The sequence below is a fragment of the Staurois parvus genome, unplaced genomic scaffold (assembly GCF_062004578.1).
Source record: "Staurois parvus isolate SC_StPar_1 unplaced genomic scaffold, SC_StPar_1.0 ptg000832l, whole genome shotgun sequence".
NCBI lineage: Eukaryota > Metazoa > Chordata > Amphibia > Anura > Ranidae > Staurois > Staurois parvus.
Genome location: NW_028318628.1, coordinates 4,093,989 through 4,199,719, shown reverse-complemented (window position 1 = coordinate 4,199,719; position 105,731 = coordinate 4,093,989). Strand labels below are relative to the sequence as shown.

At 40.3% G+C, this 105,731-nt stretch overlaps 2 protein-coding genes across 2 annotated transcripts; both read left to right on the top strand.

Annotated features, from left to right (window-relative positions):
- The first annotated feature begins 9,399 nt into the window (after positions 1-9,399).
- Positions 9,400-74,366, top strand: LOC149443787 (src substrate cortactin-like). Its single transcript, XM_089655317.1, has 17 exons — positions 9,400-9,545; positions 16,322-16,405; positions 16,899-16,972; positions 21,653-21,782; positions 24,715-24,825; positions 26,232-26,286; positions 29,515-29,570; positions 37,750-37,804; positions 41,967-42,077; positions 47,034-47,144; positions 52,410-52,465; positions 53,527-53,596; positions 58,877-59,022; positions 61,546-61,656; positions 61,749-62,016; positions 68,214-68,258; positions 72,958-74,366. The coding sequence occupies exons 2-17, from the start codon at positions 16,322-16,324 to the stop codon at positions 73,092-73,094; spliced, it is 1,620 nt and encodes a 539-aa protein (XP_089511443.1). The 5' UTR covers positions 9,400-9,545; the 3' UTR covers positions 73,095-74,366.
- Positions 74,367-83,974: 9,608 nt separating this feature from the next.
- LOC149443786 (regenerating islet-derived protein 4-like) lies at positions 83,975-97,524 on the top strand. The gene is made up of 5 exons (XM_089655316.1): positions 83,975-84,109; positions 88,733-88,830; positions 89,987-90,124; positions 90,208-90,322; positions 97,394-97,524. The coding sequence occupies exons 1-5, from the start codon at positions 84,046-84,048 to the stop codon at positions 97,459-97,461; spliced, it is 483 nt and encodes a 160-aa protein (XP_089511442.1). The 5' UTR covers positions 83,975-84,045; the 3' UTR covers positions 97,462-97,524.
- Positions 97,525-105,731: the final 8,207 nt, after the last annotated feature.

Here is a 105,731-nt window from a genome sequence, read left to right as displayed (position 1 = left end):
AGACTAGGGTGGATTTATTGCAGGCTATACATATTTGGCAGCATAAATATATGATATGTTTACTATAAATTATTTTTCTCTTATTTTAACCCCCTTCCACCTGGCCTATCATAATAATATGGCCAGGCTGGAGCACCATTATCGCAGGAGGATGTCCTCCCACACACACACACCAGTGGCGTGATCTGTTACCTGCTGTGTTCACAAGGTACAGCAGAAAGCAGATAATTGAAACAGGCCAGTGCTGGTATCATGTGATTGCAGTGACCAATCACATCGATCACATCAGTTGTACACAATAACTTTAATTAATAGCCATTTATTGTGTACTATTGTGATCCCTGTGATTGGTCACAATGAGCACATAGTACGTGGGCCAATCACTGTGGACCTGTACCATGTAATAGCTGTGGCCAATCACAGCTATCACAATAGTACACGATGGTGAATGGATGCCATTCACAAAAATGATTGCTTATAACAGAGATCATGCAGTGCTCTGGTCAAAATGATTAAAAAAAAAGTGTAAAAAAAGAAAAAAAAAGTTTAAATAAATGTACAATTTTATATATATTTTACATACTGTCACCAGTCAGTATCCCTGATCATGTCCCACCTCTCATATGATGATTCTGTACTGCTTTGGTAACAGTATATAAAAAAAAGTGAAAAATATTTAATTTCTTTATTTATACTGAACAAGAAATTAGATAGGCAGTCAATACATAAGGTTTGTTCAATTTTCAAATATATATATACCATAGATTGTGGACTCTATCATTTACATTCAGAGTAAAGAATATACGCTGATTTGTATTATTTTACCAAAGAAATGTAGCAGAATACAGTTAGGCCTAAATTTCTGAAAAAAATATTATTTATATGCACAATTTGATAACAGAAACTAAGACAAAAGTGTTTTTTTCAAAATTTTGAATTTTTATCTTTTCATTTGTATAGCAGAAAAAACCCAGTGGTGATTAAGTGTTTCAAAAAAATTATACAAAATCCATTTTGGATACCGTGTTGCATGACTGAGCAATTGGCATTAAAAATGCGACAGCTCTGAACACTTTGAGCTGTCCACTTTGTCCCTTTCCTGGGCAGGAAGGGGGTGAAAGTGTCCGGTATTGAAGTGGTTAAAAAAAGCAACGCAGAACCTAAGAAGAAATACAAGGCAACGGTCTAAAAGAGCAACTAAAAAAAAGGAGAATAAAAAAATAAGTGATGGAAGGAAAAAAGAGGAAAAGAAAGAAGGGAGCAGGTAGGGGGCACTACACAGATAATTGAAGATGGACATATCTCCATCGCTTGCAGTGCTATTCCAGTTGGATTTGGAAATAAGCTGGCTGCTGACCACCTAATACCAGAAAGACACCACCATCACCAGAGAGACTGAGAGTCCCAATTCACTGACCACCATTTTACAGGTGAATAGTGCATACTGACCTTCATTGTAAAGGGGGCACACTGACTAACCACTGTACAGCTGTGCACAGACCATCATTATACAGGTGGCACAGTGCACACTGATCACCATTGTATAAGGGGGAATCCTGGCCACCACTGTATAGGGGGCACACTGACCACTATTGTACAGGGAGCACACTGGCCACCACTGTATATGGGGCACACTGACCACTATTGTACAGGGGGCATGCTGGCCACCACTGTATAGGGGTACACTGACCAATATTGTACAGTGGGCATGCTGGCCACTACCGTATAGGAGTACACTGACCACTATTATACAGGGGCATTGTCCCTACCTGTTAGTGGAGCTCAAGATAAAGAGGATGGCGTCTTACACAATTCCTGTCCAAGCACCTCTAGTAGTGAAGACAGAGACTGCTAGGGCAGTGGAAGAGTAAAAGTGCTAGAAAATTGGTGCTGTGAACGTGGACTTGGAGATGCTTAAGTGGGGTGAGCAGAAACAAGGAGTCAGGTCACAAGCTGAGTTTGGTAACAGCTAGGCAGATATGTACAGAATCACAAGTCCAGGTCAGAGACAGGCAAGGGTCGGTAGTGTCCTGGCAGTGGGGTACACAATCAAGGTTCAGAATTTTAGTCAAAAGTCCAGGCTGGGATCAGTAACATGAATCAGTAGCAGACCTAAGTAGGCAAGGGGAATCCAAAGAAGAATCAGATGGAGCCTGGTCATTAACAGGATCAAGCAACCTTTCAGGTACACAAGTCACAATGTTAAACTGAAGGCCATCCAGCAATGATGCTAGGTAGGCCTCTGGTTTAAATAGTTTGCCGGACAACAGAATCTGTGGACATGCACAGTCTCCTTCTTGCAAGTCTTCGCAAACACATCTATGCTCATGAGTATGTGCACAAAAAAGAGCATGGTCAGCCTTCGATTCCTGACAGGCACATTGCACACTGACCCCTTTTTTGCCACATACACTTTTTGGCCATGCCCACAAGTGTACAGCAGATGTTCCTTCCGTCACCTTATATTCCAGAAAAATACCACCCAAAATATATATATATACTCACACACAGATGTAAGGTGTCATGCAAAACCCCAATGACCTCTAGCCACTGGAGAGGGTACATGTGATGCCTTGTTCCACCAAGACACAGCATAGTAATGGCTGATGAGATTTGGGGACCCCACCCCTTTCCGCAGAGTCTCCATTAACAAATGGTTTACATACTTCACAAGGCCAGCGCGCTTTGTTTCCTTTTGTGGTTTGCTTATCCAGACTTCCCTGTCTGTACACAAGCTCTGGGCCAAAAACTATGATGGAAATGGAAGATCTCTAAATTTTGAATGAAGGCAGTGGTACCAGTCTTACCAGATTGCCAGAAATTCTAGGGAATTGAATATTGGCTAATTTTGTGCTGCTTTTTTCTCCATAGGCAGGAACATGTACAATACATGCCTCTCATAGATGCTCTCATAGATTATAAGTCAGCTCGGCACCCGTCTTCCAAGTAAGCAGTCTTTTTCCAGCTTCTTTCTATCAGTCATGGGTGCAGCAGACTGCTGGCAAATTTTTGCTGCTGGCATAAATGGCCCTGATGACAGGATCATAGTGGAAATCCAAGGTAGAGCTGAGCACAGTGGAGATACAAGAGAGCAGGTACAGGGTCAGTACAAACCAACAGGAGAATACTACATTGCCATCTGATGGAAAATGGCTCCAAACCAGGGTGCAGGGACCAGTAAAATCTGATCTTTGCATGGGATTCCAATGCGCACACTGTATTCAGTGCACATGGGGAGGGAGCCCACTGTGCACTCACTATACACACACCTTGGGCATTAAATTTGGGAAGTTGTCCTTGTCATGGAGTCATCCTTTGACTTGCAGCTGTGTCTGTCACTTGCATCTGCAGCTCAGTGGAGATCTGTGTATGCCAGCACTGCACATACCCTCTGAAGAGGAGTGTAGGGACAATATACTGATCACCCATGCATGTAATACACATGTAACATTTTTCCTTACCATACAAACAATTCTGAATAATAAAATGTATTAAAAAAAGACAGAGAAACAAAGTCTAAAGTTTGATATATGCATTTAGGTTTTTTTTTTTCTTTCAATCAGAGGGTTGAATTAAAAAAAAAACGTACAGATTCCTGCATCAACAGAAAATGTTGATGTAGGGATATCTCCCACTTTGACTTTGTATTCTGACAAAGGTGACTCTCCCCCATCAGAATACACTGATTAGTGCTGCAGCCATTGGCTGGTTTTCCAGCATTGCTTGTACAGCAGTACACATGGACTAAATATTGGCCTGTTCCTGCCTAACTGGCCGAGTTTTGGTCCATATATACTCTGCTTAAAGCTCTGTGGTCTGAGGGCACACAAGAATCCCTTGGCACTGGTGAATCGCTTGGCACTGGTGCTGATCACAAGTAACCACTCACATGAGACTAGATATCTGGTTTGTTACAATTACTATAAAACATGTGCTTACTGAAGATATGCTATAGATTCCTATTAAACTGACAAAGAAAATACATACTATGTACCTAAATGATTAGTGGATTAGTTCACCTTTACCAAAAAATGACTATGCAGGTAAGGGGCACCTGTAGATATAAAAAAACTGTGCAGCTTTGACCAAAGTTGGATAAAGTCTGGCTATAGGTATGTTCCATTTACATATTTCCCAAAGCCTGGCTATGAAAATCTCAGAAATGGCATCATCTCATCCTCTCCTTTCACACTGATCTGTTTTTCTTGCAATTTTGCATTTAAAAAAATCAGAAGAAAATCACGTGGCCATGTATTCCTATGGAACTCTTCACACTAATCCATTGCGGGTCTGGTGCGTTTTTTAAAATCCTGCTTGCTGCATTTTTGGTCCAGGTTTGCTGCAGTTAAAAATCTGCACCAAAAATGCACCTCCTCATTGAAATCAATGGAAAACATGTGAAAAACGCACCAAAAATGTACCCACCGTGCATTTTTGGTGCAGGTTTTTGAGTCACATGTCCAGTAAAAAAAAACTGCAAACATGGTATATTTTTGCTAGGATCAGTGTCAAACTAGCCTTACTAGTGCATTGCTAAGACACTTATACAGTTGCAAGAAAAAGTATGTGAACCCCTTGGGATTACTACCTATAGTAATTTCATAATAGGGTCTCTTAATAATAGGGCGAAAAAAAAATAAATACAGTCTAATGTTGCTAATTGTTCATATAACATGCAAATTCAGAATGAGATGTTATCACTTTAAAGGGTTAGTTCACCTTTACCAAAAATTGCCTGTGCAGGTAAGGGGTGTCTGTAGATAAAAACAAACTGGGCAGCTTTTGCCAAAAGCTCTTGCTACAGTTGCAAGAAAAAGTATGTGAACCCCTTGGGATTATGTGGAGTTTTGCATGAATTGGGCATAAAATGTGCTCTGAATGTCATCTAAGTCACAACAATAGAAGAACACAGTCTGCTGAACATAATACTACACAAACATTGATGTTGCCATGGTTTAATTGCACATAACATGTAAACAAACACAGTGCAGGGAGGAAAAAGTATGTGAGGCCCTAGCTTAATGACTTCTCCCAGAGCTAATTGGAGCCAGGAGTGAGCCAACCTTGACTCCAATCAGTGTGATGATATTGGATGTGTTGCTGACAGCTGTCCTGCCCTTAAAAAACACACACCTGTTTGGGTTTACTGGTTTCAAGAAGCACTGTCTGATGTGAACCATGCCTCGCAGAAAAGAGCTCTCAGAAGACCTACGATCAAGAATTGTTGACTTGCATGAAGCTGGAAAGAGTTACAAAAGTATCTCCAAAAGCCTTGATGTTCATGTGTCCACGGTAAGACAGACTGTCTACAAATGGAGAAAGTTTAGCACTGTTGCTACTCTCCCTAGACGTGGTCGTCCTGTAAAAATGACTGCAAGAGCGCAGCGCAGAATGCTGCATGAAGTAAAGAAGAATCCCACAGTGTCAGCTAAAGACCTACAGATATCTCTGGCACATGCTAACATTTTTGTTGACACATCTACAATAAGGAAAACATTAAACAAGAATGGAGTACATGGGAGGACACCACAGAGGAAGCCATTGCTGTCCAAAAAGAATATTGCAGCACGTTTGAAGTTTGCCAAAGTGCACCTGGATGTTCCACAGCACTACTGGCAACATATACTGTGGACAGATGAAACCAAGATTGAGTTGTTTGGGAAGAACACACAACACTATGTGTGGAGAAAAAAAGGCACAGCACACCAACATCAAAACCTCATCCCCACTGTAAAACATGGCGGAGGGAGCATCATGGTTTGGGGCTGCTTTGCTGCCTCAGGGCCTGGACGGATTGTTGTCATTGATGGGAAAATGAATTCCAGAGTTTATCAAGACATTTTGCAGGAAAACGTACGACCATCTGTCCGCCAACTGAAGCTCCGCAGAGGATGGGTGATGCAACAGGACAATGACCCAAAGCATACAAGCAATTCAACAAAACAATGGCTGCAACAGCACAGAATACGCCTTCTGGAGTGGCCCAGTCAGAGTCCTGACCTCAACCCGATTGAAATGCTGTGGCATGACCTTAAGAGAGCGATTCACACCAGACATCCATTATTATTACATTACATTAAGTTTATATAGCGCCAAAGGGTTTGCTCAGCGCTGTACAATAGAGGGGGGGGACAATACATGAAACAGTACAGCAACTACAAACAGCACACGAGGGGTTAGAGGGCCCTACACTTTCGAGCTTACAATCTAGGAGGGAGGGGGTAGTGGTACAGGAGGAAGTGGCTGTGGGGGATGGAGTGGTAGGAGGAATGAAGGAGAGTGGCAGTTAGGTGAGGGTGGGGTAGGCTTCCCTGAAGAGGTGGGTTTTCAGGGAGCGCCTGAAGGTGAGGAGGGAAGGTGACAGTCTGATGGATTGGGGTAGTGAGTTCCAGAGGATGGGGGAGGACCTGGAGAAGTCTTGCAGATGTGCGTGGGAGGAGGAGACCACGGGGCAAGATAGAAGGAGGTCTTGTGAAGAGCGAAGGGTACGGGTAGGGTGATACCTGGGAATCAGGTTGGTGAGGTAGTTAGGGGCAGTGTTGTGAACGGCTTTGTAGGTCAGAGTGAGTAGTTTGAATTTGATGCGTTGGGCGATAGGGAGCCAGTGGAGGGAGAGGCAGAGGGGGGTGGCAGAGGTGGAGCGGTTGGTGAGGTGGATGAGTCTAGCCGCTGAGTTCAGGATGGTCTGAAGCGGGGAGAGCCTGCACTGGGGTAGGCCGGTGAGGAGGGAGTTGCAGTAGTCCAGGCGTGAGATAATCAGGGAGTGTACGAGTAGTTTAGTGGTGTCTGGGGTAAGGAAGGTGCGTATTTTGGCAATATTGCGAAGGTGGAGCCTGCATGTGTTTGTAAGTGATTTGACATGAGGTTGGAAAGAGAGGTTTGAGTCCAGGATGACACCAAGGACTTTGGTTTGCTGGGCGGGATTGATGGTGGTGTTGTTAGTAGTGATGGATAGGATGGGGGGGCGCTGGCAGGGGGGAAGACGAGAAGCTCGGTTTTGGAGAGGTTAAGCTTGAGGAAATGGAGCGACATCCAGTCAGAGATGTCGTTTAGGAGGTGAGTGATGCGGGCGGAGAGGTAAATTTGAGTGTCATCAGCGTGGTGGTCAGAGGTGGTAGTTGAAGCCGTGGGAGTGTATGAGTTTGCCAAGGGAGGAGGTGTAGATGGAGAAGACAAGGGGTCCAAGGACAGAGCCCTGGGGGACCCCAACAGAGAGGGGGAGGGAAGGGGAGGTGGCTCCGTTGTAGGAAACGCTGAAGGAGCGTCGGGATAGGTAAGAGGAGAATCCCAAGAATATTGCTACACTGAAACAGTTTTGTGAAGAGGAGTGGTCCAAAATTACTCCAGATCGTTGTGCAGGTCTGATCTGCAACTACAGGAAACGTTTGGTTGAGGTTATTGCTGCCAAAGGAGGGTCAACCAGTTATTAAGTCCATACTTTTTCCTCCCTGCACTGTGAATGTTTACATGTTATGTGCAATTAAACCATGGCAACATCAATGTTTGTGTAGTATTATGTTCAGCAGACTGTGTTCTTCTATTGTTGTGACTTAGATGACATTCAGAGCACATTTTATGCCCAGTTCTTGCAAAACTCCACATAATCCCAAGGGGTTCACATACTTTTTCTTGCAGCTGTAGCAAGGGCTTTTGGCAAAAGCTGCCCAGTTTGTTTTTATCTACAGACACCCCTTACCTGCACAGGCAATGTTTGGTAAAGGTGAACTAACCCTTTAAAGTGATAACATCTCATTCTGAATTTGCATGTTATATGAACAATTAGCAACATTAGACTGTATTTATTTTTTTTTCGCCCTATTATTAAGAGACCCTATTATGAAATTACTATAGGTAGTAATAGATGAACTCTTTGACTTCATTACATGTTACATTGCTGGGCTTTTCAGCTAGCACCTTGCTTAACCCCTTCATGCCTAAGGGTAAAACAAATCTTAAAGCCTAAGTAAAATTTTACAACTTTGACATTTATTAGTAAAACCATACATATCATCACAATTGCTTTGTGCATCCAGGTGGATTATACCTTGGTTTTTTTCAGGATAAATTGGGCTTTCATTTGGTGGTAAATGGTGATGTATATCTCCTATTTTTTTTATCAAAGGAAAACTGGCCCAAAATAGTAAAAAAAAAATCATTTTTTTAAATTTAACTGTGTGTTTCTTGTTACTACCACAACCTACCACCAAAGAACAACCCAAAATAAATTTTCCAGCTCTTGATGATCGCAGTGATACCATATATGTACAATATATGTTATTTGTTTGTACCCGTACTACAGCCCAGAAACCACAGTGCACTTTTTTTCTTTTTCTTTTTTTTTACCTAAAACACACTGACACTGATACCAATTTAAAAAAAAAAAATCCTGACCTTTGACCCTGACTTTGACTCAAACACTAACCCTGGCACTGAACTAGATCGAACCTTGATCTAGGTATTTTTTTTTTATTTTTTCTTTTATTTTATAATATTTATTTATTTTTACAAACAGTTGTTTTTTTTCTCTCTATGCAAGGAGAGAAAGAGATACAATCTCTCTCTCTCCTATATTCAGAGAGAAAAAAAAAAACCAAGGGGGGCAGGCTTCACAGTAACTGAGCACTGTGATAGCCAAGCAGAGGCTATCACAGCACTCATGTGACCCTGAAACGGGAGTCTTGGGTCCCGATAGTTAGAATGGGACCCGGGGCTCTCAGTGACACCCCAGTGTTTGTGCTGTGCAGCACGCTCCCAGCACAAAGACAGGTATGCAAATATGCGGCCCCACAGAAAAAAGCCCAGTTCTGTGTGACATTGGCGTCAAGGGGTTAAGGTGTTACTAAACCCAGGTCCCTGCATCCACTCTATCTGTTCTCCCACAGTACACGGAACATGGAAGTGCAAGAGGCTCTCTTCTATCAGGAGATGAATTGGGGAATGTGGAAGAAGGGGAGGATCAGAGAAGACAGGATGAAACATCCTTTTTACACAGTGCGGAGGAATAACCCCATAAGTTCCACAGTGAGTATACCAAGCATGCTTTACTGCATATACAGATTGATTTTACTGTTGTGAGTTTAGTAACACTTTAACTTTCTACCTTATCAATGCTCTGCTTGCATGCCTACCTTTCACTGAACTTTCGTTTTAAGGCATAATATTTAACTTTCTTTATTGTAATCCAAATATCAGCATGAATACACCTGAACTATTTATAAAAGTTTGAGATAAAAATCTATTCTACTTGTCTGTTCCTTCATTTGCCAATAACAATGTCACATTGAAATAATAGCATACTAACTGGAGTCAGATCTGTATACTGTACGTATCAAGTGCTGTGACACAAGAACCACAGAAGGGGAAGTCAAATTTTAGAGCCATGAAATGAAAGAGAGGAACTGTGACAACAGGAAGTCAGCAGAGACGAAATAGTCACCCAACCACACATTATAGGAAACAGAACAACTTTAACAGATTATTGAATACAGCATATCGAAGAGAGAGAAACTCACATTCAAAGACCAAAGTACAACAGAATCTCAAAGGTAAGGACTTTACCCTTAGATTTATGTTTGTAGATGATAAATGGTAGTCATATATATGCATGCATAGTTGTCAGTCTTTCTCAAATACATTGATTTGGATATGGGGAACCTAAGCTGAGAATAATACTGCGGCCACCATTAGTGACCTTCTTCTGCTGGGTTGTCTCTGGCTTTAATACTTTCTGTCCGTGGCCATGATCAAACAGGTAGTTTACATAGGCAGAGTGACATCAGGATTCCTAATCTGTATACATGTTCCAGATCAGTGCTTCAGGAAGAATTTAAACCACAGAATCAGCATGACAGCCAGCTAACATTGTCAGCAGGAGAACCAACATTCGCACTTGTGCATTGTGACAATCTGGACCAAGATGCCCAAATATTAAAATGCATTTCCACTACACATGCCATCATACCAGTTTTATGTGTGCCGTGTTGTGTTGTGGTGCTATTCATTGCCAATTCTGTGCCATTCATTGTGAATGGCACCCAAAGCTTTATACAGTAGAGCACAATACATACCGTACATTGTGGTGAGCTGCATTTTGAAAAAGAGTCATGCACCTTCTTTTGTCTGTTGGCAGCTTATTTATAATGAATTGGCTACCTTAAAGCGGAGTTCCACCCAAAAGGAGAAGTTCCGCTTTAAGTACTGGTCCTCTGCTCCTCCTTGAGGGGGGGCAGGTACTCGATTTTGACAGATACCTGCTCCCACTTCCACTGCCACTGCCTAGGTGATCGGAAGCGGAAGTTGTCCTCCCCCCTCCCTCCCTGCAGTCTTCTCACACATGCGCAGTGGGCACCCGGCTGTGAAGCTGCAAGCTGTCGCAGCCGGGTGCCCACACTTAGAAAGTCGGCACCAGGGAGGATGGCCGGTAAAAGTGGCTGTGGTGAGTACACCGCTGGATCATGGGACAGGTGAGTGGCTGTTTTTTAAAAGTCACCAGCTATAGTTTTTGCAGCAGTGATTTATTTTTTTTAGGTTTAACCGGAGCTCCGCTTTAAGGCCTCTTTCACAGGAGCGCACTGCATCTGAGCACCAAAACCGCTATTTAATTAATTGTTAATAGTCAAAACAAACTCACCCATCCATCCATGTCTCCATGCTTTATTTTGCTGAGGCATAACTTTGATAAACACCCCTAGCATTTCTGGCAGTGGCCAACTTGAGTAAGGGCAGGTGATTCATGTAGCATTTACTTTCTGGAATCCATCTGCTCTTAGCTCAGGCATTAACTGAGCTGAGAACCCTCCCTCCTCTCCTGAAGACTGCTGGGATATATGAGATCATTTGCCTTGGCATGTGAACCAGGAAGTAACTGAAGAAATGTAAAAGAAAAAAGTTTAAATCAAGTAAATATGATATACTTTCCTTTCTATTTACTATTGCTAGCAGCATAAGGATTAGAAATAGTCAATGTTGATTGAGAGAATGAAGTTCCACTTTAAGCATACATCTGTGCGAGGGGCTGTGTTTGATTGCAGGGTATGTACAGGTGCTCCGTGCATCCCCATGCAGGCAGTCCCATTCATGTCTATTGGAATGCAGTAGCTGCGTGGATAAGCACTACTTATATGTCCGTAATGGGAACTCTGGACCTCCAACAGGCTGATGCATTTCGAGGACTTGCCTCTTCTTCAGAGCCATGTCCTCAAAACGCGTCAGCCTGTTGGAGGTCCAGAGTTCCCATTACGGTCAGATACATAGTGCGAATTGGACAGAGCTGTTCCTTAACAATGTGCTTTTGACTGTATTGTCATTTTGTGAGTACAATACCTAATTTTAACATTTAATAAACACATTTCTTAAGGTAATGTACTAGGCCAGTCTGTCCTCTTTTTTTCTCTATTCAGTATATTTGGACTTTCCTGGTTTTTGGAGGGCAGCAAGGCATGCATATCCCAAGAATTTCGTGATATGGTCCCAACTATACAGAGTCCATCCCTAAGCGCAGAAGTATCTGGGTTTGCCATTTCTTGGCTGCATGGATACAGCTGCTACTCCCAATATGACATCTGTGTTGGTGCGTCCCCACACGTAGAAATGGTGAGTTTGGGTACACGTACCTACATGGATGTAAAATTGGGAGCAGCGGTTGTGTCCATCATCACAACAATGCCTGCACAAAGATGCATACAACACCAGTGCATCCCATGTGGGCAAACATGGCGATTAACTATGCCAGTGTGAACAGAGCCTAATACAGCATCAGTTAATGTGTGCTATAATATATCACAGTGGATTGCTTTAGTGTAAATGGGGCCTCAAGGTTTTATATCCCCCCAATGACAGCCTTTCCTGAACATTAGTGATCAGCTGGGAAAATTCAACACAGCCCATTGGTGAATCCTCTCTGAGATTCTACTGCTCCTGTATGCTCTGATCAGGGGCAGACTGACCATTTGGAAACTCGGGCACTGCCCGAGGGCCCGGGGTCAGTAGGGGGCCCCATGATATGCCCCTGGTACCTTTTTCATAGGCTTTTTTTAGTTTGGGCAAGGACGCAGGGGCTCCATGATCCCCTATTGCCCGGGGGCTCCATGAGTTGTCAGTCCGCCCCTGGCTCTGATCTACAGTTATTGAGAGATCAAGAAAAAAAGCTTGATCGGATGATATTCCTCTTGTGTTTACATGTAGCTTTAGGCTAACAATCACTATTAGTAGCTGCCAGGATTCCAATATGACTGGGTAAAACAATAGTCTGCACAATGCATATAAAAATATGATTTATTTTTAGGTGGGGATAATACATTGTACATAGTTACACAGTTAGAAAAAAGACAAAAATCCATCCAGTTCAACCAAAAGAAAAAAAAAAAAAAAAAAAAAAAGTTATAATCCTATACCCACCATTGATCCAGAGGAAGGAAAAAAAAACCCAGCAAAGCATTCCTTCCTGATTCCCCGAGAAGCAATCGGATATTCCCTGGATCAACTTTAACTATAAATGTTAGTATCCAGTTATATTCCGAGTATCTAAGAAAGAATCCAGGCCTTTAACGCAATCCACTAAGCTGGCCAGAACCAATTCTTGAGGGAGTCTATCCACATTTTCACAGCTCTTACTGTGAAGAAACCTTTCCGTGTTTGGAGATTGAATCTCTTTTCCTCCAGATGTAAAGAGTGCCCCCTTGTCCTCTGTGATGACCTCAGGGTGAATAACTCTACACCGAGTTCACTATATGAACCACTGATGTATTTATACATGTTGATCATATCCCCCCTTAATCTCCTCTTCTTAAGAGAGAATAAATTCAGATGGAACAAATAGTTTCTGAAGACAGGACTGATTAGATTGTGCTGTTTTTCTACAAAATTACATTGAGTTTATGAAAAAGGATAGTTTAGTGCAATGTTTAGCTGAATTATAAAAATATAATTACACTGAATGTCCAAAACAAGACTAGAGCTATAGTATAGTGCAGTTCTGGTATAAGAAATGCTAGGAGCTGGTGATATGTCAGACTATCACTGCTATATATGGAGCATTTGTGCTTTTATTTAATCATTTCCACTTTAGACCATATTGTACTAATCGTACTTTCCTCTATTTGTAGTTTACAGAAATGTAGCTTGGTAGCAATATGACTGCATTTTATGAAGAGGAAATGGCTAGCAAGTGTAGAAAACATACAACTCTTCTCGGTGGTGTCTGTTTTAGCCCTGTCATAAAATATAAAAAATTACAATTTTGCTACTGTGTGAGTTTAGTCAAACAATTGAAATATCATCTGCTTTACAAAGGCTCTACTGTGCTTTGCAGTGACTCAGTACAGGGATTTTTGGTTCCTTTTGGCCCTCCTCACCATAACTTGTCAGGGTGCACCTCACCATTGCATATTGCATCAATATTTATACCTTTTTAATGGTGGAAATATTTATAACTCAAACTGTTGTTGATATCAAACTAGGTATCATGATATCTTGTTTACCCCATTTTCCCTGACTACTGGCTGAGAGTTGTAGTCATGCTTCTCTCCTCTATTCAAGTCTAACTCTAGGACAAGAGAGACTCCTACTTCAGGCACTGTGGAGGGGGTAGGAAGCATAGCTGAGCTGGAGCTTCTTTTAATATCAGGACATCTGAGGACCCTGCTGTCAAACCAATAGCCCAGCCCTGTAGGTTACACTAGTAGAGCCAGTCTCCGTGTGAACTCCACTAGGCTCCATTGTCATTATAAAAACTGGTCTGCTCTGTGTATCAGGAATGCTCACAGACTCTCCTAATATAGAGTGTATCCCGTCAGTTGCTTCCCACACCTGCACAATAACATGCCATAGCATTGAATGGAACATACCCATACTGCTAAAGCAACATTACAGATGAAGTAATTTAAGTCTATTGGATGCTATTTTGCCAGCTGGGATGTAAAAATGTGAGGCAGCTGCCATCAGGCACCTGAGAAGGGGGCTTTTAGCTGTAGATAGCTTTTGGGGACTATAGAGCCAGGGCAGGGGTGGTTTTAAGTTAAAAATAAATGTCTACTTCAAGCTTAAATATCTTCATTCTAATACGTTCCAAAATGTTGTACATACTGTATATATTTTCAAACCTTAATAGGGTAACCCAGCAAGACCAGCATAACAACATCGTAAACACCTTTGACTTATGCTAGTAGACTGTAAGCTGTTGTGAGCAGTGTCATTTTTCCTTTTGAGTCACTTTTATTTACTGTTCGTTGCCTGTGTGTTGACATGACTGCATGTCTATCAATGAAATATTGGTTTAGGCATTGGCAGCAGTTTTTGTGAGGCAAGCTAAAATTAAGGTTTACTAGTCCTATTAAATGCAGTATTAAATTGGAAATTATTTGCATTACTTATATCATTTGCTACTATAGAAATTATGGTAAGAATCAGGTCCAGACTGGGACAAAAAAATAGGCCAATTTTAGACTGAGCAGCCAACTTTTCCAGGGACAAAGGGGTGTTGGGCCCTGTCCAGCCCGTTGTGCAGCCAGGTCATCAACAGGCCACGGACTGGTACCAGTCTGCAGTCTGGGGGTTGGACCCCTTCATTAGCCAGCTCTTGTTATGTGGCCTGGTGGCCCCACCCCACCGGGCAACTGTCCGGTGTGCTCTATGGCCAGTCTGGGTCTGTTGCAAGATATCACATAGAATTAACTTGAGTCATAGACTCACAATAATACAGAATAAAGAAGCATTTACAGTTTATCTGAAATGCCTACATATGTTTAATGATGACTAAAAGAAGCAGCATTTTCTCCACTTCCTCCTGCAGTATAAATAGTAACATTTACTTTTTTAGGACAAATATAATGTGTGGTATCACAGCAAATTAATGGAGCATATTGATGTTATTATAAACATCCAATCATAATAAAACCATGTAATCTGTTCTTTATTCACATGGTTTGCTGTAGAATAAGTCGTACTCTTAAACTACTGCCTAGATACTATCCTTAAATGGGAATTTTAAATATGGAAGCCAAGTTTGCTCCCATGCTGGCCAATCTATTTATTGCCAGATGGGAGAAGAATGTGTTTTTTTGAGATTCTTATCTCTTCTTTTGTTGTATGAAAAAAAAGATATATTGATGATATATTTTTTATCTGGGATGGAGATATGACATTATTAGAAGCATTTACATTAAAATTGAGGGCATAGAAATTGACCTTTGATATTGACAAAGAAAGAATACATTTTTTGCAGTTAACTATATTTATCTTCAGATGGTAGGTTACATTCAAAATCCTATTTTCGTTATTCCCCATCTTCATTTAATAATATACCCAAAGATCAGTTCATGAGAGTCAGCATACATTTGAGCTATTAGAACAGGGGTCTCCAAATTGCAGCCCGAGAGCCGGATGTGGCCCTTTGCTAGCCTTTATCCGGACCTTGGGACACTGACACCTACAATGGGGCACTATTTCTTCCACTGATAACACTTATGGGGTACTATTCCTCCCATTAATACCAATGATGGGGCACTACTCTTCCTCCTACTGACCACCACCCCTGAGGCCATGTTTATTCTCACTAATGCTAGGCCCAAAACATTTTCTCTGGCTGCATTCTTGCAGCCATTGAGGAATACTGTGAGAGCTGTCATTGGTCACAGCTTGTCACATGGTACAAGGCTGTTGTGAATAGCTTTGTACCATGTGACCTCTGTGATCATTCACAGATTTCACTAGTAGTAAGCAATGATGTCAGCAAGTGACATCTTGCTTACTACTATTCATGTGATCACTGATTGGCCAATCAGTGATCACATGATCGGGACCTCACACAGAGGTCCCGTACAGCGATCGGTACTCCCAGGGAGTGCGCATAGCCTGAAAATGCGGGTGCCGTTTATGAATGGCAACCCGCTCCTGCACTGCTCCTGTCAGGCCGTTTATGTACATGGGCCGGACGGGATGTGGTTAAGGAATATCTTAGCACCTATTTATTTACTAAAACTGGAGCGTGAAAAATCTGGTGCAGCTCTGCATAGAAAGCAATCACCTTCCAGGTTTTATTGTCAAAGCTTAACTGAACAAGCTGAAGTTTGAAGCTGATTTGCTACCATATACTGCTGCACCAGATTCTGACTGCACCAATTTAAGTAAATCTCTCCCATTGTTTATACATTTACATAGAAGAAGTTCCATATGTACACTTATTAATTTCACCAAAAGAAAATAATGGCCTTCAGTTGTAACAGGAAAACCATTTTAATGGTATTCAAAAGATATTTTTGGTGCTCTCTGAGATTTATCAGGTAACATTCAATAATGTCTCATCCTATACATGCTTTTACAACAGATGTGGAAGGCAGCTGTGGGACATAATGTTTCAGTAACTCAGACCGACGGTGGAGATGACTGGGAAACTGATCCAGATTTCGTGGTAAGTCACCTCTTTTTTTTTTTTTTTTTTTTCCGGCAAAGAAAAATTATTCAAATTTAAATATGGGCATTTGTGAGGCTGTTGAATCTCTCATTCTGTGAATTGAGCTTTACACAATATGATCTCCAGCAGCCTCATAAACCTCTTTATTTAATTTTTCTTTTTCAATTTTATTTTGATCTGAAAATACACAATACAACAAATTCCACTGTAACAACATGCTATTAATGAATACACTGTTTACAGGCTTCATTCACACAGACGCCAATGCCAGTGCTCCTGATTCAGAGAGAGGGGCCAAGCTGTTAAACTGACAGACAGCCAGCTCCCACTCATTACAGAGCCAATATTTTTTTGACACGCCTAATACACCAAAGATCTTTAGCTTTAATAAACACTGACATGCTAATTTGTTGTGCTGACAGAAATAAAGAATAGATGTTTACTTGCTACTTTTAGTGCTATTTGTTATATTAAAATGTACTTTTCATAGAACGACATCAGTGAAGAAGAACAAAGGTGGGGGGCTAAAACCATTCAAGGATCTGGCCGTCCTCAGCATATAGAGTAAGTCTTCTAATTTGTTGATAAAATTGAGCAGAATGTCTAGTTTTATTCAAAGAATACCTGTCATGATAGAAATATGGAGACCACCAATACAGCTTTCTCCTTAAATTTTAGTTACCAGGCTGTCATGTTGGCTCTTGTTGTTTCTCTGACTCAGAAAAGTATGCACGTAGGGACTTCTGACTTCTCTGGCTTGGCAACTCAGAAAGTAATAAAGCCTGAGGATCAGCGTGCCGGCAAGTCAACTAGTGTTTTCATAAAGAGGTCATCAATGTCATCAACTCATCACATCTCTCATGAAAGTGTTATTTTAAAGGAAATGTAACATTTAAGTATGTCCTGCTTCTGTACATGTGTTTAATCTGCCAATCCCACTAAAAAACAAAGTGCAGGCCCTGTATGGATAGAAAAATGTAACTGAAGGGGCTGTGGTTTGGTTATATGTGTTTACACACAGGTCTCTCCCCTGTTAGCTTTACATCGCGATCGCCAAGTACCAGCTGGGAATTACCGGCTGGTCCTCGGTGATTGACATCTCTAGCCACCAATAGCAGCATGGGTATGGCAGTGTGCACATCCTACCTGCAGATGCAAAGCACCTATGTATATGTGATTTTGTGCAGCCCTGCCACCCTTTAGCAGTACTTCTACTATAGGGTGGTGGGCAAGCGGTTAACATGTGCCTGCATTTCCAACACATCCACACTTTTGCGCATCATCCTGCTGTGCTCTGCCTAATTTAAAATAGCAACACTCATATTTGTATAATAGGCTCACTCAGTAGAATAGTAAGAATTAGAATAATTGCCCCAGAAGCAAAAACATATCACCATTATCAATGCCTACTTTTCTAACAGCAATGGCTGTTCCTATTTTTCAAACTTCTGGCAAATTGTCATTAATTGCAAAACTGCACACAGGCAAGGAAGTGATTTGTTTGTTCAGCACATCAAAATCCTTGATGCTCTAACTCTGACAGGTATGTTTTTTTGGGGTTCTTTTTGCAGCTCTCTTTTTTCCAGTTCTTTAATGGTGACAATATAGATATCATTTATTAAATGTATTTACTCATTTATTATTTTCTCCAGACTTAGGCCTCTTTCACACAGGGGTGTACTCAGGGCTGCTGGTAGAAACCATAAGGACCCTTACAGCCAACCTGACAGGGCCCCCCATACCACAGGGCCCCATACAGCCAACCTAACAGGGCCCCCCCCCCATCCCCACAAAAAACAGTTTACTATGCTTCAGTTATGAATGAACACAGTGAGTGATTGGTACCAATCACTCATTGTGTTCATTCGGGAATGGAAGGGACTGGTAAATTACTGGAACGGATCCCCTGTATGTTTCTCTCTGCAGCAGCTGAAAGCTAGCTGGGGGAGGGAGGAGAAGAAACCAGCTTTCAGCTGCTGCAGAGAGAGCCATACAGGGGATTGGTTCCAGTAATTTCCCTGCTCACCCTTCCTGCCCACATCCGATTCACCCAGCTGCCTGGGCCCCCTTGCAGGCCTGGGCCCCGTACAGGAGGACTGGTGTTACCCCCTTATCCACAGCCCTGGGTGTACTGAAGCTTTTGCTCCTGGAGGACTGTGCTTACCCACACGGGGATGCACAGGTGTTCCGTACATCCCTTTGCAGGCAGTCCTGTTGATGTCAATTGGAACGCAGCAGTTGCATGGACACAGATGCTGCTCCCAATCTGACATCTGTGTGGGTGATGATTAACACGCGTGAACAAGGTTTTAAAGCAAAGCCTGTACTGTGTGAAATAATTAGGATCCATGCACATCTGCTTCTGGAGCCGTTTAGTTTATTTGGGGGTTTTTTTTGCCTCTAGAAGCTGAAGCAGCTAATGTTATCCTATGTGTACATGCACAATAGTATAGAGGCATTTTTTAAATCCAGCGTTTAGAAGCATAAAAAACCCTTCTAGTTTGCGCTTCTGAGCATTTTTCTGGCAGTTAAAAAGCGCTAAATGCTCCTGAGCTCTGTTATACGCCATTTTGTTTCTCTAATGTTTTGTTGTAAAAATGTTTCTAAACGCTATGGCTCCTAAACACAGCTAAACACTGCTTAACACTGGCACAAAAATGCTACATGTGAGCGTTTTTTGCACAGCATTTTCTGGCAAGGTGACTGGCATTTTTTTTAAAGTACAGTGTGCATGGACCCTTATGCTTCCAATGCTGACCACATTCTGAATTCCTATATATATGATGCCAGGATTGTGTGGATAGCCACCAACATTCCTAGGATCAATAGATACAAACACAGTTTCTTCTGGTTATTGGCCTTTAGGGGAAGGTTGGTTGTAGATAGTAGATAGTGGTCCCCAGGCCAATAATTCCAGTTGGGGAATAACCTTCTATTTTAGTTTGAGATGTATAAATAAATATGTGTAAAAGTGTATATATATATATATATATATATATATATATATATATATAGTTAGAAATGGAAAATTCAGACCGTGGGGTTGATGTTCTCAAACTGGAGAGTGCATATCTGGTGCATCTCTGCATAGAAACCAATCAGCTTTTTTTGTCAACGCTTAAAGTAGAAAGCACTGCATCTGAGCACCACAAACCAAAAATGCTATATAATTCATTTTTAATATTCAAAACAAACTCCTCCATGCATCCATCATGTCTCCATACTTTATTTGGCTGTGAAATCACTTAAAAAAACACCTTCTGGCATTTCTGGCAGTGGCCATCTTGAGGCTAGGTTCACGCTTATGCAGTTTGTGTTTGATCCTTTTCTGCAGTGCATTTTGCGTTTTTCACATACGTTTTTGACGCCTTTTTGATGCGTTTTTCTTTTATTTTTCAACTTGTCGCTGGGCAGAATAAAACACATCAAAAACACATAAAAACCACACTACATGCTTTTCTGCAGCTTCTCCATTGAAGTCTATAGAACCAAAAACACAATGTTTTGCATTTAAAAAAGTCCCTGACCCTTTCCAAAAAACGCACGGGGTGAAAACAGAGATGTGAACCTGTCCCATAGGAAATCATGTTAAGTGGATTGCTGTGTGTTTCTGCAAAACGCAGCAGAAAATGCGTAGGTGGGAACGTAGACTAAGGGCAGATGATTTGTGAAGTAGTTACTTCCTGGAATCCATCTGTCCTTAGCTCAGGCATTGGTTGAGCTGAGAACCCTCTCTCCCCTCCTGAAGACCCCTGGGATGTATCACATCATTTGCCTAGGCATGGAAACCAGGAAGCAAATGAAGGAATACAAAAAAAAGGTTAACACAAGTAAATATGATATACTTTTCTATATATTTACTAATGGAAGCAGCCTAAGGATTAGAAATAGCCCATGTTGATTGAGAGAGTGAAGTTCTGCTTTAATTGAACAATCTGAAGTTAGAAGCTGATTGGCTACCATGCAGAGCTGCACCAGATTTTGCACGCTCCAGTTTTAGTAAATCAACCCCTGTATCTTGTCGTTTCACAGAACCTGCGGAAGTGGGGTGTGCATACCCACAAAACGTGCCATAATTGTGTGGATACTAATTTCCATCTGGGAACTCACTGTTGAATGGAGAGGAATACATAGTGAATTGACTGTGAAACACATGGAAATAAGTTTTATGTATCTATATTATGTAATACACCTGTAAAAAGTATGGTACTAAGTTCAAATCACACTTGTTTTAACTGTTTTATAATAAAAATTTTATTTTAACAGTAGAGCATATTTTGGCACAATGTTTGGCATCTTTAAAGTGTTACTAAACCCCGGACCCTGCATTATCTGGTCTCCTACAGTACACACAACATGGAAGTGCAATTATTTTAGTAAATATAAACGACTAAATACCTTTTCTCATCAGCAGTCAGAGCAGTCTTGTGACTTCTATCAGTGCTCAGCAGAGCACCGGTTAAAGCTTGTAGGAGGAGTTTTCTTTCTGCTCTAGGAAGATGCAGAACCCCTGACCTCTGTCTGGACAGTGCGGATTGGCCCTGTGCTGATCACATGCACTCTCCCAAGAGAAAAAAAATATCTCTAGCAATATGCAGACTGATTTTACTTTTGTGGGTTTAGTAACACTTTAAAGTCACAAAACTAGAAGAAACTGTTTGTACACATTCTGAAAATGCTAGTTGCCTGGTTCGCTCTGCCTTCATTTTTTCTTTGGGTTCTCACCTAGGACAATAATGCTACAAAATAAACTCAGGGTAAAGTCATTGTAAGCTCCAAGGAGCAGGGCCCTCCTAACGGTACTTGTATTGAACTGTATTGTCTCCCGTTATATTGTAAAGCACTGAGCAAACAGTTGGCATTATATAAATCCTGTATAATAATAATAATAATAATAAAAAAGTCAGAAGCCTTGATCTGTTTGAACTGTTTGCTTTCAGAAGAAGAGGTCAGTAACGACAGCCTCCATATTGCATTCAGTACAGATTTACATTCAGAGAGCCAGATGATCCTTCTGCATGCTGAGAAGCAGTTGTACCCCCCAGGTGGGCTGGGAATGTGTATGTTTCATAGGAAGAGCTGGCACCTACAGCAGAGGAAAAAGGAAGTGTAGACTGACCTGCTCGAGTGTAACATCTGTTGGGATAGCAGAATAAAGCTGTTTTTGGTCATAACAATAATTGAATTATGAGATATACAAATGTATAGACTGTAACCTTTTTTGATTACTATTTTCTTGGAAAGTATAAATCAGCTAAGAAGCAGTGTTTCTAAAGAACATGAACAAATAAAGAAGAAGGAGTTACAGGAAGGTCCAAAAGCCTCATATGGATATGGAGGACAATTTGGAACAGAGAAAGACAGGATGGACAAGGTAAACCAGCATTCCTAAAGTAGAACTCTAGCCCTTTTTTTTGTTCAGTTTTGGATATAGTGGGGGAGGGGTGCATCCTTTGTTAGGTGCTTATTGCAGGTTGAGAAGGTTTCCTTTACTCGTTGTGTCCCAATAACAGCTGTCCTAATAATCTTGTTATCATAAAATTGTTTCTTACTGTGTTTTTTTGCTTACTTGTAACTTCCTCCGTGTGCTCCTGAACCTATATTTTTCTCCTCTCACTTTCATTTGTTTGGAATGAGCAGTGCACGTTAGTTGTGATCATGTACACTGCTCGATGCACACTGCAAATCCCATAGTCCCTAGTGTAGCAATCGTGCACACAGAGCTGGATGCGAACCTCCATTTTGGCAAAGGCCTCCATCTTCTATCATTTTCTACTCCCAAATCAGTCTCCCTCCTCCGATTTCCCCCCTCCCTCAGGAATGTGGTCTGTGTGTGTATGCTGAGTTCAAAAGCCAACAGGCCCCAGTGGGAGAGCTCCATGGCTACAAATTCCAACCTAGCTGGTGCCCAGATGTCTGTTAGCTTCCCAATCTGGGATATCGTAAAGCCATAAAACCAGTCCTTCACTGAGCTTCAAAGACATTCCAGGTAGTCGTAAAACGGTCTCACATTTAAAAATCCCCTTTTCCATATAATTTTATATCTGGAGATATGGAAGACTTAGATAAAAACCAGGCATATATTCAGACCGGTCACTTTAATACAAGTCGTCTGATATATTACACCCCCGAGCTGGAATCTACAGGAGAGCAGAAAACGATATCTCCTGAACCGTCCCAGCTTGTATGTCATATTTCATATCTAGACGTTCGGCAGGTGATTCTGCATATTAATCTACTCGTGGATAGAATGTTACATGTATTCAGGGAAAGTTATTGCCCTGGTATCAACTTGAGAGGGATTTTGGTTCTAGCTTGGGTCTCCGCCCAACACCCTCCCCAAATTAGGCGATTGGTTCTCTGCTTCAAGGAGACACCCTGCTGAGTTCCTAGAAAAGCTATTATGCTTGGAGCTAAGCTAAGAAAAAGCTGAGTTGAGTTGAAGTTGAAGAAGCTCCTTTGTAACATCGGAACTAACTTTGGGAGATAAGGCCCTTTTGCTCAGAAAACTTGATCTGCTTAACCCAGGACTTTTGGCAAGTACTTTATCTCTCTAAACTTCTTTCTGTTATCTCTTTGCTGTGGTATTGCTCTCTGTATATTTATATATATATATTGGCTACATCCTTTTCTGTAAATACTTTTATTGCACCCTTTTGACCTTTTAGTAATAAATCTTACTTTCTGAAAGTGTTGAACTGCTTCTAAAGCTCTTGAATGCAAACTAAGAACCCCTGTCTCTGAAGAGCGCTACTGTGTATGTTTAAACCTCTATATACCCTGCCTGTGGGGACAGTGGTATACAGACGATTATTCAACATCATAGTGTTATTGCTGATATTGCCGAGTTTACTCTTTCTCTGTACAAATAGGAGGTGGTGGCAGTGTGAAGGGTTAATTGCGTAAATAACCCGACCCAGTAACAATCGCTCCCAGGCTGCAGATACACAGATTGTTGTCCATTAGCTGGAAAATCTTTGTGCATTGTGCAGCTGGGCGTGGCATTGTTACGCACGTGACAGCGCGGTTTTAGATTGGCTAGTCCTTTGGTCACAAGTTTGGTGAGAAGGGCTGGGGTCTGACGCCGCAATCGTCACACCTAGTACTTAGTCCATCGCAGAAGTGAGAAGGTGGCTACATTCCTACGTACAACAGGATCATGGAAAACAAACGTAGCCACCCTCTAACAGAAAGTCAGATAAAAGCAGTAAAAAATAACTAAATATTGAGATTTTGAGAAGCAATCAAGGATAGTTTTTTAAAGTAGAACTATAAGCAAAACTTTTTTTTTTCATTTTGGTTAGGGTAAGGGAGGGTTATAACCCCTGTGGTTTGTTTTAGCCATTTTTGTTCAATTAGGGAGATTTACCTTCACTTCCTGTTCCATAGCCAAGTAGAAAGTGAGGGAAAATCAATGCAAATTAGGGGAATCTCTAGGAGCCTCCTAGGTCACCAGAACTAGTGTCCGCATTGGAAGATTTCCCCTCTGTTACTTTTATGGGGACAACCCAAATTTGGGTGAATCTCCCTAAGGGAGGGGCACAGACAGGAATAAAAACTGACAGATTACCAAATTCCTCTCCACTCTGTCCAAAACTAAAAAGTAGAAGAATCTTTTTAGAAACCAGAGTTTTGTGTCACTCTAAATTCACTAACTGTAATTCAAATATCTATAATCTTACCGCCCCATTTTACCACCTAATACAGATTATAAAGACTGGCGGAGTCATGATCTTCCAGAAACCACAGATCTACCCATTCTCATATAGAATATGTTTATTACAGGGACTTACAATCGCCATCAATTTATGCAGCTCTTTTTATATATATATATATTTATATATATATATATGTGTGTGTGTATATATTATATTCACATCAGTCCCTAACCCTCAAGGAGTGTACAATCTAAGGTCCCTAACTTACATTCATACATATACTAGATCCAATTTACCTACCAGCATGTCTTTGGAGTGTGGGGGGAAACCCACGCAGGCACAGGGAGAACATGTAAACTCCAGGCAGGGGGTGCCATGGTTGGGATTTGAAACAAGGACCCTAGCGCTGCCAGGTGGAAATGCTAACCATTTAGCTATTGTACTGTTGTGAACTATCAGCTTGTTAATTAACACTGCTACAATGCAACCACTTTCTTTAAATGTCACTCAGGAAAAATTTCCTTTTTTAGCCAAAGACCATTACATTTTTCTGAACGTGAGATCCTACTGTATATAATCTCACAATTAAAAATCTATGTGCCCAACAATTACATTTAGAGTTTACTGATATCTTCTTCTCTTTACAAGAGTGCCCTGAGTCACGACTACAAGGCAGAAGTGGAAAAACACTCCTCACAGACCGATGCAGCTAAAGGCTTTGGAGGCAAATATGGAGTGCAAAAGGATAGATGTGATAAGGTGAGTGTACCTTCCAGATAACCATCAGCAGGGGTAATCTGGAAACCTTCCATTGTTACCCAAGATAAGAGTTCTGGGTAACACAAGCATAGCAGTTTGTGAGCGTTCCCGGTAATGGTACAATTACTCATTGACAAAAGCCAGAAATCTTCTCTTCAAAGATGTGTCTACAATAAACTGAAATCTGATTGGTTGTTGTAGGTTACCACACTTTGCAAATCATCATTGCTCCTAAGGCTGCTTTCACTCTGATCCATCTTTCTTCTGCTTTTGCGATAAAAAGAGCAGAAGTAAACGCGTGACCATGTATTCCTATGGAACTTTTAACACTGATCCGTTGCTGGTCAAGTGCGATTTTTAAAATCCTGTTTGCTGCATTTGGTATGCAGGTTTTGTGCGGAAAAAGAAAACAAACCAAAAACACACCTTCTTATTGAAATCAATGGAAAATGCTGCAAAATGCATAAAATACACACCTGCGTTGCATTTCTGTTGCTGTTTTTAAGTAACATGTCCTGTAAAAAATCGTAATAAAAAGGCTGCTTTCACATTGATCCTTTTTTCTTCTGCTTTTGCACTTAAAAAAAAAGCAGAGAAAGAACACGCGACCATGTAATGCTATGGAACTCTTCACATTCATCAGTTGCAGGTCCACTGTGCTTAGTAAAATCCTGCTTACTGCATTTTTGGTGCAGATTTGGTGCGGTGAAAAAGCCACACCAAAAAAGCACCTCCCCATTGAAATGCATAAAATACAAACGCATATTCATTTTTAGCACGTTTTTGCCATGGATCAGTGAGAAAGTAGCCTTACACTACTTTGTTGCAAATTTTAAATATGTTTAATTTATACATATTCAGCATATATGTTCAAGAAGTCAAAGTTACATATACAGTATATACATATATTTAGTACAGGCGTACCTCGGTTTACGAACGCCTCGGTTAACGTAATTTTCATTTTTCAAAATGTTTTTCACAATACGAACGGATTAATTGGTTTTCAATGCATTTATGATTTTTTTTAATCATGTCCCTGTACAGTACTATGCCTTTAAAGTGCACTCTATAAAGAGTTTTGAACAGATAAAACTTTTTTTACTTTTTTCTGACCTCCGGAACGGATTAAGTGGTTTTCAGTGCATTTACGAATTAATTTTTAATCATGTCCCTGTACAGTATTTATGCCTTTAAAGTGCACTTTATAAAGAGTTTTGAACAGATAAAATACTTATTTTTACTTTTTTCTGACCTCCTGAACGGATTAATTGGTTTTCAATGCATTCCTATGAGAGACCGCGTTTACAAATGTTTTGCAATACAAAAAGTCGTAAACCCAGGTACACCTATATATATTAAACACTTTCTTTACATTTCCATATTTTTATATTTGTTTTTTATTTTAGTCTGCAGTAGGATTTGATTACAAAGGTCAAATTGAACAACATTCTTCACAGCAAGGTGAGCTGATTACTGTCACTTTATATGTGGGTTCATTCAGCAGAAAGTCTATGTTGGCATTTTATCTTGATGGATCTGTCATGTCACTGGCTTAACAATGGCGGTTGAACAAGGTTGCAACCTGTCCCCTGCTCCAGGGGGCCCTGGGGACTGTCTGTCAACTCCTGTTCTTTAAAGCAGAAGCAGATTCCTCCCATATATCACATATGTGCTGTTTGCTTTCTACTTTGCTGAAAGAGTTAACATCCACCCCTTAGTCATCTTTTATCTCCAACTGGACACAAGATGAACAGAGAACAGGAAGAGTTGCAGCTGTTGGGAGGCTGAGATCCCATCTCCCTGTGTCAGTGCTTAGTGTAGGGCAGACAATTTCACATTATGGATTCTACAGTCTTGCCTGCCAAGTGCTCTGAGATTGGTTAGGACACTGACTGTATTATTTGGACCTGTGTAATGGAAATGTCCTTCAGTGTGCAGTAAGCCAAACTTGTATTTATTTTTCTTGCATACAGACAAAAGAAAGAGATGAACACCTAAAGAAACCAGGGCTGGTTCACACCATGCCTGTAGAGTTCCTAACTCTACAAATTTAAGGAGGGGTGGTTCACCTGCCCTTGGTCTATCCATTTAATACATGTGCCTCTACTATGGGGGCTCTTAAAACTTGTAGAGTTAGGAACTACAGAATACTGGGGTGCCGTGACGAGGCTCTGCAGCTTACGCATGTATTTGCAAAAGTGTGCTAACTAAACTCCTGTTCTTAACACATACTGTTAGACAGCTTAATTTGGTTTGTTTGCAAGCTGGCAGGCAAGTTGAGCTGGGAATTTTTCTGTTTTGTTATTTGACATCATTTCTCTTTATTTCACTATACTTCAGATACCTCAGAGGTAAATCAAGTACTGGAATGTCCCTGTTTTCATTAGGCTACATTTTCACAGGTGTTTGCCACAGTGCGAATGGCAGTGGCAGGAATCTACGGATTCCTGTTGCTGTGTTTGACCAGTGTGAGCGGCTAGCTGCAGCTGCCAACCCCATACACTTCAATGACAGGCTGGCAGCAGTCACAGCTATTCATTGCTGTTCATACAGCCTGCGATTACCTGTGGTGATCGCTGCTGGTTGCCCACAGTGTGTATCCAAGTTTACCGTGACAAAATGCCTGTCTTAATGTAGCCTTAACCCCTTGTCTACCAATGCCATTTAAATATTGTGGCTACACACTTACACGCAGTTGGGAGTATGTTTAGAAACTGTCAAACTGACTGTCGGCTTTCTGGTAATGGTATCGCCCTCTTCATACACGTACATACATATGTAAAAGTTCAGTTGGGTGCACCTACATATGAATACAACAATTGCATTAAACATATTAAGTATTGCCACTCATGTGGAAGTACAAGCAATAATTCTAAGGCTATCATTCATGGTTAACTCTAAACTGAAGACCTGTAAAGGCATCTCCTATGGACAATATTGGTTACTGAAGTTTTAGGTTAAGTTTTGACATGGTTGGTATCTTTTTACTTGGCAGAATGTCATCCTTCATATTTTACCAATAAAGTGGGTAATATATTGTGTTTCTGTGCACTACAATTACCTTTACTAGGAGAGGAGATTGGGGGAGGGGGAGGATGCTGAACATGTTATATGTTACACCCTAAATAAAGGTGAAATACACAATATTTCAAAAATTATTGGGACGCCTGCCTTTACACGCTCATGAACTTTAATGGCATCCCAGTCTTAGTTGACCTCTCAGACGAGAAGGCCTGGCTCGCAGTCTCCATTCTAATTCATCCCAAAGGTGTTCTATCAGGTTGAAGCCAGGGCTCTGTGCAGGCCAGCCAAGTTCCTCTACTCCAAACTCACTCATCCATGTCTTTATGGACCTTGTTTTGCGCACTGGTGGCAGTCATGTTGGAACAGGAAGGGGCTATCCCCAAACTTTTCCCACAAAGTTGGAAGCATGGAATTGTCCAAAATGTCTTGGTATGCTGAAGCCTTAAGAGTTCCTTTCACTGGAATTAAGGGGCTAAGCCCAACCCCTGAACAACAGCCCCACACCAAAATCCCCCCTCCCCCAAACTTTACACTTGGCACAATGCAGTCAGGCAAGTACCGGTCTCCTGGCAACTGCCAAACCCAAACACTTCCATTGGATTGCAAGACAGAGAAGCATCATTTGTCACTCCAGAGAACACGCCTTCACTGCTCCAGTGGTGGCGTACTTTAAACCAGTGCATTCAATGCTTTGCATTGCACTTGGTGATGTAAAGCTTGGATGCAGCTGCTCGGCCATGAAAACCTATTCCCTAAAGCTCTCTAAATACTGTTGTTGTACCAATCTGAAGGCCACATGAAATTTGGAGGTCTTTAGTTATTGACTGTGCAGACAGTTGGCTAATTCAGCATGCGCTGACCCCGTCCTGTAATTTAAATGGCCTACCACTTCGTGGCTGAGTTGCTGTTGTTCCCAGTTGCTTCCTCTTTGTTATAATACCACTAACAGTTGGAATATTTAGTAGCAAGGAAATTTCACAAATGGACTTATTGCACAGGTGGCAACCTATCATGGTACCACGCCTGAATTTACTGAGCTCCTGAAAGTGACTCATTCTTTCACAAATGTTTGTAGAAGCAGTCTGCATACCTAGGTGCTTGCTTTTATACACCTGTGGCCATGGAGATGATTGGAACACCTAAATCCAATGATTTGGAGAGGTGTCCCAATACTTTTGGCAATATAGTGTATATAACATGTTCAGAAAGGTAAACTTAACATTTAAGGCATTATTCTACTGACTTCCAAGCTAACATGTTAGTTATCACTTTTGTGTCCTGGGGTCTATAATGTAAAAAAGGCTGTGGAGCCTAACTGCTTATAGACACCTCATAGAACCACACAATTAATATGAGCCGGAAGCTATAGTATTTAACAGTATATTTCTACGTTTTCAGCCATATATGGAATAAGCATGCAGTAAATTAATCTGATCTGCACATTAGAACCTTTAGTGGGTTATAAAAGCAGTGTTTAATAAAAAAAAGTATATAACTTAAAATAATGAAAATACAGCGTGATTATGTCTTACTGAATTGACCCTATATTTTTCAAAACGCTTATTTGTAATACAGGCTAAAAAAATATTCAGTAACAGTTTGAAAGTTAGTGATACATTTTACAGTATGTATTTATAGATTTGGTAATGTTGTCTCTCTGTACAGACTATTCCAAAGGTTTTGGAGGACGTTATGGAGTTCAGAAAGACCGTGTGGACAAGGTAATATGTGCATGTAGTACAGCAATGTTTACTGATAGGGATGGTGATTGATTTACAGTAGAGGAAGGACAGCTGTGTTGTATGAGGTCCTTAAGGAAAGAAATTATATGTATAAAGAGTTCTAAAGATAAGAAAAGTAAATATAATGTAACAGATAACAGGATACATTTAAATACACAGTTTTCTTAAAGTAATCCCATATAGCCTTATGTTATGCATAGGTTATCCAGAATTGGCATTAGTAAACACTAGTCTGAAGATCATCAAATTCGCTATGAGGGGAAGGGGCATGAGCATGGCGTTCCACAGTGGCATGTGTTAGGAGCTCCCATTCCCGCCGAGTAAATGGTGCACATCCGACCCCCCCTGCTTGCCTGTGAAGCCTTGGTGTGGGGAAACCTGGTACATTAGCAGATCAAGGTGCAGAGCGGAGCAGGGAGACTTGTGATGGCCACCTGTCACTAGGAGAAGAGGTACCCAGTGGAGAGGCAGAGGACAGAGAGGAACCATGTGATTGGTCAGGTGACCAGCTGAGAAACCTGGGGGCCTGGGAGCTGAACACCGGGGAGAGAAGCACTGACCTGCTCTGCTCCATCCCTAATGGACCACTGGCTTGGCCCCCGGAGCAGCACAGGGAATCCCCTGCTGGGATGTGGAACCTGGAGTGGTGGTGGCGGCTGTAAGTGGCACGATGCGAGGTCGAGACCCGAGGAGGAAACTGTTGGTGCTAAGAGCCCCCACACACAAAGGATCACCCAGCGAGATCTAGGAAGGGAATAAAGAATAAACGACGAACAGCCATTGTAAGCAACATACAGGAATGGGTGAGTGGCCGTGGGAGGTGGTAAATCCCCAAAGTTGAATAACTGTTTACCTGTATGCTACAGCGGAGTCTGGGGGTACCGAGGATACAATATCAGTGTCTGGGGGCCCAAGCGGTAGATAGGACAGTCTATTCAGGACTTAAGCTGAAAAGTAAACCTGTATTTAGCATTATATCCCCCCATATAATTTGAGAATCATGAAGAGTAGATCAGTTAAAAGAAGGGGTGCGAAAATCCCTCAGTCGAATCTAAATACAAGTACAACAAAAAAGTACATGCCTTTACAGGAGAAAAGCCCAGAGGAACTAACTCAAGAAAGCCGCAGAGAGGAAAATTATAATGGAGGTCAGGGTAGATTGTCTTTCGAGATATTGGACAAAAATCAGTTGAAAGAAATCTCAAAACCTGAAAGTGAAAGAGGGAAAAAAAGTATGGAGGAGCAAGAAGCAAGTCTACAAATGCCCACAAAAGCAGAAATCGCAGATATGTTTGCAAAATTAGAAAACTCCATAAAAAGCAAAATGATAGTCTTACACCGTGAAATGGGACAAGTTCTATCATGAGTAGAGTAAATGGAAGGGAAACTGGAGAAACAAGCACAAGTAACTAATAAATTAGAAGAGCAAGTAGAGGAAATGAAAAGAGACCAGAGACTGTTGTACTATAAATTAGAAGACCAGGAAAATACAGATAGAAGGAATAATTTAAGGAACACCAGAAATGTCTCAAGGAGAAGATCTAAGGGACACTATGAAAAGTCTGTTTAACCCTCAGTAATGGGAAGGAGAGAGACAGAACATCTGAAAATAGAAAGAGTGCACAGGATAAAAAGATCTCAAAAAGTCACATTAGACATTCCCAGGAATGTAACTGTAAGGTTCTACCACTATAAAGATAGAGAAACCATTTGCAAAAAGCTACGCAGGATGCCAGACATAAAGTATGGAGAGCTGAAAGTGCAAATTTTTGCAGACATAGCACAGAAGAGGAGGCTAGAAGAAGATCTTTGAAACCATTGCTAGATCAGATGAAGAGTAAAAATATCTATCATAATTGGGATTTCCTGGTATACTTGATCGGGTGGAAGGATGGGAAATCGGCAAAACTGAGATTCCCAGAAGATCTAAATGACTTTTGTGAAAAAATAGAATTACAGATGTTAGACATGGAGGGGTGGTCTGAAGGAAAGAAAGAGAAAAACGGATTAGATAAGGAGAATTTGCAAAGAGTTTCTAGAAAGAGAGTGGCGGGGGCGGTGGCAGGGAGGTGAGAGAGAGGAGTCCCTTTTGAACTGAATTTTTTTTCTTTCTCTCCCACGCCCCTGTTGCCCCGCTCCACCCATCCATCTGGTAATGTTTTAGGGATAAAATCCCTCTCCTTTAAGGATGGGCCGAAGGAGGCCTTCAGGGTAAGGTAAAAAAGTGTTTTAGACAGGTGTCAGGGCAGAAACGCTGGAATGGGCAGGCAGGCCTATGGTACGGTCACGCTGCGACTGATGACAGCCACTACCCACAGACCAGAGTCCCTCAGGGCGCGGAGTCTAACCCCCAGGCTACCCTTCACCAGGGCCCCTGATGGTGGGGATGGACTTGACGCAGCCTGAGACCAGGTCGCGGCCCCCGAGTGACCCCAGCTGCGATAACGACTGCCGCCAATGGCGTATAGCTGGTGGGAGCTAGATGGGAACACGAGTAGAGTAGTCAGACAAGCCGGGTCAATAACAACGGAGCAGACAGTACTAGACGGTAGGCAAAGAATACTCAGGTCACGGGCCGGGTTCAGCAACGGGAGGTCAGATAAAGGGTTAATGCAGAGAGTAGTCTTGTCCAAGCCGAGTCGGTTACCAGGAGAGCAATGGGAAAAACACAAGAGCTTGCAACAGGGCAACATACAGGACACAAGTGCAGCGCACACTTGCAGACAGGAGGTTTAAATGTGCTCAACCACACCCTTCTGAGGAGGAGCCGCAGAAGCCTGAAGGCATAAAGGTTCCCACCATGCTTTGCAGAAAACCAAGATGGATGCCAGCTCATGGAGATGCACAAGCTCTGAAGAAAGGTAGGACCTTGACAACAGGATAGAGAACCATAACAAAGAAGATTGGGCAGGTGGGGGTAAAGGATGGAGCTCCATGGCGGGTAGTAGGGAGGCCAAACATGATACCAACCTGAGACCAAAATATGAGAGACTGGGGTCTGAAGGGGTGTGCATGCTTAGAGTCTAACCCAGAAGAAGGAATCAACCTTGACTGTGGGCCACAGTTGATTCAAGGACCAAAAAAAGGTCTTTTGGGTTCTTGGGGGAAGGGAGAGGAAAGAGGGAGGGGACGGGGAGGGTTAGGTGGGGAGAAGGGGGAGGGAAGAAGGGAAAAAAGGGTAGGTCCTCTTGTTCTAAGAATTAGTCTACTTTTACCCCTACAAAGGAAGTACAGAGGAAAACAGTTAAATAAGAAGAAGGAATATGGTTAACTTTATGACATATAATGTAAAAGGATTAAATACTCCAACAGAAAGACATAAGGTACTAAGGGAAATACATCAATGTTCCAATGAAGTGGTGTTTCTTCAAGAGACACATGTATCCCAGGATTCAAATATTAAACTATATTCTAGTTATTTACCAACCTGGTATTAAGTGGATTCTCCAATAAGATGGGCAAAGGGAGTGGTGATAGGGTTTGGAAAAATTCACTCTGGACTAAAAGCTGGCAGACCCAAAAGGCCGATATTTATTCTTAAGGGAAAAATTGCAGAGAAGAGAGTGTACATTAGCAAATATTTATTGCCCTAATAAAAATCCGATGATATATTTGGATGGAAGATTATCAAAACGTATTCCTTTCAAAAGGGGTAGTATGATTGTGGCAGGTGATTTTTTTTATCCAGAGATGGATACCTCATCGTGCACCCGGAGAGAGGGAGATAAAGAGCATAAAAAAAAAAGTTATATCAATGCCAGCTGATGGACGCTTGGAGGGTTAAACACTCAAAGGAAAGAGACTATACCTCCTTCTCTGCGGCACATAGGATGTATTCAAGACTGGATTATATATTGATTAAACACAGACTCATGGAGTCCTTGGTGAAAACTAACATATCAGTAATATCTATATTGAACCATGCACCTGTCACAATGAGACTACAGTTTGGAAGGGAACAGAATAAAATATAAATGAGTCTATTACAATATCCGGAAGTAGAAAAAAGAGTAAAGCAGGAAATAGATCAGTATATTAAGTTAAATGAGTCCGAGGAGGTCTATCGCCATGGTATGGGAAGCACATAAAGCAGGTATACTGATTGCAATAGGGGCGGAGATAAAGAAAGAACGGGGAAAAAGAATTAGGATGTTAATGAAAGAACTACAGTATATCAGCTGGAACAATTACACAAAAAGAGAATAACTATAGAGTTACAACAAGAGATAATATTAAAAAGAGAGGAGCTAAAGAATTTTATGGAACAAGAAACAAGGATTTTTATGGGGTTTTGAAGGAAACATATCGGTGGGAGAATAGGCCACGGAAATAGCTGATGACGTTGAAGGAAAAGAAATCAAGAAATTTTAAAGTAAAAAATGAAAAAGGCGAAATGGTTTATTCAACCACCGATATCGCGAACACATTCCAGAGGTACTATAGCAGTCTATATGGAGCAGAAGGGAAGAGCCAGAAGGAATTAGAGGAAGAGAGGAGGAAGAAGAGGCAGATTTCCCTAAAAGAGGCCAGTTTCCCCAGATTGGATAAAACTAGACTAGCAGCTTTAGATAACCCAATAGCAATAGAAGAAGTCAACTTAGCATTAAAGGGTACAGCTGTAGGAAAGAGTCCTGGACCTGATGGTTTTACCGTAGGATACTATAAGAAGTTTGAAGAAGATCTAGTCCCTAAACTGTGTTTATATATGAACATACTAGGAGAGAAGACAAAGATGAGGGAGGAATCGCTACAGGCATATATCAAAGTACCGGTAATACCCAAATAGGGGAAAGATTGGTCTCAGTGTACCAGCTATAGACCCAATCTTTGTTGAATACCAATACAAAATTGTATGCAAAGGTATTAGCTACCAGGATGAAAGAGTTGATGTCTGACTGCATACACTTAGACAAAGTGGGATTTATACCAGGCAGAGAAGGAAACAACATTGCTTATCCTGCAAAATGAATGAAAGAGGAGAGGTATCGGGAATTATTCTGTCAGTTGACACTGAAAAGGCTTTTGATAGAGTAGATTGGGGATTTCTGATTGATCGATATGCTGAGAACATTAGGAATCGGACCTAGAATGATGCAGTGGATAAAAGATTTATATAGGAATCCTTCAGCTGTAGTGAAGGTAAACAGTTCACTATCAAAATTGTATAATGGAACAAGACAGGGATGTCCTCTGTCCCCGTTGCTGTTTGTTATCTCCTTGGAACCGCTATCAGCAACTGTTAGAAATAGTGTAGATGTCAAGGAAATGTGGACAGGGGATATTGAACATAAAGTGGCAGCATATGCAGGCGAAATGCTGTTTTATATCAAAAACCCCAGATTAACATTACCGAATTTATGAGAAAATTGAAAGAATATGGAGAGCTATCCAACTTGAAAATGAATCCCTCGAAAAGTGAGATGTTAAATATAAATGTTTCAAAGGCCGAGAAACAAATTCTACAAAGAGTTCCCCTTTAAATGGAGAGAGAAAGAACTAAAAGTATTTGGGAATAAAACTAACATCGCCTATAAAAAAATCTGTATCAGGCAAATTATACAATTCCATTAATAAATGAGATAAAGGATGAATTGAGGAAAACCTCTATGGGAAAGCTGTCTTGGATAGGTTGGATAAATATAATTAGGATTATTATAGTATCAAAAGTGTTATATACATTTAATATACTTAATACATCTTCCGGGGTCTTTTTTCAGGTTTCTCAAAAAAATACTTACATATGTGTGGACCAACAAAAAAACAAGAGTCAAGTATGAAGTTTTGTGCAGTAATAAAAAAAGAGGGGGATTAAATATGACAGATTTTAGGAGATATTATAATTTGGTGCTATTATCACAAATTGTAGATTGGATATACAATACACAGGGGAGAAGTTGGGTAAAAATGAAGAGTTCACTTAGTAAGGCACCACTAGGATAGTTTATTTGGATACCACAGGAATTTCGCACTTGGGATGAGGGCACAAGCACTTTGGCACGGAATGTATTTAGGAATTGGGATGAAATACATAAGCAGAAGGATTGGTAATTTAATTCACTGTCCATTCCGTTTGGGGGGGAACTAGGTTTTTCCCGCCCGGGAATGATGATATCTCAGGAAAATGGATAATGGATAAAAATGCAAATTTAAAAGATATTGTGGATAGAGGGGTTTTATGTTCTTTACACAATTTGAAGAATAAGAAGGAAATATTTTCTACACTGGATGAGTGGCAGGATGGACAAATAAGACATTAAGTTGCAAAGCTCCCACAACCACTAAGGAATGAGGATGAAATTTATCCTTTAGAGCAGGGGTGTCAAACTGGCGGCCCTCCAGCTGTTGCAAACTACAAGTCCCAGCATGCCAATGCCTTTCAGAGTTATGCTTGTAACTGTCAATCTTGCAATGCCTCATGGGACTTGTAGTTTGGCAACAGCTGGAGGGCCGCTAGTTTGACACCCGTGATTTAGAGCAACTGTTGAGTACAAACAGAATACAGAAACATATCACCTCTAGGATTTATAGAACACTCACTGAAATAGAGGAACTAGTATCCCAAAAATTCTTGGAGAAGTGGGAAATGGAACAAAATTGAACGAGCAACAAAGAAACAAAATGTTTAGTTGAATACATGCGGCAGTGAATATGAATATAGTGGAAATGAATTATAAATGTCTAGTAAGATGGTATATTACACCCAATGTGATACATAAACTAAAGCCAGAGGTTTCATCCCAGTGTTGGAGGGGATGCGGGAGTAAGGGCACAATGGCACATATCTGGTGGGATTGTCCCAAAATACAGGAGTTTTGGAGGGAGATAACACAATATATACAAGAGATCCAGAAGATTAGTATAATTATAGACCCGTTGGCTTGCTTATTTTATAAATCAGAGCTTTCGGTGAAGCAATATAAAAATATACGATATTGTTCCATCTCTTAAATGCAGCCAAAAGCCTTATCCCTAAATATTGGCACCAGAACACCAGAATCCCCAAAAATAAAATATTGGATGGATAGGGTTCAGTATATACATAGAATGGAAGAATTATATCATATAGACGAGGATAGAAAAAAAATTGCTATGTGTGCAAAACATAGAACAAGCTTTTAGTTAATATAAACCACTAAATAACTGTTCTCATCAGCAGTATTTAGCAGTCTTGTGACTTCTATCCGTGTCCAGCAGAGCACTGGTTAAAGCTTTTAGGAGGAGTTTTCATTCTGCTCTGACTGTCCTATGAGGCTGCATGACCCCTGGCCCTTTGTTTGGACAGTACTGATTGGCCTTGTGCAGATCACATGCACCCTCCCCAAAAAAAAATAAAACCTCTCTAGCAATACACACCAAATTGAGCATGTGCAGAGTGACTCCTAGAGATCTGTACTATCAGCAGATGGATTGGGGACAGTAGAAGAAGGGGAGGATCAGAAAAGACAGGATCAAACAGCCTTTTTATTCAATGCAGAGGATTAACCCCTTAAGTTCCACAGTGAGTATAACAAGCATACTTTACTACATATGCAGACTGATTTTACCATTGTGGGCTTAGTAACACTTTAAGAATACAACGTTGTTCATAAATTAACACAGTTAAGGGCCCTGCCATGCTTTTCTGATCATAACTGTTACAGAGAGCAGGAGAGGCAGCCCTGTATTAGTTATGAGTTGGCTAATTTGTAGCTTAACATACTTCAGACCCATGAAAAAAGGCGTTACTAAAGAAAGGAGATTCTATGCAATTATTTGTGTTTTCTAACCCTTTTTTGTTGACACTGAGCTCTGTAGGTACTTGCAAAAATTGGAAATGCATGACGTTCTTTTGTACACAAAGTATTGATGGTCTTTTTTTTCCTTCCAATATAATGGAAGGCTGCAAAGGTTGTGGCAAAGACACATATTTTTATTTCTAAAAAAGTGTCCCTCCTTCCAGTCCTGGAAAATTGACAAGAGTCACAGCATAGATCTGATCTCATGATGGCATACACAGTGAAAGTCAGCTAAAAAAAATAGGGTTGACCTCAATCCTATCCCCTACATCCAATTTTTAAGACTGTAAAAAAATGAATTACTATGTAAAAATGCTAAATGTACTGTACCTTACTGTATGTTGCCTTAGTATTCAGTCCATTTAAAGTGTTGTTTTTTTCAGTCTGCACTTGGATATGACTACAAGGCTTCTGTGGAACAACATTCATCTCAGCAAGGTGAGCAACTGATATTAAAGTGATTCTAAAGGCTTACTTTTTTTGTAAGAAAAAAATAGCAAACATGTCTATACTTACCTGCTGTGTGCAGTGGTTTTGCACAGAGCAGCCTGGATCCTCCTCTTCTTGGGTCCCCTGCAGGCTCTCCTGGGCCCTCCCTCCTGTCGGGCGCCCCCACAGCAAGCAACTTGCTCTGGGGTCACCCACTGCTTCATGTGTCCATTCACACATGGAGCTGTGACTCGGCCCGCCCCCTTTCTCTTCTCATTGGCTCACTGGCTGTGATTGACAGCAGTAGGAGCCAATGGTTCCCGCTTCTTTCTCAGCCAATGAGAAGAAAGAGTCCCAGGATAGCAGAGACTCCAGTGCACACCGCTGGATCGCGATGGAGCTCAGGTAAGTATTGACGGAGCTGGGGGTTGATGCGGCTCACAGAAGATTTTTTTACCTTCATGCATAGAATGTAAAGGCTCAAGGTTTTTTACCTTCTTGCAACCACTTTAATAAAATGTACAGTATACAGCCTGCAGATTAATGGGCAGTATAAACTGTAACTAAGTGGTTAGCACTGCCACCTGGAAGCACTAGGGTCATCGGGTCGAATCCCAACCATGGCACTGCCTGCCTGGAGTTTGCATGTTCTCCCTATGCCTTGGTGGATTTCCTACGGGTACACCGGTTTCTTCTCACATTCCAAAGACATGGTGGTAGGTTAACTGGCTCCTGTATAAATTAATACTAGTATGTGTATGCATGAATGTTAGATTGTATGCTCCTTGAGGGCAGGGACTGATGTGAATGTACAATATATATGTAAAGTGCTATATAAATTGAATGGGCATTAGAAGTACCTGTAATAAATAAACCCAATAACAAAATGCAATATATTGCATTTTACCAATTAGCATATGTGTTTGCTACATTGGTTTTCTTTTATTTTTCAAGCTTTCACTTCCCTTCTTTTCATTTGGTGATCCTGCCAGTAACACACTTCCTGTCCTAAGGTGACAACTTATATCGGAGTTACAGTTGATTTAATAAAAAAATAAAAGTCAGCAGCTACAAAAACTGTAGATGATGACTTTTGAAATACAGACACCTGTCCCTCACTCCAGCAGTGTCCTCACCACCACTGGTTTCACCAGCCGTCTTCTCTCCCTGGCACCGGCATCTTCAGTGTGGGCACATGGCTGTGACAGCTTGCGGCTCCACAGCCAGGTGCCCACTGCGCATGCACGAGCAGCGCTGCTCTTTGTGAGTGGTTCTGAAGTCTTCTGGGACCTGTCATGTGTCCCAGAAGACTACGTGGTGAGAGAGGGGAGGACAACTTCCACTTCCAATTGCCTTACGCAATCGCAGTGGAAGTGGGAGCGGGTACCTGTCTCAAAGTCGTGTACCTGCCCCCCCCCCACTCTCCAGAGGTGCCAATCCTCAACTGGGGACAAAAACTTAAAGTGGTACTTCCCCTTTTGTACTACAGAACATCTCTTTTTCACAGAACTGGGTAGAAGTCACAAAGATGAGATACAGATATAACAAAATCGCTTTCAATTGTATTTTTAAAACACCAAAAGGGAGCAAATTAGAGAAGTTCATTTATAGAGTTTACATACACATTAACATGCTGTTTGATGCTGCTTTTGGAAGCAATTGATTTATGTGCATAGGTGCATTGATGACAACCAAAGGATCCAGAGAATATGACAATTCTAATGCTGATCATAATGATACACTCAGATGGTACAATCTACTAAATACAGGTTGACCTCTACAGATATGTCAACTTGTGTGGAGATACAGTCCTGTTATTATAATTAGGTGAGGATGAATGACTGTAGAATTTAGAAAAGATTTAATTAGGTCTAAAAAAACTGTAACAAGTATGTTGTGACTGTACAATTCTACATTACACTCATGTAAGGTTATATAATCAGAATCCTTAGGTATGGGGTAGGTCATCTTGCAATCACCATAAAATGATACAAGTTTTTTAATGACATTTGGGGCAACTCTAAAAGAAAATGTTTTACAAATAAAAATAGACACTGTTTTTTAAAGTAGACTTCCAGGTTTGCTTTGACTGGCCCAAACTATTTCCATTACTAACTGTTGCAGCTGCTATGTCTGCTGTTCTATACTTTTGCAGCATCAGGCCCATGTAAACTATTTAAAATCAATGTAAACCTGGAATACTACTTTAACTACTAGCCTTCCAGAGGATTTACCCCCCTTCCTGACCAGGCCATTTTTTGTGATACGGCGCTGCGTTACTTTAACTGACAATTGCACGGGCATGTAATGCTGTACATACATTCAATTTATGTAATTGTTTCTCACAAATGGAACTTTCTTTCAGTGATATTTGATCATCTCTGTGTTTGTTATTTTTTGCTCTATAAACAAAAAAAGACCGACAATTTCGATCAAAAATATAATGTTTTTGACTTTTTGCTATAAAACATGTTCAGTAAAAACATTTAAAAAAAAATTTAGACAAAATGTATTCTGAGACATGTCTTTGCTAAAAAAAATCCCAATACATGTAAATTTAACTTACGTGAAAGTTATAGCGTCTACAAATGGCGGTATACATACTGGAATTTTTTTTTTTTTTATAAAACTAGTGATGGAGGCGATCAATGACTTATAGTGGAACTGCAGGGTATTCTGAAACTGGGTGGGAACTAACTGCCACTGACATCCCCGGTGACACTAATACAATGATCAATGCTAATAAAAAAGCACTGATATTGTACTAATGACACTGGGCAGAAAGGGGTTAAGAATACATTGTGAACAGGTTTATTTGGTATTCCTGACCACCGATGGCTTTGCACTAATTTCATTTTCTACTAAACAAAAATTGGAGAAATCTTTTTTAAAAAGTGCTCAAAATCCAAAGGTTCTCTAATCCCCTGCAGTCAGCCTTCATGTAGCTAACTGTGAGTGCGTTTCCTGAACTCTGAGCCTTGCATCTTCCTCTATTTCTGTTTCCTGTATTACCATAGCCATAGGCTCCACGCATACTTTTTTTTAAGCTCTTAGAAGCTGTTATCAGCATTTTTGTTCTGCTCCTAAAAGCTAAATAGTGTTATTTTATGTGTCCATGTACACTATTTTAGGCTAATAGCGTTTTTCAAGCTTCAGCGTTTAGGAGCAGAAAAAAAAACATTTTTGTAGAGTTTTTGGGAGCATTTTTCTGGCAGAAAAAAAAGCACTAAATGCTTTTAAATGCTACTAAACACTACTAAAACACTTCTAACATCTTTTATTCAGGCTTTTTTTCCCCCTAAATGTAATGCAAAAACGCTAATAAAATGCTAACGCTTCTAAACGCTCCTAAAATGCTGAAAAAATACACTACTACCAACATTTTTATCCAGCATTTTCCAGTGTTTTGTGAGCTTAAAAAAAAAACCCGCTAGTCAGCATGGAGCCTCAAACTTCCAAGGCAAGTGTGAACCTGATGACTGTAATAAAAGTCTTAGTACTGACATTTTTTCTGTGAGACCTTTTCCATGGGAAAAACAACAAAAAACGACACCTGGCCTCTGACATCGCAAGCAAAGGTTCTCTGATTACCAGAATACTGACAAAGGGGAGTAGAATGAATTGGTGTGCTTTATCTATGTCTGTATGTAAAAAAGTAAGAAAATCTCAAAGCTTTATTTTTACTTTTTACTGGAGTGTACCATTAATTCACACCTCTGCAGATTGCAGCCTAAACTGTAGACCCCTGGTGCCCAATGTGCAGCCCGAGGGCCGCATGTGGCCCTTTGGTATATGTTGTGCAGCTCTCAGACTTCAGTAATCTGTAGTTGGAACAGTGGGAATAGCATTGATCTCTACTAACCCCATGTAACCATCTCAGCTTTGTGTTGCCTTCTGTAGCATATCCCCAGCCAGCAATGTAGCATTTCCACACTCTCTGACCTTCACGTCCTCTTTTAGGTCTTCAGTTTCTGATAGCCCACTCAACCATTACATATACTGTATCTAACATTATGTGCGGCTCTTTGGTGATGTCAGGGGCCACATTTGAGGCCCTCTTTAGCTCATAAGTTAACCACCACTGCTGTAGACAATGGAGCAACTGTGAAAAAATAATCACATCATGAATTCCATTAGTTTATTTCACTTATTTTTTACTTATGGTCTTCAGATTGTTCAAAAGGATTTGGAGGTAAATTTGGTGTACAAAAAGACAGACAAGATAAATCAGCTCACAGCTGGAGCCACAAGGAAGAGGTACAGCCACATCAGTCTCAGACAGGTATGTAGACCACCCATTATAGTAAAAAAGAAATGCATGAATCTATGATTTATGATTGTGATTACAGAAATAATGTGGAGGATTTACTAAAACATACACTGAAAATCTTCACCAAATAAACTGTTTGAATATTCATTGTATTTATCTGATAATTTGAAAAACAGCTGCACATACTGTAATTGGGTGTTCAAAGTGTTCAGGAATTTGCTTTTCACATAGTTGGTTAAAGGAAGTGAATATTCATATAGAAAGTGAAGATTGACAACTTCATTTGTAAGTCAGATTCAATATCTGATATGTGACACATAACGAGTTGTTAGTCTCTTCAGTAACTCTGCAGCATTAGGGGTCTTTCTGAAACCACTGTATTGGTGTCCTGACATAATTAAGGTTATGTTATTGGTATTGCAATCTTAAAGTATTGACACTGATACAAATACTATGGTTTCTGGGTAGGCAGCTTCTACACCCTTGAGGATCTACACTCACCGGCCACGTTATTAGGTACACCTTGCTAGTAACGAGTTGAACCCCATTTTCCCTTTAAAACTGCCTTAATTCTTCATGGCATTGCTTCAATAAGGTGTTGGAAACATTCCTCAGATTTTGGTCCATATTGACATGATAGCATCACGCAGTTGCTGCAGATTTGTTGGCTGCACATCCATGATGTGAATCTCCCATTCCACCACATCCCAAAGAAGCTCTATTGGATTGAGATGTGGTGATCTACTTCCTGAATTATCCTGCTGGAAGTAGCCATCAGAAGATGGGTACACTGTAATCATAAAGGGATGGATATGGTCAGCAACAATACTCAGGTAGGCTGTGGCATTTAAATGATGCTGAGTTGGTACTAAGGGGCCCAAAGTGTGCCACATAAATATCCCCCACACCATTACACCACCACCACCAGCCTGGACCGTTGATAGAAGGCAGGATGGATCCATGCTTTCATGTTGTTTATGCCAAATTCTGACCCTACCATCTGAATGTTGAAGCTGAAATTGTGACTCATCAAACCAGGCAACCTTTTTCCAGTCTTCTATTGTCCAATTTTAGTGAGCCTTTGCGAATTGTAGCCTCTGTTTCCTGTTCTTAGCTGACAGGGGTAGCATCTGGTGTGGTCTTCTGTTGCTGTAGCCCATCTGCTTCAAGGTTTGATAAGTTGTGTGGTCAGAGATGGTATTCTGCATACCTTGGTTGTAACGAGTTGTTATTTGAGTTACTGTTGCATTTCTATCATCCTGAACCAGTCTGCCCATTCTCCTCTGACTTCTGACATCAGCAAGGCATTTTCGTCAACACAACTGCCGCTCACTGGATATTTTCTCTTTTGCAGACCACTCTCTGTAAACCCTAAAGTTGGTTGTGTGTAAAAATCCCAGTAGATGAGCAGTTTTTGAAATATATAGACCAGCCCATCTTGCACCAACAATCATGCCATGCTCAAAGTCACTTAAATCCCCTTTCTTTCCCATTCTGATGCTCAGCTTGAACTTTAGCAAGTTGTCTTCACCAAGTCTAGATGCCTAAATGCATTGAGGTGCAGCTATGTGATTGGCTGATTAGCAATTTGTGTTACCATGCAATTGAACAGGTGTACCTAATAAAGTGGCTGGTGAGTGTATATGGTCTCCTTTGCTTGTAGTCTAATGCAAAAAAAATAAAATTGAAGCCTCACACCACTGCTAAAAGGTCCAGATAACCCGTCAAACCAGCTGTTGACAATGTCTGTGCTTGTAATCACTCTGGAAGAAATAACGTTTATGATCCGGTTCATTTCTAGGTTATTTGCATTGTTTTCAAGCCCTGATAGAAGGAACATTTTTTGAACCCCAAAATAATTTGGCTAATTTTTGGATTGACCTCCTGACTTATATCAGGATACAGTTGTACCTGGACCTCCTAGCAGTGGTGTGGTTCAGTTTCCATTTTTAAAGGTTCTTACTACTGTCTTTGTCCCCACTGGAGATATCTTCTCACTTTCTGTTAACATAATGTTGTCCGCAAAATGGGAGGCAAGGAGAGCACAAAAAACTTTTGAAAAAATGAAGGTTAGAGGGACTGGATCCAAAGCTGGTTTCAATTCACAGTGGCTCTTTAATCCAGGAAAATGGAACAAATACAAAAGCTCCACACCAAAGGTTAAGATGTCAAAGAGTATTTCTTCAAGAAATTTAAAGATAAGAACCTGACAAATTTAGAGGGCTATAACATTCTTCTCATCAGGACTTCAACTGCTGATTGAATGGCATGGTGGACTTGTGAAAGTGGAAAGAGTGTGATTTTAAATTTTAGGTAACTAGCTGCCTTGCATCTTTTACACAACCAGCACACTATTGGAGGAGAGGATCCCCAACAAAGGGGAATGTACAGCTCCTGAACATGTTAGATTGTTATCTTTGGATTTTGTTATGAAATAAATACTCTTGGACTCCTTAACCATTAGTGTGGCACTCTTGTTTTCCCCACACCATCATCAATAAAAGGCTGAAAAAAGTTTTCACCCTTCTGTACTATCAAGAATTAAAAAGAAGTCTTAGATAATGCTGGAGTTTAACACTTTCTTCTGCTTCTAATTTTCATTTTATTTCTGTATATTATAAGGAATCTTTCCCTTAGAAACAATTAAATTGTCATGTAGATGGCAAATAATGTACATGCTTTGTCCTAATTGTTACGATGAAACATTACAATGGATATTACAATGTAATAATAACTATAACCGCTTACCGTCCACCCTATAGCAGAAATACTGCTACAGTGTATATATATGTATATATTTATATATATACGTGACTTTGCATTTCCAGTTAGGGGGCGCACGAGGCAACGGCTGTCAATCACCGGGTTCTTGCCGGTGATTGCCAAGCATCTCCGACAGGGGGGAACTGTTTGTAAACAAAACATTTCTCTCCCCTGTCAGCTCCTGCACACTGCTTTGTATGGCTGTGCATAGCACAGCCATTCAAAGCAGTGTGCTTGCAGTGAAGCACAAACACACAGCCCCACAGTAAAACACACACAGCACACAGTTAACCCTTTGATCACCCTACATGTTAACCCCTTCCTGCCCAGTGCCGTTAGTACAGTGTCAGTGCTTTTTATTAGCATTGATCACTGTAATGGTGTCACTGGGGATGTCAGTGACACCAAGTCAGTTCCCTCCAGAGTCAGAATGCCTGCTGCAGTCCTGCAGTCCCACTATAAGTCACTGATCGCCGCCGTTACTAGTAAAAATAAAAAAATAAAAAAATTCCCAGTATATAAATCGCCATTTGTAAACACTAGAAATTTCATGTATACCAATTAATTTACATGTATTGGGATTTTCTTTTAGCAAAGACATGTGGCAGAATACATTTTGGCCTAAATGTATTACAAAATTTGATTTTTTTAATCTTCTTTACTGGACTTGTTTAATAGCAACAATTCAAAAATATTGTTTTTTTCTCAAAATTGTTGCTATTTTTTTTTTTATAGTGCAAAAAATAAAAACCGCACAAGCAATAAAATACTACCAAGAGAAAACTCTATTTGTGAGAAAAAAAAAGAATGTAAATTTAATTTGGGTGCAGCATTGCATGACCACACAATTGTCAGTTAAAGTAACGCAGCGCCGTAACACAAAAAAATGGCCTGGTCAGGAAGGGGGGTAAATCCTATGGAGGGCAAGTGGTTAAGGCCTAATGCACACTGGGCATTTCAAAAATGGTGGTAGCATTAGCTGTATAAAGTTGCTTTAAAAATGCAAGTTTTTCCACATTTTTGCATTAGCATGTAGCTGCATTTTTCCGCATTTAGTCACATTTGTTCGTGTTAGCGTTTTTTTCCACAACACGCCACTTTGCTATTTGTAACTCCCACTTTCCCACAATGCACCTTGAAATAGTCATTGTGTAGTTGTTTCATCACCATTTTGAGAGCAGAGAGAGCACAAGAGCAAATAGAGCACGTCATTGGGACTGCAAAGGACATTGGGAAATTAATTTTTGCACTCAGTCCTGCTAGCTGAGAAATGACCTTCAAAGGTCATTGGGAAATATTCCTATTTGCACACAGCAAAGGTCAGCAGCAAGAGCAGGAAAGTAGAATGAGAAATGAGACAATGGAGCTGCAAAGAACACTTGCACACAAAACATGTCAGAAGCAAGAGAAGCAAAGCAGACTGGGAAAAGTAGGAGTTTATTGTAGTAAATTGTCTGTTTTCAATAATATTCCTTAAAAAAAAAAATTGGTCTGAAAAACTGCTCAAAAATGCCTGTTTGCTGCGTTTTACAGCATTTACCAGCATTAGAGCATTTATACAGCTAAAAAACTACTCTTGAAACCCACTAGTTCTGGGTTTTTTTTTTCCAGCCAGAAAACGCTGATTAAAGCCTATTATTATTAATATTATTATTATACAGGATTTATATAGCGCCAACAGTTTGCTGAGCGCTTTACAGTATAAAGGGAGACAATACAGCAACAATATAGTTCAATACAAGAGGGTTAGGAGGGCCTGATCCTTGGAGTTTACAATCTAAGAGCCTATGTGTACATGGACACATAGGATAACATTCTGGGGAATTTACTGTCAGCAGCCAAAAACAGGTGCTGTAAAAACGCCCAGTGTTCATGAGGCCTAATTTTTTTCAGGGCCATTGTGAATAAATATTATTTGTAGTGTCCATGTACAGAATAGGTTGAAGATCTCCTGGCTCTGCACAGATCACTGCTAAAGAGTCTGAGATTTAAATCTGTTGCTTTTGCACAGCTGATAATTTAGCAATGACAGCATGGATTCAAAGAGTAAAACCAGTTTCTACATTGGTTCATTCTATTTACTGTTAGAATACTTTGTAAATGATATCTGGACATCAGTAAATAATATATTTAGTGTTTTGTTATTTTTATTATTAATATGTAGCTTTTCCACTTTTATTGCTACTTTTATCTTGGCCTCAATAGATCATTCTCAAGGATTTGGTGGGAAATTTGGAGTACAGAAAGACAGACAAGATAAATCTGCTCACAGCTGGAGCCATAAGGAACAGCTACAGCCCCATGAATCTCAGACAGGTAACATGTAGAACCAACAGATCAGGATGTTGGTGCTTGGCCCCTATCAAGAAGTCATATATTATTATTATTATTATTTATTATTATACAGTATTTATATAGCACTAAAAGGTTTGCTCAGCGCTGTACATTATAGTGGGGGACAGAACATGAGACAATACAGTACAATACAATACATGAGGGGTTCAAGGGCCCTGCTCTTTCGAGCTTACAATCTAGGAGGGAGGGGATAGTGGTACAGGAGGAAGTGGCTGTGGGGGATGGAGTGGTAGAAGGAGTGGAGGAGATTGGCTGTTAGGTGAGGGTGGGGTAGGCTTCCCTGCAGAGATGGGTTTTCAGGGTGCGCCTAAAGGTGAGGAGGGTAGGTGACAGTCTGATGGATTGGGGTAGTGAGTTCCAGAGGATGGGGGAAGTCCTACATTTATACTTGTGTGTTAGTTCTTTCTCAGTCTAGCATACCCTTCTCTCCTTGTGATAGGTAACTTTAAATATGAAATCGCCAATGACAGCCAGAACTAATAAGTTCTATTTGCTAAAATGTAAAGCTTTCTCAGAAACTATCATGTGAGAAATACATGTGCTCCGGTTACTTATTCTTGTCATACTGATCCTTAAGTTACACTTCTAAATGAGTCATTGACCTAGCCCTAGAACAAGCAGTCATGTAAACTTCCTAACTTAATACTTACTGCAGAGTCATGGTTCATTAAGCTGGGAAGCCAGAGGATCAGTATGCAGGCTAAGCAACTTACACTTTTTCATGATTTCATTTATAATTACCAAGGAAACATAGTCAGAATAAAAAAAACTTTACTACCCCTTAAAGCAGGGTAACCAGTTAATGATGTCTACAGTACCTCTAACAAATGCTCTGAACTGGTTTGATTAGAGAAGCAGTTAATACTCCAAGATCTGGAGCCGGCTACAGTAAATTTAAAAATGCACAAACATCTTTCTACTATCATAATGTGCATGGCACGGTATGTACTGAATCTAGTTTGATATTATTTCTATTGACAGTTTACAACTAAAGAGCCTATGACTGTCTCCTCTCTGTCTGCTTTGTGCTGTATTTGCCATATGCTTTGCTTCCTATTTGTATAGGGCACACCCATATTACTGTAGCCATGTTTTTGCTACTAGTCCATGACCAACCTGATATTGTACGATAGTTACACCTCCAATAAACTGCAAAGATCTAACAAAAGAGAAAGAAGGTCTTCTTATTCTATAAGTAGATATGGGAAAATAACTTGTATGTGTGTGCATACCATATAATAAATAATAAATCACAGGTTAAGTGCCCATTGAAGTGTCATTTATACATTTTGCTTGATATTCTAAGGCTTTGTGCTTTGGCACCCGTCCTGCATGCAGGCTTCCTTTGTTTTGGGGTTTGTATTTGCCCCTAATTTCATGCAGGCAGTCTACTGAATACAAAGAAAACAAAAAGAGGGCACACTGGCCTAGTGCATTATCATAAAATATATTTATTAAAAGGATAAAAAGTAAGTATCATACTCATAATAGACATATAGGACAAAGGTACATCACAGTAAACAGCGGTGTCCAATCCACACTGCATATAAGTCCAAAGAATGGAACCCTGGACTTCCAAATGAATAATGCGTAGAGAGGTGCAGACTCTTAGTGTGTTGGCTCTGAGGAAGAGGCTGAGTCCTCGAAACGCGTTAGCCAGTTGGAAGTCCAGGGTTCCATTTTTTGGACTTAGTTGCAGTGTGGATTGGACACCGCTGTTTAGTGTGATGTGCCTTTGTCCATTGTGAGTATGATACTTTTTATCCTTTTAATAAATATTTTTTATGATAATGCACTAGGCTGGTGCGCCCTCTTTTTGTTTTCTATGTATCCAGTGACGTTGGACTACCCCGGTCCATTGAAGGCAGCAAGAAGTGCATATTCCAGGACAATCTGAATTGTTACCTTAGCCTCTGCTGAGTACAGCCCCAGCTCAGGAGTACAGAGTCTACAGAGGTGGATGCTAACATAAATAGTATGTTTTTGGGGTCAAGCAGCTGCTCCTTCATGGCTCATGTCTAAACAGCTAGGGTGGATGCAGATGCCAAAACAATGGCAGCACGCATGTAGGACAGGTGCCATCATCCATCTGAACAAAACCTAAAATCTGAACCGCATGCCGCCCAGCCACTGTACATATACGGCGGCAGGGCGGCACTCACAGGCAAAACCACGTTTTAAGACGTGTGTTTTGTAAACAAATAGGGGGCGCGCGCGAGGCGCGCCGCCGCCCTATTTGTCCCGCAGTTCTCTGCCGCAGATGTCAGTCGCTGGGTCACAGCCGCTCCTTATCGGCTATGTCCCGCGATCGGCGGCAAACAGTGACAGAGAGCACAGCTGCAGTAGCTGTGCTGTCTGTCACTTCCCTGACAGCTCGAGGATGAGCTGATCGAGAAAGAACAGTTTTTCTTTCTCGATCAGCCTTCTCCCGCCCAGCGCACACCCCCGCCCCCTAGTAAAACACTCCCCTCACTCCTATAACCCTTCCCTGCTAAATAAAGTTAACCCCTTCCTCCCCATTGCCATTAGTACAGTGTCAGTTTTTTTTTTTTTGCACTGACCACTGTATTAGTGTTTTTGGGGATGTCAGTGACCCCAAATCAGTACCCCCCAATGTCAAAATGTCCGCTGCAGTCCTGCAGTGCCGCCATAAGTCACTGGTCGCTGCCATAAGTCCCTGATCGCCGCCATAATTCGCTGATCGCCACCATTATCAGTATAAAAAAAACCATTTGTAAACGCTATAACTTTCACGTAAACCAATTAATTTACACGTATTGGGTTTTTTTTTAGCAAAGACATGTCGCAGAATGCATTTTGGCAGAAATTTATGACTAAATTTGATTTTTGCATATTTTTTTTTACTGGACATGTTTTATAGCAAAAAGTCCAAAATATTGTTTTTTTTTCCTCAAAATTGTCAGCCTTTTTTTTTTATAGCGCAAAAAATAAAAACCGCACAGGCGATCAAATACCATCGAAAGAAAGCTCAATTTGTGGGGAAAAAAAGGATGTAAATTTCATTTATGTACCATATTGCATGACCGCGCAATTGTCCGTTAAACTAGCCCAGTGCTGTATAGCAGAAAAATGGCGTAAATTGCAGTATTTATACCATAGTTTGTAGATGCTATAACTTCCACACAAAGCAATCAATATACACTTATTGGGATTTTTTTTACCAAAAACATGTAGCAGAATACATTTTGGCCTAAACTTATAACCAACTTTGAGTTTACTATATATTTTTTATAGCTGAAAATAAAAAATATTGTTTTTCTTCAAAATTTTTGGCCTTTTTTTGTTTATAGCGTAAAAAATAAAAAGCGCACAGATGATCAAATACCACCGAAAGAAAGCTCTATTTGTGTGAAAAAAAGGAATAAAGTAAATTTCGTTTGGGTGCAGCATTGCATGACCGCGCAATTATCAGTTGAATTAGTGCAGCGCCAAGTAGCAAAAAGAGGCCTGGTCATTAAGGGGGGTAAATCCTCAGGAGCTCAAGTGGTTAAACATTGTGATGCAATCACTATTTTTTTTTTTATTTAGTTTTTACTGGGTTTTAAAAGGCATACAACAAACATAAGGTTGCATAGAGTTCGTAGTAACAGTCACAAATCAACAAAGAAGAAAGAAAACAGGTTCATCGATGAAATGCAGACACTTAGAATGTCAGTGCATAACAGTGGATTAGCTAGGAACATCAGACATCTGAGCAGACACATCGGAAATGTAAAGATCCCATGGTTCCCAAGGGGGAAAAAACTAGCATGCATATCAGTGAGGTACTCCATTCTTCTAATCTCAGCAACAACCCTAACCAATTCTGACCATGTAGTAGGCGTAGTGGAAAGCCTATGCATGGGAATGGTTCTCCTGGCTGCTGTTAGGAGATGAGAAGATAGTTTCTTGGCAGCAATCTCTATTTTAACCACCTCCCGCCCGCCATATAGTAATATGACGGGCGCAAGGTGGTTCTCCTGTTCTGGGAGGACGTCATATGATGTCCTCCCATTCTCACTGCGCATGCGCGGCTCAGGGAGCGCGCAGCACGGCGATCGGCGGTGCGCTGTGTCCCTCGGACACAGCGGATCACCGATCATGGAAACAGCCGAAGATGTCGGCTCGGTCATGTGATCAGCTGTGTCCAATCACAGCTGATCACATGTAAACAAGGAAATGCGGGTTATCGGCATTTCTCTCCTCTTTAGCTGTCACGCTGACAGCTCCAGAGGAGAGGACAGCCGGTAATCGGCTTTCCGCGGAGGGGACATGTACACTGATTATCAGGGCATAGATGATCAGTATGCCCTGATGATCAGTGTAGCCCCAGCATTGCCTCCTGTCAGTGCCTTTTGTCAGTGCTCATCAGTGCCTCATGCCAGTGCCCATCAGTGCCACATCAGTGCCACATATCAGTGCCTACCAGTGCACATCAATGCCACATATCAGTGCCCATCTGAGCTGCCTTTCAGTGTCACCCATCAGTGAAGTCAGTGCCACCTATCAATGCCAATCAGTACCAACTATCAGTGCTGCCAATCAGTACTGCCAATCAGTACCACCTATCAGTGCCAGTCAGTGCCGCCTATCAGTGCCAGTCAGTGCTGCCTATCAGTGTGCATCAGTGCCGCCTAACAGTGCCTGTCAGTGCCGCCTAACAGTGCCTGTCAGTACCGCCTAACAGTGCCAGTCAGTGCCGCCTAACAGTGCCGCCTATCAGTGCCATATATCAGTGCCATGTATCAGTGCTGCCTTTCAGTGTTCATCAGTGATGCCTGTCAATGCCCATCAGTACCACCTACCAGTGCCTCCTCATCAGTGCCAATCACTGCCACCTATCAGTGTCCATCAGTGCAACCTATCAGTGCACATCAGTGCAGCCTCATTAGTGCACATCAGTGAAGGAGTAAAATCACTTATTTACAAAATTTTATAACAAAAACTAAGAAAAACATTTTTTTTTCAAAATTTTCTGTGGTTTTTGGTTTGTTTAAGAAAAAATAAAAAACCCAGAGGTGATTAAATACCGCCAAAAGAAAGCTCCATCTGTCACAAAAAAATTATAAAAATGTCATATGGGTACAATGTTGTATGACCGCGCAATTTTCATTCAAAGTGTGAGAGCGCTGAAAGCTGGAAATTGGCCTGGGCAGGAAGGGGGTATAAGTACCCTGTAGGCTAGTGGTTAAATTTCAAAAACTGAAAATTATTTTGATCATTTAGATTATGCCAAAGGGTTTGGAGGGCGATTTGGAGTACAGACTGACCGTGTGGACAAGGTGAGGAGATCAGATTGTACTGTTTACTATCCAGTAATGACTGGTTAGAAAGGTTTTCTTTGTTTGTCAAATTGTAACAATTCTAATCTCAGGTTGTCCTATTGACCTAGTATCTTAATTACACCCATAAACCAATGCTTACTTTGTATTTAAATATTGTAAAAGGGATAGAATGGCCAAGTGACATTATTTATGTGTGTTGATAATAATGATACCAACCCCACACCTCCCAGCTAGGTGTCTGTTAGGCAAATAGAGTATTTTGGAATCCACTCTTTTTCAGCAGGCATGACTCAAAAGAAAAGCCACGTTGTATATTGTTCTGGTACAATGAAGAATGAAATGTAGTGAGCTTTTTGCTCTTTTCTCCATTGAGTCCATATGATCACAGTGCATGACTGAAAAGTGATGTGTTTTTTGAGCTATATACAGAATTCCACACATATAGACAAATGAGACATTCAAAAGAAACCCGTTTCTACCTTAAAAAGGAAACCTGTCATGTGAGAAGAATAATAGCTGCCATTACTGGCCTTCTCCAGGATGTCACTCTGCTTTAGTACTTTGAGTCACCACCCTGGAATAGGAATGCTGAGTACAACTGTCCTGACCTGCATTTCCTTCCATGTCAATTAAAGAATTAAAGACAATGTGCCTGGCAACTATCAGAACCTTCAGAAGGAGGTCATCAGTGGCAGCTTGTTTCTTTCATGACAGGTTTACTCTAAGAAATATAGGATCATCTGATGAATTAGAAACTTTGTCATAAAGGGATCAATACATTAGACAATACAAAAGGTACGAATGCTTATGTCCAAATATGCCACAATGTGGTGGATTTACAGTGATGGCTGTAGACCTCAACCAGTCATCAGAACCTCAACTGGTAAAGTTATGTCCAGATCTCAGTTATTTCTTAATCTGTTTTAAATGGCCTGGTGCCCTTTATCACTGCCTTTGACATATATAGTACAGGGAATCTGCAAATACAGTTTTTTTTAAAGAAAAAGACCAATTGTGTATGCGTACCTCACCCCTTTTTATGTGTTTTGTCCTTACAGTCTGCTTCAGGGTTTGCTGACATTGAAACACCAAGTTCTGTATACCAGAAAACACAGCCCCTGGAGGCCAGTAAGTTACAGGAATTTGACTGTTTATGGAAACAAACCAAACGCTATGAGTATAAATATTAGCAATCATAATAAGGCTAACATGAATATTTATAAAGCAGTGAATGTGACACCAAACATTCACGGGTGGTTACATTTTCCCTTTATCTTAAAACAAATGCACCAGTAAGATTTACCTGCAGTGAATATTTGGTTAATGTCATCATTACTGAATTATAAATATGCCCTTTATGTGCCTGTGCATTATTGTATTATGTTCCTGAAATCAAAGCAGTGTAGTATAACAGAAGAAAATAATTCTATAGTAATTGTAATGTTGTAAATATTATTGCTAAATATGTAATTCTTCTCTGTCAACTCTACTAATTTGTTTGTATTTTCATTGAATATGTTATACTCATAAGGAATTAGTTAAGGTAGGATTACTTATTTTACTTTTGTATTATTATTATTATTATTTTAGTTAGGTAAAAATGAAATTTTGCATATTAATATTTTGTATTCTCATTTTGAAGCAACAGCTAGAGCTTTGGGCTTCTTTTACAGACCCTCCTTTTTTTTTTTACTTCAAAGTAATAGGCATTGTTTACAGACCTCAATAGCTCACAATGAATTTGTACACACAACTGGATGACTCAGTCAGCAGTAACTCATTGAAGCAATTCATGTGTTATAAGAAGGCTTAAGCCTCGTACATATAATGAGAATATTGGATGAATGATCGTCCTTTTTATTTTCTTTGCACGCTAGTCTCATATTGATAATGAAAAGGTTGATAATGAACAGTTACGAAAAGTCTCATAGGAGCAGGGCCGTGGGTAAGGGGGGGACCACCAGTCCACCTGTACGGAGCCCAGGCCAGCAGGAGGGCCCAGGCAGCTGGGTGAATCAGATGTGGGCAGGGAGGGTGATCAACACGGCGGGGGGCAATTACTGGATTCGATCCCCTGTAAGCCTCTCTCTCTGCAGCAACTGAAAGTTGGCTTCTTCTCCTCTCCCTCCTGCTGGCAGCTGCTGCAGAGAGAGCACTACAGGGGATCACTTCCAGTAATTGCCACTCACCACACCCATCACCCACCCTTTGCACTATACATTTCCCCCTACTGCCCAGGCCCCACCCCGTGTGCTCCCACCTCCACAGTGCTTCAGCTTCCCTCCTCTCCCTTCCACTTGCAGCTGCAAGCACATAATAGGATCCTTGAGGATGAAGAGTGGGGGAAGGGCCCGGTAAATATGTTACCAGCCCTTGTTTCCTGAATGAACACAATGAGTGATCAGTACTGATCACTCGCTGTGTTTATTCATAGCTGAAGCATAGTAAACTGTGTTTTTTTTAAGGGGGAGGGCCCTGTCAGGTTGGCTGTATGGGGCCCCATGGTTTCTATCAGCAGTCCTGCATAGGACAGAATAAAAATTCAGAAGTGATGTCATGTATTATAATGTATTTGTATTGTATTTTTGGCCGCAAACTGTGCTGATTAAACCTTTAATTGTATAATCTGGTATCGTATAAGAAACATGTTTGTGCTTGTCCCTTCAAATAATTTCAGATGAAATCTGTGTACTAAAGATCAGACTATCATATGAAAGCTTTGAAACTGGTATTTTTTGTAATTTTCTGACCTTGTGTACTAGGCTTAAGAAAACTAAAATAAACTATTATTATTAGGGGATTCTATAATCAGAAGGACTGATAGAATATTTGTCGTCAGGAACGCCTCAACCGAATGGTTTGCTGTCTCCCTGATGCCAGGGTTTGGCATGTGGTGGACCGGGTTAATAAATTACTGGGAGGGGCTGGGCATGACCCAGCTGTCTTGGTCCATGTTGGAACCAATGATGGAGTACATGGAAGGTGGAGGCTCCTGAAGAATCAATTTAAAGAACTAGACTATAAGTTGAAGGGAAGGACCTCCAAGGTGATATTCTCTGAAATAGTACCTGTGCCATGTGCAACTCAGGAAAGACAGGGGGAGATTGGAGAACTAAATGGATGGCTAAAGACATGGTGTAAGAGGGAAGGATTTGGGTTTCTAGAGCACTTTTCATTGGGGTGCAACCTATATGCTAGAGATGGTTTGCACGTAAATGGAAAGGGGTCTGCTGTGCTGGGGGAGAAGTTTATGGGGAGGCTGGAGGAGTAGTAAAACTAGGATCAAGGGGGGAGGGAGAATTAGATTGTAATGGGGCAAACAGATCAGACAGGGGTCAGTCCTAATTGATGGGTGGAATGGGGAAAGATTGGGGGGGGGGGGGCTATGGCAGGTGAAAAGAAGGTGCCCATTTTACAAACTATCATTGGAATTGGTACCATTTGTATGAAAATAAAAAATATGCGAAATACGTGTGCAAAAGGTGCCAATGAATTAAAGTGTTTGTTCACCAATGCCAGAAGTTTGCCAAGCAAAATAGGTGAGTTGGAAGCTTTGGTGCATGAGGAGAACTATAATTTAATTGGTATTACTGAATCTTGGCTTCATTCTTCACATGACTGGGCCATTACTATTCCTGTCTTTGTTCTCTTTCGGAGAGTCAGGGTAAATAGGAAAGATGGTGGTGTCTATCTCTATGTGAAAAGTGATCTCAGAGTGAGTGTGAAACTTGACCTAGTTGATGGAGAGTGTGATGAGGCTGAAGCATTATGGGTGGAACTGCACATGGGGGTTCGTACTACAAAGGTAATCATTGGAGTTTGTTATAGGCCACCCAGTGTTAATGAGGAGGTGGAGACTCAGCTTTTTGAACAGATCGAGAGGGCTGCAAGGGCTGGGACAGTAATAACAATGGAGGATTTTAACTACCTGCAAATTGACTGGAGTAATGGCACTGCAGGAACAGTTAAAGGGCAAAAATGTATAAACCTACTACAGGACAATTTTATGGTACAGTTCATAGAGGCCCCAGCTAGGAATGATGTTCTGCTGGACCTGGTAATCTCAAACCATGCTGAGCTTATTACTAATGTCCAAATAAATGAACATCTGGATAGCAGTGACCATAACATGATTTCATTTATTGTTAGCTGTAAACAACAAGCACATACGTGAAAAATAAAAACGCCCAACTTTAAGAGAGCTAAGTTTCCCAGGGCTGAGAACTGCTCTCCAAGACTTAGACTTGGTGGGAATATTGGCATCGATGAACACAACACAGAAATGGGAGTTCTTAAAAAAGACTCTAGAAAAGACACACTGCAAAATATATTCCCATGGGCAACAAGTTTAAAAGGCTAAAAAAAATCAAACCTATGTGCCTTACAACCAAAGATAAAAAAACTATAAATAATAAGAAAAGAGCTTTTATTAAATATAAAAATGAAGGAATGCTATCATTGTTTAAACATTACAAAGAATATAACAGAATATATAAAAATTAAATAAAGGCCGCAAAAAATTGAAAACGAACGATAGATTGCAAAAGATAGCAGGACAAACTCCCAAAAATTCTTCAAGTATATGAATAGTAAAAAGCTTATGTCCGAGCATGTAGGCCCTTTACAAAATAATTTAGAGTGGGTGGCTGAGGACAAAGAGAAGGTACATGTATTAAATACCTTCTTCGGCTCTGTGTATACAAAGCAGCATGGGGGAGCTCTTGTCCATAATGGACATGATATTGATACAGCCCCTGATGATCCACATTGGCTCACAACTGATATGATCCAGAAATATTTAGACTGAATATAGGTGAATACACCCACAGGTCCTTAAAGAATTGAGCTCTGTCATTTCAAAGCCATTGTTTCTAATTTTTAGGGATTCTTTAATGACTGGCATAGTACCATTGGCTTGGCATAAGGCCAATATGGTGCCTATATTTGAAAAGGGATCAAAATCTTTACCAAGTAATTATAGACCTGTTAGTTTAACATGTATAGTTGGAAGATACTGGAGAGTTTAATAAAAGACCACATAGATGAGTTCTTTTAAGCAACAGACAGCATGAATTCAAAGATAGAAGTTGTCAAACAAATCTGATTTTTTTTTATGAGGAGATGAGTAAAACCTTGGACAGAGGGGTGGCTGTGGACATGGTATACTTGAATTTTGCACAGCTAATGTGTAAGGTAAAGTCTACAGGCTTGGAAAAATAAGTATGTACTGTAAATGGATAGAAAACTGGCTAAAAGATCATACTCAGAGAGTAGTGGTTAATGATTCATACTCTGAATGGTCTAGGGTTGTTAGTGGTGTATCCCAAGGTTCAGTGTTGGGACCCTTACTTTTAATATATTTATAAATGATATAGGGTCTGGAATTAAAAATCCCATTTCAGTTTTTGCAGATGACACCAAGCTGTGCAGTGGAATAACGTCCTTACAGGATGTCTCCAACCTACAAGCCGACCTCAATGCACTGTTTAATTGGGCAACTATGTGGCAAATGTGGTTAATGTTGATAAATGTAAGGTTATGCACTTGGGGGCTAAGAATATGCATGCATCATACATACTAGGGGGGTACAACTAGGGGAATCAATGATGCAGAAGGATCTGGGAGTTCTGGTAGATCACAAGCTTAATAATGGCATGCAATGCCAAGCTGCGGTTTCTAATGCGAGCAAAATTCTCTCTTGTATTAAAAGAGGTATAGACTCCAGAGAGAGAGATATAATTTTTCCCTGTATAAATCATTAATAACACCTCATCTGGAATATGCAGTTCAATTTTGGGCACCAATTCATAAAAAGAACATTGGGGAACTGGAGAAAACACAGAGAAGGGCAACCAAACTGATAAGGGGCATGGAGGAGCTCAGCTATGAGGAAAGATTAGAGGAACTGAATTTAATCTCTCTTGAGAAGAGGAGATTAAGGGGTTTTATGATCTCCATGTATAAATACATCAGTGGTTCATATAGTGAACTCGGTGTAGAGCTATTCACCCTGAGGTCATCACAGAGGACAAGGGGCACTTTTTACGTCTGGAGGAAAAGAAATTTAATCTCCAAACATGGAAAGGTTTCTTCACAGTAAGAGCTGTGAAAATGTGGAATAGACTCCCTCATGAGTTGGTTCTGGCCAGCTCAGTGGATTGCTTCAAAAAAGGCCTGGGTTCTTTCTTAGATACACAGAATATAACTGGATGCTAACATTTATAGGTAAAGTGTTGAAGAGCCTATGCATTATTTTTCTGATTTTTATCATTTCCATACCATTACCATATCAGAGTGTATATGTTGTACTCGGATCACATTTATGCTTGAGGGCTGCAAAAAAAAGACAGAGTTGTGTAGTATTCTTTTTACAGTGAAATCCTAATAACAGCAATTATTTTTTTTAAGTGACAAGCGGTGCTCAGAATCTAAGATCACGTTTTGAAAACATGGCCAAGACAGCAGAGGAAGAAAACCAAAAGAAAGCAGAAGAAGAGAGAGCAAGGCGACAGAAGAGAGATAAGGTGGAGCGACAAGAACAAGTAAAAAAAGAGGTAAGACATTAAAAAAAAAAAATAATACTGCTTACCGTATTATAATAGTTGAGATAATAATTAAAATCTTACAAAATACCCCCTCCCCTAGCAGCATATACTCACCTTTTCTCATTCCCCTGCTGCTCAGCTTGGGCACAAGAAGCAAAATGATATATCCAGCAGTTCCAAGTTTGGGTAAACCTGTGACTCACTCATCCTCTACCTCCCCTGATTGGACTAGTTCTGTCACATGGGGTTGGTGTAGGGGTTTACAGCCCTGTGTGAGCTCTGACAAAGCAGTCTGGAGCATACATAGTATCATCTTTCTCCTGTCTTGCATGAGTAAAGAGAAGTACAATATAATAAAATGTTAGCACTAGAAAGTGCTGGCAGCTAGCAAACAAGGTCAATATACAAAACCCCTCTAAATAAATAGGTGTGAAATGTGCAGTGCCAAATGAAACAAATTTAATTACTAATATTATCAAACAAAGACAATACATAAAACAAAAGCAAAAACATACACAAATAAATAAAACAAAAGCAAAAACATACACAAAGAATAAATAAAACTAAGGCAAAAACATACACAAACAATAAATAAAACAAAAGCAAAAACAATGTGTTTCAATCTTTCAGTATGTGTCCTTAAACAAAAGTCCACTGCTTCATCAATCTGTGTCCGTTTGTCTTCCGCCAACATGTAAAAATACCACATAAGTATCACCATGTGTGCCACCAGCCTCCACCACCATGCATTCACCGAACAGTAAGCTACAAAAGAGAGCAGCACAGAGCTCATGGTAAAATGTTATAATCCAGCTCAGGTCCGCTTCTGGTAATTTCAGATCATAGCACTCCTCACCACCAGGGGGCAATTATCAGTGCACAGTTACTATGTGGAAAGAAGCTCACCATATGGAGCCATAGAAACCGAAATCACATGTAGTGCATTATTTGTTTAACCACTTGACCTCTGAAAGGTTTTACCCCCTTTATGACTAGAGCATGTTTTGCTATGCAGTGCTGTGCTGCTTTAACCGGCAATTGAGCAGTCATACAACACTGTATGCATATGACATTTTATAATTTTTTCACACAGATAGAGCTTTCTTTTGGTGGTATTTGATCACCATGGGGTTTTTTATTATATAAATAAAAAATACCAGAAAGTTTGAAAAAAAACCCCAATATTTTCTAGTTTCTGTTAAAAACATATCCAATAAAAAAATTTAAAAAATCGAATTTTTCGTAAATTTAGGCCAAAATTCTGCTATATATATTTGGTAAAAAATTCCAATAAGTGTATATTAATTGGTTTGTGTGAAAGTTTTAGCATCCATAAACTATGGTATATATACTGGAATTTACACAGGTATGATACTATACTAGTAATGGTGGTGATCAGTGACTTATAGTGGGACTATGATAGTGTGGCGGGCAATCTGGCCCTAGCTGATGCTGGCTGGGAGGTACACTAACTGGCTGACACTGACATCAATAGTGACACTAATACTGTGACCAGTGCTAATACTGAACACTGTCACTGTACTAATGGCACTGGCTGGGAGGGGGTTAACATCTAGGGGCAATCAAAGGGTTAACTGTGTGCCTAACAATATGTAATGTGTGTTATATGTACTGCTTTTGCTTTTCTATATGGTTGTTTATTCTACCTACATTGCAATGAGAATAAACAGCCAGATCACTGTTGCTTGTTTTGTAAACACAGAACTTTGTGTGTGATTGGACACAGTGGATCAGCTGACTTCACCCAAAATTACTGGCTGAAATCAGCTGCAAAACTCATGGTGTGTCCAATCACAGCACGAGTTGGCAGGAGGCACGTCCCCGAACCCAGAAGAAAGATCGTGGCATTCAAGTACCTCACCCAGCCTGATACTGCTGCCTGCTTGCAATACAACTACTATGGATGGGTGGCAAGCAGCTAAAAAGGTAAAAGTCAATATTAACAAGCCACTTAGACTGAATTGGATCAGTATCACATACATATCCAGCATAGAGATAATACAGAGTAAAAGCAACCAAACTCACTGGTATGGCCACTGATCCAAAAACCAGAAGTGGTGCCATGACGTCAGCACGTGTAGCTCCGATTAATGCATTTTGTGTGACGGCATGTCTTCAGGGGACAGATGACAGACTCCTCCCATTGTGACATAAAAATATTTGCATTGATGAAGGGATGTCAGTGTGGAGGAGTGAGTGTTCATAGGCAGGCTGCATTTGCATTATTTTCATTCTTGGTAAGGCCCACATGCAATGCTGGGCCTCCATAAGTGACAGAACTGAAATCCAATAAATGAAAGGGGTGGGTCAGGGATAGTCAGGCTGGGGAGGAAAGAGACAGATGACAGTGAGTATCCTCCATCCAAGAGCTAGGTTTGTGCATCTGATTTACTGCCACCTTTAATACACACTAGGGGAAGCTCAGAGAAAGCAGTGTCTGTACAGAAGAGCCTGAAAAAACTATACAAGGTAAGACTGGAGTTTAGATGTAAACTGTTCATTTTGTTGTAGGTTCAAGAGAATGTAGAAACTGAAGTGTCTCAGAGTCAAGAAGTTCCACTTCCACTTCCAGTTCCAGTTCCACGTGTTTCCATAGTGACTTCACAACCTGCTGAAGAGGATGTAAATAAATCTACATAAACTTTAATATTAAATATGGAATCTTCTACATCCTGTTATTATACTCTTCACATCTTTTTCATTTTATATTACAGGATCCTGACTATGAAGCACCTCCAATGGTCCCTCCCAAAGTACCAATGATGATGGCTCCTGTTCCCTATGCAGATGAATCAGGTTTTGAGGAAGAGACATATGAAGACATTATTGTCCCCCAGCCTATCTCAGATGATGAGTATGAAGCTATTCCAGATCCTCCACCAAGGGTGGAGGAAGAAGAAGAAGATGGGGATGATTATGAATGTATCCTGGATCAACCAGTTAGAAAACAGGAAGGACTTTATGAAGAATTACCAAAAGATGGTGAGTAGAATGAGAACATTAAAAAAGAATAAATACAAAAATAAAACCTAAGCGTTAACTGAAGTTTCTGCCAAGCAGATATTTTTTTTATTAAGGTTTATGATGTACATACTAAAAAAGAACATGTCAAAATCATTCAGAATTCAATAGGTAAGATTGCATTGTTATACCGCCCATGAAGTTCATTGTATTCAATGAATGTAATTAGGAAAAGAACCTAGGAGTTGAGGTCTTAGTGCATTCATTTGTATACTTTAGGTGACAATAGAATATGCTGCCAGCAGGACCAGGTATGTTCAAATTTATGTGTACTATGTAGGAAGTGAGTGTGTTCCTCTAAAGTTGTACACCTATTCAGTTCTTGTAACCACATAACCGGGAGGATGGGGGGGTAAGAGTTGTGTGGAGACCTATTTTATGGCTTACATTCTGCATGCAGAAAACAACAATCTGGAATGGTAGAGATTCCTGTTCATCCAGAAAGGAGGAATCAAAATGACCAAAAATGCAAGTTATGCGGTCAATGTCTAGCGAGGTACCCATTACATTATTGAAGGTTGTGATAACTCCAGACCAGTACTGTTTACATTTGTGGCTAACCTGATTGAGTTACTACAATGTTACTAACATGTCTACATGTCCATTATCAGGCCATAGCACATAAATTACTGATTTGAAATGAATATCTGTCTATATAAATTCCCTTATCAGCATAGGCATTGAAGTCATCAGAACATGCCAATGAACAGAGGGCAGACGCAGCTAAGTGCTAGGCAACAAGCAAAGTGCCTTTTAAAGAGAACTGATCACTGATGGGCATCTATAATAATCTAAATCTCACCTCTTGCCCTGTAACATGGATAATTTCATGTGTTAGTAGTTACTTGCATTCAATACACACTGTTCAAAAAAATAAAGGAACACTTTGAAAACACATCAGATCTCAATGGGGAAAAATATCATACTGGCTATCTATACTGATATGGGCTAGATAATGTGTTAGGAACGTAAGGATGCCCCATTGTTTGATGGAAATGAAAATTATCAACCTACAGATATTGGAATATTGGGTATATAAAGTGTTACAAATGGATAAACCATTGGGACACGTCATAACAATTTTTGTATTTTTTTTTCTGTTTTTCTTTCACATTTGAAAACAATTAATATTGAAACTGTCATTGTTGTTGTGCATACACATTTAACCACATGCCGCCCAGCCACCGCATTTAAACGGTGGCAGGGCGGTGCTCGTAGGCAAAAGCACGTTTTAAAATGGCTGCCTTCAAAACAGGTAGGGGGCGTGCGCCTCCCTGCCTGTCCCGTGGGTGTCAGCAGCGGGTCTCCACCGCCGGGTCACGGATGGTTTTTACCGGCCGTTTTCCCGCGATGAGCGGTAATCACTGACACAGAGCAGGGCTGCATTGTTTACACACAGCCTGCTCTGTGACAGTTCGCGGACAATCTACAGAGGGAGAGAAGAGTTTCTCTCCCTCGATCAGCTACCCCCTCCCTCCCCCCGTCCAGTACACACCCCCACCCCCTAGTAAAACACTCCCCTTACACAGCAAATTCTAAAAATGTTAACCCCTTCCTCCCCAGTGACATTAGTACAGTTTCAGTGGTTTTTTTTCACTGATCACTGTATTGGTGTCACTGGGGATGTCAGTGACCCCAAGTCAGTTCCCCCCCAGTGTCAAAATGTCCGCCGCAGTCCCGCCATAAGTCGCTGGTCACCACCATATGTCGCTGATTGCCGCTATATGTCGCTGATTATTAGTATAAATAAAAATTAAAAATCCCAGTATCTTTCCCGCCATTTGTAAACTCTATAACTTTCACGTAAACCAATTAATTTACACGTATTGTTTTTTTTTTTTAGCAAAGACATGTTGCAGAATGCATTTTGGCAGAAATTTATGACTAAATTTGATTTTTGCATTTTTTTTTTTACTGGACTTGTTTTATAGCAAAAAGTCCAAAATATTGTTTTTTTTTCCTCAAAATTGTCAGCCTTTTTTTTTATAGCACAAAAAATAAAAACCACACAGGCAATCAAATGCCACCAAAAGAAAGCTCAATTTGTGGGGAAAAAAAGGATGTAAATTTCATTTATGTACCGTATTGCATGACCGCGCAATTGTCCGTTAAACTAGCACAGCGCTGTATAGCAGAAAAATGGCGTAAATTGCAGTATTTATACCATAGATTGTAGACGCTATAACTTCCACACAAAGCAATCAATATACACTTATTGGGATTTTTTTTACCAAAAACATGGAGCAGAATACATTTTGGCCAAAATTTATAACCAACTTTGAGTTTACTATATATTTTTTATAGCAGAAAGTAAAAAATATTGTTTTTCTTCAAAATTTTTGGTCTTTTTTTGTTTATAGCGTGAAAAATAAAAAGCGCACAGGTGATCAAATTACACCAAAAGAAAGTTCTATTTGTGTGAAAAAAAGGACGTAAATTTCGTTTGGGTGCAGCATTGCATGACCGCGCAATTATCAGTTGAATTAGTGTAGCGCCGAGTAGCAAAAAGAGGCCTGGTCATTAAGGGGGGTAAATCCTCAGGAGCTCAAGTGGTTAAAGTACACATGGGCATTTGTATAGGTTCACATAGATATTTTGTTTCTAAGCACAATTTACAAGAGGTCCATCAGCATATTCTTTGGGCATATTGTATTGTTTGATGAACACTGGTTGAGTTTTGTAATACTGCGTGGCTCTATTCATATGTACTGAAGTTATTTTCACTTGTGGGAACACATAATTCAGCAGTACATCGTTTTCAAATTAATCGGTGGATGTGAGTTATTGCGCTTGGGTACATTTGGTTAATTTTGTAGTTACTTGCATTATCTTCGTGTCAGAGCAGAAGTGAGAGGCTTAAATTATAAGTCAGTTCTACCTTTTGCCAGAGGTCAGTGTTGATAACAGATATTCCATATTTGCCATACAACAAAGGTGCTGTCTGGATTACTTGAAATAAAATGTTGCCTATTGACAGTTTTGTCATCCTTCACCTAGATATAGCACAATGTGCTACATTGTAGAACATATAATAATCATCTGTTATATAGATTTTAATGTAAAAGCTAGTGGGCACCTAAAGGCTAAAGCTGGCCATAGACGAGATTAAATTAAATTCATGTCGATTGTTGAATCCTTCATTTTTGGCTTCATTAGTGTGCCAGCTGCGACATGCGATTATTGTACCGCAATCGAAAGCGCCTGATCAAACATGCTGGGTTTTTTTAGAAGATTGAAACAATTGATGGCACAATCATATGAGCTAATTTCGTTTTTTTGAACAATAGAACATTTTTCAACTGGTCTGTTGCCTGCTTAAGTTCACCTTTTTTTAAAAAAATAAAAACAAATACACATCTTTTTGCAGGTGAAAAAAATGTGCATTTATTAGCATTGCATCCTGTAAAGCTTTGCTCCTGCAATTATCAGATCATGGGTGCAATGCCAGGATCCTGTAGACTCTCAGTACACTTTCTGCTCATACCTCCCATACACGCAGGCAGTTACTTGAGAGCATGAAGATCCATTAAGTACAAAAGTGTTTACCAGGTCTCTTTAGAACTACAGGCCATCAACAATGGCTGACAGTACTTGAAGTCTATTCATTCACAGGAAACTGTAAATGAATGATGTGGTCATGTGGGCAGAGCTCTGTACAGCCACGCTGCTTTCAAATTGTGACAGCGGGTGCGAAGAAAAGATCCCCCGCCCACTGTCAAAGCTGAGAGCACTGGCATCGGGAGGTGGATACACAGAAGCATGTTATACCCTAAAAATGGGTGTAACATGCTCCTAAAGGTGAACGTATCCTTTAATAACTCCTACAAACAAGAGCCAAGTGAAGACTGTACATGCCAGCCTTTCTCAACCTTTTACATTGAAGAAATCCTTAAATATTGTTTGTGAGGGGAGTCACTTTGGGTGGGGGGCCCATGGAACACAGCCCCCTTTAGAGAGGTGGGGAGACCCCTGCCTCAGCTCCCCATATCCCTCTTATGTATAAGTCACCCTGTGCCTGTTAGGGGTACAGGGTGGAATGTCCTGCTATTGTGTAGACATGTATAGGTGGGGTGTGGGGGTTGTTCATTGTTCACTGCCATGTGGCTGCATCCCATTGTTCTATTGTGTGTCTTGCTTGGGAGCAAAATATTATGGGATGTGTTTGTGTATTGGTTTGGTGGGGGGTGTTCCCGGAAGCCCTTCCCCCTAATGGGACTGCCTGCTGATGTGTTTCCTGTTACTGAGTGTGTATTTTCCCACCCTGTGTATATATCTTGTATCTATGTTAAAATAAAGCAGTCTATCTTCTGGTTTCCTTCCAAGACGTGTGTGTCTCGTCTTGTATGGTCAGTGGTGGTGTCTGTGGATCTGTGTTTGGACAGGGAAGCGGGAGTCTAACGGAAATACCCTAGTGCAGCGGGGGTCCGGTTCTGTTACATTGTTTAAAAGAGAACTCCACTTTTGTAAAAAAAAATATATTCTTGCAAAAATGCTACACAAGCCATTTTGTCATTTGCAGTTATTTCTTTTTAAACTGAAGTTGCTGTGATTTTGTAAAAGTGGTAAAAAAATTCAATACAATATGCCAAACTGGAAATGTTTTGTGCACAGTTGGTGTACAGCACATCCTCAGAAATGTAATTTTCTGTTTGTGTGATTGGCTCATTGATTTTCTTAGATAACTGTGCTAAGATACTAATAATATTTTTGGTATCTCCTGCAATAAGAATTTCATTTTGGTTAACAACTTCTAAAGGGATGCAGACACTGTAACTTTTCTCACTAGAGCATTGACTTGGTAAAACAAGCAGTTTTTTTCTTCAGAACAGAAAGAAGTAGGATTCTGTTACTTTGAAAATCCTTGAAATGAACACAGATCACCCAGAGGTGGAGTTACACTTTAATTCTCTGCCATCCCTGCTAATAATTATATCTACAGCTTATGGTACATCAATAAATAAACCTGTTTGAAAAAAGCTATCATTTACATAAATATAGAAAACCAAGTGCCATTGTAAGGGATTTCCAGCAATATGAATCGCATTCGGACATGCACATAGGAATTCCCGCAGGAGAATTGCCGGTTATGTGCATGCACGCAGAAATGCACGATCACGCACACGCACGGCGAAGATTGGCACCAGACGGCCTATTTAAGGAGTGTCTCTGCTCATGTTCAGTGCTGACTGGTCTTCAGCTCCTCCGTGTCCTGCTTGTTCCTGTGTGATTCCTTTGTTGCTGACCCGGCTTGTACCTCACCTGACTCTGATTGCTGTCCTGATACTGGTTCCTGGCTTCGGCTCTGCTCCTGACCTTGGCTTTCCCTTCTGATTCTGTACCATGCTGCTCGACTGTTGATGACCCTGGCTATCCCATAACACTGCTCCTGTCTCTTGTCCTCACTACCTGCCTTGCTCTGGTGCACGCCTGGCAATCTACAAAACCTGCTCTGCCTACTACTACTGTGCCAAAATCAGAGGATCATCAGCCTTCCAAGGTCATCATCTGCAAGAGCTGCAAACAACAACTACTTGCACTCTTGTTCCCCTGGGTCCTAGACTCCCTCTGTTCCAACTCCAGCGGGGTCAGGGCTAGTGACACAAGTCATTTTAGTCTCCCATCAGGTACACGACAGCCATGTGTCCCTTTACTCCTGCATTTGCTCTTAGAGTTTTCTTCAAAGATGTATGTAAGCATAGTTACATAGTTAGTCTGGCTGAAAAAAGACAAAAGTCCATCCAGTTCAACCATTAAAAAAAAAAAAAGTTATAATCCTACACCCACAGTTGATCCAGAGGAAGAATATAGCACTCAACAATAATTGTATAAACCACAGTCATATTTTAGATTTAAAGTGGTTCTAAAGGCTCTTTCTGCTGTCAATAACAGCCAGTAAGGAGGGAACGGGGGCTTGGGAGGGAGCCTGCACGAGTGCCCTGATAGAAAGCTACTCAACAGAGGGGAGGAACCAGGAGCGATGGCGTGGGGGCCCAAGAAGAGGAGGATTGGGGCTGCTCTGTGCAAAACCACTGCACAGAGCAGGTAAGTATACCATGTTTGTTTGTTTATAAGAAAAACAATAAGAAAAACAATTTGAGCATATACAATCACTTTAACTTCTAAATGAACACCTTTTGTTTTTTTCTTTTCTCAAACAGGCACCTCCACGCCCTCTGCTATTGCTCTGTATGATTATGAAGCAGGTAGGCTGAAAAAACAATATTTTATTTTCCATTAAAATGATATTAGTGAGACAGTCTTATTGAAATGGAACTCGTCTGATGCAGTGATCACATATGGCTGATTCATCAACACTGGAGAAAAGAAATTGTGAAACAAATTACATAGTTACATAGTTAGCCTGGCTAAAAGTCCAGTTAGTCTGGAGAAAAGTCCATCCAGTTCAACCATAAAAAAAAAGTTATAATCCTATACCCACAGTTGAACCAGAGGAAGGCAAAAAAACACAGGAAAGCATGATCCAATATGATCCTGCTGGGAAAAAAATTCCCTCCTGATCCCCCCAAATCCTCCCAAAGTTTAGTTGCAAATTGCCAGTAGCTCCTTAAGTTTTGTTGCAAAATGAAACAATTCTGCTTTTGGCACCATGCACAATTATTGATGTTTTTTTCTCCTATTCCCTTGTACGAATATGAATCTGTCTAGTCTGTGTGCAGGCTCAGCATGAAATAAATGCAGATACCTTATGAGATGTTAGGATTTACACTGTGAAAGCAGAGTTGAGGTATACAGTCTGTGAAATTCTAGGAAGTTCATTCTGCTGTATGCAGCACAGAAAGCTCTATGGTTGGAGGATAGCCAGACATATGACTTTGGCAGGTCATGTGACCAGGCTCTTCTCCTGACTTTTTTTTTTACTGTCTTCATTCATTCGTTCCACTTGTAGGCAGGTGCATCCTGTAGTCTCCACTGCAGGTGGCGTTCACCCATAGTGACAATGCAGATGGTAAAGGAAGTTGAGAGAAACTGCATTTGTATGATTTCCTTGGTCATGGACAGTAATCCAATTGGAATCCTTGGTCCCATGTAGCCCTGGTGGCCATCTTAGGTCAGGAAGAGTCTATTTAGGACTCTGACCCAGGGACTTGGCATGCTTTATGAGAGTGGCTAGAGTAGTGATAGGTTCCACATCTGTCAGGGACAGTGCTAGCGAAAGGTTCCAGTGGAGTAGGGAGAGTAGCTTCTCAGGGCGCTTCCCCTTTGGGTTGGACTGGCCTGCATCCTTGAATCTTCTGACCGCTGTCTCTCTGCTGCACTGTTGTAAGTGGTACCAGATGAGTAAGCCTCCCCGCCAGGTCTGGTTGTACTGTTGAACTACTTTTATAATACATAGTTTCTTGCAAAATTCTGTGTGCTTACTGCCCACCACACCACGCTGTCGCTACCAACACGCTGACTTCAGAATCAAGTATCTGGTAGCATGCTAAGCATATCTATAAAGCACATTGCTGTGATTTGTAAAAGTTTTATAGTTCTAATTATTTCATAAATATATTCTTTCACATGGAGTAAAGACTTCCTTTTTTTTAATATGTTCAAGGCTAAAAAATATTTTTTTTTTAAGTTTTTATTCTTGCAAATATGACATATTGCATAGGAATGTTGCCTATTTTCACCAAACAGTTGGAGCAGTTAGGCAAGTTTACCAGGCTAACCTTTACTGTTTTGCCAAAAATATACTCTGTTTACAAAGCCCAGAAGCTGAAGCCCAGATTGCATACTGAATGACCAGAGTAATGACCCAGCCCTCCTTCCTCCCCTCTCTCCTCTCCCTGCTGTGCTGGGCTCCATACAGGGTTTCAGTCACATAGAGACAGTCAAAACAAATGAAATCACTGTCGTGCTCTCACCTTAGAAAATTCCTAATACCCTGCAAAACCTGTGTCCAGGGGCGGACTGATCATTTGGGAATTCGGGCACCGGGGTCAGTAGGAGAAGCCCCTGATACCTTTCATAGGCTTTTTTGGGTGTGGTTTGAGTGTGGGCGAAGACACAGGGGCCCCATGATCCCTTATTACCCGGGGGCCCCATGAGTTGTCAGTCCGCCCCTGCTTGTGTCATGGTGGTATCCTTTAGAGAATATAAGGCCTCATTTACACGGGCACTGAACCCTGTTGTCTGGGAATGGGCCATGTGTTTAAGTGGCTTAAGGCACCATGTGCTTCATGCAGGCATCTCTTTCAAGGCTATGGGGATGCAGTGGCTGCACGGAAACATAGCTCGTCCTAGTTGTGTGGGTGTCAGTGAATGGTCTGGATCGTACAGTGTGCACAGCTGTCAGATTGACTTCAATGGGCTGTCTGCTGTACCTGTTGACTCAGACCACTACAACACATGGCCCATTCATGCTCACATTCCATGCCTGTGTGAATCAGGCATAAAGGTTTATTTATGAAATATGGATTTTATAAAAATAATGAAAAAATTCTATACGACACAAGTGTACAAATGTTTAAAAGTAAACGTTACATCAAACCATTAGTGGTGCCCTTTAAATGAGCAACATTTAAGCCAGATGGTAAGGGAAGGTTTAGTAAAAACAAAGGATTATGATTTATTCCAATATTATAATCAAGGTCAGTGAGTGATTCACTCTTTTGGCCAGGAACACAAAGCTTAGTGTAACACACAAACAGAGCAACCCAACTATTAATTAACAAAAGTACATTACACTAGAAAAAAACAATAATTGCTAGGGTTGTTTGCCACCTTTTTCAGTACGGTTATTTAAAGATTCTGTCCCCACTTTTATAGATGTTACAGTTTCATTTAAATTTAGATTATTTTATTGTACTTGAGTGAGGCTGTTACATATAGTGGAATCACATGTACAGGGGGTTAGTTAATGAATTTAAAGCCCAACTCCAGATTTGGTTAAGTGGAGGAAGGTTTAGAACCACTGACAGGTTTATTTTACTGTCTGTGCCCCTCAGCTGGGGAGATTTCCCTTCTCTTCTTTCCCTGATAATACAATCCTAATTTACTGCCCTGGATGGCGCCTGTCATTGGAACAGAAAGGGAAGGGAAATCTGCCTACAAAAGCATAGACAGCTATAAATACATGAGAAATGTACTAACACTTCACTCCCTCTACTAAATATGCATTTATATCTACAGTATATCCCAATTGGGGGAATTTCCACTCATTTCCTGCTCTGGTAAAACAACATGCAGTGAGTGGAAATTTCACACCGGCTTTTATTACTATTAGTCCTTGTTCACACAGGCCTAGGTACTCCCATGCAAGGGCTGTGCTTGCCCCTACAGGGTTGTACAGGTTTTCTGTGCATCCCTGTGCAGGCAGTCCCATTCATGTCAATTGGGACAGATGCTACTCCCAATTTGACAGTTGTATGGGTGCATGGCCCCAAACGCACACTGTCTGCATCCCCTGTGGATCCCTATGTAGGCAAACATGACCCTCGCACTGGTGTATGTGGTAGTAAGCCCGTGTGAACAAGGCCTTAGAACAATAAAATATTTTGTTTTGCGATTCCAGCAAAAGGGATGAAGAGTATACTGTATATTAAGCTTTCTCTATTATATTGTTCTTTCTTGTATGCAATTGAAATCCAAGATCAGATTGCTTTTACCAGCACTCTCAAGCAGTATTCCTCAAGGATTTTTTAAAGCCCAATTGAAGTTTCACATTACATATGCTAAATACATTTCATGCCCATCAAAACAAAAAGTGTGAAAAGCACACAGTCTTCTGCAAGCATGTTTTAGAGCAGAACCCTTGTTCTCTGTGGGGAAGCAGTGGTCTCTCTGCAGAGGTCTCTCACATCACCCTCCTGAGTCTGACTCTCTGAAATCAATAAATCTCATGCTTGCTGCTGATTGCAGAGCTCTAGCTGGCGACCCCAACTGAGGACATACACACGTACGAAACGCGTTTTGGAAGAGCCTGCAAGCCTTGATATTACGCCGCCGGATTAAGGAGGTCCGGCGGCCCCTATCACCAAACCAGCTGGTTAGTGCTCATAGCAACCCTATGGTTGTTATTTGATTGTTCATGGTTGTCGCAAGATTTCCGATGTTCATATGTATGGAAACACCTTTCTATTTTTATTTTATTTCTACTTCTCATTAAACATCATTTGAATCTACTACACTATGGGTTTTTCCATCTTTTGCTCTCCATCAATCACTTAAATCCCCAGTGCTCCCTCTGGTGACCACTGCACCACATTGAAGAGGCTGCACCCGTGTCCTTTAAGGGGATCCCCGGATGATGACATCTGCTTATCCTGTGGTGATCCTGTTCCTATGCTGAGAGGGACCCATTGGCAGACCTCTACTATACCATATACTGCGCATTACCATTGCGCGTCCGGTGAGTGCGCATTTTATCCATCACCTTGCCTCTCACCTATCTGTTTGAGGAAACACGTGAAGTCACATTGAGCTCCATTGTTTTTAAGGACTTTTTATGCACATATGATTTATACTTCTAGAATTTTTATATATATGACTTACACTGAATTATTGAAGAACTCTGTACATCTTTGTTGTTTTAGCGCTGCACTTACCCTGATTATTATAGAGCTCTAGCTCTGACTTAGACAGGCATGTGTCAGAACTCCCCAGAGAAACCACTGCTTCTACACAGAGAACAAGAGTCCTTCGCTACAGCATAATGGCAAAAGACATATTGTTCTACTCAGGATGTGACTGCTTTGTATTGATGCACAAAGAATGTATTTAAACTGCTGGTTTAAACTGAAAGTTCAGTGGGCCTTTAAGTCCAATTCAAGCTGTAGTTTATTTTCAGGAGTGAAGAGTGCTGAAAGTTACAATTTGGGACATGGATATCTGCAATAACAAAATAACAATGTGTATGACATTTGCATCTACATCTTTTTGCTTTGTAATTCACAGGTGGTGATGATGAGATCTCATTCAAACCTCAAGATATCATCACAGACATTGAGATGGTAGATGAGGGTTGGTGGACTGGATCCTGCAATGGGCGGCGGGGGCTCTTTCCTGCAACTTATGTGGAGCTTATGCAGTGATAACCCAACTTTACTATTATATGCAGCGTTCAGATTTTTGATGTGTCTTGCTTCTTGAAAAAGATTTTTTCCAGTTGTTTTTTACAACTTGAAAGTCATTTAGGACAGTAATATACATTGTAAAATGAAACATTCATAACCTTGGTTCAAACCCAACTCCAGTGAGATTTTTTGTTTAGTTTTGGACATAGAGGGGAAGGGATCAATGGTTTCACTTGTAATCTGTGTTTCTGTTGGGTAGGTTTTTCTGAACACAATAGAGAAATGTTATACGCTGTCTTATTACTATCCCTGTTAGTATTACTGTCCATCTCTTCTTGTCCCATAAACGAATAGCTCTCAGTCACTGTACTGAGGCCTCCCTTGTGTTGAGCCGTTGTTTTTCTTAAAGTGACAGGCAAAATGACAGCTCAGCCACACCAGCACTCGCTGGCTGTCATTTATTTCCAAACCAGCACTCTGGCCAAAGCATCCTACCCTACCTAGTGATAATTTTTGTTTTGTAATCCAATTAAAAAAATCAAAATGGTGGTGGGTAGTGCAGTGTTTTTAAGAACTTGGTAGAAATTGGAACTAGGGAAGGGCTAAGCTGTTTGTAGAGGACTGCTGATAGATGCACATGTGGGGCTACTGAGATTTTGTTGGTTGAACATAAATAGAATTTACTTTGAGGGGCTGCTAATGGATGAATGTAAGGAGATTCTAAACTAGGCTGATGAACATATTATGGGCTGCATTAGATAAATATAAAGGAGTTGTACATTGGGGGTCTGCTGATGGATGAATATGAGAAGAACGGTAGGGACTACATATCAGAGGGCGTCCATTGGTGTCTTCTTAAATTACAGTAACTCATATTTGCAACTGATTATTCCCTTTTTAATACATTTTAAAAAATGTTTCCTATTCCCATACTTTCATTGTATGAGTATAAACTTTGTTTTCACTGAAGGGTGTTAAGGTATGGAAGGCTTTCAAGGAGTATACCAGGCCCTAAGCTTGAGAGCCAAAGCCACAAACAACCACTTCGTCCATTTACTGCTGTCCCAGAGACCAGAAATGAGGCAAAATCTCTCCAATAGGATCATGGACTGTAATAAAAACTTTATTCTTTTCAAACTGATCCATAACTGAGAACAAAAAGTCATGGCTAGAGTTGAGTTTTTACATGTACCATTTTTAAACTTGCAATAAAATTCTTATAATTACTTCTACTCTGATCTACAATGCAACCTTCTGTAATTATTCTGCAATAAACATATGAAAACCTTACAGACAGAGACAGTGCATTTTATGTGAAATTGACCAATGTTTAGCAACTGACCTGATAATATAATCATATCACAACCTAACAAGTACATGGCCTAATGCTTTTTTGTTAAATCAATTTATCAAATGCAAGTCAACTGGATTTAAAAAAAAAATCAGCATGTTTGAAAAAATTAGCAAAGATGATGAAATTCCCATAGTAAAAATATAACTGAATTCTCAACCATATTAAAAGGAAACTGATGTACACAGTGTTAAATCAAGCCTTGAAACAGAGGACATCAACGCCAAGAAGACCTGTTAGTCTGTGTCAGGTTTACTGAGAGTAATACGATATGTCGAATCCAAGTGGTGATATATGCTGTGTGGCAAATGCAAACATAAGACACTCAGTTTAAATAGAGAAACCTCAACATAAGACTACAACTGGGGCACATTGCATAGGGATGGGATGAACTACTATTCAAAGGGCAATTCCCTTTGTGGGGAAAACAATTAACAAATAAAAAAAATAGCGTAGCGCATACAATTGCAACTCAAGTCATATTGTAATTGAATGTTATTCATAATTACCTTTCCGTTTCAGTGCTGTAATTTTCTGTAAAATACAGTGCAATATGGCAGCCTGGAGGCATTCTGTACACAGATGGTGTACAGAACGCCTCCCAGATACAGTATGTAATTTCCAGCTTGTGTGATTGGCTTACTAATTTTCCCAGAAGTCTGTACTATACAAGTTATATTTTGAGCATCCCCTGCAATATTTTTTTTGGTGAGATACTCCCAAAAATCGCATATTAAGGGATGCAGACTGTGACGGGAGTCACTTTGGGTGGGGGGCCCATGGAACCCAGCTCACTTTGGAGAAGTGGGGAGACCTCTGTCTAAGCTCCCCATATCCCTCTCATGTGTTACTCACTCTGTGCCTGTTAGGGGTACAGGGTGATCTGTCCTAATATTGTGTGGGCTTTGTCTCAGTCTGTGTAGACATGTTTAGGAGATAGGTGGGGTGGGGGTTGTTGATTGTTTAATGTTATGTGGCTGCATCCCATTGTTCTATTGTTTGTCTGGCTTGGCAAACTATTATGGGATGTATGTGCTTATGTGTATTAGCTTAGTGGGGGGGGGGGGGGGCTCTCCAGCAGCCCTCCCTCCTGATGGGACTGTCTGCTGGTGTGAAGTTTGAATACCTGTGTGTCTCTGGTTATTAAATGTAGATTGCCCCGCCCTGTATCATTATGCAGGGAGGGGGGATTGTCCCCTGAGTGTATATATCTTGTATCTGTGTTCAAACAAAGTAGTCTACCTCTGGTTTACTTCAAATCTGGTGTTGTCTGGATCTTGGGGTAACAATAGCCAGATTCACTGGTCTCGTGTTCCAGTGTCTGAGAAGCAGCTGCTTGATGGAGATACCCAGTTGTGGGTGTCTGGGGTCCGTTACACAGACCTTGCCAGTTTCTTCATTAGAGCCATGCAGGTGCAGCAGCTGATTACAAATTATAAAACCATTCCCATACAAATTTGCTCTGCACATGACAAACAACAGGCAAACAAACAACTATTTCTTCAGAATAACAAAAGGTAGGAATCTGCAACAATGTTTGTTTGTTAAAATCCCTGCAATAAAGATTGATCATCTAGAGGTGAATGTTTTTTTCTCAACAAAAAGTGGAGTTACACTTGAAGTACAATGAAAATTATATTTTGACATGCAATAATAGGTGGGTGTGGTAAATAGTCCGAATTATGACCATGGAAATCATCCATCACTTTGAGAGTAATAACAGTTAACATGACATGGGACCAGTCCATCCTTTCTCATCTGAATGGTATGAAAACAACAGGTTGGACTCAAGAACAAAAAACGTACAAGCGTCCAATATTGATATGATCTGACTCCATCATGTATGCTTGTATGGTATGCTGCAAGTTTCATCTTAACAACAGTTAAAGAACTACTGTCACACAAAATCTTGTGTTCTGATAACTGTATGCAGTTAAGGCAGATCTGTCACACAAAAAAAAGTAGCCTGTAAATGAGCAGTAATAATACTTACCTCTCCCGCTGCCCATGCCTCTGATCTTCACTTTCTTGTAGAACTACATTTGTTAGGAGTCTCTTCAGCATCTGACAATTCCAGATGTGTGCGAACTGTGATTCCACCTGTGAAAAAAATGTTTTGAATCACGTTTTTTTCAGTTAGTTTAGCACGTTATTATAATATTCAGAATATGAGTTCGTTTTGTATTGTCATAAACCTTAAAGCCTAACTCCATGTTTAAAGTGTTACTAAACCCACAACAGTAAAATCAGTCTGTATATGCAGTGATGCACTGTGGTACCTAAGGGGTTAATCCTCAGCATTGTGTAAAAATGCTGTTTGATCCTGACTTCTCTGATCCTCCCCTTCTTACATTGCCCCCCTCATATCTCCTGATAAGACATAATGTTTGGAGTCACTCTACACATGCTCAGTTTGGTGTGTATTACCTAGATAAGTTTTTTTTTTTTCTTAGTAGAGTGCTTGTGATCAGCACAGGGCCAATCATAAGTACAGGAACACTTTATTTTATTTTTTTCATTGAAACCATGCAAATAAAGGGTGCCGATTGTAGTCAGTACCCTTGATATTGTTATGGTTTTTCCAGCTCCCTGTTATTTTTAGAGGACTACTTGGTATGTATGTGAATTTCAACAAACGTGCACCTGTGCCTATGGACATTAAGCCCTGGTTCACACTGTGCAGGGTGGTTGTGGGTTAGGGAATCATATCTGTTCCCGCACCCGCAACCACCCGTAGCCAAATTGCGCTGCTCTTATGAGACGTGCGGGGCTACCATTCAGATGCGCATTTGTGGGTGCGAGAACCGCAGGGAAATCAAATTGGCAAAAAGACCATGCATTTTCCCTCCAGCCACATTTTTAAAAAGGTGCATGCACCTTTTTTTGCAGAAAACACAGGCACAGTAAGTATGGGCTGCTTTGCACGTGCAAACACGTAAACTAGAAACCAGAAAAAGATTTACATTTTCTTAACCAGAAAATGAGTATTAAGACCCTGTTTACATTATTCTATTGTAGGAATGCTCACATTTCCACATAATTACTTGCGAAGGTATGATCGCTCTGAATGGCAACCCAATGCATCTTGCAGACATAAATGCACTGCACAGTAGAGCAATGTGCTAATGTGCATCGTAGTGCAGTGTGCCATCAATAAAGATACAGATCCTGAAAAGGAAAAGGAAATAGGATGACAAGACAATATACGTATTCTGTGCACAATATAATGTAACTGAATACCAGGGACAGACTGACCATTCGAGCACTCGGGCACTGCCCGAGGGCCTGGGGCCAGTAGGGGGCCCCATGAGATGCCCCTGGTACCTTTCATTGGCTTTTTCATGGGCTTTTTTGAGTGTGGGCGAGGACACAGGGGCCCCATGATCCCCTATTGCCCGGGGGCCCCATGAGTTGTCAGTCCGCCCCTGGTGAATACAATAAAAGAAAGAAATTCATACACTAAATAACAAAGTACGAAATGCAGTATTATTCAAGGTAGTGATCCTTTAAATTGCTTGGAAACATCTGGCTTCATACTTTGACACAGTCATTAAAAATGGATTACAGTCCATATCCAGTGAGCTAAGTAAAATATTTCCTGATAATACAGGTAAATTGTTTTAGTCATATTACTTTAGACTCCCGAATTGTTGAAATAATGAAATAGGGTATTCTAATGAGCCCTAACAAAATCTATGTGCTTTAAGAACAAATCTCCCCATATAAAGTGCTTCAAGAACAATTGGAATTCCTTCCTTTGCTGACACCTGATGTAGAACATGGGAAAAGGCATATGGGTTAACATGATATTTCCAATAGCCAGTAAGTGCATCAGCAATGCATATACAGGTATTTTAGTGTCTTCCAACTGGTCTATAAAGAAATCTGGCTGCCATGGTAAATATACTGCACTGCCATGGTTGACCTCTTTCTAAAAATACTTTTTGACTGGCTGCCTTGGACTGCAAGGGTCTAATTAGTCTGTTCCCTATGCATTAAAGTGTGTTTTGTTAAGTTGTGTTGAATGAAACAATTTTATAAGGGCCCACAATGCATCTTCATGAACCAAAACACATGCTTGACTTTTTTTGACACCTTAGTGCACCACAACGCATATGTATTCATGTGTATGCTTTGTGATGCATTGATGAGTCAGATGCATAGTTCAAAAGTGTCAAATATCTTTATTGAGTTTGTATTGGGTTTTAGTGTCTGAACAAAAAATTAAAATGTGCTTCAGATGAGGGCACCATTATAGTGAGATTTATTTTTGCCCTGCAATTAGAAAGAACAGGTTCCCTTTAAATTAATGATTTTCTTTCAATACTTACATAGTGTTTTTGTTTTTTCTGCATAGAATTTTTGTCAGTTCCAATCACCTCTCAAAGTCCAAAATCTTTCACCAGAAGGTTTATTGGCTCTAGTGTGATTTCTCCTACCCTCTTCTAAAACATACTTCGCCATTGGCAGTTAGGCGAGGGTTAACACATAAAATTTCCTGTGTGTTTCTGGGAATTGGTGGAGATTTCAAATCCTGTGTGAAGATACTTCAGCCTTTGAATTGAAGGCCTGTGATATCACCCTTGTGTAGGTGTATTTTATTTTACTCCTCAGTTTTTTTCTTTTTAATCAGTTTTGTTTCTTTGAGAAAGTGCTTACAGGAACAAGAGTTACTAAAATGGAGGACAAGAGAACGGGACTTTACAGGTACAATCATATAAGAGATATATAGATAAAAACATATTTGATTTTATTCACAACCTTTAAAAACAATTACCATACATAGAAAAATAGAAAACAGTCAAAATACATCAATAGTTTTCTCTTCAGAGTCTTCAGATGGCAATTTGAAACCTCAGCATGTTTCAACTCTTAAAGAGTCTTCATCAGGAGAAAAGCAGTGTATTCTGGAAATATAAATATGCGTAAGTACCAAAGTCTTATAACATCGACCACTGAGCAAAACGCTAGCCCATCACAGTGATAAATAAATGGATACTTATATATACCCAAAGATGTAGCATAAAAAAACAATGAATGAATGCATGTCAATAGGAAGGAAGATCACAAGGTGGAGTCACAAAGAATGCAAGGGAGAGAAGCCCAGCCAGCTCCCAAAAGTTGAGGAGAGGATGAGAAAAAAATTATATATATATATATATATATATATACACACACTATATTGCCAAAATTATTGGGCCACCTGCCTTTACACTCACATGAACTTTAATGGCATCCCATTCTTGGTCCGTAGGGTTCAATATAGAGTTGCTTTGCAGGTATAACAGCTTCAACTCTTTTGGGAAGGCTGTCCACAAGGTTTAGGAGTGTGTCCATGGGAATGTTTGACCATTCTTCCAGAAGCACATTTGTGAGGCCAGGCATTGATGTCGGACGAGAAGACCTGGCTCACAGTCTCCGCTCTAATTCATCCCATCGGGTTGAGGTCAGGACTGTGTGCAGGCCAGTCAAGTTCCTCCACCTCAAACTCGCTCATTCATGTCTTTATGGACCTCAAAAACCAATTCAGTCAGGCAACTACCGGTCTTCTCTGCTCTAGAGTCCAGTGGTGGTGTGCTTTACACCACTGCATCCGATGCTTTGCATTGCACTCAGTGCAGTAGGGCTTAGATGCAGCTGCTCGGCCATGGAAACCCATTCCATGAAGCTCTCTATGCACTGTTGTGCTAATCTGAAGGCCACACGAAGTTTGGAGGTCTTTAACTATTGACTCTGCAGACAGTTGGCGACTTCTGCGCACTGTGCACTTGACCCTGCTTTGTCATTTTACATGGCCGAGTTGCTGTTGTTCCCAGGTGCTTTTACTTTGTTATATTACCACTAACAGTTGACCGTTGAATATTTAGTAGCAAGGAAATTTCACAGATGGACTTATTGCACAGGTGGCGACCTATCATGGTACCACGCTTGAATTCACTGAGCTCTTAAGAGCAACGCATTCTTTCACAAATGTTTGCATGCCTAGGTACTTGATTTTATACACATGTTGCCAGTATACATAAATACATACACATATATATATATACAAAAAACACACATCAACATGTGTCTACCTATTGCAAACAAGTGGTCAACTCCAGAGCTCCTAGGCTTGATGGTACCAACCACACCCACAACAGTTACAGCACTGGTTGTATCCATCTCGCACATCTTAATAAAGAGTCAGACTGAGGGTCAGCAGATCTCATCCTTCTGTATATAAAACAGCTGGGCAAAAGAGGAGGCATCTACAACTTGGGCACTGACTTTTTATTTATTTTGTATGGCTAATTTATGTTTCAATAGTAATTTTTGGTAAATCAACAAATTATGTAAAGATTACTTGTGAGCCACTGGAGTGTGTGTTCTAGATCTTTATGCAAAACAAATTTGTAGTGTATAAAATAAATTATAAAAAATATTAATATGGGCCCTGGCTTCCTTGCTCACCCTCATATATGTGAGTCAAATATTGACAAAAATTAATATAATATAAGGTACCGCGCTCTATTTAGGACTAATGGTTGCTTACTCACTTATGGTGGTGACTATGTACTCTCTACAGTATAGTCATGAACAGTTTATACCATGATAAAATGAGATAGCATATCTCTATAGTTAACAATACTAATGAAACTAATATATTAATTATTGTGATATTATCTGTGAAAAACAGAAGAAATAAATTAAATAAATATAATCTCCTAATTAATTTTGAAAAATTCAAATAATGTGTGCTACTTGAAAGTATACACTCATTAGTTATAAAATAATAGAAAAATGAGACAAAAATAAAAATAAAACATGCAGATAGAAAAATAAAAATAAAAAATATATATATAATAAATTATATATATTATAATAATAATGAAAAGATGAAGCTACGAGTCCCTGTAGCGTAACGCGTAGGGGAGAGGCAGAGACGTCACCAGTGATCCGACTACCCACACGGCGAGTATTGTCAGTGTGTGCTGACACACTAAAGAGGCTGGTCATCACCGCTTACAGCGGCTTTTTATACAAAGCGTGATTAATCCTTTTAAATGTAAGTGCATAAAATCCACTGTTTATCTATGATAAGACACTATGTCATTTTTCTTTTTACATGGCTAAAATGAGGAATAACGGAGAGCAGGAATAAGGAGTACTCCAAGGAGGAAGAGGTCTGCCTTTCATTAGGCTAACACTGAAGTATCTTCTCTACACAGGCTACACCCATAAATCAGCAGGCTGTTTGGGAAGAGAGCACATTGCATTAACTATTTAATTGAACTCTGCACAAAGTTGGTTAAGACTTTTTTCATTGAAGACTGATGAAGACTGTTTTTTTTTTGGTTTTTTTTTAATATACATATTTTATTGATTTTTAGTATATCACATATTAAAATTCAATATATTCAACATTTCAATATATTCACCATTAAAATTCCAAAATACTCAACATTAAACAATTCCCTTATACCTCTTTAGTCTAAAGAACCCCCACTCCCACCCCCATTTCTCCATTCTGCTGCCTAATTTTATTCTCCTTTTCTCTCCTCGCTCCTCTTCTTTTCTTTTCCCTCTCCAGGCTCCCTTCTCTTTCTTCCTTGCTTATCTCCTCCTTATTTTTCTTTAAATTGCTCTTTGAACCTATCCCATTTCTCCCATTTTCTCTGAATCTCTCCATTCTATCTTCTTCCTGATGGTAGAATTCCTCCATCTTATGTACATAGTCAACCCTACCTATCTAGTCTTTTCTTTATGGTATTTCCTGCTCTTGCGAAAATTTAGGTATCAACCCCTTTTGCCGCATTTATCAGATGAAATACCAACGAGTTCTTATATTTTTCTACTGAAGTCTCAGTTTTATGGAATAAGCATGTGCCTGGATCTTTTGGGACCTCAACCCCCGTTATCTCCTGAATTAAATAAATAATTTCCTCCCAATACTCCTGAAGTTTAGGGCACTCCCACCATATATGTGCCATTGTGTCTTTTGTCCCACATCCTCTCCAACATAAAGGTGATTTATCTATTTGTTGTTTATGTGCCACACTTGGTGTAATGTACCACCTAGCCAAACATTTGTAATTCATTTCCACCACTGCTCCGTGCACTAATCTAAATATTTTCTTTTTCTGTTGCTCGTCGAATGTTATTCCCAGTTCCCTTTCCCATTTCTCCATATACAAAGGCGTGGCAACCCCCATCATTTCGGTAAGAATTTTATAAATCCGGGAAGTACCATGTTTCCATGTTTTATTTGTATTAAAAACTGCTGAAGACTCTTTAAGAGTTGAAATGCTTTGAGGTTTCAAGTTGCCATATGAAGACTTTGATAGATGGAACTCACTAAATGAAGATAACCATTGATGTATTTTGGTTGTTTTCTATTTTTCTATGTATGGTAATTGTTTTTAAACGTTGTGAATAAAATCAAATATTTTTTATCTATATATCTCTTATGTGATTGGTACCTGTACAGTCCCATTCCCTTGTCCCCCACTTTACTATCTCTTGCCAATAGGGATTTGGTACCATAATAAAATTGGTTGGGATTCAGCATCGATTTTTTTATGCTTACAGGAACAAATACAAAAGCGAAACTCACTGGTACGTTAAGTTATGGCCAATACAATCTCCACTATATAGACAATTTAATGCATGATAAAGGGAGAGCATTAAAATTAATGTATCACTTTTATATATGTATGATTCCTGTTTGTTTAATACACTTAATACATTAAGTTTAACATTTGTTTTCAGAAGTATGTTTTTTTGCCTTTAGGGGCATTTTTTAATGGGAAACAAGGGTATGGCAAGGAAGACAACCTTATAATTTGATGCAAGTTCCTTCACTGATGTAAGTGTTGTTAGCTGTAATTAAACCTTGGAGCAAATAACTCCAAAAGCACTTGCCTAAAAATCTCTGCTTGTGATTAGAAATGATTCATGTTCCCATTGTCACTACACAAAAAATAAAGCTGCTCATGGTGGTAAAAGATCTTCTGAGTACATGCTAACAGAAATTGTGATGTGAACAGACAGTTTTCATTTCCTCAAGAATTATGAGTTTGCCTGTCTTTGAGAATCCCTGGTGTTTGTAGTACTGTGATAGAGATGTATCAAAATGCACTCTTCTCTTAAAGCCAATGTAAAACGGTTTCAGGTAAAGGTTCCTAAAAATAAGTTGAAGCCACATTAATTATCAGCAATACTGATATTGGGAAACAATTTCTCCATATCTTGATTCTGACTACTGTAGATATTTTAGAATCAGCTTGGAAATTCCAAAAATATATACATTTCAAAGGTTGCTTTGCCTTCTCAACAGTGTTAGTCCACATTGCTATAATCAGTATTGGTAACAGATGTTCTGTGCATTGTGCTTATCAAGGTGTGGTTGTAGAGGCAAAGAGTGCGTGCGTGAACCCAGAAGATGTCTCTATCATTACTGACCACCCCCCAGATCGATGTTTGCAGATGTCCAATGTGTTACTCACCCTGAAGACCACTCCCTGAGTATATGACCACCCATTCCATTCTATAAAGGTTAGCTTGTACAAAAGTCAGTAGTAGAAAAGACAACATTGTCATTCCCATCACCTGGTTGTTTCTGTATATCAGGAAAGGACAATGACTGTAGGTTTCTTTCTGCCTGTCCTGGGATTTTGCATCTTGATGGTGAAAGTCACGGAGGGTGAGTCACTCTAAGCACAATGAATATGTCAAAGTAAACTGAAATTGTTATCCACTGGAAAGCCATAACCTCTAGATAAATGATCTAGTCTCTTAAAAACCATGTCTTAGCCTGTTATTTATAAATGCATGGTATTAGTATATGCTACGACATGCACCATCATGTCTTATGATTATAATATGACTTGAATAATATAGCTATGTGAATGTTTTCATGTGTATAGTGTTGACTGTAGAATCAAACTAAGACTACCAGCTTTACTTAAAAAATACAATGACCGTATATATCTCATTTGTTGTGGGTTTGGCTTGTTGTGGGTGTGGCTTATTGTTGGCCTGACCTAGGCAGAGCAGAGACAGTAAACCACAGGTTGGTTACACATTCTTGTATCTTAACTCACGAGTAGTATCACTGCTGACTTCCCTGCTCCCCATTGCCACTGTTTAAATTTCTAGTACTTTGAGGTGAATGGTATGGAAACACTACCCCTGTCCTGACCATTGCGCATGCTTGGATGCATTCATGTGGGGTGGGCCTGAGGGTTATACAGTGAGGAACAGAAGTATTTGAACACCCTGCGATTTTGCAAGTTTTCCCACTTAGAAGCCATGGAGGGGTCTGAAATTCACATTGTAGGTGCATTCCCACTCAGAGAGAGAGAATTTAAAAACAAAATTCAGGAAATCACATTGTATGATTTTTAAAGAATTTATTTGTCTTGCACTGCTGAACATAAGTATTTGAACACCTAAGAAACAGCAAGAATTCTGGCTCTCAAAGACCTGTTATTGTGCCTTTAAAAAGTCCACCTCTACTCCACTCATTAATCTAACTTATTAGCACCTGTCTGAGCTCTTTAAAGACACCTGTCCTCGCCACAGTCAGTCATACGCCAACTACTACCATGGGCAAGACCAAAGAGCTGTCAAAAGACACCAGAGACAAAATTGTGGACCTCCACAAGGCTGGAAAGGGCAATTGCCAAGCAGCTTGGTGAAAATAGATCAACTGTTGGAGCAATTGTTAGAAAATGGAAGAGGTTAAAGACGACTGTTAGTCTCCCTCGGACTGGGGCTCCATGCAAGATCTCACCTCGTAGGGTATCACAGATGATAAGAAAGGTGAGGAAGCCCAGAACTACAAGGGAGGAGCTGGTCAATGACATGAAGAGAGCTGGGACCACAGTTTCAAAGGTCACTGTCAGTAGAACACTATGCCATCATGGTTTCAAATCATGCATTGCACGGACGGTTCCCCTGCTCAACTCATCACATGTCCAGACCCGTCTGAAGTTTGCCAATGACCATCTGGATGATCCAGAGGAGGCATGGGAGAAAGTCATGTGGTCAGATGAGACCAAAGTAGAACTTTTTGGTCTAAACTTCACTCGTTTGTTTGGAGGAAAAAGAAGAATGAGTTGCATCCCAAGAACACCATCCCTACTGTGAAGCATGGGGGTGGTAACATCATGCTTTGGGGGTGCTTTTCTGCAAAGGGGACAGGACGACTACACTGTATTAAGGAGAGGATGAATGGGGCCATTTATTTTGAGATTTTAAGCAACAACCTCCTTCCCTCAGTCAGAGCTTTGAAGATGGGTCGTGGCTGGGTCGTGGCTGGGTCTTCCAACATGACAACAACCCGAAGCACACAGCCATGGTAACCAAGGAATGGCTCCGTAAGAAGCATATCAAGGTTCTGAAGTGGCCTAGCCAGTCTCCAGACCTAAATCCAATAGAACATCTTTGGAGGGAGCTGAAACTCCGTGTTGCTCAGCGACAGCCCCGAAACCTGACAGATCTAGAGGAGATCTGTGTGAAGGAGTGGGCCAAAATCCCTGTTGCAGTGTGTGCAAACCTGGTCAAAGACTACAGGAAACGTTTGACCTCTGTAATTGCAAACAAAGGCTTCTGTACCAAATATTAACACTGATTTTCTCAGGTGTTCAAATACTTCTGTTCAGCAGTGAAAGACAAATAAATTCTTTAAAAATCATACAATGTTATTTCCTGAATTTTTTTTTAAATTCTGTCTCTCTGAGTGGGAATGCACCTACAATGTGAATTTCAGACCCCTCCATGATTTCTAAGTGGGAGAACTTGCAAAATTGCAGGGTGTTCAAAGTCTTCTGTTCCTCACTGTATATGCAGTGTGCAAAATCTGACTTTCAGGAAAAACAATTTTTTGCACAGATTCTTTGTCAGGGCAGCAATGGAAATGGTGAATGATTAATGGGACTTTTAGCAAGTGATTCAATTATTGTCATATGGTCCTCAAAACTAACAGCGATGACTTGGTTACACACTCACACAGACAGCAACAAATAACTGAACTTGGTACTACAGGTGTAAATATGGGAATACATAAATACTTGTAGTAATTCCTTGCCAGAAAAATAGCATTCATGGCACTCTGACAATTGTGACAATGTAAGGGTAACACATTGGCAACTGTTTCAATATATTGGCATCAAATGTGGTGATCATGACAGTAAAACAGTTGTAAAGGCTTTTTTTCAATAACAAACGTGCTTTACTTACCTGCTTTGTGGTCTGGAACCTCCTCTTCTGGGGTATCCAGCTGGCGGTCTTGGCTCCTCATCTTCTTTGTACTCCACAAAATGAAGCCGCTTCCTATGGGGACGTACTTGCGGGCCCACTTCTGAGCCTATATACACACACGGCGTGGCTCACCATCTATATTTTATTTATTTTTGTGCTGGCTGCAGCTTCATCACAGCCTAAAAGTGTTACTAAAACAAAGAAACACAGCGTCTCTAAGTGTGTACTGCGAAGATGTCCGGGATCAGCATGTTTGGCAATGACGTCAGATGCCGAACATGCCGATCCTGGACATCTTGGAGACTCTGCCAGGCTTCACCATCCATGCTGCACATGCACAGCACTATCTGCTGGCGTACACCTTGGAGATTCCAACAGGCTTTACCATTCATGTTGCACATGCACAGCACCATCTGCTGGTGGACTCAATTGATCTCCTCTCTGAATCAGTCACCTAACATCTGGCTACAGACGTCTCACCCCTTTACCTAGGAGCCTGCTTTTCAATTCTAAGATGTGAGTTACTATTTTTCTTCCTATTAAATATCATCGCAGTACACACTTAGAGGCGCTGTGTTTCTTTGTGTACCTTCTGCAGAGTTATGCTTTGCTCCTTTTGCAGATTGCCCTTAGTGCCTACTGGACTACCCTTGCCCACTTGGAACTCATTAATACATACATGGACTGCCACACTATGCGCCTGTTATCCCTTTTGTAATAAAAGTGTTACTAAACCTACAACAAAAAATCAATCTGCATATGCAGTAAAGCATGCTTGTTATACTTGGAACCTAAGGGGTTAATCCTCAGCATTGTGTTAAAAGGCTGTTTGATCCTGTTTTCTCTAATCCTCCTCTTCTTCTATTGTTCTCAATCCACCTGCTGATAGTACAGAGCCCTAGGAGTCACTCTGCACATGCTCAGTTCATTGTGTATTGCTAGATAATTTTTTTTTCTTTGGGAGGGTGCATGTGATCAGCACAGGGCCAATCAGCGCTGTCAACACAGAGGGTCAGGAGTCCTGCAGCCTCATAGGACAGTCAGAGGAGAATGAAAACGCCTCCCACAAGCTTAACCAGTGCTTGGCCAGACACTGGTAGAAGTCACAAGACTGCTATATACTGCTGATGAGAAAATGTATGTAGCAGTTTATATTTACTAAAATAATTGCATTTCCATGTTCTGTGTACTGTGGGAGAGCAGATATAGTGAATGCAGGGTCCTGGGCTTAGTAACACTTGAAGCCCAATTTATGGGCATTTCTGATGGGGAAGTACAGTACATACAACATTGAAGTCACCCCACCTTGTGTGTTGTGTGCTTTCCATTATATGTATTGTGTCTATGATCAGGTAATCCAGAACAACAGGATTATTCTGTACCTGTCAACAACACATGCACGAAATACAATACAGATTGGTGCACTATACGTGAGTACTGTACTGTGTTATGTGCTGTACAGATACTGATCATGTTCTTGTTCAGAGCGTAATGTAATTTTCAGGGGCCAACCCGTGGATTCATGGACCCAGGCAGTCATTTATCTGACTTGTTTCTATCCATTTAAATGCATGTGCCTCCACTGTGAGGACTCTTTAGACTTGTAGAGTTAGGACCACAGATACTCAGGGTGCTGTGACGCGGCTCTGTGGCTTACGTATGTATTTGCAAATGTGTGCTAACTAAACCCCTGTTTTTAAACGCATGTTTCCAGACAGGTTAATTTGGTTTTTGATAGTTGGCTAACTGGCTGACAGTTTGAACTGGCTTTTCTTATCCCCCTTGTTGATAAGATGTACATATCCTTGTTCCTTGCCAATAAAAGCCGATATTAGATTGGGGTAGGCTGGCAAGTTGAACTGGATATTTTTACTTATTTGGAAATTTTCTCACGTAGTGACAGCCCCCCATGTTCACTGTTTAAAAAGCCAGTTATAGACCTGGGCAGGTGATCAGTTTTTTCTCAGTCATTTATCTGACCCTGATATAGACATGTTTTTTTTTTCAAATGTGAATATGTACCCACTGACCCGTATAATCAGACATATGATTCTTTCTTTAGCTGCATCAGTCCGCATATCATGTCCTCCTGGCTGGTTCTTCTACAGGTCACATTGCTATGCCATCAGTAAGAACCCAGCAACATGGGCTGATTCAGAGGTAAGTCAGTGCATTGTTGCAGGTTATATAAACAGGCTTGTTCAATAAAGCATTGGAAGGAATACAGTGCTAAGTAGAAAAGGTGTTGGTTCAAAAACCATCTCCTGTTTATCTGACTATGCATTCTTCTAATAGCACAACTTATTGAATAAACCCATTAGGATGTGCTGCAATCATATTTAGGTTTGGTGTCGATATGCTTAGATGGAGAAATGCAGCATGATTTTGACATCAGTTTGAGATGCTTTTGACATCATTCAGCATTAATAATCGTTGTACTTGACCTACATTGACCTGCTTCAAGCTGCTTTTTCATTCCTACTTACTTGCATGGGCAAGGCACAGTTCTGGAGAGAACAAAAGCCATCAAGTTCCTTCTATGAAAAAAAAAAGCTATCCAGCATATACTAACAGAAGTTTCAATGTATTAATTACAGTTATTGGCATTTTTTTGGCAATCAAACTACAGGCATAACACAAACTATACCAACATTATAGGATTATACTTTGTGATTTGGCATTTTATTATAAACCCATTCTGTTACACAGCTAGACAACACTAATAGTGTAGCACAACAATTAAAAATTAAGTCTCTTGAGTGGCCACACAATATACCCAACATACAATACACTGTATACAAAAAAAACAAACAAACAGCATGATAATAAATATAAACACAATTGGATCCTCAGTACTTCCAGATCACAAAGTGTCCAGGCCTTCCAGGTGCATATTGGCAAATTGGTGTCATTGGGTTTAATCACTCTAATCTGTAAAGCCAACAGATCCTGGGACTGAACAGCAGCTGATGACAATCAATTATTCTGTTGATGTTCAAATTTGACAAAGATCCCCTCTTTCTTACAACTGTTGAACCAAGGACTTAACTATTGGTACACGCCTAGTTTTATATATATGATTATCTACACTAAAAGGCTTGCAATTAGCATTGAATAATCCACATTTATTGCAATAAACCTAAAGGTAAACTCCCTTAGTTTATATTCATTTATATCCACTCATAAAACATTGGTTTGTGAACATTGATCTACAATATATTAATAGTAAACAGCTTATTTGTTTTGTTATGTTAACTTACTGGGTACTGTGTTTTCCATTTTTAAAAGGATATGTTGGCATATTTATCTTTTGTAGTATGAGTGTACAAGTTATGGACATGGTGCCCATCTGGCCTCCATCATGGATGAATCTGAGGCATCCATTATTGCTAGCCATGTATCTGCAAGTCAAGATGCAGAGGGTGTGTGGATAGGACTGCATGACCCTGACAAGGTGTGTATATCCATTGAAAATCAAAACCAAGCTTCCACAATAACTTATGAAGTAGTGCATAAAGCCCAATGTTTCACTTGCAGAATGGCCGTTGGAAGTGGACGGATGGATCCATGTTTAATTTTCAAGCCTGGAAAGGAGGTGTTCCAGATAATGCCAAAGGAAAAGAATATTGTGTTGTGCTAGTCAGCGGCTCCAGTAAGTGGATAGTCAACATAAAATATTATCCATTTTAAATTAAATAGAATATGTACAGTATTAACTGCAAGTATTCATAGATATAGGTCATGTAGATATTGAACATTGGCAGTCTTGCTATGCCACTTTTTTATTCCCTTATTACAACTCGGTAGCCATTCATTGTATGCCCAGGGAGCATATTGTGTACAGAGAAAATCTCCTGCTCAACAATGGATGTTAATCAGCTAAGCTGATAGGTTGAGTTAGAGAACGGCCACAAATGGTTTGTAGATATGACTAGAGATGAGCGAAGAAATGAAAAATTCGATTCGGCTGATTCGGCGAATTCCAGTGTGAAATTCGATTCGATGCGAATTTCTCCGCTACGAAGATGACTTATTTAAAGGGTTTCTAGGCTTCAGAGAGCCTTTAAATTAGTGCAGAACACTGTACCTTTAATTTAAATGCCCTTGGAGATGAGGAAGGAGAAGGAGAAGGATGAGAAGAAGGAGAAGGATGAGAAGAAGGAGAAGGAGAAGGATGAGAAGAAGGAGAAGGATGAGAAGAAGGAGAAGGATGAGAAGAAGGAGAAGGAGAAGGATGAGAAGAAGGAGAAGGAGAAGGATGAGAAGAAGGAGAAGGAGAAGGATGAGAAGAAGGAGAAGGATGAGAAGAAGGAGAAGGATGAGAAGGAGAAGGATGAGAAGGAGAAGGATGAGAAGAAGAAGGCTGAGAATAAGGAGAAGGATGAGAAGAAGGAGAAGGATGAGAAGAAGGAGAAGGAGAAGGATGAGAAGAAAGAGAAGGATGAGAAGGAGAAGGATGAGAAGAAGAAGGATGAGAAGAAGAAGGATGAGAAGAAGGAAAAGGATGAGAAGAAGAAGGATGAGAAGAAGGAGAAGGATGAGAAGAAGGAGAAGGAAGAGAAGAAGGAGAAGGAGAAGGATGAGAAGGAGAAGGATGAGAAGAAGGAGAAGGATGAGAAGAAGGAGAAGGATGAGAAGAAGGAGAAGGAGAAGGATGAGAAGAAGGAGAAGGATGAGAAGAAGAAGGATGAGAAGAAGGATGAGAAGGATGAGAAGAAGGAGAAGGATGAGAAGAAGGAGAATGATGAGAAGAAGGAGAAGAAGGAGAAGGATGAGAAGAAGGAGAAGGATGAGAAGAAGGAGAAGGATGAGAAGAAGGAGAAGGAGAAGGATGAGAAGAAAAAGGATGAGGAGAAGGAGAAGGATGAGAAGAAGGAGAAGGATGAGAAGGAGAAGGAGAAGGATGAGAAGAAGGAGAAGGAGAAGGATGAGAAGAAGGAGAAGGATGAGAAGAAGGAGAAGGATGAGAAGGAGAAGGAGAAGGATGAGAAGGAGAAGGATGAGAAGAAGGAGAAGGAGAAGGATGAGAAGAAGGAGAAGGAGAAGGATGAGAAGAAGGAGAAGGATGAGAAGAAGGATGAGCAGAAGGAGAAGGATGAGAAGAAGGAGAAGGATGAGAAGAAGGAGAAGGATGAGAAGAAGGATGAGAAGAAGGATGAGAAGAAGGAGAAGGATGAGAAGAAGGACAGTTCTGTGACAGTTTCTGTCTATTTCTGACAGTTCTGGGACATTCACTCCATACAGCGGTTTCAACCGCTGTATGGAGGGAATGTCATAGAACTGTCAGAAATAGACTATTAATGACAGTTCTGGGACTGTCCTTCCATGCAGCGGTTGAAACATTGTATGTATTTGTTTCCATAAATGTATCCATTTATGGAAACAAATACATACAATGTTTCAACCGCTGCATGGAAGGACAGTCCCAGAACTGTCATTAATAGTCTATTTCTGACAGTTCCATGACATTCCCTCCATACAGCGGTTAAAACAGCTGTATGCAGTGAATGTCCCAGAACTGTCATAAATAGTCTATTTCTGATAGATCTGGGACATTCACTCCATACAGCTGTTTTAACCGCTGTATGGAGGGAATGTCATGGAACTGTCAGAAATAGACTATTAATGACAGTTCTGGGACTGTCCTTCCATGCAGCGGTTGAAACATTGTATGTATTTGTTTCCATAAATGGATCCATTTATGGAAACAAATACATACAATGTTTCAACCGCTGCATGGAAGGACAGTCCCAGAACTGTCATTAATAGTCTATTTCTGACAGTTCCATGACATTCCCTCCATACAGCGGTTAAAACAGCTGTATGGAGTGAATGTCCCAGATCTATCAGAAATAGACTATTTATGACAGTTCTGGGACATTCACTGCATACAGCTGTTTTAACCGCTGTATGGAGGGAATGTCATGGAACTGTCAGAAATAGACTATTAATGACAGTTCTGGGACTGTCCTTCAATGCAGCGGTTGAAACATTGTATGTATTTGTTTCCATAAATGGATCCATTTATGGAAACAAATACATACAATGTTTCAACCGCTGCATTGAAGGACAGTCCCAGAACTGTCATTAATAGTCTATTTCTGACAGTTCCATGACATTCCCTCCATACAGCGGTTAAAACAGCTGTATGCAGTGAATGTCCCAGAACTGTCATAAATAGTCTATTTCTGATAGATCTGGGACATTCACTCCATACAGCTGTTTTAACCGCTGTATGGAGGGAATGTCATGGAACTGTCAGAAATAGACTATTAATGACAGTTGTGGGACTGTCCTTCCATACAGCGGTTGAAACATTGTATGTATTTGTTTCCATAAATGGATCCATTTATGGAAACAAATACATACAATGTTTCAACCGCTGCATGGAAGGACAGTCCCAGAACTGTCATTAATAGTCTATTTCTGACAGTTCCATGACATTCCCTCCATACAGCGGTTAAAACAGCTGTATGCAGTGAATGTCCCAGAACTGTCATAAATAGTCTATTTCTGATAGATCTGGGACATTCACTCCATACAGCTGTTTTAACCGCTGTATGGAGGGAATGTCATGGAACTGTCAGAAATAGACTATTAATGACAGTTCTGGGACTGTCCTTCAATGCAGCGGTTGAAACATTGTATGTATTTGTTTCCATAAATGGATCCATTTATGGAAACAAATACATACAATGTTTCAACCGCTGCATTGAAGGACAGTCCCAGAACTGTCATTAATAGTCTATTTCTGACAGTTCCATGACATTCCCTCCATACAGCGGTTAAAACAGCTGTATGCAGTGAATGTCCCAGAACTGTCATAAATAGTCTTTTTCTGATAGATCTGGGACATTCACTCCATACAGCTGTTTTAACCGCTGTATGGAGGGAATGTCATGGAACTGTCAGAAATAGACTATTAATGACAGTTGTGGGACTGTCCTTCCATACAGCGGTTGAAACATTGTATGTATTTGTTTCCATAAATGGATCCATTTATGGAAACAAATACATACAATGTTTCAACCGCTGCATTGAAGGACAGTCCCAGAACTGTCATTAATAGTCTATTTCTGACAGTTCCATGACATTCCCTCCATACAGCGGTTAAAACAGCTGTATGCAGTGAATGTCCCAGAACTGTCATAAATAGTCTATTTCTGACAGTTCTGGGACATTCACTCCATACAGCGGTTTCCGGCAAAAAGTGTATGTGCAGAGTTCCTCTATTCTGCAGATACACTTAGAGGAGCTCTGCAGATACACTTAGAGGAGCTCTGCACATACACTTTTTTCCGGTTTGGAATTATTCTTATTTTCATCCTACTTCTTCTTCTTCTTCTTCATCCTCATCCTCATCCTCTTCTTCTTCTGAGGATGAGGATGATGAAGAAGAAGAAGAAGAAGAAGAAGAAGTAGGATGAAAATAAGATTAATTCCAAGCCGGCAAAAAGTGTATGTGCAGAGCTCCTCTAAGTGTATCTGCAGAGCTCCTCTAAGTGTATCTGCAGAATAGAGGAACTCTGCACATACACTTTTTGCCGGCTTGGAATTATTCTTCTTTTCATCCTACTTCTTCTTCTTCTTCTTCTTCTTCATCCTCATCCTCAGAAGAAGAGGATGAGGATGAGGATGAGGAAGAAGAAGAAGAATGAAAAGAAGAATAATTCCAAGCCGGCAAAAAGTGTATGTGCAGAGTTCCTCTATTTCTGACAGTTCTCTCACAGCTTCTTCACATGTACAGCGGTTGAAATATCTGTATCCTAAATGGAAACTAATAGATACAAATTGTATCTATTAGTTTCCATTTAGGATACAGATGTTTCAACCGCTGTACATGTGAAGAAGCTGTGAGAGAACTGTCAGAAATAGAGGAACTCTGCACATACACTTTTTGCCGGCTTGGAATTATTCTTCTTTTCATCCTACTTCTTCTTCTTCTTCTTCTTCTTCTTCTTCTTCTTCATCCTCATCCTCATCCTCTTCTTCTGAGGATGAAGAAGAAGAAGAAGTAGGATGAAAAGAAGAATAATTCCAAGCCGGCAAAAAGTGTATGTGCAGAGTTCCTCTATTTCTGACAGTTCTCTCACAACTTCTTCACATGTACAGTGGTTGAAACATCTGTATCCTAAATGTAAACTAATAGATACAATGTTTCAACCGCTAAACATGTGTTCCTTCTGTCAGAGAACTGTCAGAAATAGCGGAGCTCACTGCAGGGACACTTTTGCCGGCTGATCGGGAAATGTTCGATTCGCGCACCCGAAGTAGGCAAAATTTCGGTTTCGACACGAATCGAATATTTCCTGAAATTCGACTCGAATTCCGGTTCGCCTAGTTCGATTCGCTCATCTCTAGATATGACCAAAACAGATTTTTCAGACTGTCCATTTGTATGTTATATAGGGATAGGAAATGATATTTCTATAAAGGGAAAGTAGTGACCCACTATATACTTCTGTTTGTATGTCACTGGGGTTTGTCTATGTAATGATGAACAAACTATGCATTTTTAATTTGCCAAAATATACTAATGTAGATTTGTTCAGTTTGTGGAAAATTAAACAATTCTTGAGTTCTCTACTTCTCTGAAGATCTGACAAGTCTTTAGGAACATATTGAAACAAAAACAGAGGTGACTACCCTGATAAGTAAATCAGTAAACTCAGCACTATGCTCAATTCACAAATTCATACACTAGGATAAGAATCCTTTTTTTGTTGTATTTTTTGAAGGAGTGGTAGTTATTTCAACTGGGTACAATAAAATTTGAAGCTGTAATTGCATTGCTAAAATAAAGACTCTTATCCTTTTGTTAAAGCTTTGTAAATTGAGCCTGTAATATCTGCTTTTTATTTTAAAAAATGGTGTAGACTTTTAAAGCAGAACTCTTGCCAAAAATAACAAGATAAAATTCAATAGCCCATTAAAAGATAAAATCACAAAAACAGCTTTGGCTGTGTTATTCACCTTCAGATAGTTTTGGACTCACCCCTGCCTCTGATTGGACCGCGAAAGAAAAAGCGGCGCAGCTCTCTGTCACATTGTTTTCTCCTATTAGCATGCTTCTTGCCAGTAAATGAATTGATGATTACAATAATGTCCTTCTGTACAGGGTTTAGGAGAGACTTATATTAGGTCAAATTCAGCTAATTACACTACTGGCATTTAAAAATATATTTAATGGTATATTAATGATTATAGAACTGGATTGATTTGTTTTTTTATCTGTCTAAGGTTCAGCTTTAAGAAAAAAAATGGATTAGCTGAATATTTTCTTACAAGTGCATGACTATGGTTGTCCATCATCTCCAAGACTTGGATGCTTACATGTATCCTATAATAGTTCAGGCTTCATGTTCTTCAGTAATTGTTACAAATGCTCAGTTTATTATGACAGTTTCTAAAGTTGCCATCAACATTGCACACACAAGGAGATACACATGTGGGAAGGAACAAAACGATTCAGAAAAGGGGTAGTAGCAGGGGTGGACTGACCATTTGGAAACTTGGCCACTGCCTGAGGGCCCGGGGTCAGTAGGGGACCCCATGAGATGCCCCTGGTACCTTTCTCATAAGCTTTTTTGAGTTTGGGCATGGACACAGGGGCCCCATAATCCCTTATTGCCCGGGCGCCCCATGAGTTGTCAGTCCGCCCCTGGGTAGTAGATAAACTCACAGTGGGATGGGCAGACTAGTTTCCAGCTCCAGTGGTGGCTGAAGAATAAAGCTGGATGTACACACATCTACTTATCTTCAAATTTAAGTACCTTGTGACACTAGTTCATGTGTAGTACTTAAAGAGGTATTAAACTCAAAACCTAAAATTTCTTATATTGAAGCTTACCAATCATTAGATGAGGTGGCTGCACTACTTTTCTTTTCTTTGGCTTTTTACTTTCTGTTTTCACCAGGTGATCTGGCCAGTAACACATATTCTGTATTAGCAATACACCTCTTTGGAGGAATGAGCCAGGACACAGCAGAAAGCAGCATTGGCAGTCATGGGGGGGGGGGGGAGTGTTAAATGTATTAGCAGATTTGAATACAAATAATACATTGAAACCAAACTCCAGCTAAGACTTTATAATCAGTTACATTAAACTTTTTTTCCTTTTGCAACAAAGGTTTTACATGAATAAATAAAAGCTGATTCATTTTAATCACCCTTGCCATTGGTAAATGGATGGTTTCATCAAAGTTAGCTGATACATTCTGCTAGAGCTTGAGCTTCTGGAAAACAGCAGAGTTGCTGGCTGAATCACTAGATGAAAAAAGAATAAAGAAAGCCAAAAAAAGGAAACTAATGCAGCCATCACATCTAAGAATTGGTAAGCTGTAATATAAATGTTTTTGTTTTTTGGGTTTAATACTGCTTCTGCAACAAAGAGCATCTTCTTCTACCTGCTACTTCATGAGGCTCATATTATCACTTCTAGCACATAGGATATGGGCCAAATTTCAAAAGCAATGCTTGAAATCAGAAACATCTGTTGCTTTTATTGGGCCATTTATGACTAGTCTAAAAAGTGTCCTTCAACCAAATTACTGCTGCATCTCCTTTTTCATACTTTGTTGTAGAGGAAAAAAGATAGTGCTTATAGGACCTCTAATCACGCTGTAATTACCATTCACATATTCTCATGTGTAGCTACACCCCAAAGATAAATGTTTGTTCTACTTACCTTTTCTCATGCCTTACTTCTATGTTCTCTTCCAGAATACAGGAAATGGAATGATGTTGGATGTGGAGGAAAGAGGAATTGTGTCTGTAAATTTAAGCCCTGAAGTGTCTTCTTATAAAATCCAACATTTTCAGCCTGTATCCTAATAAAACAGTATAATGATCTACCTTTTAGTCAGAAAAATGCAATTATTTGATGTTGATATTTTTATTTTATGTTGTGTGCTAATGGAAATGTATTTTGAATCTGTTTAATTTTTTTTATTAAATATCCTGATATTGTACCATATGTGTGGAAAAACTAGGAATCTGATATCTATTTAAATGCTTTTTTTTTTTAAACAGACATTGAATTCATCATTACAGGCAGTCTGCATTATGTCACTAAATAAACCCAAAGAAGTGGTGGCTAAACAGTAGATCACTTATGACAACTGTGAATGTAATATCCAAAAGGAAAAAACAAACACTTAATCATTTTTTTAATAAACACTGGGAATAAAAGTTTAATAAAAGCAAAACTAAAGTCTTCCAGCATAAAGTTGGATGGCTGCAGTAACCCACAGGAATCTAGTAAAATTAGAAGCTGTCAAATATTTATAGCTCCAAATGGACATCCTTGTGGTCAACTTTAAACTGAAGAGCTCTTTACTGTGGATTTATAAATATACAGCAGTACCATTATCGCACAGACATAAACCAGGTTGCTTGAATGTTTGTCCTGATATTTCAGTAAATAATGCAATAAGTGCAATGCGCGTACAGATCATGCAGCAATCCCTTGTGCTGAGACGAAAGCCAAACGCAGGGTCAATGTTAAAACTATGTATTTACACAGCTGATCAACCATTATTCAAACTGTATTGCCCCTTACTAGGTTAGAAGTACAGTTTTTGATCGGGAGGAGGTCAAGCAAAGATTAGCAGCTAAAATAACATATGGTGTCTTGAAAACCACATTTTGGAAAACATGCCAAACAGGAAACCTATAGACAGATTAATCAGGCAGTGCTTGTATAGCTTCATATGCAGAGCAAAACTATAAGAAATAGACAATACTTTCCAACTGATACTTATTTCATACATTTGGCAGCAGAGCTTGCATTTATGATTCCTCATGCACCTTAGAGTTTTGGGCCTGCTTGCCTCTCTAATGGATATGATTACTCTGTGTATTTGGAAATCCCTTACTTGAACAACTGACCAGAGAATTGTTGCGAAACTATTTCTCCATAATATACTACAGTGGCACCCACAGAGTGCAGGCCATTAAGGACAGCATAATTAATACAAAATCCTGAACTGCTCAAAATTGAGCCCCCGTGCACAATTTGGGCTTTATACTAGCACAATGCTGACCTACGTGTTCATCGTGCTTTGTAGATCCTCTAGACAAGATGTTGCATAAACCATCCCCTGCAATCAGATAGACCATGCATGCAATGTGGTGCAGAGTGGAAGCAAAAATGTAACACAGGTACTGTAAGACAGGGTGATCTCCTGCCAAATGGTGCCTGTAAAGTCCTAGTCCTCCCCAGAAGGATTGGTGCAGGACAAGAAATCTACAAGGTAAGTGCCACTGAGCATTAATGATAGAACTACATTTCTCCCACTTAACACTAGTGATAGGGCTACATTACTCAGACTGACCAACAAAGATAAGGCTACTTTCCACAAGCTGACCACAAGCTATGGGCCTGTATTTCCCACACTGACAACCAATGATGGGGCTACATTCCTCCCACTGGCCACCATTGACAGAGCTACCTTCCTCCGACTGACTATCTATGATGGGCCTACATTTTCTCCCACGGACTACCAATGATGGGGCTACATTCCTGACACTGACCACCTATAATGGGGTGCTATATTCTGACCACCAATGATAGATCACTATATTCTGATCACCAGTGAGTAGGCATTAGCACAGAGCTTTCCTGCACCCTGCAATTTACCACAGCCACTATCATACGGAATGGTCTCCTGCTCGATGGTGCCTGTATAGTTCCAGTCATGACATCACAACAAGCAGTGACACTGGGACATTTATACTCCAAGGTAAGTGCCACTGAACACCAAAGGGGCTACATTCCTGTACCTGAAAATCAGTGATGGGGCTACATTCCTCCCACTGATCCCCAATGATGTGGCACAAAATAGACAAACAATTGTACACCCTAATTATTACAAGTAGCTTTCCAAATGACACCATAGTGCTTTTATTGGTAAAAACAGAAAAATACATACTCACAAAAGCGCAAAACTTGAGCCAAGCTGCAGGGTAACCCTCAGCTGAAGATGTGCCAGTGTACTGCAGCATTACCAAGACTCACCAGCTAACACCTTTCCAGGGAACCTTCCTCAACAGAGGCAAGTATTTCTGTAATGACACAATATCCCACCAATAGGTCATCTCATTTTCGAGCAAATTATTTCATTTATCAAATTTGGACACCATTTTATCTACCTCATTATGTTTAGTGTCTCCTTCAGGATAATTGGTAATTCCTTGGCCTATTTGTGCTTTATTCAATTTTTCAAAAACATCCAAACTATTGCGAAACGTCTTTGCCAAAGAGGACCTTCTCAAAGGTCTCTTTTCAATGGATAAAACCATCATAGTCAAAGCAACCTGCAGAGGAAGTAAGTACTTAGACCAATAGGTAGTGTAATCTCTCCAGTCCTCGAGCTCCAAGGAGCTGGTGACTCCCAATAAATGTTCAAACATGAGAAGATCTCCAAATGATACTGTAGCGCTAAAGATATCGTGAGGATTACCAGAGGAATAGTGTGGACCATTCAAAACATCACTTCATAGCACCTTCTGGTAACATGCACTGTTGCCACTCCCTTCAGACTGGGAAATCTTCATTGTAAACAATGAAAAAAAGGGGACACAAGGGCTTAGTGCATTTTAAGATGAAAATTTTACTGGAAAAAAAACAGCAACCTCAACAGGGGATGTGTCAATGCAGGTAAAAATAGAAAAATTAAGGGGCTTATAAAATAACACGTATCACTAAATGTACATTATCTGCCCAGTAACCAAAACACCATACAGCAAAAAAGGAGCGTGAAAAGAGATTCACAGAAAAGCAGTTACATTATAGGCAGAATGCGATACTCAAAAGTAATTCAAAAAATGATGCTTTATTACACAATACACAATTGGACATATAAGGTAAATACCTCAGTTCACCATCACCTCAGTATGAGATAATACATCAAATTGACCTAAAATCACTTAAAACCAGACGTCATGACCGGTCAAAGTAATAGAGTGCTGCAGATATAGTGACAATATGTCTAATACAAATGCAGCACTGACACAATGGTTACACCGCCAAGCAGGGGGTGTTTCAAAAAATTGTACCAAATGGCATAGCAAGCTATGCAGTATATGGCTGATCATATGTAGCAGGTAGTGGATACAGTAGGCCAATAAACCTTTGCAGGTGTATATAGACAGTAAATAAATATAAATATAGAGACAATATGCCTCCACAACCACTAACTGGATAATAACCAGAACAGATAGTAGTTACGGTAGGTTAATATAGCAAGAGTAGGTGGTGAGATATCAAACAGCAGCAGTCATGTCCATGATACTAGATAAAATGAACTTGATAGCCGTAGTTCTGTCACTGTATGACTTCCATACTATTGTAGACATGGCAAGGCCCTGCCATAAGGGGGTCCTTCACCGCAACATGCGGGCTGCACACCACCTTAATGATAATGTTGTAATAATATGAAATATAGGATCATCCGTGCCTTGTAATAAACATAGGGTGCGATGCACCTTCAGATAATTTGACATGATGTCCCCATCCTGAAATAAATAGGTGACATGTGGGAAGTCAATGGGTGAGTCACTTAAACTGGATAAGCAATGGCGTGCATGCACCGTATTCCCGTTTATGTGTGCTGCACATCACTCACCACCCGTGCCTTAGGTGATACTCTTGCAGAATTTCTGTGAATCTTTTTTCACGCTCCTTTTTTGCTGGATGTGCAATGCACCCTGGCATTACTGAGACTCGCCAGCTCATGCATTTCCAGGGATGGACCCTCTTCAACAGGGCCTGGCTTTATTTATATAACCTTTCCCAAGAAATAGCCCACTGATTGCATCAGCGTTGGCAGCTTTTGAAGAGAGTACTGGGTTAGCATGCTGTGATATTTTGCTCTCACCCCCACCAATACCAGCCATGATATGCCTGCGTTAAATAGAGAAGCATGTAATTAAAAAAGAAAGGTTTTCAATAAAAATGTAATTACATTTCCACTTTAAAGGCTAACTCCATCTTTCTGCCCATGTTTCATGTTACACCTATACTTAGGGTGTAACATGAAGTATAGTCCGAGTCTGCAGTCCCCTTCCCTCAAACTATTCCCATTTTCTCCCTTCACAGAAACTGGAGGTTCTCCTTTCCATCAGCTTCTATCAAATTTCAAATTGTCCATATGGAGGTATGAACCTTGGGTAGCAGGTCTGCAAGGAGTGTCAGTGGATTAGGAGTGTGATAATGTCACTGCACTTGTGTTTCACTGAGAACTACAAATCCCTCTTTTGCAATGGCAGAGAGCACTCATAGTTTTTTTATTCACAACCTTCTGCGGGCAAAGTTATAACTTATACAAGGTGGACATTTTATAGTGTTGCTTGGCCCAGCATGGGCTCAGCACTGTCACATGGAGTGAGCCATTTGCTGCTCCATACCTGGAAGAACTGGGTATTTTTCTCTGCTCCCAGCATTGAAGGAAGGAGATGTGCTGAGAATGAGTAACTTAAAGCAAACCTGTTGCTATGCCCTGAATGTGAAAAGCACAGGTTGCTTTAAATCTCACTGTTGCCCCATCTCTGTGAGTGTGACCTCACCAGCCAACTGTGAAGCTTAGGAGATAGGACCAGATTAATCACTGAGAGTTCTGTCAATAATTGCATGCCAGTGCACCTGGGGATTCCAGGCACCTTGAGACATTGAATAAGATTGAAAATGCAGCCACATGGAGTGGTCTACTGCGTAGTTCAGGTATTTCTGCAATGTTTCTATTCACATTAGGTATTTTCTCTAAGGCATTTAAATGGAATTCATCAGCTCCTACATGAGGAAGCAACGCTCTGAACCTCTAATGGGAAAAGGATCAGCTGCAGGGAGCCCGAAGGCAATACTGATGGTTGGTCCTTTGCCCTCTCCATACCTTTTTTTCCCAACTTCAAAGATTAGGTCCTCTTAGGTCAGGGGTAGGCAACCTGCGGCTCTCTAGCTGTTGTGGAACTACATTTCCCATGAGGCATTGCAACATTACAAAACTGACAGTTACAGCTATGACTTGCAGAGGCATGATGGAACTTGTAGTCCTGCAACAGCTGGAGAGCCGCAGGTTGCCTACCCCTGTCTTAGGTATACAATTGCTTTTATATTCAAATGCTTCAGTGATGAATGCTTAAAGCCAATGCTTTTATCTAAACTCAGCTTGTACACCCAGTGATAATATCACCTGAACCTATATACACTTGTGATAGGTACAGCTCTTCACAAACACCTCATATTTCCCAATAACAAAACTTTATTATAAAGTAAATACTGATATAATTGAATAACATAGATACATGTTTGCTGTGATTATAAACCTCCATGTCAGAATTTGGATCTGAATCTGGGGCCTCTGTGGTGTCTGGCTGTGGTTCCTCTTTCTGTGCACCTGAAATGCTGGACAGCTCCTTGACTGGTCTCATGGACATTCATGCTTTATATCTTGTCTCTACTGCACCTTGAACTCTTTGCTCCTCCCATGAACTTCCTTTTACAGACTAACCTGTAAAAGGGATCCCTCCAGCGGCCTGTTGCCATCGCTAACAGGGCTTCCATCTTCACTCAGTCTTCCTTCTGGGTTTGCAGGCTCCAGATAGTTGAATAGCCAAGCCATAATTATATCACTCTTGTGCATGTGCACAGGACTCAAGGCTGTGGCACAACGCTCTGTATTAGTGGTACATTCAGTGTGCCCTCAATTCAGAGTACAGTATGCATGCACCGATGATAGCACCAGCTGCAGAAATTGTGAATTATTCCTAAACGGTGCACATTTTAGGAGATACTCATGCTTTATTACAGGCTTACCTATAGGTACAAGTGGCTAAGTGTTTACTACTGCTTTAAGCTACATCCTTCCTATTTGCCACATTATTGTGCTCTCTGCAGCCGATATTTTCGTGCATACTTGCTGTTGTCCTTATCATCGTTACCACTCATTATCGAGCAGTGTAAAAAATAGGTAGCAAGCGAGCGCACAATTTTTATCAAGCAGCTAGCATCAAAGGATGAACCCCTATATCCTCAAATGTGACTAAAACAAATAAATAATGAAGCAGCTAAAATGATAAAAGTGATAATATGTAAAAGTGAAGCGCAAAATGGTTTAGCGCTGGAGTGACCACAGAATATAAAATGTTTCGTCAGACGTTGACGAGATGAATAGTGACTGGGATATTTAATAGTGACAATAGTGAATAGTCCCAAACAAATTATTATGGTGATACACTTGTAAATATTGATGAGCAAAAGTCCAAAGTATTCCGTAAAACATCCGTGCACGTGACTCCGTGACAAGGGATTGCTGTAGGAATGCACTCAGCAGAAGCACAATAAAATTGCGCATAGAATCATATCCAAGAACTCCACGTTGAGCATCTGGGTACAGGAAAGGCACTCCGCTGGCTTAATGACAGCACACAGGAAAACACCCCAGGCATCAATCACTGGACCCTCACAGCATACAGGGATAGCTCCACTTGTACCTCTCCACCATGGATAAATGTTGTCAAAAGGGATGTATTACACCATAAAAGAAATGACTCATGGCAGGCCACAACGGGAGTATTGCCGTACTGACGTCAAGCCACCAAAGCCGCATGGAAGGCTGGCGGTCATCTTTGTAAGTGTGCTTCCAATACTCTGCATCCACGTGGATGTTCCTTTTTTACAATAAAATACTACACTATCAATACTCCCGTTGTGGCTTGTATATGCGAGCCATTTCATTTAAGGTGGAATACATCCCTTTTGACAACATTTATCCATTATTTATTTATTTTAGATTCATTATTGACCATTGGCTTATTTATGTACTACACTTCTGCATCATCCCATCCAGCTACTACATAGACCTTTTGGTTTGTTCATTGACTACCCGTATACTTGTTTCCTAACTACTGCATCTGCTACCTAACCCCGGCTTGCTCTCTTCCTTCTGGGGCAATCTAGAGGGCCCATTCTAACATCAGCAGCTCTGGTGAAGACCAGCTAGTGCTTAGACCCTGCATATCATCCACTAAGGGGTTCTTCTTGTGTATTTTTCCAACTGACTAGTGCGTGAATCTCTCTAATGCTACAGTCACTGGCCTTCAAGTTTGATCACAAGACTATGACACTGTGGGGTTGATTTACTAAAACTGGAGAGTGCAAACTCTGATGCAGCTGTGCATGGTAGTCAGTGAGCCTCTGACTTCAGCTTGTTCAATTAAGCTTTGACAAAAAAAAAATGGAAGCTGATTGGTTTCTATGCAGAGCTACACCACATTTTTCACTCTCCAGGTTTAGTAAATCAACCTCTGTGAGTTTTGGCGTTCATTCATTCCATTGGCCACAATATTATTTTATTCACATAAATGAACACTAAAGTGCTATATGCACCTAGCGTTTAGACTCATTTAGGCACATTGGGTGATTTTTCTGCCCAAACACTCCTGTTCTGGACATGCCAGTGATATTTTTTTTCTGCTTCTAGACTCCTGTAAATGCCTGTGTGTGCATGGGCTCATAGGCCAACATGAAGGGGTGTTTGGATACAGAAAAGGTCAAAAGTCCTTAAAAGTGGTGTTTTTGACACCCAGTTTGCAAGCTGCCTTTGAATGAAAAGTCCACAAGAGTAAAGGGCGGATTTTGATTTTGGCAAAACTGATTACATTGCAAAATAAACAATTTGCAATGCTGCTTTGGAGAAATTGGTTTGAAAAAAAAAGATCCACCTTTAAGAAAGTTACTGGGCTGTTTTGTGTTTCTCCCCTGGCTCCTTCCTCCACCCCATAAATTGAAAACTGTTCATGCCCAAGTTTCATTTAATCACCAGACATAGTACCAGTAAGTCATTTTATAATATAGAACTATTGTGCTAGCTAAAATAAATCATGCTACCTAAAAACTGCCATTCATTCATTGTCAAGGAAGGCTAGGAATAATATAGCAGAAAACCTAGACTGCTCTTCAGCATTAAAGCGGAGTTACAGAAATTTATTTTCTGTCACCGTCAGCTTTACACAATGTAATTATACACATCTTATATCTGGAGGGCTGCTCGGCATGCTGACA

What these genes read in the sequence shown, in the direction of transcription:
- LOC149443787 (XM_089655317.1), top strand. Translation starts at nt 16,322, where the DNA reads ATGTGGAAGGCAGCTGTGGGACATAATGTTTCAGTAACTCAGACCGAC. An exon ending in GCCACATCAGTCTCAGACAG is followed by an intron (nt 42,078 to 47,033) that starts GTATGTAGACCA and finishes TGGCCTCAATAG; the next exon opens with ATCATTCTCAAGGATTTGGT. An exon ending in AACACAGCCCCTGGAGGCCA is followed by an intron (nt 53,597 to 58,876) that starts GTAAGTTACAGG and finishes ATTTTTTTTAAG; the next exon opens with TGACAAGCGGTGCTCAGAAT.
- LOC149443786 (XM_089655316.1), top strand. Translation starts at nt 84,046, where the DNA reads ATGACTGTAGGTTTCTTTCTGCCTGTCCTGGGATTTTGCATCTTGATG. An exon ending in GATGGTGAAAGTCACGGAGG is followed by an intron (nt 84,110 to 88,732) that starts GTGAGTCACTCT and finishes TTCTTTCTTTAG; the next exon opens with CTGCATCAGTCCGCATATCA. An exon ending in CAACATGGGCTGATTCAGAG is followed by an intron (nt 88,831 to 89,986) that starts GTAAGTCAGTGC and finishes TATCTTTTGTAG; the next exon opens with TATGAGTGTACAAGTTATGG.